Here is a 143,708-nt window from a genome sequence, read left to right as displayed (position 1 = left end):
TACATGACGAAGACTAACAGCAGACTGAAGGGCAAAAAATTCATCTTGTTGGCTTCACGTTTATGTAATTTTATGTCACAGGGACATGATTGCAAAAGTTTTAACTAGGACTGGTCATACGCTGTGACTCTGTGTGTGGGTTTTACTTCAGTGAAAAACCTAGGGTCACTGACTGTGACACTGGTTGTCTGCCCGTTATAATTAACATTTGTCATAGGTTCTATGTTTCTTATCATCGTTTTCAAGCCTCTTCTGGGGGCTTATTCAGCACAGACCTAGTAGATGCTTTAGGTTCATATTATTCGATGATTTTTAGTAGGTTTCTTTGACTTGTCTTTTATGATATTCTGTCCTGGATTCTTCCTTATATGCAAATTCTCTCTCTCTTTATACCAGCCCGAATTTACTTATTCACTGTGTTTCCATACCCTGTAGTGGTGTCTGTCAGTCAAGTCTGGTCATACAAACTAGTTCACTGAAACCGCTACAGTATGTGAAGTCATGGAAACGGCCACAAATTGCGTGTGGTGGCTAGGGATGGGGCTAAGGACGGGGACGAGTGTAAACTAATGTGGCAAAATCACTAAATGCACACTGATAGCATGTGACTTGACTTGGTGTGATACTCACACACTCTTAGATGCTACCGGACTGGTCACAGATGCTGTGTCTTCCTCCGCTGAGGCTAACAGCCTCAGATGGAACGAGACACATATTTGTTCTAAGTGCTTTGCATCTGACAGATTTGCACTGTTTTTCTGAAATTCTGTAGTCCTCTCTTGGCAGTAGCGTTAGGAACCAGCCTGTTCCACACAACAGAAAAGAGTCCAAAAAGTGGACTATACTGACAAGGATTTACATGTTTACAAAGGCTTTGGTTGATAATCTCAGTCCTTTGTCATTCTTTAGTTAGAAGGTTTCCAGTGTTACACCCTAAATACAAACCAAAGAAGACCTGCTTGTAGGTATCTCTGCATTGCAAAGAGCATTAGTTTAATTTTTCTGAGAATTTCTTTGTTTCTTCATGCCTAAATAAGCCACGGATGAAGTATAACATACTACAGGTTGTATTTGTTGAGTCGGTTTTTATCTGCCTCCAGTAAAGACACCGTATTCAAGGGTTGCTCATACATACTCTAGTGAAATCGACCTACATTTTATACACAGAGGAAATAACTGTACTCCCTTGTTGCACATTTGTAAATCTATAAGTTTGTAGCCGACGGTTCTGTAGTGAGGAGACATCGTGTGCACAAAGAAGAAACGAAACCCAAACTATACTGGTGAAACTGTAACTCAGAGGGGCTTCTTCAGACATCAGACCTCAGAAAATTATCAAAATTAAAATATGATTTTCCCTTTCAGGTGGCAAAGTAGATTAGGATGTTTAATCACTAAGATCCTAATCACAGAGATGCTTACTCAGGACATCTTGTGGATTAAGATCACTGATGCACAGTGTGACTATAGGTCTGTATGTATTGTATTTGCATGTGTTGGAGTAGAGTCTTTTTCGAACAGGACATAGAAAGCCTTTCTCTGAATTAATGTATTTATTGCATGGAATTAGACTTGTTCATGTAAGTCCTGATTACATGATACACACACAGCCGGGAGATGCATGTCCCTGTGTGAGGCTCTCTGTGTTGTGGAGTGTGTCATACATATTGCAGATAGTGTTCTTGAAATGCATTACCTCCATACATTATAAATACAGTACTATATGTTTAGTTTTTGATAGAATCAGCTGTTTATACTGTGTGCTGTTTTACAAGAGAGTCTTTAGTGGGTGAAGTGATCAAAGCTCATTTAAAAAGTGAAGGGAATAGTTTTTAGCCTCCTCTTTTTTTGAGAGTGCAATAAGAAAATCAATATCAGTCTCATATCTGTGTGTCTTCTACTGAGCTGGAGGCAAGGCATGGTTAACCAAGTTTAGCATTTAGACTGCTGCAATGATAATCGTTTCTTGCATCAGCACATCTAGTCCTCAGCAACCACGGCGCCAGAGTCCTCTTCTGAGAGTACTCGATCACCTAATATGCTCTCTTTCTCCATCTCAAATTGATAAAATCTATTTCATTTACAGTATATACTGACGAGACAAAACAGTATGAACACCCAAACAGCTGTGACCTGCTGTGGCATGAAGTCGAAAGGACTCCCCAGGGCCGTATGATATTTGCCGTGTATAGTAGATTTTAGTAGATTACTATTCAGTCAAACCATGTTCTCAGGAGAGAATCTTTTTATGACTGATTTGTATGAATGAAGTGAACATTAGTAACAACACTAATGTCTTCATGTTTGAATATTAGCACTTATAACACTTTTCTTACCTATTTTGGAAACGCTTTAGAATGAACTGCTTACCAAATAGTTAATTACCTATCAACAAACCTTTACAAGAAAGATGACACCATTAGAGTACTTACACACACTTTATAAGTTTGTTAATTTGCACAATATACCAAATACTTAGCGTTAGTGGTTACCTACAGATATGTCTGGGAAGGTTCTCTGTCATCTGTTCTCTGATTGTGGTTATTTTATTTAAAATATATGTAAGCATTATTTAATTTACATGGATATAATTTCCACACACGTCCGCCTGTTCTGTTTGCTCTCCACTAATCGTGCTCAGGGATGCTAGAACCTGCCAGATGGCTGTTTACCTTTTAACCTTATACTGTACATGGTCCCAGCCTAACACTAGTGTTGATGTTCTGAGCCCTGCTTTGGAGCATTGTGCATGAGCCCCAATAATCTTACATAGAATATTTCCATCTGATCTCCCATTTTCTTGGTTTTACGGTATCCAGATAGCTTTTTGTCATGTGTCTCTTCAACCCAGCTGATCTAAACTCACCTGATTCACATCCTGCCACGTTTCAGATATACTCACAAGTTAAAGAGTAATTTAAGTCATCATGTTAAAGTCAAGAAAGCACTTTCTGCTTTGTTGTTTATCAACAGTAGTGATATGAAAAACAGACTTTGTTAGCTGCATGACGTACGCATATATCTCTATGTGTCCTAACTGTGTTTGCTTTTCACAGGGGGACCAAAGGCAAAGACATCAGCACTATCAAGTCACTGAGGGTTCTCCGAGTTCTCAGGCCTCTCAAGACCATCAAACGTCTGCCAAAACTCAAGGTTTCTTCCTTATTTTATTCATTGAGCCTGGACAGCAGTATTCAGCTGCATTATTGCCCCGGGGCGTTTTTTATGTCCAATGAAAGTGGCTGGACAGCCCCTCCAACAAAGGTTGATGTTTTCCTTTGGCATCAATATTTTTTTCCTCAAACTTACTGCTGGTAATAATGCCATTAACAGGCTTCTAAAACCCAATAAACATGACCATGTAAAAAACTGAATAACAAAAATGATTTAGGTATTCAAGGGTCTGTGGGGAAAACAAGGAGTGGATGTTAAACCTGATGCTTTAGCTCCTTTCCTTTTAAGAACGGGCATCAGCAGTACTCTCTGGACATAATTTGTAATTCTCTAAGTTTCTGTTGTTTGATTTCTGTTTGTTATGTCTCAGCGCAGTAAGGCTCACTAACATAAAACCCAAAGTTTTAAGGTCCAGTAAAGTAATTTATTGCTTGCCAAGGCAACAAATGAGGGCAACGACAAACAGGGCAGGAGTGCCTGCTGCTAAATCAAATGAATAAATAAAACCAATCTTCTAACATCCAACATAATAACTAGCAAAAAAAAAAAAAATTGTGTTTTATTAAAGTAATGTTCCCCACATTAGAGTCAACCACTTCCATAAATGGTGTTCTTATCAGTGGCCCCCTATTGCAGAACGCATGATACTAATGAAACACAATGACATGAAACACAGATAGCTAGGGATGTGTGCGCAGGTGTGTGAAATTTCATCCAAGCCTTGCCCAGACGCCAGGTATCCACAGGAGTCTGATTTATCAAACAAAACTTAAATGTTCCACCTGAGAGTAGCTACAGAACATGGATGAACAAAGGGAAACTACTGGCAACCAGATCCAGAAATGACCAAGCTAGCGAGTAATTACCTAATAGACAAAGACAAAAGGTCTGCTAACAATGACAGAGCGAGAGACAAGGCAAGCTGCACACATTAAATCACAGCCACCCTGACTAACAAATTAGACTCCCTTTAAAACCTGGTGCAGATATTGCTGCAGCTTGATCAGAGCATGGCAGCTGAGAGGATGGTCAAACATATCACTTTGCACCGGTGAAGCAGTTGAGGAGTGTTCACTCAGGCCAAGGCCACTGAGCACCATAGCATTTTAATTCTCTTAAAGTATGGAAGTCACATTGAGGGAGCTTTACATAATTTTTGATTAAGGTGGCTGTCAGAGTGGCTATGCTTCAGGATTTTCTCTTATCCTCCTCTTTAGCTTCCTCTTTTCATTTGTGCTGCCCAACCTGTGTTACAAATGTTGCAGTGATCTTATATTAATGAAATGTTTGCCAATTGCCTTGTTAAACACATACCGATCCTCCTTATTCTGTAGACCATCCTGCAGGCCTGACCACCTGGACTTCTCCCAGGCTGGTCTTCCAGTCCAATTCAGTTGTTTCAGACAAAGAGGGGAATTTTAAGACCTTTAATGGTTAAAAATGGGAAGTTTATGAACTTATTGACTAATTTTCTGGGATGTTTCAGTTTGAAACGTGTTTGTGTGTGTCATCAGGCGGTGTTTGACTGTGTGGTCAATTCTCTGAAGAACGTCCTGAACATCCTTATCGTTTACATCCTCTTCATGTTCATCTTTGCCGTCATCGCGGTTCAACTCTTCAAGGGAAAATTCTTCTATTGCACTGACGAGTCCAAGGGCCTGGAGAAGGACTGCAAGTCAGTCCACATGCCCCAATAACCCCATTTCTGACCACAGAACATTTTTTACTTGTGCACTGACAACTGTTTGCGTCTAACTCCCAAAACTCACTCAGCTTTACTCACATCCTATGTCTTCCAGAGGACAGTTCCTAGATTATGATAAAGACGAGGTCGCCGCCATGCCCAGGGAGTGGAAGAAGTATGAGTTCCATTACGACAACGTGCTGTGGGCCTTCCTGACCCTCTTCACCGTCTCCACAGGGGAGGGCTGGCCGACGTAAGTGCGGCTTACATGTCTGCTTCTTAAGTTCTGAGAGTGTTAATTTAGGATTTAGAAATATGAAAGTGTGCCCAGGACAAACGAGAGAAACGGAACGGGGCGGGGATTGAGAGGATCCTAGCTTTAAGAAATACATAACATCATTGACCTAGTGATAAACGGATGGAGGAGCTTGTTGTTTTCATCTGAAAAGGATCAAACGTCTCGCAAGGAGTGTAGTAAAAGCTATAACGACATAGGTTTCAGCTAATAGGACAGCTCGTGACTCCTCTGGTGTAAGATCAAAGGGGGCACAGATCGGATCCAAACATCTCGTTAAAAGCTTTAAAAAAATACTTAACCAAAAGGTGGAGAGGTGGAGACACAGCCAGAACAAGTGCTTTAGGTATGCTTTTGCTGTTAGTCAAAGAAATTGTGATGTGGCAATGTTCAACATAGATGTTTTAATGTTATTATACAACTGAGTGGATTTTCTATTGTAGCTTACCTCCTGACTACTGTCCTTGCAGTGTTTTGAAGCACTCTGTGGATGCCACCTTTGAAGACCAAGGTCCCAGTCCGGGCTACCGGATAGAAATGTCCATCTTCTATGTGGTCTACTTTGTGGTCTTCCCTTTCTTCTTTGTCAACATCTTCGTGGCTCTAATCATCATCACCTTCCAGGAGCAGGGAGACAAGGCCTTATCTGAGTGCAGCTTGGAAAAGAATGAGGTGAAGCATTAGCATAGCAGACAGCTATATCCAGCGATGTGTTTATATCCATGAGAAGATTTCCCTAATTTCTTCTTTTTTGTTCGCTGGACATTCTCAGGGGTTGTGTGGGCATTTGGTTGAGATTGCAGGAGAAGGAGGACATTGAAGGGCTTATTATCAAAAATGCTGATTGTTCATGTGGGGTTGTGATAATTGCCTCAGATGTTTGAATGCAGCTACAGCTTGAACGACAAATATGGCAGGAGGTAGGAGGAGAAGATGGCTCATTGGGCAGACAGTTGGATAAAGCATGAAACGATTCAACACAATCGCTAGTAACAAAAGACAACAACAACCAACTTTTTAACAAACACTGGGGAAGGTAGAAAAAAAACGCCCAACAACATCACCGATACTTGTCTGTCCAGTGTTAATCATTAACTGTGCAATGGCTTGATTCTCACAAGCTCACATACAAACTAAACCACAGCAGGTCCTGTAACATATTTATCACAATTTTATATATATCATTTTGATTGTATATAGTCTTGTATCTTGGCTTGGAGTCTAATTTGACCTATATCAAAGTACTGTATTAAGCATGTTTTGAAAGAATGCTGTGGAACTTCTATAGGCTGACATGGTTCTAGAGACTTGCAGTTGAACATTGATCTGAGAGCCAGAAATTAAGATTGCCAAACTGGTGATGAAGATTGTGACATTTTAAAACTGACACCAATGCATTGGACATCTCACATGAGGGCAGGCCTAAAAGAGTTACTGTTTTTAGTACCGAACCAACCTCAGATGCCATTTACATCTTTGAGCAAGAACTTTGGAGGCAGAACTGATTTTTCAGTTGAAGCATTTTGCGTTTCCTCAGAAGAAGATGTTGGTTATAATGATTGGTTTAACAATCTTCCAGTGTTTATTTGATGTTTTTTTTGTGACAAGGAAGGAGTCATAACTTAAATGTTTCCCAGTGTGTTTTGTTTATATTCACTTGACTGTTCAGTTTGTCCCCCTGTTGTGTCCTCCACGACTTAAAGTCTGCCAAGTCATTGTGTGTAAACTGTAAACTCTAAGTCTGTTCCTGGCTTATCAACCACAGTTAATAGCAAATGTGTCATTTCACCCACTGTAGACTTGAGGCTAGAGAGCAGGTCCTGTCAAATCATGGAGACAGTGATGCTGAGGTGTACTATTTTTATTTGTTCCAGAGAGCTTGTATTGACTTCGCCATAAACGCCAAACCCCTGACCCGCTACATGCCTGAGAACACGCAGTCCTTCCAGTACAGGATGTGGAAGTTTGTGGTTTCACCTCCGTTCGAGTACTCCATCATGATCATGATCGCGCTCAACACTGTTGTACTCATGATGAAAGTAAGAACATTTAAAGTGGATATTAACAATGCACAATTGATACGGTTGGTTTCAGAAATCAGTTGTGGATTCTTTAAGTCCAGAAGGTAATAGTTTAACACTCTGAGACTTGTTTTTTCTTTGTCACATAGAGCTAGATGAAAAGACTGATTTTACTGTTGTGTCTGTATACGGAGCTTTAACTTTCAGCGTAGCTTAGCATGAGGACTGAAAACCGGATAAGACAGCTGGATTATTTGTCCAAAAGTAACATCTACCAACCATGCTTTCTAAAATAAAATTTAAAAAAATCTTATCCTTTGTTTCATCCATATATAGGCAGATAACCCAGTTTGTCACTTTCTTCCAGTTCCATGGAGCTCCGGACTTCTACGAAGCGATGCTGAAGAACCTCAACATAGTGTTCACCACTCTCTTTTCTCTGGAGTGTATCCTCAAGATCATTGCTTTTGGTCCACTGGTAGGTAACAGTTGCATTGCAGCTCCAAAGAACTTGAAATCCAAATGACAGCAAGTGATTTTCAACTGTTGCTTTTCAGAACTACCTGAAGGATGCCTGGAATGTGTTTGATTTTGTGACAGTGCTGGGCAGCATCACCGACATCCTTGTGACTGAAATCAATGTAAGAGCACCCTTTCTACCTACCTAACTACAACACCACTGTCATAGTAACAAGCTCAGGCAAGGACAGACTGTACACCAACCTTTGCAGCCAAAGCAGTTGCTTCCGCAAAGGCGACCACGGCAGTGATCCAGTCTGATAGCTTCAGCCGAGGTCAGAGTGGAGGATTGTTAGCCAGTCTTTTATTGATAGCATGGATTTATCACCGAGGGCTGACACCGGAGCTTGTTTGGCTCCACCTAAGAGATTAATCTTTATTGTGTGGTCTACACTGGTGCCATATTTTACACTGCTTTCTGTGTTGTTGAAAAGCGTATACATTTGAGATTGTTCCTGTCTCTGCTCTTACCTTTATATGTGTATGTATTGTGAAGAAACCGTTGATGGATTTACGTGTGCATTGTTGACTTGTTTCAGTGGTCGTGCAATATGACTGTCCCTGTTTTCTTGCATCTGCTGCCTTCCTTCTTCTTTCTTTCTGTCGTCCTCTGCCATTCTCCCCCTCTCAATCGCTTTATTGTTTTCTCTCTTTCTATTTATATCTCTATATCTTTCTGTCTCTTTCCGTCTCCCTCTACATTTGTTGTTGATTGTCATCACCGGTGTTGCCATGCCCTGGTCCCTAACATCACTAGACTACGGTGAGTGACTTTCTGTTTCCATTCTTTGCTCCTAGCTGGCATAGTGTTTCATTTGATGTGTTCTCATGAATGGGAGTTAAAGGACTACTCCAGCCATTTATCATTATGCTTCCATAAAGTTTTCGAAACCTATGACAGCTGTGCTAAAAAAAGAAAGATCAAAATTCAAGCATGAAAACCTCAAAGTATTCTTTATGCAGAAATAAAATAAGGTAAAACTAATAAGATAAAAACATTGTGTGTAGTTGTCTGTGTAGAGGAGATTCTTCTGACGTCATATCTGTCTCCATATCCAAACATATGTGTCTGGTAACACACCATTTGGGTTCCATTATGGAGCATGTTTCAACTGGTACAGAGAAAACAACCAAACAAATTCAACATAACTAGTTCCCAACGGAGTCTTCAGACAAATATTCCTATGCAAAAGTCTGCTTAGTCTGCCCAGTCCATTTCGATTTGACTGACCCAGTTTAGAACTGTGGCTTTCTCTTAAAAATGTTCAGGCTCTAAGCTAGAAATGAGATATCCTGGAGGTGGAGGGCTCGCCATCATCAGGGTTAGATTCTCAGACAAACATCCTGCTTAAAGGTTGATTTAGTGGCTAGCCCCTTTAAGACTGTTTCACATTAAGGGACAGGGTTGCTGTTTTGTTTTTGTATAGAATTGTATAAAACTCTCTCTTCATGTTCCTATGGGCAGCGTTATTTCACTAAGCTGCAGCGTAAGTTACTGTAGCCTGTAACTTACAGGGAAGTATGCAGTCGTTAACTGACCCACCCATAGATCTTCAGCTCTCCTCCAGTCTTTTACAACTGAAGAAGCTACTTGGATTAAACGTCACTGAAATTTCACTGAAACTCTGGATCATAGTTTGTCCAAAATGACCTTATAAGTAAAAGTGACTTAATCAAGACATAGAGAGAGACGGGTAGCTAAATTTGAATTTCAGCAAACATTACTGAGTTGATGACAAAACTTGCTCCACTGTGATTAACCTTAGCCTTGTGTTTTGTTTGTTTTGTTGCTCAAATATGCTTGTTGTCACCTGCTGATAACTTGTGACCAGATGAAGTGATTTTTATCAACAGTCATGAGGATGTGTTTGTCAGTGAGGGATGATGGTGTTTGGTTGGTAAGCACTCCATTTCGCATCTGTGTCTAACAGGACAGGCTGCTGAACCTGAGCTTCCTGAGGCTCTTCAGAGCGGCCCGACTCATCAAGCTGCTGAGGCAGGGTTACACCATCCGCATCCTGTTGTGGACTTTCGTTCAGTCCTTCAAGGTGCTCACACACATTCCACGACGCCCACACAGACTCATCATTGTCAGTGCCTTTGGTCGCTCACACAGTCACAGTGACCCCCTCACACACAAATCCACCCACACTGTAATTACTGATATCAACTCAGAAAAACAGCCCGAGAAAAAAATATTCAAAACATCAACATTTTTTTTAATTAAACACAGTTTAAAGGAGTGGCACATTGGTGTGGTGGTTAGCACTGGGTTCTAACACGCCAACCGGGTGGCGTTTGTGGCATGTTCTCCCCATGCCTGCACAAGCTTTTCTGCAGGTGCTCCAGCTTCCTCCTAACAAGCATGTCTTCCCAAAGCCAGGGTAGGCATGTCTTCCCTAGGTAATGCTTGTTAGAGTTAGTAGGTGAGTGTAAATTAGTCATAGGTGTGCATGTGAGAATGAATGGTTGTTTGTCTTTCTGTGTTAGCCCTGGGATAGACTGGCGACCTGTACAGAGTTTTTCCACCGACTTTTGTCCAATGTCAGCTGGGATAGGCTCCAACCAACAGCGACCCTGTCTAGAGGATAAGCGGTGATAGATATTGATATTGATGAATGAGCAGGCAACAAACAGGCACCATTTCACACAAAGTTCTGATCAGACCTTTAGATTAACTTTAGAAATGTACACAGATCCCAAAATCCCATGTGCACATGAGTGATGAGTGATGACCTTCTCCATATAGGAAGCATCTTGACAATATCACTGACACATTCTCATTTCAGAAAGATATTTTGAAGTACTTCTCCAACAAATATGAGATATATTTCAGTTGATGTTGGTGTTCAGTTCAGTTTTCTCATGTCATTCCACTTTATTGTACATAGCTTTGTCATGGATTGCATTATTGTTATTGTTTAACTGTAAATTACAGAAGTTAGTAAAATTGTTAAAACTCTCATGTAAATTCCTGCATTAGAAGAGATTTTGATTGAGAGCAATGACATGTTGAATTCTGATTCTCCCCTCTCTAAGTGTGTCTTGGTTTGTTGTTGTTCCCTCTAGGCCCTACCGTATGTTTGCCTGCTGATTGCCATGCTTTTCTTCATTTACGCCATCATTGGAATGCAGGTTTGTGACGCCGCTCTGCTGTGGTATTCATACGGGGACTCAACATCGAAATGTAGTGGAGTGAACCTGAAAACCATTAACCGCACAAAGGCAAGGCAGTACAAATCCATTTCGCTCACTTGTGTCTCCGTTGCCGTAGGTGTTTGGCAACATTGACCTGAATGAAGATACAGAAATTAATCACCACAACAACTTCCGTACTTTCCTTCAAGCTCTCATGCTGCTGTTCAGGTACAGTACAAGAAGCTTTATAACGTATATCGTATTTGCACATTACATAAATTTGACCAAATACAAACAGTATTCAACTGGTAAAGCTGCAGAACATAAGGATATTGCAGTGAAGTTGACTTTGGATCATTTGGAGATCATCATTTTATTCTATTTAACACCTGTGTTACATGTTGTCATAATGGCATGAATCCCCATGTTATGACCACTATCATAGCTACATATACTTTGTCCCTAAGTCTCTATTATTTCATCTGACAGATTATCTGCAGTTGTCTGTGCTCTGTTAGAAGATGTTGTACAACTTCTGAGCACTAATCAGACGATAGAAACTTTGAATTAAAACTTCTCGTGCATGGTTGCTTATACTGTCAAGTTACAAGTTTGAAACCTTAAAACTATAATTGTGAATATTGAATGTTATATATTTGTTTAGAGTGAGTGAAGCTGAACTGAGATGCAAAATGCTGCAGCCTGTTACGTCTCTTCAATCAAATCTTTTCTATTTCTCTGTCTGTTTGTGTTTATATGTGGAACAGGAGTGCAACAGGGGAGGCCTGGCATGAGATCATGTTATCATGTTTGAGTCACCGAGCCTGTGACGAGCGATCGGGGTCCCAGGGGAAAGAGTGTGGCAGTGACTTTGCCTATTTCTACTTTGTCTCCTTTATCTTCCTCTGCTCTTTCCTGGTCAGTACTGATGTACTTCTATTGTATGGTAGCAGATTTATAGAGAAACACATTGTTCAGCACAGCTTAAGCAACTCTATAGCTGTGGACACTCAAGCTGTCCATTCTCTCAAAGGCAGCATTGACGAGATGGTTACTATTGATTAGCAGCCCAAATTGGTGACACCAAAGTTGAAATACAAAAAAAGATTTGTTGGGATTTACTTTCATTGAAACCACGCCAACATTGGTGTAATCTCCAACTAATGTCTGTGTTTCAGATGCTGAACCTGTTTGTGGCTGTCATTATGGATAACTTTGAGTACCTAACCAGGGACTCCTCCATTCTGGGCCCTCATCACCTTGATGAGTTTATCCGGGTTTGGGCCGAGTACGATCCAGCAGCGTGGTATGTTGAAGCCTCCCTCTGGGTCCCAGAGAATAGCATACACAGTAAAGTGGAGGGAATAGGCACCACAACCTTACTCCTTTTCTTCCCCTTTTGTGACCAAGGTGACTGAACAAGGCATCAAATGCAGGCCTTGTTCCTAAACCTTGTTGTATGCAGTCAGCCCACTGATGATAACTGTTTCATTTGACGCTGTCCTGAACGTTTGTTTATTTATGTGCTTGTTCTTTTCCGCAGCGGACGGATTTCCTATAAGGATATGTACAATTTGTTACGCGTTATCTCACCCCCCCTTGGCTTAGGGAAGAACTGCCCTAATAGGGTAGCATACAAGGTTTGCAAATACCAGACATTTCCGTCACTAGGGTGCTTTGTGTACCTCTATGCCAAAAGACTTTTAACTGAATGGCTGTGCACCAATGAAATCGCCTTTACACTAGCACCCGCCCCTCCAAACTGTCTGGCTTTGGTTGATGATGCCGGAGTGGAAACAAAGCTTTCAAAGCCACGGCATTGCCCAAACGTGCCGCTTACCATGCTGCTTTCTCCTGTTGGTAATGTCTAGATGTCAGGCACTATTTACTTATCATTCCAACAGATTAAACTCTCAAAGCCCAGAACGAAATTCCATCACTAGATTTAGATCAGCTCTAAAGCTTTGTGAAGGGTGTGATTTGATCTTTTACAAACTACATCTGCTAGTGGAGAGCCAGGCTATGAGCTAAAGCCTCACAGAAGGGTTTGGGCTGGCTTTGAAACCTTTGTCTCCGTGCACCCTGGTTGAAGTACCAAAGGGATGTCTGTGAGCATGCTGAGGCAGACATCCCTGTTATAATGCTGTCATTTCTCTTCCCTCCCATCAACATCCTGTGAGTTGGGTCAGCCCATCCTCCCTCCTTCTCTCTCCTCCTCCCCTCTCCCACCAGACTCACACTTCACCATCCCATCTTTCCTCTCAGGGATCCTGAGCTCCACAGGGATGCATCCCCGTGCTCCGACACAGCGGCCGAGGATGGCATCCATCTAACATCTCACTCGAGGAAATCTATTAACAACAGATTTCTGTTTTTTTTTTCCCTTCTCATTATCCTCCTGTTTTGTTGATTTCTTCCCTTTGTTCCTCTCCTCCGTCTCTAACACCCCATCCTTCTCTGTTTGCGTTCTGTTTATTTTTGATTTCCTTCCCTGTGAAGTGGCCGTATCAAGTACCTCGATATGTATCAGATGCTGCTCCACATGTCCCCACCATTAGGTTTGGGAAAGAAATGTCCGCCAAGAGTCGCCTACAAGGTAGACCCTCCTTTTCCTCCACCTTCTTCCCTGTGCCCGACAACCTTTCTCCCATTGGCGTAAACTCAAGCCAGTGTCTGTGCTCTGCAGTGTTCCCTCGTTTCTTCACATTGTTTTGCTAGCGCGCTGGTATTTTTGGTGTAAGCCCTTATCTCATCGTTACCGTCTTTACTGTTTTGTTGAGCATAGCTGCTTATATGGGCGAATACCCATCACTAATGTTAATAATGTAGAGCTTAACTTAGAAGACCGTATTAATGTTTATGGAGGAAATCTGCACCCATATGTCACTATTTCCTTTGAATGGTACACCCTCCTTTGGGTTTTATTTTGTGGAGCAGTGTGTGTTTGTGTGTGCTCAAGTGTGTGGGGCTTCTGTTGCTTTTCTAGTAAAAAAAAAACTCTTTATTTGTTCTTTTCACTTTGTGGCTCTGTCTTTGGTGTCCATTCCTTCTCATTCTCTCTCTCATATCATCTCAGTCTATCCACTGTGGGAAATCTTGGTGTGTGAGCTTCTCTGACTGCTGACAAAAGTACATCAGTGTGATTTTAATTTTCTTAATGTATTTACACTGCCTGACCACTAAAAAGTCTCCACCAAAAAAAAAGGTCACACACTCTAATATTTCGTTGGACCTCCTTTAGCTTTGATTACAGCACGCATTCCCTGTGATATTGTTTCAATAAGCTTCAACAATGTCATAAGATGTATTTCCATCCAGTGTTGCATTCATTTTTCACCAAGCTCTTGTATTGATGATGGGAGAGTCTGACCACTGCTCAAAGCCTTCTCCAGCACATCCTCAATGGGGTTAAGGTCTGGACTCTGTAGTGGTCAATCCATATGTGAATATGATGTCTCATGCTCCCTGAACCACTCTTTCACAATTTGAGCCCCATGAATCCTGACATTGTCATCTTGGAATATGTCCGTGCCATCAGGGAAGAAAAAAATCCTCATTCTTTGGACACACAATGTTGCTGAACCTAGACCTGAGCAACTGCAGCAACCCCAGGTCATAGCACTGCCCCCAAAGGCTTGTACAGTAGGCACTCGGCATGATGGGTGCATCACTTCATCTGCCTCTCTTCTTACCCTGATGCCCTCATCGCTCTGGAACAGGGTAAATCTGGACTCATCAGACCACATGACCTTCCATTGCTCCAGAGTCTAATCTTTATGCTTGGATCGCCGATCACGATCAGTCAGGATTTTTTTCCGACCACATTTCTTCCTTGAAGACGATGGTTCCCCACTATCCTTCCAGTTTTTAATAAACTCAGTCTGTTTGAGAAGGGTCAAATTATTGGCATGCATCAAGCAGAGAAAACATCTTTTTCACGACCATGGGATGTGTCTTTGGACATGGTTGTTTAAGAAATGAGTTGGGGTTAAATAACTTGTTGTCAGCTGAAAGATGATCATCCATGCAGTAATTATCCAATAGGAGGCTCTTACCTATTTGCTAAGTTAAATCCAGGTGGTGACTTCTTTTTTTGGCCAGGCAGTGTATTAGATAACATTTCCACTTGATATCAACAAGTGATCAGTATCTGGAAATCTTGTCTGAAGTAGAAACCTCTCTCACTCTAACTGTAGCTGTTGTTATGACTAGTTTCTCTTCCTTACCCGTAATCCCGCTTTTACCTCTAATTGTGTTTTGATTTAGGCAGCTGTAGGTCTCTGTAATTCTTCTGAATGAATTAAAAGTACCCTCAGTGACTAGCCTGGCGTAGGTAGGCTAGTTTATCAGATTATGAGTTTGGTAACATTTGGATTTGAATTTGATTAAAAGGCTAATTCAACCGATACACATTTGGATAGTCCTCCAACCAATCAGAGCCATTGTGTTGGAAACAAATTCAACTCCATAGTTCTCACGTTGCTTTTAATCTTATGTCCATCACTGCATAAAACCCTCTCAAAGAATTTGATTGGCCCTGCAGAGCTTTGCCGGACCATTCATTTTCACCACGTTGGTGGGGAAGTTGGTCTGACTTTCTGGTCTGGAAGACCATGTGTGCTGAGGTTTACTTGTGATCTTTACAGAAAAGACATTAAGAACTAAAAAAAAGAGAGAGAGATTAAACTAACAAACAGGACACAAGAGGATGGTGAAATAGCAATCAAGCAAACTATGGCAGCTTTGATGGGGAAAAAAACAGTCAAAGAATCAAGAAGCACATTTTTAAAAGAACAATCATACACTTTCACATGTTTCTCACAAAACATTGTTACTTCTCTCGTGTACAATGCTAAAAAACATAGTTCTAACTGTCTCTGTCAAAATGCCTCACTTGTCTATAAACACATAGAGTATGTGTGTTCTTCTCTTTTCTTCAAAAACATTCACCCAGTGTACTTCACACTTGGTGGGTGCATTTCTGAGCACCCATGTAAGTACCATGTCAAGCATGAAGTACTTTCATATGTTCAGTTATAGACTTACAGCCTCGGAGCAATGAATAGACGACGCCCACCGGGTTTAGTTTTAACTCATATGACGTGAGTGTTTAGAATAACAACTGGACACCTGCAATCACTTTCACTAACAAAACCTAGTCGAATAATGGTATCGCAAGTCTTCCAAGACATTAATGGGGCAAACAATCTCCTTGACCTCCTGAGATTAACTGTAAAACCTATAACGGGGTGAAATCTAAAAGACCCATCTGTTTTTAGGTTAGACTCAAGAGTGCTCCAGGATAGTGTCATAAGTTAAAGTCCCAGAACATGTACGCCTAAATCAGATGTATCATTTATCCGCTGTAAATGCAAAACCCTGCGATCAAAACCCAAAGGAGATGACAAATCCAGATACCGATCACCTCATGATACCGTGTGGAAACTGTAAATGGGCTGGTATAAATTTCATGAGGTCTGTTAGATTGTAAAATCTTTTAAAAATAAGACCTAGGGTTAGGGTTTTTTTCAGTTAAAATATAAGATCTCATTCACCATGACTTTTTAGACAAGCATTCTGTGTAAAATAGCTGCTTGTCAATTGAAATGTCTAGGCTTCTTTATAGTGTTCCTTGTAATTGATTGCTTAGCCTGTGGTTGTGTGTATTCGTACGTGTGCTTGGTGAATGTGTGACCATGTTCAAAACTGTGTGGTTGTATACACTGTGTGGGTGTGTGTTTGTGTTGGCCCCTCAGCTCTTCATCCACGTCTCATTTTGACTCTGGTCTCTCTTACTTTCTGCACTGGCACTGATAGCACATGTAGTCGAATGCTTTTTGTGTTCAGGGGAGCTCAACTCTTACAGCGACAGTCCCTCAGCATTCTGTATGCATCTGGTGGTAGCATTTGTCCGATATGAACCAAGTCTTCCCGCTAAGACTGCAAAGCTTGGTGGAACGGACACTCTTTATTGCTAGCTGCCACTGTACATGTAGAGCATACTCAGCCTCTTCAACTGATAGCTGATGATTGCTAGGATGGCAACCACAGAGTCGAGCTCCTGCAACTGTCAAGGCACCTTCATGGTTATGCGTTACATGCCTTCTCTCACCTTTTTTTCGGTCAATGTCAGTCTTGCACCAGTGCACTTTGACTTGCAGCGTAGTGCATACTGTAGCCAGTAGCAGTGAATGTGAATGTCTAGTTTGTCTTCTCTGTACGTACTTGTAGAGAAGGCTTTTTGTGTGCTGAACAGAATCTTTGTAACTTTCTATGAATGCGGCCAAACAAGCACATTTTTAAAGGCAAATTTAGCAAAGGAAGTGGATCCATGGAGGAAGCTGGATCACAGCAGCACACAGATTGATTTCTCTGGGTGGATTGTATTTTCTGATCAGGTGCTTTGCTACCACTCGCTCTGCTATCTAACGCCCGTCTGTCACCCAACCCTCTCCGCAGCGCCTCGTCAAAATGAACATGCCCATCGCTGATGACAACACGGTTCACTTCACCTCCACCTTGATGGCCTTGATTCGCACCGCCCTGGAGATCAAACTGGCCTCAGGTCAGAGAGACACAGAACACATCATTAACGTTATGAAAATTCCTTCTCTGGTTTCCAATCTCAAGAAAAAATTTACACTGTGACGCTTTATCAATAATAGCTGACATGAAATATAATTGAATGCTTCACAATTGACATACATGACAAAGAAGGGCAGATGCAAATATTTGAGGGGTCAAACATTTTTAACCCAATCAGAGAGAGGTTTAATCTGCCTAAATTACGGTATTAAAGCGCAGGTTCCTAGCTAAGATATGCCGACAAAAATCTAAATTCAACAATTTTCAATTCTCATCCCTCAGTTTGGTTGTAGCATTATGTATGGAAACCCATTTTGTGCATTGCGACTCCACTATGAAGTAGCTACTACCAGGTGAGCTGAGAAATGTATAAAGAGCTATAATATATTTTTTAGACAACAGATTGAATGGTGCAACGCAGCAAACCAACCAAAACCATTCATATCTACATCAGTATCACTGCCAACACTGTAAACAGTTCCGCTGGGTGGTAAGTCGAAAAAATTGTATCTCTAGCACGACTTCCCCTGCTACAAAGGTGCATGGAGTAGGAAAATAAATTGTAGAAAGGTCAAGACTTCAGCAGCACTTGTAGTAAATGGAGCAACTTTATTAGACCGACACGTTTCAGCACGTGGCCTTCATCAGGCTACTCCTGGTATGGGAGCGTCCACAGCAATTTGCTTGTCGACCATCTCTTTGGACGCCAGTTGACGTTCTAGGCTCTGGTTACACCGGTAACCCTCTATATTTTGAAGAGACAGATGGAATAGAGCAAGAGAAAGGGTGAGGAGGACAACAGAGTCACCCTCTAGTGACTAGCTACAAATCTTCTTGCGTCTCCGGCCTGATGTTTTTGATATCCTTCGTTTATTCTTCTAACAGTAACTTTTTGAGCACTAAACATTAAATAATTCTTTTGTTATTCATTTTCAGTCTCTTAAGTATGTAACATGCATCAGCTAGATCTTGTACTCTTCTTTGTTTGATGTTTAAATGCTCTCGTCCTCTCACATCGACACGTTTGTAATGACATGTGAGAGACACAGGGGTTAGTCTACATGAACGCAGTCATCACTTTTTTACCAAATGAAGCCAGTTTGTGCAGTTTTAAAAACAATTAGCTGCCACCATAAAAGCAAATGATAGACGTCTTCACGTTCCCAAAAGTCATCTCAACCCACTGTGATGTTAAGTGGAACTACGTTTAGCAGCCGAACAGGTCCCAACCATAGCAACAGATGCGTTCGAAGAGGCAGCTGCTAGTCAGATTTCTCAACCTGAAAAAGAGGCAGGTCTCATTTGGACTCATTAGACGGCTCCGTGAGCGTCGGAGTTCTCTCTCCTGACTTCACAGCATCTATCTGCACATTTAATGGGGATTACTCTGCGTCGTCTCTGAATAGCTCATGTCCAGCTTTACTTGCTGTATGTTGTTTTACTTTTTTTTTTTATTTAATTTTTTTTATATAAAATGTAAAGCCTGTACTTTATATTGTGCTGCGATTGGCAGTTGACCTATGTGTTCTAATGAAGGTGGTTCAATCTAACTTTCTCTCTTTCTGTCTCTCTGGATATGTAGGAATGGTAGCCCAGCGATTATCTGATGCTGAGTTAAAGAAGGAGTTGTCCACAGTGTGGCCCAGCCTCTCTCAAAAGACCATGAACCTGTTGGTCACGCCACATAAACGTAAGCGCCATCAGCATTTTGAACTTTCTTGCCGAGCTCTGTTTACACAATCACCTACAAAACCCTGTATTCTAAAAAATCATAATGAGATGTATGTTGACACTTTATTTATGTCAGTGTGTTTACAGCTTCAAATGTCTTTTCTTCAGTGATTGAAAATGGAAGGAAAAATGTACGCATACATGCTTTTTCCTCATAAAATCACAGCCACTGACGTACAGGACCGGAACATTATTACAAACATCTGTGCACCCGCTTATTAAAACAATCAATCTCCCTACAACTGTCACTTTATGGGAGCAACTGCAACGGAACAATTTCCTTGAAGGATCAATGATGTATTCTGAATCCTGCAAATAAAGGTCAGGAGCTTCAGTTAATGCTCACAAAAAAAATCAGAATGATGAAAAAAAAAATACACTTTGGTTTAATTGTTGGTGGCAGACAGGCTGCTTTAAGTATTTCTGTACCTCCTGAGCTCCTGGATTTTCATCACAACAAGCTCAGAATGATGCACAAAATAACAGTGAGCAGCACCTCTGTGAATGTGAAGGCTTTGTTCGTGGCATCTCGGAATGCATAAATGATTTGAAACTTGAGGCAGATGGGCTACTTCAGCAAAACACCACATCAAATTCCACGCCTGTCGGCCGAGGGAACATGCATCCAGAGCAGCAGCAGGTTCTAACTCACAAAATCTGGACAGTTGAAGATGGAAAAATGCAGTCTGGTCTCATGAATCTCAATTTCTGCTGAGCCAGTTTAGCATCAACATCAAGAATCCATGGACAACCTGGCATGTTTTGCCTGCAGAGAAGGCAGGGTACCCAGCAGCAAAAGCTAGAAAAGAACTCGGAACACAGGGAAGTACGAAGAACTGAAGTGAAACTCTAGGAAACATCGACAGGGGTAACAGCACAGGGGTAAATCCACAGACAACTGGACAAGAGACAAAGGGAAGGGCAAGACTGTATATACACATGGGCATAGGCCGTGATAAAACACAGGTGAAATGAATGAGGGTGGGGCATACAAGGAAAAAAACAATCCAACAATCAAAGGAAGCAGGAAACAAACCTCCAATGAAGAAACTTTCAGAAACAGGAAGCACAAAATCAAATCAGACAGGATCACAATAAAGGCAATAAAACACAATATCATGACATAAAGGACTCAATCAATGAATGAATGAAATATAGTCCCATGTGAATAGAATGTCTCAGTGTGAGTACCTGTGTACATGTGACCATCCACAAGTGTGCAAAACACACGACTTCCTGTGCAGCTGTGAGCTTTGCGTTTGCTGCCACCTAATGATAAAAAGTGCTAAATGCATACTGCAATAACACAAAGGCACTCCCAGTCAGTTCAGCTACGGTACTTGTTTTGTTTACCTTAAAAATCTATTTTAATTATTTACCGGGAGTTTATCAAATCACTCACTATGAGAAGTTCTTTTTCTTCAAACCATTAGAGAGATGAGCAGGCAAACGGAGACGGATTGGGGCAACAGTAATGAGTCAGCAGAATTTCCTCTCCACTCCTTCCATTTTATTTATTTATTTATTTATTTTGTGTTATTCTGTACGTGTGTGCGCGCGCTCCCGCCTCACATCATTTCTTTTCTCCTCACTTCAGCCAATGAGCTGACGGTAGGGAAGGTTTATGCGGCCCTGATGATCTTCGACTACTTCAAGCAGAGTCGAGCGAGGCGGCAGCAGCTGCAGCAGCAGAGCGTGCCAGGCCTCCCGGTACAGCATCCACACCACACTCGGCCTGCACACAAAACACATGCACCCAAACACACAATGGATGCAGTAGTCTAAATTTGCATGCATGTGACCACATGCATTATGCTTGCACACAGAGAAACACAATTTGTATGCCTGCATGCATACAAACATGCACACAAGATGCTTTTGTAGCCACTAGTCGCTCACTGAGTTACAAAGGCTATTAAATGCTTTCCTATTTTAAGATTTTGAACATAAAAGCACCCAAGAATCAGCATCTTGTTGTATTAAAAATAAAATTGCCAGCCATAGTCAGACATGAACCTGCATTTGGCTGCTATCATTGGTAGTTACTAGCAACTTTACACATCTGTACTACGGGTGCATGTTTGTTTCCAAACCCATGAAACGATCACAGAAATGCACACATGTTCTAAACACTAGCATGACTGCGAGAAAAGAATATTCTGCCCCAAGTCTCCACACCTGGGTGGCCCTGAGCCCCCAGCTGTCAGACCTGGGTCCGACAATATTCTGCCTGCTGCCTCTGAATGTCCTCAGCATGTTGCCATCCGTCTCTCCTCCACAGTACAAGGTCGGGCCTCTCTTTAAGCCATTGCTGCCTCTGACTCCAATGCAGGAGAAAGATCTGCCTGTGATGGAAAACAGTGCGGACCCTCCCAGCATTCTCCAGCCCCCGCCTAAATCTCAGCCACAGACCAGGCCTAGCTCTAACTCCCTCAACAATGGAGGCACGCTGTAAGTTCAACACTTCAGGAATGATAATGTACCACATCAAGACGAGAGTTGTAGTTCAGGATTTAGCAGTACAATTTCAGTTTATTTTCAGTCTCCGTATGTTTAGATTTTAAAACTGCTCTCCCGGAAGATACTTTACCTCACACACATACATCCTCACATAAGTACAATACAATCAATTTGGTATATATAGAAGCTTTATTTAAGTGCATGAAGGTATTAAAGTGCATTGCAGTGAGTCCAGAAGCTATTTAGATGGTGGAGGTGGGGGCAGTGGGATAGGGGGCCGAGAATTGAGTTCTTGGGACAGCTGAGGGGTAAAAGCTGTTTCACAGTCTTGTGGTGCAGCACTGGAGGGCCCTGTATCACCTTCCAAGGGGTAGTAATGTGAAGACATGATAGAATGGATGAGTATTGTCCCCACATTATAATTTAGTAGTTAAGGTAGAGTTCTGCTTCTGCTGATATGATTATAGCAGTGAAGTATGCCTGTGAAGGTTTTCAGTTAGGTCAGGTTGTATCCATAAAGCTAGCTGTCTTGTACAGTTTCTTGAAGACATTTTATTCAAGTAACTTCTTCTTCTTGGGCGGAGAATTGGGGTTTAAGTAGGAACGTCTTTGAGTGTTCTTCATGCTTCTTCCATTTGCCCCCTTTGTCATTTGTTATGGGCATCAGTTGATACATTTCAATCAGGCGAGGCTAAAGCACCCAAAATCTCGAAAATCCGCCAGGAGTCTAAATACAGGTGGTGGTGATGAGGAAACATTTCCTGAAAATGTGGCATCTTCGTGAGAAGGACACTTCTGATCTGGGAGTTTTGAGTGAAATGAACCATCATTCACATCTTAGGTGGTGATGGGGTGAAGGTGGGTCGTGACGCTCCACGGAAGTGAAATGACAGCTGAGTGACAGCAGAAAGAGAGAACACTGAGAACGGGTGTAAGAAAGTGTCAGATTGTGTGATGAAGGCAGCCAGGAGTCTGTGGATCTTAGAGATGTTGTGGAACTGTGCTTGACTTCAAAGGCATGCGCAGAAAGATTCAGACTTCCTGACTGAACTTATGCCAGGACTTCATTTCAGATGATGCAGCATGGCCAGTGTCTGCTGTGTGTTAAACTGCCTGGAAAGGAAAGAATGAAAGGAGCAAAATCAGACTTGAGAAGTGACACAATTTTAAGAAAACTGCAAGTCCATTAGCCTTTGGCCCAGCACCTGCAGACGTCCTATAATCTAGGTGACCAAAAGTTTGTACAACTGTCTACATCTGGTGAAGAGGTTAAAATCGTTATTTTGACCAGGAAATAATTCAGATCGATGTTACCGTGCAATAGCTGTACAGCCTACACAACTAAACTACCAAACTGTGCTGACAAAATCGAGATAAATTCATATCAGTGTTATTTTGTTATTGGAAATGTGCCGAGTTTCAGTGTAAACCTCTGACCTCCAAAATTCACTCTGAGTGTGACTGATATAACACGCAGGCCAGGGAATGATCACAGCATCAAGCCGTCATCTTCCTGGGTGATGGACAAACCCAAGGAACCACCCCGGGCTAAGGCTAAGAGAATGTCCAGGGGACCTTCAGAAGACACGCCTGACACTGCTGTAATTCAGGTATTGTGGACCCTAAAGTATAAAATAGTGTAGATGTCTAAAAAAACATTTTGTTCTAAGATAAAGTACACATTTAGGAATAGATGAAAACAACACTACACAGCATACAGTGAGAGCAGTACTCCATTATATAGTTTTATAGTACATGAAATGAAAAGCTTTTACAGTAGTTTTCGCATGGCTTTTGTTATCCATGGTTGCTATTCCTATACAGTATTAACTGACTTTAATCTGAAAATGTGTTGTGTGTACAGTTGTGTTTATGTGCAGGCATTCACTGTGAATTTTGTTTGTGAGAAAATTAAAATAATATTATCCTGTTCCCTCTTTCCAAGTTTTCTGACCTCTGCTGAGTGTTAATTAAAGATAGTCTGCATCAAACCAACTCCAAACAATGCTACTAGCCTTGTTTCTGTGTGCGTGTGTCCAGGAGTCAGTGGAGATGATTAAGATGGAGACCAGCGTTAGCAGTACAATCCCTGCCCCTGGCGCAGGCTCAGGCCTGGAGAGCCAGGGCAGGGCGGCTTCCATGCCTCGACTCAACGCTGAGCTGCAGGTAACAGCTCATCTTCAGCCTGATTTAGATTTGCTTAGAGTATTAGTCCTTTCGATATTATGTCAAGCTGAAATAAGGGCGACTGCACATGTGGGGACCCTTGAAGACATTTCAGTGGTGAGACATTTCCAGCATTCGATTTAAACCCCAACTCCCCACCACTCTCAGAACAGAAGAAGCTACCTGGATGAATGGTGAAACGTCTCCAAGAAACCCTGCACGTCCAGCCGCCTTTGTTTCAGCTTAATTTTTGGATGTACCATGACCTGGCTGACTGACAGCCTTCACAGAAACAAAGGCTGAACACATTTTGGTCTAGATTTTGCTTAAATGTGGTGCCTCTTTGACATAGGCTGTCCACACAGTGCTCATTTCACAGTGTTCTGCAGTAAAGCAACATATTGACCCTCATTACATGCCGCTATCACTCCTGAACAAAAACAAGGCCATTAGTCATCTAAAAGACACTTAAAATAGACTGGTAAGGACAGAAAAATATTATAGATGGTACTTTGTAGCTAGTTATGATCAAATTTAGACTTGAACTTGTATTAACGGCATAGTGTATGGGCTTTGACAGGGAAAACAAAAGTTGATCAAACAGCTATGTAAAAAAATGTGTCGAAGGAGGGATTTTTCCCTCTCCTTCAGCCCAGATTCTTTATACCTATTGGAAAGGTTAGTTCGACTATGAATAGACCACCCGACAACTTCTCTCCAATTGACAGTTTATTTAGCACGCAGAGAATAGGTACAGAGTCAGCGCTGAGACTTCAGCTTAACCACCTTATGGGTAGAAAAGGACAAGCCCACAACTATGTGTGCACAGAAGATTTATTCTATCTGGGCTCCACCCGAGGACAATAGGAGGAGCGCGGCCTTTTGTGTATCAGTAGTTTGCAATGTGTGGCCGGCTCTAACTGGTTTCTACAAGGTGAAATATTAGAGTGTGGTGCATCCTATCTAGTGAGCAAGGCTGCAGCAAAGCAGTAAACAACCCCGTATCTGGTATGATAGAAGAAGAGCACTTCTTTCTGTTTTTGTCCTCACATAACTCTTTAATATCCAACAAATCCCCCTGTTGGCGTGCCTTAAGGGCAAGCCACCCCTTAATGTGTCCTGTCATATAAAATCATAAAAACCCCTTATAAAACGGGTGTATGGGTGCAACGTAACCTATATGTGTAACCTGGGCCTCCTTCCAGCGGTCACGTAAACGTGCTCCCCCAAACACGTTGCCATCTCTCCGGTAGGTTCAGGTTGTGTGTGTAACATTCTGGAAAATCAACAAACACTGTCTATGTATATATAAAAATATATGTATATAACTCAACCCTTAAGCAGAAAAGCAAGCAGCAGAGTAAAATGCTATTCTAACATCGTGAAATCAGTTATTGTAGACCCCAACTCATACTATATCATTCAAATCAGGCTCATCATCGACAGATCCTTCATCTTGATAATGGAACGGCCTCTCCTGGTTCTTGGTGTACTTGCTCGGATCGAGCAGGGATACATTCTCAGAGAGGTTCATCTGATAGGCTGGAGGCGCTCCCTTTGACTCGATAGTCGCACGATGAGAGCCCTAATACAGGGAATACAACAACAACCACACAGAGCAAACACTACGAATGCAATGGCTAATGACGTGGTTACACTAGCTACTAAGTTGCCCCATTTTCCAAAGAATTTACCAAACAGGCCAGATAGGGGATCAGAGACCCCGGAATGGTCTTTTAGCTCATTTGATTATTTGATAATAATTATTTCTGTCAAAGAAACAGAATTATAAATAAAGGTCTGAGGTGTTTAAAATCCTACAATGCCTATGAAAAGTATTCACCCACCTTGGAAGTTTCCCCCATTTGTTACTGTTTATACATGAAATCATGGTCAGTATAATTTGGCTTTACTGACAAATATTGACAAATATTTGCAAAAAAGTCTTCTCTCATATCAAAGTGAAAATTGTTTTTTTTTTTACTAAATTAATTAAAAATATATAGTGTAAAATAGTGTTTGCATAATTATTCACCCCCTTCAACGCAACTGACCTAATTTTAACAGAGGTCCAACTAGTGGATGCCATTGTTGTCACAAGTAGTGAAATGGGGATAACCTGAGTGCAGTTGAGGTGTGTCAAGTAATTGTAGTATATAAATCCCTGCTTACGGGAGGTCCAGTCTCTCGTTCATCAGCATTCCTACTACTATTAAAATATGAAGACAAAAGAACACTTCAAGAAACTCAGAGAAAAGATCATCGAAAAGTCAGGAGTTGGCCACAAAAAGATTTCCAACTCGCTGGACATCCCACAGAGTTCAGTTAAATCCATCATCAAGACATTGAAGGAGTATGGCACTTGTTTAAATCTGCCTAGAACTGGCTGTCCTCATAAGGGAGGAGGTGAGGTAGGCCACCAAGGCCACCAACTGTTGCCCGGGTTCTTCACCAGTCAAAGCTGTATGGTAGAGTGGCAAAGAGGAAGCCACTTGAAATCTCAAGCTCATATGAAATCTCGCCTAGAATTTGCTCAAAAACATGTGGGAGACTCCATGGTCAATGGTAATGAGGTTCTTTGGTCTGATGAGACAAAAATTTAGCTTTTTGATTATCAGACTAGATGCTACGTTTGATGAACACCAAACACTGCACATCACCACAAACACACCATCTCTACCGTGAAGCATGGTGGTGGCAGCATCATGTTCTGGGGATGCTTCTCAGGAGCAGGCCCTGGACGTCTTTTAAAGGTAGATGGGAACATGAATGCAGAAAAGTGAATATTAAAGCAATCATTTACTTTAACTTAGACATTTTTAATTAATTTACATTATCTTGTAAAAATCTTTAGATTTTTTTCTTCTTTAAAAACAGCCAAATTATATTGGCCGTGATTCCATGTATAAAAGCAACAAAAAGGTGAAACATTAAAGGAGGGAATACTTTTTATAGACATTGTATACTTCTGACCTTAATTTACAAGTACAGACATCCCGCTGTGTCCCTTAACATGAAAGACAATCAAACATTTAACACAGGTCAACATGTTGTGTCGTAAAATGTCACATAACATTTCTCTTAAGAAAGTATGGATGACTCAGTAAAGCTCAAACTGAATCTTTCCCTAGGACCTAAGAATTATAAGAAGCACCTCATTTCCTGAGTGATTTTGACGTTGATTGATTTATACATTTAAAATGCATTCCTCTCACAGCGCAGTGGGAAGAGCTGTTGTTGATCCTGCTTTCACAGCAGAGGAGAAGCCTACAGTAATCTGATTAGACACTGGTCGACCGCCAGTTGTTTGTCCAGTTTATTTTTCTCCTGCTGCCAACTGAAACGATGATAGCTGCTCCAAATGGCTCTGGGCCCAAGATTCACAGGGAGAGGAATACTGTAATTAGGTTACTGTGGAAGAGAGAGAATCTGAAATGGGGGATTAATGAAAGGATGTGAGAAACAGGGCGGAAGGTTGCCTCGTTGCCTTGCTATCTTATTTTTCTCACCTTTTGGAAAATAGGGCAGGAAATCCTTTAGCCAATTCAATTACTGCTTGCCTTTTGGAAACTGCCTGCCACTCCTGGAGTATTTGGTGCAGTCTGTACTATTTGGTCTCTAGTCTTCAGCTGCAGCACTTTATCTTTTAATCGTGCTAGATTGCTTTTCTCTTCCTTAGTTCAAGTCTAGCTTTGCTAGAATCTGGAGGTGACATCTGTTAAGAACCGGTTTCCACTTTAAGGTCCTTCTTTGTGCTTAAGTGACATGGGAAAACCGCAGCACAAAGCGAGACTGACACTCAGTTAAACCAGATAAAATGGAACACTGGATCCTCTTGCAGATTCACCACCTTTTAATACAGCACAAGCAGAGCCCCATTTTAATTTGCAGAGTGTGCTCTTGTGGGCCCCTCTCCAGATAACAAGCCTGGCAGGCAAGACGAGAAGAGACTGCGGCTGATGTGTTCTTAAAGTCACAGAGTGCAGGATGTGCTGAAAGAAGCAGCAAACATGGCAACGATAAAGGATCAACTATATTAACGGAATTATTTAATTACACCAAAAAAAAACCTAACACTGCTCAAAATAATGTTCCGAAAGGGCAACACAGCAATTGTAAGCAACACACACAGGTTTAAACCTGCTGGTACTTCAGTAACCCTTCATGGGTGTTGAAGAAATGGTGTCTTGCTCAAGGACACTTTGGCATCCTACTGTGGCTCAGTTTATTTTTTAACGTACTAACTAGCTACAATCTGCTGCAGGATATGCAGTCTGGCCCACAAACATCTGCCTCGATTGACACCTCAACATTAGCAAGACAGTTGTCTCGGGGATAGACTCATTGATTGACTTTGTGTAGTCTTTCAGTTCCTTGTCCTCTAAATACTAAAAGATTGCAACTGTAATAAGTGGACCAATGCCCTTCTCAACTTGCTATTCAACTTGCTACTTCAAGATGCAGGCAGAAATACACATGGCCTTTCATTTGTTCATGGAAATCTTAATTTGGAGACAATGACTTTGTGCAAATTCGAACTTTTGTGGTTAACTATACCGCCAACAGTATATTTAGTCATTGTCAAATATACACATCGTTGATGGCTTTAAATCTTGCTAGCATAATATTAGCTTTCGGATACCGTGATAGTTCTATGAGCTGAGTGGATTAGAAAAATCTGTTGCCAAGTCATACGTAAGGTTCATCAGTTTTTCTGAAAAGTGTTGTTTTTATTGGATTACAAAATGAATGGGATGGTAATTGTCAAGGGGGTTTGCGGGATAATGGGGGCAAGACCCAAATGCAGGACAGAGCTGCTGAGGCAGGCGTTAGCGAAAAGGGTATTTAATGAAAAAAAGCAAGACGAAACAAAAAGCAGAGACGGCAGGAATTCCATACTTGATGAAACAAAAGGCGGCGAACATAGGAGAAGTCAATGAATCAAAGGGGAAAACACAGGCAGTAAGACAAGAGAGGAAACCAAGAACTTAACAAAATAAATCAGGAAGCTGAATACAGGAAAACTTAACACAGAACCATGACAGTAAAAAACCAAGAACATAACAATATAAAACAAGAAACAGAACCCCAAGAAAACCTAATCACCAAACCATGGCAGTAATGATTCTTCAAGGTATTAGTGAAACCCTCTAATCAGGGAAACAAAAAGCTTTGGGTTTTTATTGGTAAATGTATAATTATTATTATTTTTTCTTTGGCACATGACCATGGTGTAAGCATTATAATGTTCAATGATGTGTCCATCACCAGGAATTAATGGAACACTCCACTGTGCCTTGGACAGTTCCAGCCTCCATGGTTGCCTCTTGCCTTGTTTCAAAATGACTGTACTGTTTTTCATCATCGGATACTCTCGCATTTGCGGATCTTGCTTAATGATTTTAATCTCTTTCTCTGCTGTCTCCCTTCTTGCCCTGCATCACAGTGGAGCAACTCACGCCAGTCTCCAGGGATCCATCTAGCTGTATGTACTCACATCATATCTATCCTATCCTATCCTACTTATCCTTTTTTTGTGGTTTGATATTGTGAGGATTTATCCGGTTCAGCTGTGGCAACTCACCAGTATTGTGAACGAAGACACTAATCCCTTGGATTCACATGGGTTAATATACCCATACAGATGCAGATATAGATGCAGTGTTATCCTGGATCTGATTTCCCTAAAAACGAATTTGTGTTACTCGTTGCCACTTAAAACTTTTTGCGGTTTTCAGAATTCGCTCAATTTCTGCATAAAAATAACTAAAAACATCAGCAGATTTTCACACAGGAGTACCCAACCAATCACATGAATCAGAAGTATTATACTTGTGTATTTCTTTATTCAGGAAAATGAGTTAATATTACATATATGTGATTTGCAAACGTAAGTGCACCTCTAGGATTACAAGTTCAAGCTCAAATCAGAGTCAATTTGTTTAAAAGTGCTTCCAATAGGGATTTGCCAAAGTCTGATCTTAATGGAGCTTTTCACAATGGAGCTTTCTGAGGACCTCCACAAAATAGTTGTTGCTCAACAAATGGAGATTTGAGATGACTGTTACCCTCCAATTAGGTTACCAAGATCAATCCAAAAACAAGAAGCTTGATGTTTTGAGTCATAATTATGTGAAAATGAAGATTCTGAAGGGCACTGAAACACTTAAGTGGCATAGTATGTATGTATTTGTAGAATAGCCTGCCTCTCTTCTTACCATGATGCACTGGTTCCCCGCTATCCTTCCAGTTTTCAATAATGCGTAGGACAGTTCTTAACCCAATTTTAGTAGTTTCTTCAATCTCCTTAGATGTTTTCTCTGCTTGATGCATGCCAATGATGTGACCCTTCTCAAACAGACAAACATTTTTCCACAACTACGGGATGTGTCTTTAGACATGGTTGTTTAGGAAATGAGAAGCTACTCACTGCATCAGTTGGGGTTAAATAGCTTGTTGCCAGCTGAAAGATAATCACCCATGCAGTAATTATCCAATAGGAGGCTTGTACTTATTTGCTTAGTTAAATCCAGGTGGTGTAATAGCCCATGAAGGATCTGACAAAGCTTCATCTCTTCTCCTCTCTCATTGCTGTTCCATGTTGTGAAAGTTAATGATACTAAAACATGATACACGTTCTTTCAGTTTCTGCTCTAACACACTTCCCTTTTGCCAGAGTACGCACAAAACACTATTGTGCACATTTAAAAATCAGGTATAGTCCTTCTACGAAGCCGGGGTTAATGGAAAACTACTTGTCCGTGACGTTATTCTCAGTAAGCCTACCCTCTCTCTGCCTCCTCCCTAAGTCTGTCCCTGATGCCAGCCCTATGAGGCGCTCAGCAACCACTGTGGCCCCACAGCAGCCCCAGGAGGTCAACCTGAGGGACTACACCCTGGAAAAACCGAGCCAGGACCGACCCCATCACCACCGCCACCACCACCGCTGTCACCACCGCAGGGACAGAGAAAGAGACAGAGACAAAGACAGAGAAAAGAGGCAGAGGTCTTTGGATACACCTCTGGGCGGTGAGCCCCCCAGCTCTGGTCAGTCAGCACTTTAACACACACTAGGATAGACCAGTATACAAACCCTACTCACCCTATGTCATCACGTCACATTTGTTGAACACTGGACTTTTTAAGACCTTAAAAAGTTGCCCTTTTCTGTATTGAGCCCTCAAGGAGGTACAGTCTATTATTATATTATGTAGATGGCATCCAACCAAATCCAAAGAAACATAGCTTATTAGAAGAAAGAAAAAAAAATCATTCACACCATTGCCCTACTTTGTACTTGGGCACAAAATAAAGAACAGTACACAATGCTGTAAATCCAGAAGGAGTACGATGTCTCTACAGAAGAATACGCCATAACACAATTTAGTGCAAGTGATGATTGAGAGGGATTGTTTTCTGTGATTGCATACATTGTTTTTTGTAGGAAGATGCACCATAGGGTACCTTAAAAGCATGAATAATGTCCACTCTGCAGGATCTCAGCCATGATAGAGATCAGCAGTTCTCCCTTTGGATCTGCCTGTGAGACTGCAGCATACACATGCTCTCCATTACTCAGATAAAAGAGACTGACAGGACCAGCCAATGATCCACTAATTTATGGGTGTGCAGGGCAAGGCCGTGGAGAAAGAAAAATGTCAGCAGGAGAGATTAAAAGGCCTTTGGTGTTACAGTATGTCTGAAAGCTGCTGCAGAGTTTGCTGTCTCAACTGGGAGCAGCTTGTGGAGCTGAGGAACAACAGTGTGATTTGTGGGCTTTGATGCAGTTGCATAGTACGTTTAGATGATGTTTTACCTTCTTTGACCTTTTTTTTCATTTGAGGTATTAAGTGTTTACTGGTGTTGAAGCCTTAGGGGTAAAGCCCCATTGTGTTTGTGCAGATTAGAAGTTTTAGGGTTCAGCCTCTGAAGAGCACAGCCAGGCTTTCAGACCAGGCTCTTTTGTTCAAACTGATATTTCCTAATAACCGAGGATGGATTGCCATGGCATTGGCACAGGTCTTCATGGTTTCCAGAGAAAGAATGTGACCGTGGTGACTTACTTACATTTCCTCTAATGTCGCCAGCAAGTCAAGGTTTTCACTCCCATCCATTCCATGCATTATTTTTTTTTATGCTTACCCAGGGATACGATACGATACGATACGATACGATGCGATACAATACGATACTGCTCACCATACCATCGAGAGCATATCACAACCTGTATCTCAGTGTTGCATGTAAATTGGCCTACATGTGGCCATTAAGCACTCCAGCAGCTGCTGAATAGGACCCGATGTATGACCGGCACCTGTTTATTTGCTGTCATGACAAGTTAAGATCTTCAGCTCTAATGAACCATAGTCAGGACACGCGTCAGAAAAAAACAACATTTTCTTTCTCTACAGGTACACCAGGAGAGCCTGTGTCGGACCCGCCCACCGCTCGAGAGCGTGCCCATGACCGCGGACGCTCCCATGAACGGAAACATCACCACTCCTCTGCGGACAAGCAGCGCTACTACTCCTGTGACCGCTACTGCAGCCGGGAACACTGCCACACCAAATCTGCCACAGCCAGCTGTGCCGCCTCCCCCAGCGAGGGGCAGGAAACCAGCAACAAGCAGGTGGGAGGGCCGCACCGTGTAGAATAGGATCAGACAAGGCAGTAGAAAGAAATTCCATAATTAATATGTCGCAAATTAAACTAAATTTTAGAGTTTTAAGTTTGCTTCCAGACGTATCTGTATCTTCTTATTGCACATTTAGATAACTGTAGAAGACAGTGCTCGGGTGTAACTGTGATCCCTCTGCATGCTCTTACTACTATTTTCTCCTCTGTCTGCATTCAGTGCAGCCTCTCATGGCCTTTCACTTCTCTTTCCACTTTCTCTTGTCATCATTTTCCATTCATTTTGTCTGTCGTCACTTTTCCATTAGTACTTGTTCTTTCGGCCTATCTTCTCTATGTTTGTTCTCTGTCATCTTTTGTGTCATCACATGTCACATTTTGGTGTCTTTCCTTTCTTCTCCTCCCTCTGTCCCTGTTTCCTTCACTTTTCCTTTCCTGTCTTGTCATATTTTCCTCATCGTTCAACCGTTTCAAATTGCTTGTACAATTTTCATCTAGGGCAGTGGTTGGGTTAAAGGCAGCCCTGTGGCACTGAGCTCCAGTTCTAGCACGCCAAGCCGTGGACGCCGGCAGCTCCCCCAGACCCCACTCACCCCGCGGCCCGGTGTGGCCTACAAGACTGCCAATTCCTCTCCTGTTCACTTTGTGTCCAGCCAGGCCTCTCTGAGTCCCGGCCGGCTGAGCCGCGGCTTATCGGAGCACAATGCCCTCCGTCACAGCGGCTCCCGCCACTTCCCCTGTCCCGTCACTCGTATAAGCTCCGAGCCCTTTCTGGCCCGGGGCCATGGCGAGACCCTGGGCAGCCCCTATGGCAGCCTCTGGGACCAGCTAGATGTCTTCCAGGATGCGGCGTCAGTGTCTCCCAGTCCCCGTGCCGGGTGCTCATCTCGGACCGCACTGCCTCGCATGATGGGAGCCCTGCCTCCCGCTCCGCAGCAGAACCTTGGTGTGCCCAATGGGTACCACTACAGCTTCGGGGGCAGCACCAGCCCAAGCTCCGGGGTCAGGGCACCCAGGTATTACCAGGAGGCAGAGGAGGACGAATGGTGCTAGCATGGCTTTAAACCAACCTTTTTAATACGTTATGAGGAATTGTGATGAGTTTTATCATCTTCTTTGAAGGCTTTATTTTACATTGTCACTGTGTGTGTTTAATGCTGTATTTTAATCCCAACTTGGAGAGCTAAGTTTAGGGAGAACATCTGAACAGGGAAAATGCTTAAAGTAAGTAATATTTGAATGTGAACAAAAAAAAGTATATCAAAGATAACGTAGCATATTGAAACAATGCCAATATCAGATGTCTTTTCTTTGAATTTAGTGTTTTGTTGACACCGCCATATTGACCCTCAAACAGCAACAGTTTAAGCTCAGACAATACCTAGACAACGATTTCCTTCTTGACTAACTTCCTGACTTTGGAAAAGTCCTTATTTTCATAAATCTAGTCTATATTCCAGGAAAGCCTTTTAAGTAATCACAAATGCTAGTGTATTTTGATATTTCTCTGCGGGTTCAATTGCTTGTGTTTAACAAGTAGTCAATCTTATTAACATTACGGCTCTTGCGCTTTGCATGCTACCATATTTGGAACAATGTTCTTCGAGGGGATGTGGGTGTTGCAAACTTTGGCCAAGTTCTGTGTTTTTTCATGCAATTTCACATTATTTAAACATATGTCAGCCAATTCCACGTCCAGCAGACACAGCGCAGCATTGCTTCAGAGTCATGTCGCTGGCTTTTCACATGTAGCTGCTTAAAGCCCCACTACATTCACCAGCTAGCCTGTAACTGCCAGTGCCGCTAAGCAGGTTGCTCACAGTGAGTTTATCAGAAGCTGATGGGAGCCCCGAGATTTAATCAATGCATCTGCGTCAACAAATCTAAATATTTAACTGAAAGATGCTAAAATACTCTCTAGGCTTAGGGTTTAGTGCTACTTTCCTCTAGTGTTTTAGATTACATCTACTTTTTTCTCATTCTATATACACAGATATTTATTTGTGCAGCTTTAACACAGCATTCTAAACATTTTCAAGTATTATAACCTGTCATGTGTCAGGAAAAACTATTTTTGGGTCAGATGGCTACAGAAACCCAAACAGCATTTTTACACGAAACACAACTTTGGTCCACAGACTTTCCCCTTCCCCTGTCCATGGCTAAGGTGCTTTGAGCGAGCATGCAAATCCCCAACCCCGCACAAACATAGCTGGCTGCTGCTCCATGAGTGCTGACTTGGATGGGTTAAATGCAGAAAATAAATACCTGGAATGTGTGTCCATATACACTTGATAAATAGAGCTGATCTGATTTTATTACAGCCCAACACAGTTGGCTGTAGCAAAAATCGAGATGTGTGTTTGAGAGTCAGCATGGCAGTTTCAGCAAAAAGTGGTGCAGTGTAAGTCGTGGGAACAGGACAAAAAGCAGGTCGCACACGAATGAAACTATAGTTTGAAACGTTGGAAAACCTCAGAATATACGACACTGTACAAACAGCTGTGTTGTTCTTTAGTTTAGGACTCTACCATTCCATTATAATGCCTAATCCTTTATGACATTCCCTCAGTGTCAGTGGAACGGACGACGTGCTGTCACCTAGACAGCGACGATCTCTGCATCTGATTAACGCTTCTTGCAAACTTTAAGAAAGAAGCGTGACAGTGGAAAAATGCCTGACTGACTGATGATTTTCTATAAAATGTCTTTGTAGATGTTCTCTTTTCATTGTGTGCATTTTTTGTATGACATGAAAAAAAAACAACAGAGGTGTGTTTTACGTGAACTGCTTACGGTTTGCCATCGTTTCAGGTCTAATGTTTTTACAGACTTTGTTGCGATGTTTTAAGATAAAGTGCCTATCCCTAAACTGTAGAAGAAGAAAAAAAAAAATGCAATGTCAACTGTTTTCTAATGCATCCACACTATTTTGTTTCATTCTTTATGTAGCGCTTCAGGAAAACACGTTGTACAGAAAGCCTTATCTCCACGCAGAGAGTCAATACCTACAGTACGCTTAAAAGGCAGGAATGGGAAAACGACCTAATGAACTTTGATTGTTTTTGATGTTTTTGTTAATCCATGAAATCACATGTGGGGTGTGGGGAGCAAGGATCAGCATTGTAAAAAACAAAACAAAAAAAAAACGCTACATGAGCATTTAACTGAGCATATGCGACCATAACACTGCATAAATATATCATTCCATTTACGCCATTCAAGCCAATAACACAATGTGCATGTTTAGATAGTAGACCTGGTTGGCCACCTGCTGCAGCCACCTTATAGAATTTCTTTTAATTATTTCTTTATTTATTTGTATTTTTGATAAAGATGTCACAGTGGGGTGAAAGAATGTGCACTTTCTGAGGGAGCACCCAGAGTAGCAAAAAGGGATCTGAGTCAAGCATGGCTCTGTGTATGTGTCTGTCCATTTTTTTTTTAATGATCTAATGTCATTCCAAAATATTTCAGGAGCAACTGTTCTGTTGGGTTTGACAGCAGGAAACTATGTAGTGAAATGTTAAACGTGATATTAAAGGTAAAAAATAAATAAAAAGGGGATTTTCTTTTAGGACGAAAGACAGAACTCAAATCTCATTAGAACAGCATTATTAGCTGTGGTCCACTTCCCAGTTTGCGTATGACATGCGTTAACAGAGAAAATAATTGCTGAAGGTGACATGCACAGAACAAATGTGTTTGTACTAATATTCTGCATATCGTAGGCATTTTAAAAATGACTTTATACTTACAAAAAAAGGTCTACATACTGATCTCGTTTACTGGAAGGTCTCGGTTAAATTAACAAAAGATTTCAGGCTGGATTTAGAGGCTCATACCATGATTAATATTTTAAGTGACAGCTGTCTGGTTAGTCCTTTGAGCTCATTAGGGAGCTCCATTTAAACCTACTGTAACCACATTTATTATTGTTATTTTTTTTTTTTTTGACAGAAGTGAGGAAGCAGCTGAATCTAATTTTACTGGGGGGGTAACACCTTACTAACTAGCACCACTAAGGCTAGCCTAGCTTACCAGGCTAGCCTAGCCTTTAACTATTGTGAGATTTCTTTGATTTTTTCTAAATTAAATAAGCTTGAAATCATCTATTCATATTTCTGTATTTATCTACAGATATACTATTTCATTAAACTTTATGCATTGAATAGAAGAGCAGTAATGACCAAAACAACAAAGACAACTGTACTTGTGAAGTTTCTTGAAAAAGTTTCATCCAAGTGGCCTCTTCAGTTCTAAATGACTGAAACTCACATCATTAACAACCAGATACTCACCTGTAATGTGAGTTTCAACTGTTCGCCACCCACAGATGGTCCTAATAAAATAAAAAAAACAACAACAATTAGTCTTTAAGAGCTGAAAAGGCTACTTAGTTGAAATGTCTTCAAGAAAGCTCTAGAAGCATTGTTTTCTGAATATACCATGACCTGCATGACTGAGAAGCTTCACAAACAGTGGAATAATCCATAAATTATTTTAGATTATTAATAGCCTGGAAAACAGACCAACACCTCCCCTCCCCAAATAATTATTTGCTGGAAAGTTGGTCTAGAGTCACTCCGTTGGGAACTGATTATGACCCAGCAAAGATGCCAAGGGAAGCCAATCAAATAGTTTGAGTGAGCATTCACAACAGCAATTGTTGTGAACGCCTTAATTGTTTAATCTCACATGATTTATAGCTTTGATTATGTTTTTATTTTCAATCTATATCAGTTGAAACACCCCATAATGCAATCCCAGTGGAGTCTGGTAACCAGGCTAGGGTATTGAAGGATTTTGAGCCGTGTACCAAGCAGTTCAATTTAAGGTGTGACACTGTTTCTAAATGACCTCAAAGATATCGTTGACATTTTTGAACAACATATACTCTGACACTGATATAACGCCGATAAGCTATCATCCTTCAAGCTATTATCCTATTATCCTTTTTAGTATGCTGGAACTGGGACACAGCTAATGCAGCACATCCACATAGGCCACACATTTCTGAATGAGAGCAGGACAGAGGTGTAGGAAGGTCTAAGTGCTGTAGAGGTAGGAGATGAGACAGATGTAATTGTTTTTGTTTTGTTTAATGGAGGCTCGGTGTAAAATATAGAGCTGTAAAGTAAGTTCAAAAGTCTTAAAAGATGGCTGAACAGCTCCTGGAATGTTAAATTTATATTGATTTGTATCTAATGTTAAGGCATGAATCTGACGGTACTGGAGGGTAGTGTTTCCTTCATGTGGACCTGCTGGCTCACACCTAACCTCCTGCTTCACTGATCTTTGCTTCCAATTTCAAGGAGGAACATATAGGAAGCATATCCTGACAACATGTATCAGACACAGAGCTGTGGAGGACTGTGTTGAGGCCTGGAACTGTACTCCGTTCAGATGTGTAGGCCGATTTACACACCAATATTTGTTATATGCAACTTGCTTGACGGATTGTGTTTGTGTGAAATGTGGCTCCATGAATGTTGTTTTACGTCACGGCAGGCTGCAACATGGGGGGAGAGATTTGAACCTCTGCAGCAGCTGATTGGCTAGAAGGAATTCGTGAAAAGACTCTTCAGCGGTCAGCAGGGGAAAGGCAGGGGCCAACCAACAGCGACACACACTGCAGGGGTGAGCAGGCTGAAGCCAAGCGAGTAGGGCTATGCAACAAGACAAACCCATTTCTCCATTCATTATGTAGCTTTAAATGCTGGTCTCTTCAGATTCAGGCTTCAGCATGATCGTGACCAAATGTTTTATAGAAAATGCTATGAAAACAAAACATGCAAACAAAAAAAAAAAGACCTAAAATGCATAAAGGCACAAAGTGTAAACAAGAAACAGGTAGATTATTTAGGATTACAGCAACTTTATACGTATATTTGCATGCATAACATTTACCCACTTTGACCATGTCAAATGGAAATCCCATGGTTCAAGATGAGAGGAGGTGTGTCCTAGCTGGTCACAGTAAAAGGTTTTCATATATCGACATCGGAAAGCTGTCAAAGTTACTCTTTTTATCCGAGACAATTACATATCCTTCTGCAGTTACATCCATTTAATGATCCCATCACTCTATGGAATAAGAAACTCCTCAAGATACTTTCTTTAACTATGCGGCCTCTGTATTTCGAAACTTGTGCCCAAGTGTGGACCAGTCCGCCACCACACGTTAGTAGCGATCCGGTCTCTTTATTTCTGCATATCATCGGCGGTGAAAACGTGGCTTTTTCTTGGGAAAATACAAATGTTTGCATGTCCTGACAATGTATGTGCATGTAGGAAACCTAGTATTTTATAGATACCATGTGTTCTTTTGTTGTTGATTTTTAATATTTGATATAAACTGTGGGGTTTGTTGAAAAGACAAATTTCTATTATTAACAGTATTGAATATTGTTGATAGTTCCAACCATTGCAGCAGAGCTGGAACATTCCTTTATTTGGGTCTTGGGATTCAGTAAAATGTTTGCCTGATTTTATGTTTCTTGGCCAGACTTTGAATTCTGCAGTTGTTTCTACATTAAACATTTTGTATGAAGCAAAGTTCCTTGAAATAAAAAAGAATTAAATGAGGCTGTCGTTGATTAACTGAAGTGGTTGCTGCTGGTGAGAAAGAGGCAGGGGGAGGAATAGAGGGACATGAGCGTTTGAAAAAGATTTTCATTGGCTGCAAAATAAAAAAAGTATCATGTTAGAAAGTGTTTACATTTTAATATTTAAATGTAAATTGGTGTCGTTTGGTTTACAACTACAAAAATGCTGGGAACTCAATGTCCCATCACTAAGGCAATGATTATTGCTATTTCTGATGATCAGTGTATTTACAGTGATCAGGCATAACATTATGACCACCTTCCGTGTGCCTCCAAAACAGTTGTGACTCATCAGAGAATGGACATGGGCCCTCTGAGGGTGTCCTGTGGTGTCTGGTAACAGAATGTTGTTAGTGGGGGCTTTTGAGGGGAGGGGCCTCTGTGGATCATCCCACAGATACTTGATCAGTTTGGGATCTAGTGAATTTGGAGGCCAGGTCAACACCTTGTGCTGTTTCATGTTTCTGCATGTGTGTCTGTGTCAGGCTGCATCCTGCTGGGGATGGCTGCTGCCATCAAGGAGTGTCATTGCTGTGGGGTGGGGGGGCCTGGTCTGGTCTAGGTGGGTGCTACATGTCTGAGTAACATCCACATGAATGAATGAATGCCAGGTCCAAAAGTTTCCCAGCAGAACATTGAATTGTTACAAGATGGTCAATGTTACTTCTCCTGACAGTGGTCATAATGTTGTGGCTGACCAGTGTATGCCTTAATGCACTGTACCACTCCCTTTATTCGCTACAGACGAATACCGGAAGTGTTCAGCGCGTTTATTTTGAAATTCTGGAGCGGAAATTGCCATTTGAAGACTTGGGTACTTGACTGTGGTGAATAAAAGTAGCGGTCAGTGAATATAACGACGGGGTCGCCGATCACCAAAAAAGAAAAACAAAAAACAGTTTGATCAAGAGAAGTTTTAATGTCAGTCTAGTGTCTGGATATGTTTTCACTCCACAAAGTACAGTTTCTGTTGGTTTGTATGGACATACTGGGACACGCTGTGATGCCTTTGCACAGGGACGGCCGCTTCCAGCGCACAGGTAAGAAACACCTTACTTTAAAATAATCTTAAAATAGACTGAATGCATTTGAACTTTTGTACAAAAAAAAAAAAAGAATAAGTATTAAACGGAATCGCATTTGGAAGATTTCCCTCCACCTTCATTACATTCATTTGACCTGTTTGCTGAGAAAAGATGACTGTCAGGATGCATTTCTGATGCAACGCAAATTATTTTCATTTTGTGTCGGAGCTCTGAATTCATTGTTTTCTCTCACATCCTTTGAAATACTTGACAGAATCTGCAGCTGCAAGCTTTAATAGTGACTTGTAGTTCCCGGCTCTTCCACTGAGAGCCGCTGTTGCTGCACTTAAGCTCCATCTGCTCCTCTAACCTGCCCAACATGTTTCATATGTGGATTTGATAATCACACTAAAGGGGGTCTATGAAGTGTTCTTCCTTCTAAACATACATTTATTTTAAAGCACATTTTCAGTAAACTGACTTCCTGTCAAAAATGTGCCGAATATTATGGATGCATGCCTGAGTAAGTTGCCAAGTTCCCATTGTGCAATTAAAAAAAAAAAAAAAAAAGATATTTGGACTTGTTATACCAGAGAGGCAGAGGTTCCATTAAGCACCCGGTAAGCGCTGTCCACGAGCAAGACTGTACAATATGGGGACCCTTCAACTAGCTCACCTAAATGGAATGAAATGCTTTTCCTGCTATGATAAAGGCAAAATGTGAAAGATCTATAAGATTCTGAAAGCTGCATTTTTTATTTGAACAGTAAAAGTCTACTTTGCAGTGGACTGAACACTTACTTCGAACTAAAGGGTAAAATTTTATGACAAGAATGTGAGTGGACTCCCTTTAGCTATAGATCACAGAGCCATTAAATCCCTAGCCCTAAAATAACCCGCTATGCATCCAGCTCCTGCTGTAAGGGCAGAGTCCTGGCGAAGGACAGTCCATATCCATCAACAAGCATGTAGGAGGCTGTAGTTTGCTGCAGTTCAGTCCACTGTCCTGAAGAGAAACGTTAAGACAGACAGTAATACTGCTTGATTAGACCTCAGGACTGATTGGGTCCACAGTGCATTTAGTGACGCTCATCTGGAAACTTAGTTGCACCTGCTGGGCACCTTTTACTATTGATAGTTGTAATGAGCAGGGAAAAGTAAGTAGTGAGACAAAATATATATATATATATTTATATATATATATATGTGTGTGTGTGTGTGTGTGAGGTGCAAAGGTAAGTGCACTTCTAGGATTACAAGTTAATTTCAAGGACAAACTAGATTCCATCTGTTCAGAAGTGTTTACAATCAATGAAACAAGACTAAGGTGTTCAGTGCTGTTTAAAAAACAGAGTTATCACAGTCTATCACAGTCTGATCCTCACTTGTTTGTGGATGTCTATGATGGCACAGGAATCTGGTCTAAAATACTCCAAGACCCTGTAGATGATTGATCAGCAGCTACCGGAAACATTTAGTTGCTGTTACTGCTGCATGAGGGAGGTCACACCAGATACTGAAAACAAGGGGCTCAAAGATACGTTCAGATGAGTCACTGTCTTGAATAAATAAATGCACGAGTATAATATACTGTATCTGTTTCATTTGTTTGATTGAGTTCTCTACGTCTACTTGACTTAAGTACCTTTTATGCAGAAATGGAGTGAATTCTGAAGGGCACAAAAACTATCCAGAATTATGAAAAATATTGCATGTGCATGAACATCAGGTCCAGATCCCAGCAGTATCAAAGGAGGCCTGCAGCAAGGCCCTGTGTCTGCTCAGAAAATGAAGCCTCTAGCCTTAACTGGCAAGCATCACTGGGTGATCACAGGTCACCAGCTTTCTGCATCTTGAAGAAGGCTCCTGACTGAACTGTGTGTGATTACATCCATGTGATGGCTGCCAGAGAGCAGTTCTGAGTGACCTTAGCTGTCCCATGTAGTTATTTTCTTTAAATTACCCTTTTCGTTTTGCATTTTTAAAGCTGACGGCACATCAAGCTGCCATGCAAGAACTACTGGCAACAAAGCCAGGCTATGTAATGTAAGGCCAGTGGCCAGCTGGCATATACAGTCTATGCCTGCATGAGATGAAATAACTCTAGCCGGTAGTCTATATTTGTGATTCAAAAGGGAAAACAGAAAGAGCTGCTATTATCTGAGAGGTTAGGTTAGGAGTTGGAGCAACAACGTGATTTTTGTGCATTTAAATGTTCAGATGAGATGAAGATGAAAAACAGGAGAACCTTTCTGTGTACCATTTAAACTTCATCACATCTTTTCCTTTCCTCACTTCTGTTTCGCTCCTTGTGCACTGGTTCGCTAAATTGGTCGGCCATTCAGAGTGATCTCGCACACCGATTCCATCCAGAATTCAGCTGATTTGGTTGAGAAGCAATCATCCGAGAAGCCAGGCTACGTCAAAAGTTCACAGGGTTGTTCCAGCGCAGAAGTATGGACGTCAACACCTCGGCTCCTCCCCCTACACTACTGAGCAGACTCTGACTCCAAATTTGCCCTTATCCCCAGAATTTTAGCATCACTTTGCCCAACGGGAGGCAGTTGAGATGCATCATCCATATTCTTTTACAATCTGTGAAGTCAGCGAAAAAGAATAAATGTAATTTTCCTGGTGCTTTCAGGCCTCAGTTCAGTGCTGTTACAGAAACATGTGGTGTTGAGAATCATTTTTGTGAAAGGAGCATGATGAAAGTCCATATTTTATTCAGTTGCCGTGTCAAGTAGTCTCCTTTAAATAGAACACCTCTCCTGCTGTCTGACTTTTGGCAGCATGTCCCTACTGTATACAGCTGTTCTGAGTACAGTATCTGAGACTCATTGAGGAATGAGCAGAGATATCTCCTGAAGGAATTCATTCCTTTGATGTGTGACATGCAGACAGCATGGTATTTTTCATCTCTGTTGTATCTGATGTAATATTTGGGCAGAGAGCTTATCTGCGGGCTCTGTCTTCTCCTCTCATGTCACATCAAAGTACCTGCCGATCATTTCACTGACAGCCATGGAGGGCAGCCATCCAAGAGCGCGCTGAGCGTTGACGGGCAGACGACCAATAATTAATGTTGCTCACCCATCATAGCCTGGAGGCCGGACTGACTTCACCGTCTTTGGTAGAAAGTTGATCTGGAAGCCCTCCGTTGGGAACTGAGCGTTCTCCAGCAAAGTTCAGCTAGGCCAGTCACATTGTTTGGACAGGCTTTATGCAATGATGGACAGAAGAGTTAGAGCAACGTAGTCATCTGAGCGTTGTGGAGCTGACTTCCTTTTACAACTAAATGGTTGCCATTGGAGAAGCTAGCTGTTTAGATTGTGCTGTTTTGTCTGCTGTGAGAGATATTGACAGCAAAGTAACTTTAAAGATGAACAGTTAAAAGTGAGAATGCTTAAAAGTTTACAAGACAATAAAAAACTCATGTACAAGGGTATAAGGATGCGATATTAAGAGGCGGTTTGAGAGGCCGTTGTTTCATGGCAGCTTCAGTTTCAATCTTCATTATGCCGCTCACTCCCTTCTATGGTCTCCACCCTGACGTCAGTAAAACTGGCTTTCTGTTTGCGAAAAGCAAGCAGGAAGCCGGACTGTGGTTAAGGCCCACCAGCTGAGGTTTGGAGACATCCAAGAACAACAGAGGGCTGACCCAAGGAGCTGAATGGGGCTTTAGGTTGACAGAGGTCTCTTGTGCCTTGGAACAAAATTTTCTTGGGAGAGAAGTCAGGCAAAATGTGCAGCTCACTCTAGGTGGACAGAAGTGACAACTGTGATAACCACCTCAGACCTTTATTGTAACCCACATATCTAACTGAAAAAGCGAATGCCAACAGCTCTAGCAGTGTAGCTCATATACTGTAGATTTAGAGTCCCTCCGGGTAACCTCTTTGCTGTAGTGAACAGTGTATAGCTTTACTTTGCAAACACAGTGGGTTGATGAGAGTGTGACAGTTTTGGCACCAGAGGAAAACGCCCTCTTCAGGTCCCTCTGTTGAGAACAAGACTAAGAGGTCAACAGCCACGCAAGCAGCAGCTCTGAACATAGCAGTGGGATGAATGAGCTCATGCTGACACGTCTAACACGGTGACGTTTATAAGGTAATGTTTCTAACATGTTATTGCAGCCTTAGTTTAGAATGTTAGTGAGCCTGTTCAGATCTTGCATTAAGATCCAATCTGGGCAATCTGATTTCAAGTGGCCAGCGTATAAGACAAGTATGAAAACTCCCAGGATGCACTGGGATTCCATTTGAGAGATTTGATCTCTGAGAACATTCGGAGGTGGTCTGGGACACATGAGTTCGCATTAAAGACCAGCATGCAGTTAACTATCACTGTGGTCATGCTGATGCGTAAGGTGTGTGGTTAATTTCCTCAGTCACCCATGTATTTATTTACCTTTATTACTGGAAATGATGGTGCATATGGAAGCTTCCAGGGTTGGAGTTATAATCTGAGTTTTGTGCAGGTCTAACTAACGTCAGGGTGGAAGATCCATAAATAATAATTTCACATGTGCACAGGTCATGATGCACACACACACATAAAGCAGCGCTGTTTGTGGTTCTCAAACAGCGGCAGAGATCCTTTAGAGACAGCAGCTGTTAAAATATTCTACTGCGCCCCAGATGATGGGCTTTAGGTATAAATAATATTTGATTCTTTATTTGGTGATGTTTATTTGCATACAGAATGCCAAACTGGGATTGGATCCGGGGACACATTTGGAGACACATGTTAATGCCAGGTCTGAACGCACGAACCTAAAGCTGGTTACTTGCGATGGGATAACCCAGATCGGATCTTAATGCAAGATCTGAACAGGCCCAGCAGGTGAAAACTTGTTTACTGGCACTGATGCTAATAGGAATGTGATTCTTGTGTCATAATGGCAAGGAGAGGACCGATGCTGTTGTGTTATGACAATGGGTCCCAAAATGGGGAGCCAGGAGCTACTACAGGGAGTATGTGTGAAGGAAGTTGAATGCTTGAGCTCCTCTAGCATACCATGGAGGGGTTTGTTAGAGGGTTCCCAGCTAAACGTACAGCAGAGCCACTGTGATCCATCTGTAAATGTTTTTTCTGAATCAAAAATGTCAAGTTCTTGATGATGCAGGAAAAAAAGTCAGAGGATCCTAAAAAGTCATTAGGATTCAGTGAGAAAAAAAAATAAAAAATCATTGTTAGATCTTTGTCAGGACCAAACTGACTTCTAAAGCTATTGTACAAAAAAAATAAATAAAAACAATGAAGTCATACTGAAGCTTTGAACAGTATTAGCTTAATTATACATTAGTGAGCTCAGAGAATGTATAGGAGATCTGAGCTTTACTTTATTAACACTTCTTCTGACATTTCAACCAATTTACAAAGTCTACAATCAAGTTCAGCAGCTCTGAAAATAAGATGTCCTGTCTGTGCTGCGGAACACGTTGTGTATGTTAAATATGAGTGTTCTGAATGTAGTGATGTGTTTAGCTGCACTCTTTGAAACCTGAGCTGAGCACCAGGAGGACTCTGTGCAGCCTGTTCACTCCCATGGCACAGTGCCCTTGATCTTTGTGACCGATCTCCTGATGCTGCTGTGGATGTTTCGGCTCTGAGCGTCCAGAAGTGAGCAGGGGATTCTGGCACCTCAACCCCTTTGTAGCTGTTGCCTTGAAAATCCATCTGTACACACTCATCTACAAGGGTCATCTGCTTGGTGATGATACAGCATTGCAAGCTGGCCCCTGTAAAAGTCTATGAGGGTTATACACAAATAATTCGTTTTGGTGTGATGCTTGTGTTCAGTACTACCATAAAAAGTAGCATTAGAGTGACGGTTTTCAGGGAGACAAGGAATCTTGTTCAGGGCTTGTTCAGATCTGCATTAAGATCCAGTCTGGACGATCTGAACACATAAAACAACGGATGTAAACACCCCCAGGAGGCATTGAGATCACATTTGGAGGTAGTCTGGGTCGCATGTGTCCGCTTGTGTCTGCATTCCTCAGGTAGTGTGAACGCAACGCGTCCTGAGTCACATTAAAGACCTCCTATACTCAACAAGGGTGCTCCTGCATCAGTGGAGTGTTACCTCATCCATTCAGAAAGAACAACTACTTTATAAATGATCACCTGAAAAGGAAAAGCACCGTAAGGGATGTTTGTTCATTAGTAATGAGAGCCTTTTAAAATGTTAATGCCAGGTCTGAACACATGTACCTAAAACTGGTCACTTGCAATCAGATCGGATCTTAATTCAAGGTCTGAACAGGTCCTGAGGAAAACGATCCTAGTTTGGTTTGGTAGAGCTCACTCAGCTGTCTGTAATAAAACGTGCTGTCATCCAGATCGTAGTATATCCCTCAAAAAATCTAAAACGAGGGCAACTGGACATGTTGTCCAGTTGGTGTTTTTGGAAACAAAACAACCCCTTCACAAATGCATGCATGCAGTTGCCCGCCCCCACCTGGAGGACAAGGTGCACTTCTTTGAGGACAACGACATCCACGTTTTAGCCAGAGAAGACGATGGTTTGAAGGAGGAGTAAAGGAAGCCATCTATGTCAAACTGGAAAACTCCTCTCTGAACAGAGGAGGTGGACTATGATCAGATCTACCGCCAATTTACAATACAGTCTGAACATCTGTCCCCAAGAAGTTTCACCTCAGTTCACACCTAGGATATGGAATCTTTGGCTGATAATGGTTCATAAGAGTACTGTTCAATGGGGAAGGTAAACATTTTCCTCCAACTATGGGTGTTTGGTAACATACACTAGTCTGATGAGCAACACTCACAAATGTTCCTATTTAAAACCCAACTCTCCACTAGTCCTTTAGACCTGAAGACTTGGATGAAACGTTTTTAAGAAACACCTGCCCTTATTTCAGCATGTCTTTTTTTCATTACAGACACATCTAAAAGTGTTCAGTAGCACAGGCTTCATCAGGGTCGTGTTACCAACCGGTCTCAGACACCACACCCACAGGAACATTAAAATCTCATGTTTGACTCTGTTGGCTTTTCGTAATTTGAGTATTTCCAAATTTAGTCTTGAGTTAAATACCAACTGCAGGAGTATTAAATGAGTGTGGCTTTATTATGTAGTCGTGTTGACCGGTTCAGAGTAGCACTGTTTTCAGAGAATGCTGTGTCAAAATCTAAAACCTCTAAAACCTTCACAATTTAACTTCACATATATCATGCTCAAAGAGTGTCCTCCCCAACTACCTATGTGCTGTGCATACAGAACTTTTATTAATAGAAATACTTAACAGGTTGGGCAGCAGAAACTTCAGAAAGAACATCACTCTTAGCTGTTAGCAGATGAAAGTCATTTTTTATCATTACTGAGCAAAATAATCTTCTGCATGTATTGCCCTGCTGCCACAGGATTGGCTGACTGAACCTTTACTGTTGAGGTTTTCCTTTGGAGCACTGATTTTAGGTCGGTGTTGTGGTGAATGTTAGGAAGCAATGCAATCATGGTTCCTCCATTGTGTCAGAAGGAGCAGGATCAGTTTATCAATTCATAAAACATACACTTACAATGGGTAGCAGCTCCTTGTGTTACCACACTGTGTATGTAGTTGGGTCATATCTTGTGTTTTAAGGCTCATGCTGTAGACGTGTGGGGTTACCGTCTTGTTTGGTCAATCATTCGTGGCTCAATATTATTCTTTTGGGAGGGAAATTGAGGAAATATTTGGGGGTCAGAGTCAAAGAAGGCAGAGAATGTGGAGAATTTGAGAGTGAAATGTCTACCGTCTACCTGTATCTGGGCCATTTGGCTAAGGTAGGCTAGTGAGTGAAAGTTGTAGTGTGATTACACCCTTTCTTTTGGGGAAATGCCTTCCTATGTTCATTGGGTCACTGTGACGTTGACTATTAACTGTTTGTCCTTTTCCGGTATTACACTGTCTTAGTTATTACCAGGCATTCTAAAGTAAACAAATTCAACCCAATGGCACTCAGATGATGTGCATGACTACATAAAGCCCGTCCAAATGATTTGTTTGACCTGTCAGATCTTTGCCGGAGCATGATCATTTCCCAGTGGAAGGGTTCCAGACCAACATTCCACCACAAGAAACTAGCAGGTGTGGAAGTCGTTCTGGCTTCCAGACTACACTGACAGTGTAACATATTGTGATACTGTATTTCTCGTATTTCTGCCACATTAATCGCTGAAGTATAACATCTGACATCATTTTAGTGCAAGCGAACTATAAACAAATATACACCAATCAGCCACAACTTTATGACCACTGACAAGTAAATAACATTGACCAACTTGTGACAACACAATGTTCTGCTGGGAAAGCTGGCATTCATGTGGATGTTACTCAGACATGTACCATCCACCTAGACCGGACCAGACACCCCCACCCCATAGCAATGACACTCCTTGATGGCAGCAGCCATCCCCAGCAGGATGCAGCCTGACACAGACACACACACAAAAACTAAAACAAACATGATGAACAGCACAAGGTGTTGACCTGGCCTCCAAATTCACTAGATCCCAAACTGATCAAGTATCTGTGGGATGATCCACAGAGGCCCCTCCCCTCAACCCATAGGACCCAAAGGCCCCCCCTAACAACATTCTGTTGCCAGACACCACAGGACACCCTCAGAAGGACCATGAACATTCTCTGATGAGTCTCAACTGTGTTGGAGACATAAGGGAGACCTACACAATATTAGGAAGGTGGTCATAATGTTATGCCTGAGTGGTGTAGACATTGTCTTTAAACAATGACAGTTTTTTCTTCTTTGCCCTTCTAATGTTTAACTGCTCCACCTTCCTTAGCTTCTCCAGGCACCATTACTTACTTCCATATGCTCTCCAAAAAGATGATTAAAAAAAAACATGTTACATGTACACATAGCGTGCATATTTGCTACATGCTGTTGTGTCTATTGTCTACTACCTAACAAAAGCAAAAGATGTTTAAAACACTGAAATGCATCACATTTATATGCCAATTTTAAATAAACAGATCTGAAGGTTGCCGCTCGTAGCCGGCAAGCAGGCTTTACTGAGCACGTCCCTGGTGTAAATATGAAACAGACCGATAGCTGGGATATTCCCCAACCGCCGTGCCTGGAAAGGGTAAGGAATGAGGAATGAGTGAAGTCCAAATTTACCTCTCAACACATGGAGGCAAGATGACAGGTTTTCTGCTTTCACCTGCACACATGAAGTCAGCCTGTCTGCTTTGAAGAACAGCACATTTCCATCTGTGTGTGTGTGTATAGTGTATTTATCTCTGTGTACAGTAGCCGGACTAATGCACAGTATTTTCATACTCCTATTTCCCCCAACCACCCTGTACTTTTACAAAATACAAGTCGGACGTTCTGTCTGTGTCAGTAAGCGGGAATTATTGTGCCTCAGTTCTTTTCATTTTCTTTTCATCACACCCAAAGGTATAAAATGAGCACATAAGAATGCGTGCCTCTTTTCAGCACCCAGCATCGGGCTGTATATAATATACTGGCGGCTGTAGAGTGGAATGCGGCTCATGGTTCAGGGCAGAGCTTTCAGCACATTTTCAGAGCCCAGTCTTGTGTGACTGGAGTCGCGGTGGTGGAGGGAAGATGTAGTGAGTGATGAACTTTCTGTACAGGCAGACAGGTGAGAGCCGCGTCTTTCACCACACATACAGTATGTGCACACTCTGACATATAAAGACACTTATTTAGCTGCCTTACATTTTGCACAGTTCGACTCAAACTAGGATTGATCTATTCACTGACCCTAATTAGGAAATGTCATATGTTTACTATATTCTCTCATTAATTAGCATATTTATTGTTGAGTACATTTAACTTCAGTGATTTGCGCTCTTTGTAATGTAAAATGTGTGTTATTGATCTCCTAAATGTTGCCTCAACCCAGTTAGAATAGAATATAGAAGTTAGAATATAACGTTAATGGAAATCTATGTAGTTTAGTTTTATAGATCTATATGTGCAGGAGCAAACTGCTTACAATTTGTAAATGAACTTGAAAGCAGCACTGCCATGCTCCGCTCCAGATGACTCCCAAGTACTGACGCTGCCGCCTCGTTGTTTTGAGGTCGGAAAGCCAAAGCCTGATCTTCACTAGCGGCTTTACTTCAGTTTTAGTAAGCATGTGTCTTGCTGGGTCTCCCTTTAGAGACTGTCCACACTTTTGACTTTGGATTGTGGCTTTTTTAAGTAATTTTCTGCCAAAATAGTTGGAGGTGGATGTAAATGTTGAGTTGCATCAACACAAGGCACATGGATCATTCTTTTTATCCAACTCTGGTCAGTCCCATGGCTACACACTTTGTACACACCATACCACTCTGCTGTGAAACTACTGGCTAGTTTTCATACAGGTTTGAAAGTTCTTCTCATGTGCTCACAAATGAAGCCGAGGTAATCACGATCTTTTCCCCTCTGGTGAATGTGGACTATCGCTCTATTTCCTTATCGCTTCCATTAACCCATGCTGTCCTCAACTTCTGCATCACTTCTTTCGTCCAATGAACAATTCGCGTTCCCTCTCCCAGCCAATCATTCTCTTGTCCATGTGCTTTAAATTCACTGTTCTCTCTCCATCTTCATCTCTCCATTTTCATCCTCAAAGTCATCATCAGAGTCCTCCTTCATCTTCTTCTCCTCCACCATCAGTGTCTAGACTCTGAGAGTACTGAGAGTACTGTGCCTACTATTATCTTATCTACTTCCAACATTTGAGATTCAGCTCTATGGCACTTTTGCCCTTCTACTGCCAAACTACTATCTTGCATGATCATGTTTCCTCAATAAATTTTCATTCTGCACCTTCTTGAGCTCTCACTGAGCTGAACATCACGGGTCTAAATGATGTTGACATATTGCAGCCCTCTTTTGCTTCATATTCATTATTGACATAAAAATGAAAAATGAATGCGTGACACTACACGCATTGTGGAATTAAATGCTTCGTGTGCTGTTTAGTGTGGTTCATCAGCAGTGAAGAGTCGTGTGTTTTCTTTATCCACGGCTGTTACATTATCCCTAAACTCCAGCTCACTCACTGAGAAATGAAGAAAGGCTGTTAAGACTTCATCACCCACCCTGTTGGATTGGTGTTGGATTTCACCACCATTCCACGGTGAACGACTGCATCGGCCCTGAAGTGGCTTGTAAAAAAGTTCAAGGGGTTAGGTCAGGAGTCAGGGAGATGAGCTGCCGAGGGTGATGGATGTGTCACCATTCTACAGTAAAAATCCAGACCGTTTACAATTACTACAACCAGGTTGAGGTTTTCCCTGGCTGTTACAACTTCCATTATTATCCACTTCAGTAACTGAAGATACTTTTTACCAATTCCTTTTAATCCCCTTAATGATTTTAAACCTAATTACATTTGTTTTATTTTGTCTGTTAAGCCTCTGTTAAATTTTGGCGTATTTATTTAAATTGTACTTTTTTTCTGTGAAGCATTTCGTTGATTTTAATAAGTAGAGATCAAGTAGTGCAGCAAGAACATTTATTATGTAAACATGAGCATGGAAAGTACTTTGGTGATTAGATTCCAGAATACACCAATCAGGCATAACATTATGACCACCTTCCTAATATTATGTAGGTCTCCCTTGTGTCTCCAAAACAGTTGTGACTCATCAGAGAATGGACATGGGCCTTCTGAGGGTGTCCTGTGGTGTCTGGCAACACAATGTTGTTAGTGGGGGCCTTTGAGCGGAGGGGCCTCTGTGGATCATCACACAGATACTTGATCAGTTTGGGATCTAGTGAATTTGGAGGCCAGGTCAACACCTTGTGCTGTTCTTCATGTTTCTTTAGTTGTTCCTAAACTGTTTTTGTGTGTGTGTCTGTGTCAGGCTACATCCTGCTGGGGATGGCTGCTGCCATCAAGGAGTGTCATTGCTATGGGGTGGGGGTGTCTGGTCTGGTCTACGTGGGTGGTACATGTCTAAGTAACATCCACACCAATGAATGCCAGGTCCAAAAGTTTTCCAGCAGAACATTGAATTGTCACAAGATGGTCAATGTTATTTACTTCTCCTGTCAGTGGTCATAAAGTTGTGGCTGATTGGGGTTATCCTACTTGATGTGCACTTGTGGGCTGATGTTAGCATTGCAAAGGAAGAAACATAGGATATAAAACTGGCAACACAGCTGTTGTTAACAGGGGTAGCCCTCTGTATTTTAATTATGTTGAATAATCAAATTCCGACTCCTATTAATTCAATTCAATTCAATTCAATTTTATTTATATAGTGTCAATAACAATACAAATCGTCTCAAGACGCTTTACAAAAACCCCACCTGAAACCCCCAGAGCAAGCCTGAAGGCAACGGTGGCAAGGAAAAACTCCCTTTTAACAGGAAGAAACCTTGAGCAGAACCCAGCTCATATGGAGGGACCCATCTGCCTAAGGCCAGCCGGGTATTAATCCAAACCAAGACATTCTGTATCGGTGTATATTTGTGCGTCAATCATGTCACCTACTAAAAAATGTTTGCATCATCTCAGGAGCCACAGGTCTGGTAAAACCACACATATGATCATTTTCTTAGGGTTGTAAGTGTGTTTTTGGTCAGTTGTTTAGAAACTGAATTAATGTAAGTGAGTTCCCTTACCACCTTTTGTTTTTTCTTTGTTTTCTCAATAGAGACAGTGGATTTGTTGCAGCATTTCTCCAACATGGTGGTCAACAACACTGATGCATCCCTATCAGTGGACAGTCAAGAGTGTCCAACTCTTCAAATAGGCCTTTACAACGGTCTGGTGATGGCTGCGCAGGAAGCATTTGGACCAGGGTACATTCTATTTCTTTGGCTTTTTTCTCAATGAATGTGTGTCTACAGGTAACCACCTATAAGCCTGCCGCCTGCATTTTTCACACTGACAACAAGAATCCAACACATGCAGGAATAGTTCAACATATTGAGAAAATTTATATTTATATTTCTGAGACTGCTTTCTGACAGTGAGTTGAAAAGATGGATTATTTATTATCTTAGCTTAGCATAAAGACTGGAAAACAGTCTAGTATTCAAATGAAAGGAGAATACAATCTGAACATATTCACATCTAATTGCTTGAATATTTGCCTTTGTGTTGTGTAATCATGCAATGTCACCGGTAGTTTCTGAGATTGTGTGTCTTTGCTGCAGGTTTTCTGATGAGTTCAGCTTGCTGGTGGACCTTCGCAGCTCTCAGCAGGAGGAAAGCAGTGTGGTGACTCTGTTAAACTCTCAGCATCACATCCATCTGCAGCTCCGACTTGGCCCACATTCAATCACCTTCATCTCCACCCAACACAGAGAATACGAGTACGTACCAGCCATAGGGGTTAGTCATCTCGTATCAGAATATGAGTCTGATAACACTCTACTGGATTTTATTACGGGGCGTTTCAACTAATACAAAGAGGGGGAAAAAAATCTGTAATTTGATAATCCTACAACCAATCAGAGCAACAAATTGAGTGATTAAAGCCTTCTTGACCAATGCCACAATCGCTGGTAATTGTTCATCCTTTAAAGTTATTTTGCTGTCAATATCTCAGCTGTATCTAAATGCCAGGACAGCGACAATCAAAATCACTGGCTGAATCTCCACTGCTGGGAATCCTCTCATTCATAGAAGTATGACGTAAGGCATGAACAGGTCCATTTCCACATTTAACCCGTGACTGGTAAATCCAGCAGGCTCTAAGATACCTGAATTAGATTTAAAAGCCTTTTTTTAAGTTAATCACCTGTAGTTGTAAGGTAACCATGTCCCCACATCTCAGTGCTTACTGTGAATTGTACGAAGTAAGAACAAAATGGACAACTGTACAGGGTCCCAAAACCCTGAGCTTTACTTTACTATGTCTACATAATATGAATAATTACAAATGTAGTACCATCTTTGACGGGTCCTCCATCTTCCATCTTGTGGCCCTGATCTCAAAGACAGTTTTTTTAGGACTGACTTTTATAACTTGATTTATTTTTCCTGTCTATCAAGTAACTAACACAGAAGACCATGGGTAAGACGTATTAATTATAAAATAAAAACAATGAAATATACCCTTTCATCATATTCCATGATGCCCAAAAAATGGATCTGCCCAAATGTGAATGAAAAACAGGAAATATAATAAATAGTCATCTTTGAGACACACTGATGGCAAACAGTTACAAATTATCAAACTGTATGCCATGTAAACGTAGACGGTTATTATCTGGGTGGCTAAGAAAATAATGAAAATGGCCTTTATAGATGGAAGTCAGTGGCAGCTGAAAAACATGGTGGCCAAAACTACAAAAGACCCATAAAGTAACAAACAGGAGTTTCACCGCTGTACTCAATCTACATCCAGCCTCTAATTACTTTTGGTGCACTCATTAATTTCCTGATCGTCTTCTCTATCTCATTCACATATAGGTTCCCTGTGGCGTCTCTATTTGATGGTCAGTGGCACCGGGTATCACTGGGTGTGTCTCCGCTCTGGTTAGAGGTTTATGTAGATTGTTCTCCCGTGGAGATGGTGAACTGGGCTTATCCTTGGCAGGGCATCTCTACCGATGGTCTGCTCATGATCGGAGGAACCCTGGAGGGCTTTGAAACACCCTTTGAAGTAAGGATGTGGAAGTCATGTACTACCAATGTTTTAGGGTTAGCTTTTTTTTTGTAACTGACTGAATTGACCTCAGTGACATTCCTCTGCCTGTCCTCTTTTTCCTTACATAAAATCCAAATAGAACAAAATGCCTAGGTACACAAAATCCAGGAGTGTTAACCAGGGAGAAAATGAGTGGGGCTGTTTGCTTTACTGCCCTGTACGCACCCTGCTGGAGTGGCTTTTATTTAGGGGCCCAGATGAGGTCTGTCCTCTTGAACCAGGGCCTCAAACTGGCCTGTTTGGTGACACTGGAGAGAGCTTGAAGGCTGGCCATTAGCTGCCTGAAGTCAAACTCCCACATCTTTCATCCCCTTGGTGATTGACTTTCTGACCAACCCACTGTAGTCGATCTCGACTGAGCAGTCCCTGGATTCCAATCACATTGGTCCAGGCTGACTTCCTTCTCGACGTACTTGAGATTTTTGCGTACATAGGCCTCCTTCACAGCATCCTCCAAGGTCACAATCAGCTCTACTATGTTCACCACGCAGATTAAGGGGGACCAAAGCACGAGATCAGGTCTGAGGTTTGTGGTGAGAATCTCAGCTGGGAAGGATAGTCTCTGGTTCAAGTCTGCCATAGTTTCTAGTGTCTTACCACTCTTCACTGCTCAGAAAATAATAAATAGCTGGAGTTCACGCAGTGCTACATTATGCCATGACAAAGCTTCTTAAAGTATATCTAATTTTAATGTATGGTTGAATGTGAGACGTGAAGTCAAGGTTGCAGAGACATGAATCTCTGTCATCCCTTGACCTCATTTGGAATGGAGAGAAAAGTCCATGACAAGAGGAGGGGTCAAATGCAGGGCTCTCAGCGCCTTTGGGTAATGTATGGATAACCCATGACCTTCTACCTTTTGGTGTCCTCAGGGTGCTGTGAGACAAATGACCTTTGTGATGGGGGATCCAGATGCTGCCAGGGACCACTGTACTCTCCATCGGCCTTCCTGCAACCTACCGGCCTCCGATGCACTCTCGGTATAGGAGTGAGAAGTGACTTCTCTATGAGTGTGCTGAGTTTATTAACTGGGATTTAAATCATGGTTTAGTACGCCAGATGTTTTTAGAAGAGACAAAAAATTGCAAGATTAAAGGGGAATACCTCAAATGTTTTTGGATGTCACTATTCTGTTAATTTTTGCCTTCTGTCGGTTGCGTTTCAGATGTAGGATTTTTTTAAGATTACCTAAACCATTCCCTTTTTTTTAATGATTTTTTTCAACACATCTACCAGAGTATCCCTTCAAACAACACTTAACCCAACACTTAACAAACTACTCCATAGAGCTCTAAAAGCCCTAGAACCAAAGTGGTTCTGTACTGAGGAATGGTCTAAAATTCGTCCAAACCGCTGTATACTGCTGATCAGCAGTTACCGGAAACATTTAGTTGTTGTTATTGCTGCACAAGGCAGGACACACTAGATACTGAAAACAAGGGTTCACAGACTTTTGCAAATAATTTATTTTATTGCTTAAATAAATGCACATATATAATATTTCTGTCTAATGCAGAAATGTAGACAATTCAGAAGGGAGCAAAAACTATCAGACAGCACTATTTATGGGGAGATTGCTTTTTTGGGAGGTAATATGTATTAAGCAGCAGTGACATAAGCTTTACCATGCTAGCAGGTTTAGCATTTAAAGTTCAGATGACTCCATGATTTTTGCGTATGAGTCACACTCTTTAATTTAGCCTCTGGGGCCTGAACAAAATCTCAGAATGCACTGTACCTGTGGACTGGTGCTCAGACTAGACCCACACGTTTGTTTACGCGATATTAGTCACCATTTATTCTACGAAACATGACTAAATGCTGAGTACTTCATCCATTGTTATAAGTCTCTATCTCTTTGCTAATTTAGAACAAGGCTTCTGCCACCACAAGCACGTCCAGCAGCGCTGAAGGAACTGCAGATAAGGAGTCCATACGTCAGGTGAGTCCACCGTGACAAGCTACTCAGTATAGCCAGACACAGATGATCATTTCCAGCCTAAAAACTGTCAAACAAAGGACACAAAAGCAAGTGTATCATAAAAAGCAATGCAGTCTAAGCATAGATGTCATAAAGCAGCAAACTGCAGCAACCAACTACCACAGCTACTCCCGTCTGGCTACTACAAAGCCATTTGATAACGTCATGTAGCTCACTGATACGCCTGTGGAGCACTACATTTTGTTCATATTTTATATATTAGTTGTTGTGTTGCTATGTTTGATTCATTTGTAAATCATGTTCTGAATAACGTTACAAAAAACTTTCAAAACACTTTTTAATGATGACAGTTAGCGTTATTAAAAAGCGATGTTAACTCCGAACAAGGCCACATACCAGCATATTCCCATCACTGACAGATTTGTACAAGCAGGCACACACACGATTTTAAGTTGTAAAATATGCATAGAATAAACGTTGAATTGATCCAAACCAGGCTCAATTTTGTTTGCCTTCTTAACTCCAGTGTTGCGGGTGAACTCTTATTTTCACCCGCAACACTGGGGCTTGTTGTTGACAAGTAGAAAATGGAAAGAAATGTGGGGATAGTGGAGCTGTGTTTGCTCATATCATGTGCTTACAGTACATGTATTAATATAGCCTCTGTTTAACAGCTCCAACACAGTGAGGACAGCCGTCAGCAATGGCAAATAGAGGAATGGATGAATGGACTTAAGTGTGTTCTGGGAAGTTAATAATAACAGAAGCAAAACACATTTAATTGATTTGTAGTTTGTTAGTGTAAAACTTTGAATTTTATAGGGACAGGCAGTATTTTACTAGTAGTATGGAAACAACGTCTGTCTCCTCTGGGAGGATCGTGGTTTGGCCCTGTGTTCATTCATTACTATTCCTCTAGCTGCATCCTCCGTGCAGCCACTATCCACCCTTTAATGATGTTTGCCAACTTTCCATGCTCACTAGAGGATGTACTTTTTCAAGGTGGTGGGAGTCTAAAGGTTAGTGGTTCAGATGGCTATGCGGGTTGGCCATATTGCCCTGAATAAAGTGGATGATTAAAGATCTGCTTGCACAGATCTATTTTGCCTTCACTGCAATTTTGTACTGTGAAAAATACAGTTTTATCTAAAGAGTGCATTCAATCTCATGTGGGACAGATGGTTGTCATCACACAAGTTCTCTGAGCCCACAGGACGATTGCTCTAGCTGTCAGATGTACAAGGATTAAAGATGATGTGTGGGAGTTTGGTAGAGCAGCTTAAAGTGGAAACAAATGCTCTTAATCATTAATATGTTGCTTGCCTTGTGTTATGACAATTTTTCATGAAATGTGTTTTTAAATGTTTTTGTTTTAAAAGCAGATAGGGACAACATTAGCATCTACTTAGAATTGTGTCTGGCCACCTGATAAATGTATGTCCAATAATCACTCAACCAAAAAACACTGTTTTGCAACTGGAGTTTCTTGAAGATCTTTCAACTGAGTAGCTTCTTCCATTCTCACAGACTCGTGGTGAATTTGGGTTTAAATTGGAACATCTGTGGTGTTGCCTGTGACAAACTCACCCACTCATGTTTTCAAGGTTACCATCTTTTTTCCTGAGGTAGTTCTGGCATAGCTTGGACTTGTGTTTTGGGGTCATTATCTTGCTGTAGGATGAACCTCTGACCAACTAGGCGCATACCAAAGGTTATTGCATGGCGCTGCAGAATGCTGTGGTAGCCATTTTGGTTCAGGGTGCCTCTCACTCTGTACAAGTCACCGACCCTGGATCCAGTAAAACAGCCCCAGACCATCACACTTCCTCCTCCATGTTTGACAGTTGATGTCACACACTGTGGAACCATCCTCTCACCTACTCGACGGCGTACAAAGATCCTGCATGATGAACGGAAGATTGGAAATTTTGATTCATCAGTCCATAATACCTTCTTCCAGTCTTCAGTAGCCCAATGGTGGTGTTTCATGGCCCAGGCGAGCCTCTTTGTCTTATTCTGACATCTTAGCAATGGCTTTCTTGCTGCAACTCGTCCTGTCAAACCTGCAGCTCGAAGTCTTCGCTTCACAGTTGAAACTGAGACTTGCTTACTACGACCACTATTAAGCTGTGCTTGAAGCTGTTGTCCTGTGAGCCGCCTATCACACAAGCTGTTAACTCTCAGAAACTTGTCCTCTGATTCAGTTGTGGCTTTGGGTCTGCCAGACCTCTTCCTGTCAGAGTTTCCCCCAGTTTCTGAGTGCCTTTTGATGGTGAAGAAAACTGTACTCACTGACACCTTGACTTTCTTTGCAGTTTCCCTGTAGGAAAGACGTGCATTTTTAAGTGTTATGATGGTCTGTCTCTCTTCTATTGTTAATTGCCTTTTTTTTTGACATTGTTGTAGCAACACACTACTTTCTGCAGTACAATACTGTTCACCTGATGCTCATGAGGGTCTGGTACCACAGTGTGTTCCAACACTGCTTTTATGCAGACAGAGGGGGTTGTAAGTAACCAAGAAAAGTTGGAACACCTGTAAGAATTAGTAGCACCAGCTTTCAAGGCTGATTCAGCCTTCATTGCTGCAGAACAGCTTTGTTGCTAACCCACTTTGTGTTCCTTGAAAGAGGCCTTTTTGTATAATTCTGAAATGTACATTATTTTTCAGTTTTGGGTAACCAAACCTTTTTTTTTTTAACCTCTGGCTGTTCAGTACTTACCTTTGTACCATTTCAAGCTATTCATTGGACTTGCACGACTTGAATTGCAATAAATAACTGGAAAAATTAGGGTGTTCTAAAACTTTTGACCGGTGGTGTACTTTTAAGAACTTGGTACTTGCACTCCTACTGCAAGGCCGATGGGGCAATGGGGGGTAACAGTAGACAGAAACAGCCAGTTCTGAATGCATGCCTCAAGTGAGACAGTAGGCAAAGAACAACGAAACAACTAAAGTAGTGTAACCCTCTGTTAGCATACACACAGAGGTACGAGTGAAGCCTCTGAACCTGCTACTTGTCACTGCTTAATTCTACTTAACACTGCTGATTTCACAGTGAGAGTGTTGTTCCAGAGAAGCTCCTCTCACTTTTATTTTAGCTGATGTTGCCCCAAGTTTAGTGTATAGTGTGTTTCAACCAATACAGACAAAAAATACTTCCGTACACAGTTGGATAGTTCTACAACCAATCAGAGCCATTTTGTTGCAAACAAATTCAACTCCATGACACTCAGATCACATCACTGTTACTCTTCAGTACATCACTGCATAAAGCCCACCCAAATGATTTGATTGGCCCGGCAGATCTTTAGCATGCCATTCAAATGGTTCAGCATGATTTAAGACCAACTTTCTGATTGTGTGACTGTCTTCCAGGCTACTCAGTGACATTATTGATAGATGGTTGCACTGGTTTTACGCAAGGAAGTCCCTGTTTACATGAGGACCATTTGAAGTTACTCTGACAATACATCGATCAGCCACAACATTAAAACCACTGGCAGGAGAAGTAAATAACATTGACCATCTTGTGACAATTCAATGTTCTGCTGGGAAACTTTTGGACCTGGCATTCATGTGGATGTTACTTAGACATGTACCACCCACCTAGACCAGACCAGGCACCCCCACCCCATAGCAATGACACTCCTTTTTTGATTTGATTTTAACATAATGAAAAGATGCCAGTATGTGGAAAGATGTTTTAAAATGTCTCTACTTTATGGAGATAACACCAAGTTGTGAGGCTTTGATGTGACAGCAGCAGTATCTTTCCTCTGTGTAGCAGATAAGCATCCTTCCTCAAGGCTGAGTGAGTAGTTTGGGTTGTGCTAGCATGGAAGGTTGGGTAGCAGAGTCCTGGGTGTGTCTCTGCTGCCTCTAAGCGACAACTGGAGGAGGGGAAAAGCCTGCTGTTCCTGCCCTGACAGGATCAGTGGACTGCATATGGGCTCTGGACTCTGCTTGACTTAAGCGCAGCTGCAGAGAGAGTGTACATGCTGCCGACATGTGGATTACATTAACCTGTATGCTGGGCTGCCTTTGGCTGCAGAACACTCTCCATGTGGGACTGACTCTGGATGGAGAACAGACAGATGTGGTATGTACTGTAAAGGATAGACTGGATGTCAGCAGCAGCAGATCACAAAGTTTTGGGATGCAGCTTGAAGTAGTATGAATGAATCGGAAAGTAAGCACAGCATCATTTTTGTGACATTTCTTCTAACTGTTGCACTGGTACGCTCTTTTTGTTGCCATGTAGGAGTTATTAAATCAGCTATTCTGTTATAGTTCTTTGATTCTGCCGCCAGTAGTAAACATCCTTTATTCATAGAGGTCTGTTTAAATTGATCCATATGACACACATTGCTCTCTGCCAACACATTACATGTGCGATCGAAAGCCCTTTTATATCCCTGATCAGATTCTCTCTGATAATCTTAAACTGCACGCACAGAGTAGGAACACACGAGCCAAAGTGAAAACGTAGCACAGGAAATTCTCCTTCCCTGCAAAACAACAATGTGAGGGCCACTCATAGACTTCAGACTCTGCTAATACCTCCTGACCCTCCTGCTGACCTCTCTCTAGCAGAGATCATTTCCTCACCTGCAGATAAATGACTTGATTTATAGTTGCTGAAGTACCCCTGTCCCTGAGGTGAACTGGCCCTTTGGATACAGATGATCCTGAAAACAAGGTTTGGATATCCTGCTAATGTCTCCAGATGATGTGGTGTAGCTTTTGAGTCAGATACAAATTCAATCTTAAATTAAACTTCACTCTGTGATCTGCGTGCACTGTTGTTCATTATTACGTTGTTATTATATTACAAAAAGTTAAAGTGACATTAGGCTGTACTAACAGTGCTAACCGCAAAGAACACGCAATGCAGAGATATCGTTTTTTGTTGTAAAATAGGTTGTTACTAAAAACATCATGTGGTCTTCCATTAGTCTGATCATGCCAAGGATTTCTCTCGTTGTAGCTGAATTGAATAACAGACATAAACCGATCAGATATAACATTATGACCACCTTCCTAATATTGTGTAGGTCTCCCTTGCGCCTCCAAAACAGTTGTGACTCATAAGAGAATGGACATGGGCCTTCTGAGGGTGTCCTGTGGTGTCTGGCAACAGAATGTTCTTAGTGGGGGCCTTTGGGTCTTATGGGTTGAGGGGAGGGGCCTCTGTGGAATATCCCACAGATACTTGATCAGTTTAGGATCTAGCGAATTTGGAGGCCAGGTCAACACCTTGTGCTGTTCTTCATGTTTCTTTAGTTGTTCCTAAAGCGTTTTTGTGTGTGTGTCTGTGTCAGGCTGCATCCTGCTGGGGATGGCTGCTGCCATCAAGGAGTGTCATTGCTATGGGGTGGGGATGCCTGGTCTGGTCTAGGTGGGTGGTACATGTCTAAGTAACATCCACATGAATGCCAGGTCCAAACGTTTCCCAGCAGAACATTGAATTGTCACAAGATGGTCAATGTTATTCACTTCCCCTTGCAGTGGTTTTAATGTTGTGGCTGATCATTGTAGATTTGCAGACTGCAGAGAACAAACATTCTCCTATAGTGTGCTGAACTCGCAGCCAGATGTTCACTTCTATAGCAGAAGTGGTCAGTCATAGCTGAACTGGTATTGTAACTGCAAAACCTCTGCACCAGATGCAATGCATGACACACAACAGGACCTAGCAAGCCACTACCTGTATTTGTCTCATTAGCCATACATTTCAACACAATATTATTTACATAGAATATTATTAATTCCTTACCTCCTTTTTGTGAATGAATGGGATATTGCATACCTATCAGTCTCATTGTCTTTTAGAGTGAAAATGTATAGAGGAGATTTGCTGAGGCCAGCTGACAAAAAAGAATTTTTTTGTGATTTTATTTTGTGTAATTGAGTGTAAAAGTTTCCTACGGAAGTTCACCTATGTGACGTCCATAGTGGCCTATTGGTTTAGGATTTACTTTATTGCCGTGTCTCACTTATGTAACACAGTGTTCCCAGTCTGTTAGAGCAACACTGATGAGCAGTGTGGGGAAGATTAGCTGGACAAATACGTTCAGGTGCAGAGCGATCAAGTGTCTGCTGGATGGAAGAACTGCAGCAACAATGGCAGCCTGTCCAGAATAAAGGGCCATTGTGTAATGCTGAAAAGGGGAATTTGTGCCTGTAGTGCTTGCATTCTCTTCCTCCTCTTCAATCCATGCTGTCTTCTAATTTTTGCATCAGACATATTTGAAGTCTAGATTTCTCTAGTTCTAAAAATCCTAATCTGCCAGATTCTTGAATTCTCTCAGCACCAATAGTAAAACTGGTGCATTACTTTCTACAGCACAGGGACTTGACACAAAGCCGACGGTTTCCAGAGTCAGTGAGTGTCCATGGTCGTCATTGTTTGTGCTCTAACTTTAACATTAAAGTACACACACAAACATTTTTACAGCAGTATGATCTTCTAAAATTAATAAAAGGTAGAACCACTGATCAATATGATTCAGGAGAGGCCAACTCTGTACGATGGTTCCGAGCTCTTCCTAGCTTCCTAGGCTCCCAGCTAACAGTAGCTCTTCCAGTTTCCTGGACTTTCTTTCCAGTGTGTTCTGGGGGAAATTGTGGCCCAGAACCAGGCAACGTGAGAAGACAGTTGGCCTTCACTGATGTCGGTGTAGTCCGTCCGTATCTTTGGCTTTGGACTGAAATGATTGATGCATACTTAATGTGCAAATGAATCATTATTCATCAGCTATCCTTAGAGAATATGCTTAGTTAATATTAATATTATAGCCCTCTATTATGTCTATGATACACTTTGATATAACTGGGTTAGAAAATATGAGCCCAGAAAGTGAATCAAACTCAGTGTGTAGGTACTGATGCCATTCTGCCTCTTCAGCACAAGGACTCTCTCTTTGCTGACAGTTTTCCAAAATAACACATGCAATGCTGTTAAAGAAACAACCAGTTGATAGCAGTTTCTTTTCCGTCTCTTTTTGCAGCATCAACCCTTACAGAGAACACACCCACACTCTACCCATCAAGATTCTCCTGACCAAAGCCATGGCTTCGTACTTGTTGATGAACCTCATGTTGTGTTGGACACTAATAATGAAGACAGAGGTGGATCCTCCCCAAGAATCCAAACACTAGATGAAAAAATCGCCAGGGAAAGTGCAGTAGACACTGCTTTATATAGTGTTGTCAACAGGTCACCTGATTCTGCGACTAAAAAGTCTGAGGTGAAATATCTCACTGTCACTGTACCGATGGACAATAAGATCCAAACGAAGGCAACAAAGACATACTGGGGGACGAACAGCAATGAGGAAATTCGATCTTCTATGATTTTGCAGCATATGGAGTCATTGCCTGCTTCTGGATCAGAGAACATTGTCTATGGATCTGACCAGAGACGTTACAGAATCCACAAAGGCTCTTCTGGGCCCATCGGACCACCGGGAAGAAATGTAAGTATCTCTTTGGAATTATGAAAGGGGAAGAAAATGTCAGATAACCCTTTAGAATCATGAATCCAACTGTTTTACAGATTACAGATTACAGTCTATTGTCAATATATTTGCCCATATAGTGTCAAAAGTAAATGTGGATTCTAGTCAATAAAATCCGATAACAGTTGTGGTTTGGACCTATTTTGATGTTTAAGTTCATAAGAACCATTGAGTGATGTGAATCATGTCTAACAAGAAGATTTCAGAAGACTGATGTGCGCAGTCATGTCTAAAAGAAGATTAAAACAAGTTCAGTAGAAGCACTGATCAATATGATTTAGGAGAGGACAACTCTGTACGACGGTTTAGAGCTCTGCCTAGCTTCCTAGGCCCCCAGCTAACAGTAGCTCTTCCAGTTTGCTGGACTTTCATGCAGGCGCTTACATACTGTATGTACTAGCGGCCATTGGCTGTAGTCTTTCCAGTGTGTTCAGGTGGAAATTGTGGCCCAGAACAAGGCAGTAATAACAGTGATAACAGATAGTGAGTGCCAAAAAAGTGCTGAAGCACTGAGAAAAGTCTTAAAGAGCCACTGAAGCCAGTCACAGCCCTCCCCGTACACCATGGTGCATGGTTGCACATGATGTCCCAAGTAAATAAAAACCTCTAGAGCAGGATTTGTCACTGGCAGTCCGAGAATATCAGCAGTGGAATACACTGCTTTCAAGTTTCCCTAGGGTGACTTATGTAATTTCCCAAATTACCTCTCTTTATTTCGCCTGTATTTTGGTTGTAAGTGGCGGTTATGGTTATTCTGTGGTAGCATCAACCCACGTGAAACTGGCTCCTACTGGTGTTTATTCAACTTGTTAAATTACAGGGTAGGCAAACTGCCTTCAAAACACATTGCATTAGTAAGATCTTATAGAGACCACGGTGACATTTTCTTGGTATGGTCATTAGTAGATGATGCTTGACTGCAGGCGTAGAATGTGTTGCCAATAAGCTTTATGCATGAATTAAAAATAGCAGAGTGATATTTTGTTCTTTCAGGGATGTGTTGGGAGAGAAGGATATGTTGGATTTAAAGGTGACAAGGTAAGTGCGCAAGAGCAAGTTTAGTTTTTTTTTAAATCATCACATGGCAATTATGATCAGATGCACAGTATCCAGTTCCAAGCAGCAAGCTTACAGGAAAACTACATTGTTTTATCGTATAGGGTTCTCAGGGTATTCCAGGACTTGATGGGAGAAGAGGGGACCCAGGGCCTCCGGGACCTCCAGGACTTCCCACTCTCTACCTCTGGAGAAACTCTGAGGAGGACTGGATTGATTTCAGGGTAAATTCAAATGGAAACAACGCAACTATAATCCAGCTGGAATGGCACTGAATCCCTAAGGGTTTGAACCATGGTGTGGCACCAGAAGACAAGTCAGTGTCCTTTTTACCTAATTGGTCCTCTAGATTTGTCAGTGCATATTTACCTAATTGGTCCTCTTGAGGTTGTCTCAGATGAGCGTTCTTACCACACGTCTTGTCTTGACTGCCTGTCTTAATACCACAATATTTCAAGCCAGCTTTCCATGTGGTTGGCAACTTTCAAAATGTCTAAATTTGTACAGTTCTTAGAACTTATATTAAGCAGCATGGTGATGTCAGTGCTTTGGTGGCAGTAGGAAGACATTTTAATTTTTAAAAAAAAAATACTACATCAACTGCTGAAAATGAAGAAATGATCCAGTTTAACATTTTTATTTTCAGAGAAATAATGAACATTTTCTGAAGATTAACAAAAATTTACTTTAATAATTTTTCAGATATTCTCACCTATGTTTGTGTTCATATCCCTTCCACAGCTCTTTTTTTTTGTGGCACTCCAGAAGTAGGAATATTAAGACCAGTCGGGTGAAAGGAGAGAGAAAAAATTAACACTGAGAAAGAACAAACTCTAAGGGGGTTGTTGGAACCAATAACAAAAACATAACAATGAGTGATAAGTGGATGAAGAGTGGAAGAGATAAGAATGGTGACCAGACACACCATGGAAGGTCTCCCAGCAACCTAGACCTATATCAACATAAATAAGGGATGGTCAGGGCCCCGAGCCCAGACTGGGGGCTTGTTCCACAGGACAGGGGCCTGATAACTGAAGGCTCGTCCTCCCATTCAACTTATTAAAACTCTATGAGCTGCAAGTAAGCTTGCAATTTGAGAGTGAAACATTCTGTTGGGGTTATATGGTGCAAGGAGGTCTTTCAGAAGATGGGTCACAATAATTGTTCAGTCAAGAAATGATACAATAATTATTTGAAGCATAATTTGGATCTAGTATAAAACACTTTAGACATCATTCTTTTAGTCGCTGATGATAAGACAGATGTTCAGCATAGGAGGCCATGACATCCGGGAACATGGAAACATCACTGAAAAACTTGAAGGTGCTTAAAATCACAAGATAATCAAGCAGTTTAGTGCGTGACAAAAATGACTGTATTGTGAAGAAGCGCTGCACGACTAGTCGACTAGTTGACTTAGCTGCTGTGCCGTGAGGCTTTAAGCAAGAAGTCGACTAGTCGCTGATCATGTGACAGTAACAACATGGACGCTTCCGAACAGACAGGTGAAGAGCCCAGTGGGTCATTGCAGCAAACTAGCAGCAGTTCATCAAGTGTGTGGAAATACTTCACTTAAGATGAAGCCCATTCTACCGGAATATGTAAGTCAGTCCTGAAATACAACAAATGTACTACTGCATTACACACTCATTTGAAAAGACATCAGCTAACGCTAGCAGAGGAACGGCCCAAATCCTCTCAGCGGCAGTTAACAACTTTACTAAACATTCTGCGGTCACAGAGAGAGGAGGCTGTAAATCAACAATTTTCTAGTAAATGTCATTGTCTAAAGTTATTAGACGTTTGGCTGCTGTACACAGAAAAGGATTCGGAGATATACCGCTTTTTTTGTTTTTGTTTTTTATCCCGGCTACATTGCTACATAGACGGTGCGGCAGCGCACAGTAGCTATTGGTAAGCGCACATGTTTATGTGCAGTTCTGTTGTGTTCTGTTCTGTTCTGTTAGTTGACATTGTGGTTGTAGAGCCTGATTTTTTTTATTTACTTTCTTTTTTGCCGAGCGAGAGCCTCATATAGAAGAGTCAGACTTCCAGCATTTATGGTGTTGACGTGGGCTACAGCCAACAGTAGCTGCAATTACCTTACCTTTGTGTGAAGCACTACAGTATTCAGGTGAAGAATATAGACTTCATTGCTGCAAAGCATTCTACTGTGTTATCGACTAGTCGACGTTGACTCGACTTTCACCACATAATAGTCGGCTTTAAAAAATCCAAAGTCGTTCAACCCCTAATTGTGAAGTACAACTGATCCAGTGAACCTGCGAGATCCAACCAGAGTTGTCCTGTTTTCCCACAGTTGTAGTGATTTTATAGATATGATCACATGGGAAGAACTGGCCTGCTATTTCAGGCAGGGCTGAGTAATCCTCTCCCAGTGTGTTGACAGTGTATGGTGATGGCCGCAGCTCAGGGCTCACAGCTCTCCGCTCTCACAGACTGTAATGAGAGCTGAAGTACCACCAAGCATTGTAACTGGAGAACATCCAGACCTCGTGCTTGGGTCAGGCCCTCTGCTTTGCTTTTTGACCATCCATACGAGGCAGGGTTAAGCTGGCTGTGAAAGGCCTCAGTGTTGCCGCTGTCTCAGAATACACTGAAGGCTGTGACTGCTCCATTCTGTCCACAGAGACGCGGTTAGACGCTTAAGGGTGGGCCTGGCCTCTTCACCAGTCTGAGCTTCACCTAGAGAGGATTGGCCACTCAACCAGTGCTGCAGCGCCACTGCCAAGATAAATATGAACTGGAGTAACAGAGCTACTGTGTGCTGGAGATGCCCAGCACATCTGACTCTGATAATGGTTAAATATTAAAGAGATAAAGATAAAGAGCCTTTATTTGTCATTATATTATACAAGTATCATATAACGAGATTGCATGGTCAGACATGGAGGGTTGGCATAGAGGCTGCTATCGCTGTACTCACAGCACTGCAAGATGCACTGCATGGAGCGCCTCACACTTGTCACACACTCATGTCTTTTGGCTCCATTTACAGTCTCAAGTGTTACAAGATAAAGAAGTGTGAATGTCCAGTCACGTTCAAGCTATCAGCTGTACTGCTACTACCCATTTATATTGTGTAGCACTCGTAGTGTGTGGCCGTTGTAGGAAATTAAAGGTGCAACAGGCGATAGTCTGTCCTACCAGCTTTAACCAAATAATCAGAATAATGCTCATCTCTTCTCTCACCCCGACTGGTTGAGGCAGAAGGCCGCCCACCCACAGTCTGGTTCTGTCTGAGGGTTTTTCCTGTTTTTCTTCCCAACTGTCGCCAAGTGTTTCTCAAGAGGGGAGGTACTGATGTACCAGGAAATGACTTACTGTATGTTATGATTTGGTGCCACATAAATGTAAATTTAAATGAATAATCATCACTTGCAGTGGATAAAAATAAAAATCCCAGCCTGTCCCAGCTATCAATGGACGAGAGGCTGGATACACCCTGGACAGGTCTCCAGTCTGTTACAGACCCCTTATTATTTGCAGTAACTATTCTTTTAATAGACCCCTACCACTTAAAATATAACATTATGTGTTGTTATTACTTACTTTTCCAGAAACGGGCCTTCTATCAAATGCTCCGAGCTGGCTGGCCGGTGAGTAACTCGCCTTTTAGACTGGATCTATGTTGTTCAGAGTATGTCAATGATTTATATTTCTCTTGCTCTTAAGTTGAGGCCTGGCCCACCTGGACCAATGGGTGAAATGGGCAAACCTGGCTCTCCAGTGAGTTTAACCACCACTGATACACAAGATGGCTTTTCATCTTTTTTTCCAAATTTTGAACTTGTTTAATATTGTGGATAATTTTAAGGTTGTTAATAAGGTGTTGTTATTATTAAGGGTATTCCCGGAGATCCAGGGAACAGAGGAAGGCCAGGACCAATAGGCGACATGGTAAATTTTGAAACTGAGATGCCTGAGGTTATTACCTTAACGTCAGTAAAGATAATAACCTTATATCATGCCATGTGCAGTATTTGTTGTAAGTATCTGGACTGTTTGAAGCTCCCATTCATTCATTCATTCATTCATTCATTTACTGTAACCACTAGTCCTCTTGTGTCATGGGTGTGCTGGAGCCTATCCCAGCTGTCATTGGGCTATAGGCTGGGTACACCCTGGACAGGTCTCCAGTCTATCACAGGCCTAACACAGAGAGACAGACAACCATTCACACTCACATGCACACCTACGGCCAATTTAGAATCCCCAATGAACCTAACCAGCATGTCTTTGGACGGTGGGATGAAGCTGGAGTACCTGGAGAGAACCCATACAGATATTTCTATATTGATGTAAAGCTGTGAACAAAAGCATTAATTTTATTTAACACTTAATCTGTTGAAGTTCAAGAAAATAAACCTAGTCTGTATTGTATGTGTGTGTGTTAGGGTTACCCTGGGCCAAAGGGTGTCACTGGAAGCACAGGGAGGTGGGGCAGAAGTGGCAGTCAAGGAGTGGATGGGCATCATGGGCCACCAGGGCTACCTGGCCTCCAGGTAAGAACTGCCACAGTTTTATGTGAAGCACACTGTGCATTGACTTAGACTTAGACTTGGATTTAGCCTGTATTGATACACAAGGGAAATTGCTTGGTCACAGTAGCTCAGTTGTACATAACAATAACAGAAAGAAAAAAAAAAAGACAAAATAGTTTAATAGACTTATAGATTAAAATAAAATAAGCAAAAAAATAGAAGAAGAAATAGAAGAAAATAAATACTATATACTGTACATAGGAAGGATAAAGGATGTTTCTGTTGGTTTGGGTGTATTTATATATACAACTAATATATGAACCTCTGCAGCATTAGTCTGCATAGAAGAACATGTATGAATATAATTTATGATAATCATATATTTTGAGAAAATTACATATTCTGTATATATGGGGAGATGCATAATGCATATTCCATCTTAACATTAAGTACATTTTCATATTACAATATCGGTAACAATATAAATGATTAGAAAAGATTTCCCTGCAAAAAACAACAGAGGTCTCGGGAACTTGTGCATGAAATTTGATACAGGTCTTTAGGATATGAAGGGGCTTAGTCATTAAGGGCCTTGGATATAAGGAGAAGGATTTTAAATTATATTTGGGATTTTTATTGGGAAATCTGAAACATACAGAGGTCAAGTCTAGAAATAACAAATGCATGTAGTAGAGTATTGTTTCATGGTTGGAGAATTCATCCCTCACTGCTTTACTATGATTAGTCTGCATCATTTGGTAACATCTACAGTTCACTTTTACCATCAGGGCCCCAGAGGCTTTAAAGGGGACACGGCTTCACCAGGGGAGAAAGGTGATGAGGTGAGCATTTTAGTATCCAAGTAACATTAACTGTCACAATAGTCAAATTATCTGTGAAGTTGACATGGAGATTAAGATGGTAAAATGTGGACCAGTTCCCACCAAACAGGGATAACAGTGCCACCTTAAGATAAAAAAACTGCTACTGTAGAATACAGGGGCATGACTTCTTTTTAAAAAAAAAACAATAATAATAATGTAACTAAATCATGAACTTTGGTCCAGACCTATGATAGTATCAGACTTTCAGGTGATAGAATCCTCTATGCCAAGTAATAATTCATGAAAGTTGCTGACAGAACTGTACTTTGTATTGTTTTAAGTAAGTTTTTAAAAGTTTTTTTTTGCAACTTCTTTGTTATTGCAGTTCTAACCCCTAACCCTATATCACGAACAAATGAAGTACATAAGTTAACTTGCATATAATGCATCCACTAAGGTTCATAGGTATGATTCACTGCTCTGTCTGGATCCTATTTAAAAATGCATAAATACATATAAGGCAACCAATAATATGACAGGATCAGTACACACAAACACAACAAAGGGTTTAAACAGATCAATTCAGACAAAACTGTGCATATGTCGCTATCTCCTCTCACTCCTGATCTCACAGATTTTCATTTGGGCTTGAGATTCTTCAACAGTCCCACTAATGAGAAACATTGTGTGTCATACTTTAACCCCTAGAATTCCAGGGTACCCCTTCACATCTTCTTGAGTTTAGCTTTGACTGATGTGTCTAGTTACACCCCATGTTTTAACCTATAGTTACAAGCATCAAATACTCTGTTTTGAGTACATTCTGACATATACTCTAGGTGATCAGGTTGACAGATCTGTGCAATCGCTCACTTTTTTAATGAAAGGTAGCTTCAGTTTGTGGCCAGCATTACCATCAAGGTATGCTAGTCCCCGGCCCCTGCTAAGCAGCCAGCAAACTGTGAGGGCAGCCCTGGGTACCAACAAATGTGCAATGAATGATCGTGTTTTAAAGAGCTTAAATGGTGTCCTGAATTGCAGGGTTTCACTGGTGAACCTGGGCCGAGTGGAGACAGAGGGAGAAAAGGGGGAAAGGTCAGTATAAAAAATAGTTTGGATGAATATTATGCTCTTCTCTGGTGATCCTCTGTTCCTTCATGAGAGATTCAGACGTCACAGAGCTTAGACATCACCCTCTAGTGGCTGGAAATAGCAACTAAACCTCAACCATGCATATCATGTTCATTCCTGGGTCACACCTTTGTTGTGCAGTACATATCTCTTATTAACATCATCCCAACGTAATAGAAAACAAAATAATAGCATTTATTTATTTATTGATAAGAGAGTGGCATAGATCAATGAGTTCTTGTGGATGCTGTTTGTGTGTCCTGTAGGGGTCTAAAGGAGAACCGGGAGAAGATGGGCCTGTTGGCCTTCCTGTAAGTAATATCTTACTATTTGAAAGGAGCTCTGAATTTGAACATTGCCATATATTGCTAGACTTTTGCTATAACAGCCCCTAACCATCTTTTGGAAGGACCCCCTTGGCATCATATGTGAGTGTAGTGTGCCTGGATTCCTGGGAGTACTGTTGTGCACTGCTGATTCAATGTCTGTCAGGTGCATCATGGTCCTCAGCAGCTGGCTCATGTCCTTCTGTCACCACAACGAAGCTCAGGGACAAATGCTCGTCCAGGAAATGCTTGCTTGGGACCTCCATCCTGAGGAGAAGTCTCGATATTGTTTCGGATCTGCTCCAAACCACACTAAGCCACACCTGTCCAGATGCCACCAAGCCTGCTGGGCTTTGCAGCACTGGCAGTGAGAGGGTGCAGTGAAAACTTTAAAGGTTCCAGATTCCAGACACTCAAGGACTCAGCATGCAGTACGCATGGATAACCCTCCCTAGGGTGTTCCCCATTTTGAGAAAGGCCTCAGTTCCTTCATCCCCATGGAGGAGGAAATTAAGCTTTGCATCTTCCCTGTGTTTTCTCTTTCTGAAAATGTTGCATTGTTTCTTATCAGTTCCCACTTCTGAAAACACCAATTCAGAATATTGACTTCTGTATTAGGAAGGCAAACTTGTACTTATTAACAACAGATCTACTGAACAGATCTTCAGGGTGTAGCCTACTGTACAAATGTCAGATTCTCTCATTCGGGTCTGTCACTTGCCCTGAAGTTATTCAGCAAGTGTGTCATGGCAGCTCTGCAACCCATGCAAGCTGCAGTTCTCAGAGTTTTCGCGTTAATTCAGAAATTTTCCAGTAATCACTCCCAGATGTGTGGAAGCAAATGATTGATTGATTGCAATTTGTGCTAATCAGGGTCTTTTAGGTAAAAGAGGCATTCCGGGTCTTCCTGGACCTCCAGGGGCACAGGTAAGACATGGATTATGCTGTATTCATTTTGTTCATTTTTAATTCCTTGGCAGAAATGACAACCTATGGTTCTGTCCTTTAATCAGGGAAACTCTGGACATGATGGCATGAAGGGTCCTCCGGGACTAGTGGTGAGCACCAAAAGTGTTTGTCTTAACATGTTGAAAGAAAACTTAATAGAAATGTTAATGCAAATGTTTCTTCCTGCCAAAAAGAAATACTAATATTGACTGAATTTTCTAGGGCGCATCAGGGGCCACTGGTGGTGTAGGACCACCTGGACAGAATGGGTCTGAGGTGAATTCATATGTGGAAGCTTCATTCCTTCAAATTATTTTAGTTCAAGCTAGTACAGTACAATAAAGACTGGATTTTTCACAATGTTTTTCTATGTTCCGTACAGGGGGATCAAGGTCCAGCTGGTCCAAGAGGTGCTAAGGGCCGTCAAGTACGTCTGCCAGTTTGCCTGTAGCCTTCACTCTATGCACAGTACTGATGAAGACATTTGGATGGAGAATCAAAGAAGAAGTGTAATCTTGTTTTAATCCAACAGGGACTATCAGGTTTAGGAGGAGAGACAGGCGCACATGGACCTCAAGGGATTCAGGTAAATATGACAAAGAAATAGTCCAGAGTGTAGAGGATACACAATCGCTTTAGAAAATATTCAGACCCCCTTCACTTTTGTACATGTTAATGTGTTTAATTTTTATCACATTTTAAGAAATTTGCTAAAAATCTAAAACATCTGACTTTTAATTTGGTGCGTTGTAGAAGCTCATTTGGGAACAGTTACATCGGGATAAAGTCCCTATAAGCTTTGCACGCTTGGATTTTGGATTTCATCTCATTCTTGCTTCTGGAACCTGGAGAAGTGTCTGGGATCTTCACATCTTTCCCCGGATGTTTTGTGGGGTTTTGAGTCTGAGCTTTGGCTGGACTGCTCAAGCACACTCAAAGATGTGTCATGAAGCCACTCAAGCATTGTCTCAGCTGTATACTTTAGGCCATCTGCATGCTGACAGGCCCCAGTCTCAGGTCGCTACACTCTGGTGCAGGTTTTCTTCAAGATCCTCCCTCTTAATTTGGCTGCAGTCATCCTTGGCATGATGCTGCTGCAATGATGCATCTCTAGGGCTGGTATTTTACACATAATAAGCAGCGCCTGGTAGTTGCCAGATGTAGAACTTGGAATTTTGCCCTAAAGGGTTCATCCTTGTCATATACATTTTACTGATTGAAGATTGCTTGTAAAAGATTGAAGGGAAAACAGAAATTCAGAATATTCACTCTTCTGCTCTGCTGGGCAACTTGTCAACAGATAATAGATGTTTTCATGTATACACTGCTGTCAAGTGAAAGGAACGCGTGTTCACTTTTCAGGGTGTAGTCTACTTAACAAATATCAGAGTCTCTGGTATTCATACACATCCATCCAGCCCAAAGAAAAGCAGTTCAGTTGTGAGGGTCTGAGGGTCTACAAATATCAGACTCTACTGATATTTGTACTGCATCCATCTTTTCCATTGTTCTGATCAGTCTCCTGTCCCTACCAATGAGAAGCACCTCCTTGGCATGATGCTGACAACAATCATGATTCAATAGAACTCGTATTCTACAGATAATAAGCAGTGCCTGGTAGTTGCCAGGCATAGGACTTTGAATTCTGCCCTAAAGGGTTCAACCTTGGGATGAACCTTCCTTAGTTCTGATCAGTCTCCTGCCTGTCCCTTCCAATGTCAAGCACCCCCTTAGCATAATGCTGCCAAAACCATGCTTCGCTAGGGATGGTGTTCTCCAGACAATAAACAGTGACCCAAAAGGGTCTAGCCTTTTTTAGAAGTAAACTGCAGGCAGGTTGTCATATGCCATTTACTGACTGAAGATTGCTTGTGATGGATTGAAGGGAAAATGCTTGTTTGGTTTTAGGATTCCAACAGACACTTTTCTATCATTTCCCCCCTACCATATTTAATGTTGGTTCTGACATACTTTACACTATTATAAAGTGTAAAATTTGGTCATAATTTTTTATGCGTCATTGTTTTTGTTTTTTTTCAGGGTCGACGAGGAAACGATGGCCACCCTGGTCCAAAAGGGGGGATAGTAAGTTTTAATGTGATAGTCTCTGCAGTTATGTTTGCTTTGTGGTCTCTTTTGTACTGATATTGTTCTCTTTGGCAGGGTGAAATGGGACCTATAGGAATAAGAGGATTGCCTGGTATTGAAGGATCCATGGTAAATACTATCAGCTATTTCTAGCACAAGATAATGTTGTCTTCTGTAATTGGCATGCATGTCTTCTACCTAAAATAATAATAAAAAATGTTTTAGTGCACTAGTTGTTGCCAGAGCCGGAGAGTTGAGATTTGTTCCAAACTACAAAAATAAAAAATTTAAATGGTCTTACCATTTTGGAATTGAACTGAAACTGCTGCCCAAAGATTTTTGAAAGTGGCTCACACCTGACTCAGCTCCTTCTGTATTAAATGCACAGGACAATTTGCATCTCTTCTTACTTATCACAATGCTACTTACAGCTGCTCTTACGTCTCCATGCTCTGTTTGAACTCTTAGGGGATGCCTGGACGTCCTGGACCAAAAGGATTTCCAGGAGGCATAGTAAGGATGATCGTCTTTGGCTTTCAATGACATGTTAACTATAACATTCAGCCTTGGGTCTGTAATCATTAAACCATGAAAGCCATAGTATAAAGCATTTGGTCTGTGTTAACACAACGTACATGTCTAATTGAACATGTGCTGTACACCAGTTAGGCTTAACATTCTGACCACTGACAAGTGATGTGAAGAACACCAATGATCTGGTTTTCGTGGCACCTGTTAGTTAGTGGGATAAAGTGTGATACTTTGGGCAATATTTGCTTGAGTCCTGCCATTCATTTGGATGTTACTTTTACACATGCCACCTTCCTAAGGATTGTCACAGACCATATAAACCCTTCATTGAAATGGTATTCCTTAATGGGAGTTGCGTCTTTCAGAAGGATAATACACCCTGCCACAAAGCAACAGTTGGTCAGGAATGGTCTGAGGAACACAAAAACGACTAGGCCTCCAAATTCCCCAGATCTCAGTCCAATCAAGCAACTGAGGGATGTTCTGGGAAAAGAAGTGCAATCCATCGATTCCCCATCTCCCAACTTGCATTGGAATCCATGCTTCTTTGGGTCAGAGCTCTTTAGCGGCATAAGGACAATATTAGGAAGGTGGTCATAACTAATGTATACTTTGCAAAAGGATTGTGACCAAATAACTGATGTGCCCGTGGTCCTTCACATTGTGCCAGAACAGCTCCATCCTGACTCTAAAATTCCCTATCATGTCTGTGATGCCTGCCCATTTCCCCAAACATCAGTTTACACATTATGCCGTAACATGTTAACTTTCAGCAAGCTGTTCACTTGCTGTCTAATATATCCCAGGCCTTGACACACATCCAGCTAAAATCATACTTTAGTTCGTCTGTGTTTTAGATTGTTTTCAATTGGCTGCAGTACACCTTATTATACTAGCTAGTCACTAACTTTGTGTTTGCTGGGCAGGCAGAGTACAGTGGATTCACATGTTTATGTTTAGGGTATCCAAGGACTGGATGGTGACAAAGGAGAGGCTGGACCCAAAGGAGACAATGTAAGAGCAAACAGGTGGTCATCACAATTTTCTACATTTCTGCATAAAAAAAGACCAAAACATTGACAGATTTTCACACAACATGACTACTAAAAGTAGACAAAGAGAACCCAGTGAAATAAATGAAACAGGGAAATTAGCCAATATTACATACTGAGTTGCAGAAGTATAAGTATCAGTATAATATTTCATTTGTTTGATTGAGTTCTCTTTGTCTACTTTCAGGACTTTTGTGAAAATCCAGTGATATTTTTGTCATTTTTATATAGAAATGTAGAAAAATCTCAAGGCTTGCAAGTGTCACTGTAGGTAAACAATGACATTTTATAGTACATTACATAGTGTTCATTTTACCAGTTCCAGTATTTCTCAAATTTCAGTTAGCATATACCATAATCTCCATTCAAAACTACGGATAAAACCTCTTGACTTCTGGTCCTCTTAGGGGCCACCAGGTGCTACAGGGATCCAGGGTCGGCAGGGAGAGCGGGGAGAACGTGGAACCTTAGGTCCTCCAGGCGAGAGAGGTCAAACTGGGGCTCAAGGAAAAGAGGTACAAATCATGATTCCAACATTTCACTCTCCTTAACCCTGTTCATAATGTATATTAGTTTGTCAGTATTATGTACATTTCCTAAATTAAGTTCAAAGATCTTGAAAAAAGAAATGATGGTTTTAATTAAGTTTAGATACATTTAGTTTTAGTATTTCTGATTCATTTTACTCACACATCCCGCCTGTCTCCTTTAAAGGCAGAGCAGCTACTGCAGTAAACTCACAATGATCAAATGTCTTTCACATTAATTTAAAATCAAAAAAACACTGTAGGTTGAGTTTGAAAAAACGAAGTCAAACCATTATAACTATGCCTCCTGGCACTTATTATAATCACCTGCCAGAGTGCATTTTAAAGCACTCATTGGAGGACACAGGAGACACTTTCAAGTGATTTAAGAAGATGAACAGCTCAGTTGCTTCCACTTTAAAATGATACACACCAAATAGCAATACGTTCTCTGGTGGTGACCGGTCTGTATACACATGTAATCTACACTCTGGTCGGCCTACTTTTAACCAGTAAAATAATTTGAAGACCAAAATTTAGGATTGTATAAAATATAAACATTTTGCTTATGGCTATAAAAAGAAACTCTAAGAAGAATGAATCATGATTTCCTTTTTTGTGTTTATACTGTATATCTTTGTGTTGCATAAGAGTATTTCACGTGCCATAAATCTAACATGGTTCAATGCTATGTCTCCTCAGGGTGAAGAAGGGGAGGCTGGTATCCAAGGAGTGGTTGGGAAGCAGGGGCCAAAGGTCAGAGGCTTTTATTGCTGCCTGGTCAAGTAAAGCTAATAAACCAGAACCGCATCAATCACAGCTGATTATCCACAGGGACATTAGTTGTACTGGCATCAGCTAAAGATGACAAAGCTTTTGAAATTCTGCAAAGGCTACATCTATCAATGCTGCCACATAATAAAAAAAACAGGCAGGCATGCAGTGTAAGTGTACTTGAATTGTAAAGTGAATAGTTAAACCTGTAGGGACAGATTTTGTCACTGGAAATATATCCAGAATAATCCTAAGAATGCCAACTTTGAGTGGAAACAATTACTTGCTGCTTCATCATTTCCACTGCTTTTTAGGTGTATATTTATGCTACCAATCTCCAGTTCTACCAAATTTCATATAACTTCCTGGTGTCTGTTAGAAAGCTGAACATGAGGAGAACGTGTTCAGCTTAAGTTGAAGCAGTGTGTGAAAGGTGGTCGTTCAACTGGATGATCATTTTGGAGGATGTAGTTTGTGGTGCTGTTAAACTGGATGGAATGAAACACTAAAGATTTTCTGTTACAACCCCCTGCAACAGACTCTCAACAAGGAGGTCCAATGCAAACAGAAGTTGATTTATTAACAACCACAAAAAAATAAATCTGAACTTTGTGGGCTGACCTGACAAAAACAGTAAAAACCACTCAGGTCAGCCCACAAATAAATAAGGCCAAAAATAAAAGACCTAGCAAACACAAGAAATAAATCGCCACAACAAAAACCACAACTTGTGCTGCTGGGGCTGTAAAAAAGAGATCAGCGTGAGAGCTGAGGTTCCTCCCCTGATTTGTTGGATTCTTCTGATCAAGTTGTATCAGTTTCACTTGAGGGAAAGAAATAGTAAATGAAAAATAGATGTGTCAGTACAACACTGTACAATTCAATAGTACTACAAACTAGAGCCTCCAAAATGAAATTAGCACTCCAAGTTTCTTTAACCTTTATGCTAAGATATCGTGCTTGACTGTTATATGTAATATATATACAGTATTCATTGTCACTACTGTACCTAATGAAGTGGCAAGTGAGTGTATGTTGTACTTTTTAAATTAAAGGTATGGTATTAGTGTAACTTGATTCACATACTGTATGTTTTAAATGGCTAAAGGTAATGTAAGAGATTTTGCCAATGTCTGTGTTTGTTCATATTTAAGGGCAACAGAGGCACCCCAGGACAAAAAGGGAAGTTAGGCCTCAAAGGACCAAAGGTAACTGTTATCTGGACGGCAGAATAAATCAACCTCAGAAAAGTTTTCGTAAGTTTTTGACAATCTTTCAAATGTATATCCACTTACAGGGTCGCACAGGAATCCCTGGCGTGTATGGTCCACCTGGCATGGCGGTAAAAAAACATAAACAAATAATAAAGTAGCTCATCATGAGAGTTACCTGTAAAAACAGTAAGACATACTTGTGAATTTGTTTGTGTCCACTGTTGCAGGGTTTTAGAGGCCCAGTTGGGATTGAGGGACCAGAAGGAAAGCCTGGTACACAGGTTCCCATTTTTTAACTTTAATCTCATATGATTCTGTTTTTGCTCTGCTTCTTACTATGATTCAGCTCCATCGAGCCATCTCAGCATTTTGCCTTAAATGTTGTAATACGTATGTAATGTGATTTGTCTTATGGGCAGGGTGTTCCTGGTCCTGTTGGCTCTCCTGGCCCTAGAGGACACAGAGTGAGTTGTTCATTTTCATAATTTGGATAAAGTTTCGATCGGTTCCGTTGTTTCAATGGTCAATGTAAAATTTTAATTTTAAATGTTTTTTTTTTTGTTTTTTGTTTTTTACAAAACTTTGTTTCCAATGGTTTCCTAGAAGGTAAGGAAAATGCATTTGTGTTGCACCTTTCAACTAGTGTCACCCTTGAAAATGGGAGGTGGTATGGAAAGAAGGACTGACCAGCATGCAGATATTGCTTTTTCAGAAACGAAGGACATTTATTTAGACTGGCCACAAAAATTAGAAGAAAATACACCAACATTTTAGCAGTTTCATTTAGAGTTCTCTGCAGATGATCAGAGGAAAAAGCATTCTCAAACACTAACCCTCTTCCATTTTCCCAGAGAATTAGAAACTGATACACCCTATTGCTATCTTCCACTGCTGTTTTGAGGTTCTGAGGTTCTCTGGAATTAGCACCACTTGGACCCGGATAGAATTGATAGAAGTCAGTTTTGCTAACAAAAATTCAAATTGATCCTTTCCAAAGGCTTAATCGCAATGTACACTTTTGTAGGTGACGGTAACGAACAAGTAAACATTTCCCTCTTCAGAACGGACCAAAATTACGGCAGAAAATCCTCCACAAAACATTTTTAAAGATGAATTGCGTGCCTTTTATGGGTCACATAAATGCTGATCAAAGGAGCACCTTCTTCTCAGCATACAATCAAGGGAATTACACTTTGAGAATGAAGACAATTGATGACGACTAGGAAAAACAAAGTGATTCACCAAAAAAAATCATTAAGGCAAGATATAACAAAATAATTTTAACAGAAAATTAGCTAAAACTAGAATAAGATAGATTAAAGAACAGATATCAAAGGAAACAACTGGACTTGTAGGGTTCCTTTTAGACAACTAGCCTCTTCAGCTCTAAAAGGCGAGGGGAGTTGGGGTTTAAAAAGGAACATCTGTGGGTGGTGCCTATCAGAAAATCCTATGACTTGATCAGATATGACCGTATGACCATGAGGTTCACTCTTCTACTTAGCTCTGTGTTTGTCTGTGTCTTAGTAGGTATCGGAGTGAGCTCTTTCAAAAATCCTTTACAAACTTGTGACAGAGCATTTTCCGTATAAAATACTATAAATGACCATATGAGCGATGAAAATTAGCATGTTATAGCAGTAGAGTGGAACCACCACAGTGAATCAAAGATACCATCGTGCTGTGTATTATTGTTGAACGTAGGTTTCTCTGTTTACATGAAGGGATTGCCAGGCGTGGCTGGTGATCGTGGTCAGGCAGGTTCTCCAGGGTCTCCGGTAGGCTAACTCTTTACTTTCTAATCCAAAACCAGTTGTCTCATTTAAAGTTCTTAACAGCGTGAAATGAGTAGTTTGTGATATACAGGGTCCTCCAGGAAAGCCAGGTCAAGACGGGATCCCTGGGGCAACTGGGGAAAAGGTGAGCATGTCACAATGTTTATTAGAATAGATAATAAGAATATTTTTAATAAACTTGTGTTTGTGATATATAAAACGATCTTGTTTTTCGTTCATTGCTTTTATTAAGCGATGATCACATCAACGCTCACAGAAAAACCACATGAATTTGCAAATCACTCATGACAACATGTTCATTTGGGCATATGTGAAAAACAAGTGTTAAACATGGGAAACACATGGATTCATGGTTTCATGTGGTTCAATTTCCATATGAAACACACACACACAAATTCCATACCAAACCCATGGGATTGCATTTGAAACCCATCTATAAACTGTATGTGGAACAGAAACAAATAACAATGTGAAATCCATGTACATTTTCAAGTGAAAATAGTTATAGTGTTTTATCTTCCCAGACAAAATAATATTTTTGTAACTTAGAATTAATCCGCTCAACTTTGAATTGGTACTTGGTTTTTGTGATGAATACGTGACTAATTTATTTTAATATTTTTTTTTAGGGCTTCACAGGGAAACCAGGGTTGATAGGGCCCCAGGGCCCAGTGGGCATGTATGTAAGTGATTGTTATGAAATATTATATCTATATTCTGCATCCGAAAGTTATACACTGTCCATGTAAAGCAATAGCAGTAAATAATCCCCCATTATTTCATGTGTAATAAAAAACATATAGACAAAACCAATCAACCTTTATTCTGACAGCAAAAAAAATCCATAGTTACTCTTAAATGCTTTCAAAAACTATCTAGGGGACATATTAAAGTGTGTTCCTGCAATGTGTAGAATAAGAAAGATAATGGCTGCATCCTAAAGCCATACTCTCAGTATTAGGTCTCTACAGTGTTCATATAGTGTGCACTGCATATTATATTCATCATAGTCTGCTGTTTCCAAGAACATTGACATACTTCATGAATTTACACTAACAGGTAATAGCAGTTGTGTACCTGTGATGTCAGAAAGCCCACAAATAGATTTTAATATTTTAATATTGTTATCAAATTTAACCTTATTTTCACCATCCATCCATTTATTTTAATCTATTTTCCAGCTTTGATCAGCACCTCTGTTCCCTTTGTGCATTGCATTGCGGGAAAATAGTGTACATCTGCCACAGACTCAAAACTCAGTGGTATTTAGTGTTCAAACTGTGTGATTTGAGAATCTTTGATTTGATCCGTAACTAATAAGAGCTATGTAGAATACATTTGGGACATGGCTGAATTCTGTGGTTTTGCTGTGTCAACCTTATGTGTTGTATACTATTTTTTTTGATTGTCATTCATGAGTTACATATGAATATAAAACATTTCTACTCCTCCTCAGGGTTACCCTGGAGCATTGGGCCCAACTGGGAGGCCAGGTCACATGGGGCAAAGGGTAAGGCACCTGTATCAGAATGAATACATTTCTTGAAGCATAAAGACAAAGGTCTGGGGCTGTGGCCCATGTTTTTCTGGTTTGTCCCACTCTAGTTGGCACGAGACAGGGATCCAACTAATGCCAACTAGTTTAAGCATGCTGAATCGGTGACTTTTCAGCCGATTCAGCATGCTTGGCAGAACTAGTTAATCAGAGAGAGAGGACGAGAGGCGGGGTACACCCTGGACAGGTCTCCAGTCTATCTCAGGGCTAACACAGAGAGACAGACAACCATTCACACTCACATGCACACCTGCAGACAATTTAGAATCCCTTGGCGTTTCTTAAATCAGCTTATTTTTCACAACGTATATATGTAATGGAATCCATGGAATTTGTTCTCTTCATTTAACCCATCCAAGAGAGCAGACTTGGAGCAGTGGGCAGCCGTGCAAGGCGCCCAGGGAGCAGTTTTAGGGGCTTCCACAAGGCACCTCCACCATAGACATAGTGAGGAATACACCTGTCCCAAAGGTTCTCTCACCACTGGTCCACCAGCAAACATAATGAATTTGTTTTCAGATAGGCATGAAACAATTGTGGCTTCAAAAAAATATAATTGTAGAATCCTAGAGTCATCAGTCTGCCAGCCACGTGATAATTGAGTTCATCAGTCCGTCGCCAGGATAAGACATGTGAAGACGACTATTCCCTTTAACCTTCACACCTATAGAGAATTTAGTAGATGGACAGATACTTTATTGATTGGGTAAGTAGTGGTAGTGGAGGTAGTGTCATGCATACTCCACACACAAAGTCTGCAGAAACTTCCTCGGATAACTTCCTCAGTCCTAACCACTGCATCAGTGTTTTTGTCTGGTTGAATCATTCTGAAATGTTGCTGCAGTGGTTTCTGTTAACTGTTTTGCAGGGAGACGCTGGTGTCAGGGGTCCTCCTGGAATATCAGGAAAGACTGGACCCCCGGTGAGTGTGTTTGATGAACCTCGATGTATTCTGCCAGCAAACCCACACATGCCCACTTATCACTCCATTTTAACCGTTACAGCAGAAGTGATTTTTGATTGTCTTCTCAGGGTCCGCAGGGACCTCCTGGAGAGAGAGGGCTGAGGGGAGCACAGGTGAGAACCTGCCTGGTCAAGCCTAGACGCAATAACAAATGTGTTGCGCAAACATCCTTAACCATTATTTTCACTTCATTTCTTTCAGGGCCGTCAGGGAGAGCTTGGGCCCAAAGGGATGCAGGGACTGACTGTGAGTATTGCTACGGTTACAATATGTCTACAACCGGACTGGCATCATTCAGACCAGAGATTTAAGCTGAAGTATTTACGGGAACACTAAATAAAATGCTCTGATCATATGATATGTGTGTTTACATGCTGGAAAACATGAGTCATATATAACTGTTATGGTCAAGCTGCACTGCAAGAAATACAACAGAAGATTTTTTTTCTTAGACCAAGATGGACCCACATTTCCAACATTGCTGCCCACATGTATTCCTGCTCATTTTATCTTATTTAAAGAACTAGTTGTTTTGCTACATCCATGTTATCCGTCCCTCCTGAAAACTCCTCACCTGATATTTGCCCCACATGGACTGAGAAATGCTCAGAAAGAATGGATTTATTCCAAACTGGTTCTTAGCGAGTGAGATAATAAATTCCTGTTTATGTGGTTCCTTTTAATTATGTTTTTATGACTAATGGTCCAATGTGTTTTTCTGTATTATTTGTTTTAATCCTTGTTATCCCCTGTACAGCACTTTGGTCAGTCTATGCTGTGTTTAAATGTGCTTTATAAATTAAATTTACTTACTTATTTACTTACTGTTATCAAAGGTTTTCACCATCCCACTCAATCTGCTTGAAGGTTGCTTCTCATTGGGTCAGTTTGTTCAGACTGAGGCATTAATGTCCTGATCTGGCTGTTGATACAGTGATACAGATTATTAGCAGAATAGATGAGGCCATTGTTTCACTTCTTTATTTCTTTGTACCCTTTTATTATAAGTTTAAAAAAAAGTAGAAGAAATTAAGGTTAAGAGAAAGTGGGTGCACCAGTAAACAAATTCTTACACTTAGCGTTACATGTAAAATGCATTGAACAGCTACGCTCGATGATTTATATTACTCAATCGTGTTGTTTCCCTTTTCATTCTAAATGGCTTCAGGGCCCTCCAGGCCAGAGAGGACCAATGGGTGGCATGGGGAGCCCTGGTCCACATGGGAGCCAGGGGCCTCCAGGTCCAACAGGGTCAGCTGGACCTAAAGGAATTCCAGTGAGTGGGTACTTTTCAGCTTTCTCTCCATTCCATATTAATATAAAACCATGGTGCTGCTCTAATGCACATATAGATCACACATGTTCTCAGTGAATGATCAGTTTCTTTCTATTCTTCAGGGAACACCAGGGATTGTTGGGCTGGTGGGTCAGGCTGGAGAGAAAGGCCTGCAGGTAAATTTCTTTTCTCTAAATTTTGTGGTTTTCAAGCTTAAAAACAATGAATAATAAAATGGGTGCAAGCCAAGGAACCTTAACCAGTATTAAGGCATGTTATTTATTGTGTTAGGGAGTAATGGGTCCTGCTGGGGAGATTGGCGCTCCAGGTCTGGATGGACAGCAGGTCAGTCAGCTCACTGATGACACTACCACCAGCTGAATGGAGCTTAGTGAAATTCCATGTGTATGTTGTTAGTGAAAGGCTTGTGCTTGTTATATCAGGGTCCTCCAGGTCCTGCTGGTGAAGAAGGGAAACGTGGAGCAAAAGGTGACCAGGTCTGTGACATTATTGTTTTAAAAAAGCACACAGAATAAATATATTATTACTGTATATGTTTCCACTGTAAAAAGGCAGCAGATGTTCCATCTTGTAGTGAACGTCTACATCACCATAGTACACTGCACCTTCCTTAAACAGGGAGCTCCGGGCCCTAAGGGACAACCAGGGCCCAGGGGATTAAACGGAGAGCCAGGACCTCAGGGCTCACAAGGACTGCAGGGTGAGCCTGGGCAGAGGGGAAAAGAGGTTAGATATATTATCATTCAATGCAACCAATTTATTAAAAGGCTTCACCTAAATCACATGATGATTTTCTCCATCGTTCTTTCACGGTTAATTTTTTTTGTAATGCATTTTATGAGGAAAAATAGCTGTCCTGCTAGCATACTACTCTATGTCACTTCTAAGCAACTGTCTAAATCAGGGGTGCTCATTACGTCGATCGTGATCGACGATCAAAGGTAGTGCGGGTAGATCGCGTGGCATTGAAAAATAGATGTTAGTCTAAAACATTTATCCGTTGCACCTCCAAAACAAACAGAAAGACAAACATTCATCTTTATTTATTTTTACTTGATATTTGCAACATGCCCTCAGTTCAGCGGCACACATCTACAGCCACGCACAACTTCAACAACAACTAAGACTGCCGTCTTTCTTAAAGAGACAGTACACCAATTTTTTTGATAAAAATAAAAACAAAGATGGATAGAGCTTTTAACACTGTAGCAACAATTAATATGACAATTAATGTGACTATATATATATATATACACGGGTAGATCACTTTGACTTGGTCATTGTAAAAGTAGCTCACAAGCCAAAAAAGTGTGGGCACCCCTGATCTAAATCCTCAGTATAATTCATTTATTATAATGTTAAGGGTCCAAGAAATAGAGAAATGACTTAAACAACTAATTGATTGCTAAATAGTCGATAAATGTCAAATCATTATATTCAACCACAATTTTTGTGGTATGTTTGCTACCAGTATTATTATTATTATTATTATTATTATATATATATTTTGTGTCTATTTTATTTGTCTTATTTGTCTTTTTGCAGGGAGATAGTGGGGAACCTGGCGTTCCTGGGAATCCGGGTATTAAAGGGGCAAAGGTAATTTCCATCCCATAGGCATGTTTTGGCTAACTAGGGATACATAGTTGTTTTTTGTTTAATTCACAACCTCCATTTATGTGAATTCCCTCCCTTGAAGTTGAAACCAGCGGGTTTTAGAGGTTACATAATAATCTAAATGGAACTCATGGAGCTTCTTTTGATTGCAGTAACTTTTCTGGCTGTTCATTCTCAGTAAATCATGACATGTTTTCACAGGGAGACATGGGAAGTGGTGGTCTTTCGGGATCACTTGGGCCTAGAGGAGTCCAAGGCATACGAGGACAGAGAGGGTCTAAAGGAGAAAAGGGTTATGAAGGTTTAACGGTAAATGAGTCATGTGTCTGTGGCCCTGGTAAACCCTGGTTCTACAACCACGGGTCCTTGGGAGATCTGATCACAAGTGGACATGTATTATTAGCAGTGTGATCGTGAATCACAGTAAAGGTCTTGTTTTTCATTTGTAGAGTGATTAGTCTGCTGTTATTAGTCTGTTGGTCAAAACATATTAGTCAAAATATTTTTCAAGTGTTTTCAAGAGGCTTTTCCGTTTCACAGCAGACTCTTTGCAGCTGTGACATTACTAATCTTGTTAATGCTTAACAAATGATACACAAAATTGAATTTATTTATTTTTTGCATATATATCTTGGAACTGAGACTCAATCACAAGTGTTCACTAGAGAGACTAGAGACAATGAACTGTTCTACCAGGGACTGTCCACTTGTGACTAGATAACCCAAGAGGACTATTCATTTCAGATGTGAACAGGTAGTGTCTTTATCATCACCATGCATATTTATTTTCAGGGTCCAGAGGGGATCATTGGAAAAGCTGGACCATCAGGCTTATTAGGACTACGGGTACGTTTTTTTCATTACATTAAAGGCTCATAGTCTTAAATTTGTTGTACTCGTGGTTGTTCCAGGAAGTGTTCAAACCCCATCACTTTTGGTTCACTTTGTGTCGTAGATGTCATTATTAAAGAATAAAATATGCATTTTCTAATCTACACTTCATTAAAACAGTATTCCAACTGATTGCCTAATTATGGACAGGTATATTTGTTCATTAATCATCAGTGAGATGAGTCTAGAACTTGAGTTGAGTCCACCTGAAGCAAACTGAATCGACTGAACATACTGGAAAAGATCCCGAAGTTCACACTGTATTTTAGGACAAAAAACAAGCAACAAAAACCAAGGTTCTCTCTGTCAACATCTGTGAGAACATACTATGAGACAGATCAGACAAAAGTAAAAAGAAAAATTCTAAAGTTTGAATGTTTTTAAGATTACGGCAGTCTCTGTGTCAGCATGTGCTGCTCGTTATCTGGCAATTTGTATATAAGGGTTTTTAGTCGTCCAGGTCATGGTACATCCAAAACTTGTAGGGATTCTTGAACACATTACACCGAAAGACTGGTGGGGAGATGGGGTTTAAATAAGAACATCTGTGGGTTTTGTCCATCAGAAACTTGCACAACTATTGTCTGTTAATGACCAGATACTCAGCTGTAGTTGGAAGAAACTGTTATGAGACTGGATTCTCTGGCTGAATAGGTTGTTGGAGTACCATTTATTGGGGAAGGAAAACAGGATCAAGATACACTTGGATGACTGTCAAAACATCTTCAAGAGACTGCACAAGTCCAGTTGCTTTTGTTTCAGCGTTTTTTGGATACACGGTAGTGGCAGCATCATGCTGGGGAGGTGCTTCTCAGCAAGGACAGGTAGAGTTGTTAGATCTGGGGGAAGGATGAATGCAGCTGAACACACCTAGACTGTAACCTCATGAAGCATCTGTGGACTAAACTGGACATCTCAGTTTATGGAGGCGAAAAAATTTCCTAGGAAAATTGGCAAACTGCCTTAACAAAAGCTTTGCGATAGGTCTAAAAACATTTGCAAATACAAGACTATAGTTTTTGGACTGTGAAAAATATAAAACTTGTCCTTATTGCTTTAAGTGTAGATTGCTGAGAATTGTATCACTTCAGAATTATGTCTTAACCTCAGAACATAGTGAAATAACTAAGAAGACAACTATTAATTACTGTTGCAGCAGCTCTTGTTAACTGCTAACTGCTGTAAATATATCACTCTTTCATCTTTAGGGTTTTCCAGGTATTTTTGGGGTTCCAGGAACTGATGGGCCACCAGGGCTGAAGGTAGACAATCTCACAGTATATTCTGTTAAATACTGCTCTCAAAAAACTCCTGCTTGGTGTACAAGGACATGTTTGGATTTTTAAAGATATGCGCCAGTATAATATTCACATTGCATATTGACATTGTAGCCACCCTTTTGTCATCAAAATACTCATTGGGGAGCAGACAGAAATCTTATGAAAAAAAGATAAACCTATCCTTTAATTTGAATCATTTCTAATGATTACTTTTTGAGTAATCGTGTATTTCTCTTATCTTTGACCTAGGGAGACAAAGGTCCTCCTGGTTTGACTGGGAAGTCAGGGAACCAAGGTCCAAAGGTACAGAGCGCCACGCAGCTGCAACGGGAAACATCTACCAGGGCTAGCTTTTTATTTTACTTCACAATGTGCTCTCTCAACTTGCAGGGAATGGCAGGAAGCCCGGGCACAAAAGGTGACATGGGAAAGAGTGGACCAGTGGTAAGTGGGTAAAGCGTAGAGTTGCAAGGCTGCAATTCTAGTGTCTTCTAACACTTGGTGAAATAAGTAATTAATTTATATATTTATTGTTATTATTATTATTATTTTTTTACATATACAAAATATATATTTTATTTCTGAAATTATTTCCAATAATCTGAGCTTGCAATTCCAACATGAATAATATTTGCTTTGTGAAGAAAAATTTTGCATTGAACCCAACTCAAGAAAATATCATGTACTGTATATTGTTATATTTTTTTGTGCTGAAGGGGATCGTGGGGCTCAGAGGCAGACCAGGTAATACTGGTCCAAAGGGGTTTTCTGGACCTGAGGGGTTGAGAGGAGAGACTGGAACAAAAGGGGAACCAGGAGAGGTGGTGAGAATGACTTTGATGACTGCTTACTCTGTGAAGGACTTCCATAGGAAGCTTGAGCAATAGCTCTGCATGCAGTGCTTTGACTGATTGTTGGATGGAAAAAACAACCATAGGTGCTGATTGAATATAGGTTTACATTTTTGTTTGTAGGGTCCTGATGGTGTCCCAGGAAATAAAGGTCCTCCTGGATTAGCAGGACCTCAGGTAAGAGCAGCGTGGCAACACTCCAATGGGATTTCATTATGGGGCATGATTGAAGCGACAAAGAAAAGAATAGCTCTGCATGCAATTGAATAGTCCTACAACCTACAACAAAATATGTGACATTAAGACTTTAAGACATTCTCAACAAATGCCTTTATCACTGTTAACTGTTCATCATTGTTTTATAGTCAAAAAGTAACTTTGTAGCAAATAAATATAATAAAACAAGGTCTGATTAATGCACTTCTCTTATTACAAAAAAACTAAATGGTGTTAATATGTTATTTGAATGCTATTCCTGGAGGTCCCCGATAGTGACCCATATGATGAACAAACAGGACTGTGAACAGATGAAAAAAAAACTGTGGCAGCTCAGTTAATTGAGGAAATAAGGAAAATTCTGTATTTACTCAGGATCAAATTGAAACAGGCTACAGGAAGAAAAACACTTCTCTTTAAAAGCTGCTTTAGTTAATCCTTCACCTTCGCTTATCCACAATTAAGTCAGAGAAAATCCTATATTTCTAAATTTTATTTGTGAAAATACTACAAATCAGAGTTCATACAGGTCAATGTGAATACTCTGTAAAATGACCCCAATGTCATCATGGCAGTCTCCTACAGACTACGCACTGTATTCTACACTGTGTTTTGCACTGCGTTGGATTTGGCCAGAGTGAGCCCTTCCTCAGTGAATATGCAACAAGTAATTTAGGGGAATAAAAGGGTCAATGATATCAACACACTAATATTATCAAATGATGCATTTAATGTCAGTGTTTTGCAACCCTAAAATGCCCCTTTGTTCCTATTCTCTAGGGCGATGAGGGTGAGATGGGACTTTCAGGTCCTGTTGGCGCTCCAGGACCTCAGGTCAAATCAGCCTCTTAAACTATATACATTAATATCATACACACTTAAGGCAGCATACCTTATTCTTCTTTTCTCTTTTGATAAGGCTTATCATATTCATTCATTCATTCTTTTTCAGGGATCAAAAGGTAGTCGTGGGCTGGAGGGAAGGAAAGGACAAAAAGGTGAAAAGGTTAGCTCCATCCTCTGCATAGTATGTACTGCAGACATAGACATCAACAAGCTGAGCATCAGTCACAGTAGAGAGACCGGGTCACTTTGTGGAACTGGATTCCTTTAATTACACTGAAAATCTGGTCAATTGATAAACCTGACTTCTCTGAATTTCAGGGCAATGATGGCAAAAGTGGACGTCCAGGAAAGATTGGACGCACTGGAAAGAGGGTAAGAAGCCTGACATCTGATGTAAGTGTAAACTCCTCATCATATTTGACACTATTTTCTTCTTTGTCCTTTATAAAGGGGATAAGAGGGAAAGCAGGAGGCAGAGGCATAAGAGGGATGCGAGGAGAAAAAGTGAGCGAGGCTGAATTTTTCATTTTAGTTGTCAGCTTTTATAAAGACTTTAGGGAAGTCAGCGGATTGCACTGAATGAAGTCTTGGTTTTTCTCTGGTCACGCAGGGGAAGGTGGGAGATGTTGGTCCACTTGGTCCTCCGGGGCGACACGGTACATATGTGAGTTGTTTTAGCCTGATTAGATTTTCCATAGCTATTGTGCCATATCCCATCTTTGTCATCTTTTATCTGTCACACCGGTTCACTATTTTATTCATCCCCATTAGGGTGATGCAGGCTCACGTGGGCAAAAAGGTGAAATGGGAGGACCTGGCTTTAAGGTAGGCCTTTAGACTGTTCATGTTTTTTAATTTATCTGGGACAGTGTTTGAGAGCCGCAAGCACATTTCATATAGCAAACTCAAGGCCCGCAGGATAATTGTATCCGGCCCATAAGACAATATTTTATATCTATCAGAAGTGACCCGCAGGTGTTTTGCGTGCGTCCGTTTGGCATCAGGTGGGTACGTCAATCAGCTCTCCCTCCCAGCTTTATAAACAAACAAAGAGTCTCATGGTTGCCGGGCTAAATCGTTTAGCCTACTGTTCCACGGTAGCACACGCAGCAAACAGAAAACTTACTAAAATATAAATGACAACACCACTGCAGCTAAACACCAGTCGGTTAACATATATGCTAACGTACAGAGACAATGAAAGTGACTGTTAGCCAAATAACAGCAGCATGTTTAAGACGACATTAGCATGCTAACTTAGCATGTAGTTAGCTCCACTCTCCACCGTATAGTAACCACCACATTAGCCTCACTAGTCTCATTTTATTCTGGCGTAAGTTCAAAGTGTCGATAACAGCAAATTCATACAACATACAGATAACGCTAAGAAACCATACTGTCGATTATTAATCTCACAATGCGTCACATTGGGTCTCATTTTAAATAAATATCCATTCTGGTTGGCCTGTGATTTGGAGTAAGTTCTTAATTTTGGTCTCCTCTCTGATTGAGTTTGACACCACTGATAGAGCTAATGTAGCGACAAAGTATGTGATTATTGTTGTCATCAAAACACTGAAGACTTCAACAGATGTTCCTAATACAACCCTAAACTCTCCACCAACTGGAGAATGGTGAAACATCCTTAAGAAAACCCCCGCTGCCTTTGCTTTAGTTTGGTTTTTTGGACTTGAACTTAAAACACTGCATCATCAGCCTACAGCTGCATATCCACAAGAAACTGGAAAGCAAATCAATAAGAAACAAACTGGCTGATGTCATTTTTCCACCTGTGTGTAAGTTGTCCACCCATGTTTTTAAGAGACTTTCTACATTTCCCATTATGCAGGGGGAGCCTGGATTCACAGGACCACCTGGTCCTCCTGGTAAACAAGGATTAAAGGTGAGCCTAAGTATCAGTATAGTATATCGGGTAAGCTTTCCTAAATTTTAGACATACTACGTCATGCATGTGTACTAAGTTTTTCTGCACGTCATACTGTTCTTTCAGGGTATTCGAGGCTCTGCTGGCAAGCCTGGAAGAACTGGTGAAAAAGGAGAGCAGGTGAAGTAACACTGTGTGTCACATCATCAAACATACTGTAGTTCACCTCCATTCTCCTCACGGAAGAATACTGTTATGTAATGCAGGGTTTTTCTTTCAAACTTTTCAAATCAATATTAGAAACAGCCACATCAAATATTACAAAAACAAAACAGTAAACCACAAAATCAAACCCAATTAAAACCAGGGAGTCCTTCTAATAAAAGTGTGTTCCAGTTGTGTATTTGTGTCATTGAACCTGCACTGTTCAGCCTCTTGTGGTTGTAATAATAAACTGGTGTTCACTGAAAACTAAAAAGGGAACTAGACACAAGTGAGACCATTGCATTTTTTTTGTTATTTCAAGTTTGCTTTAAACCGGAAACAAAAACTGGAAAGCAGCTGTTATTTGAGATTTATTTTTAAATCCAAAAAAAAAAAAAGAAACCTTTCTACATCTGGAACCGTTGTACACCACTCTCACAGGCATGATCACTACGACAGCATCAGGGTTCCCACGCGTCCTGGAAAACCTGGAAAACCTGGAAAATGATTGACCAATTTTCCAGTCATGGAAAACATATGGAAAATGAGAAAAAAGGTCAAATGTCCTGGAAATTATTAAGTTATCCTGGAAAATTATTTATCCTGAATGCAAACGGGTTAAAAGTTATGCGCATGGATGTCTTCTGGGCAACATAAGGCACAGAGCTTCTCTGCCTCTAGCCAGTGCAGCGCCCCACGTGACACTACCAGCAAATCAAATTTGATTTTGTCGCTAGCTTTAGCAGAGAGTTTCTGGCTTTAGTGACTTTTCAGACCCCGCGCTTAGAGACAAAACTCGGGACTACGGTAAATTGAAAAGTGCCAGTGTCAGTAGTATCATTCCAAAGAATGAGCGGGGAATGTATTGGTGTATGACATGATAACTTGTCTCTGTAGCAGCTGAAAATGTCCTGGAAAAGTCCTGGAAAATAATTTCAGGTCAGGAGTGGGAACCCTGAGCATGTTCAGGGCTCAGCACAACGTTTTCTGATGTTTCTTGAGTAAAAACCTAGTGTTTACATCTCTATATTCAGAAAACAATTGCACAGAGATAAATTCAGATGGCATACACTACTGGTCAAAAGTTTTAGAACACCACACTTTTTCCATTTTTTTACTGAAAATTATTCAGTTTAGTGTCTCATTGCACTCTGAAATGAAAGCATAGAACAAATACGCAATTTGAGTTGAAAAAGAAATCATGGAATCAATTTATAGACCAAAATGTATTCTAAACTTTTGACTCATCAAAGTAGCCACCTTTGGCAGATATAACAGCTGAACACACTCGTGGCATTCTTTCTACAATAGAAATCAAATATTCTTCAGAAAGTTCTTCCCAAGTTGTAGAAGTTCCCATAAATGTGTGGCACTTGTAGGTTGCTTGGCTTTCACTCTTCTGTCCAGTTCATCCCAAACTAGCTCGATGGGGTTCAAGTCTGGAGACTGTGCTGGCCACTCCATGTTTTCAAGCTTACCATCTTGTTCTTTTTTCCTGAGGTAGTTCTGGCATAGCTTGGACTTGTGTTTTGGGTCATTATCTTGCTGTAGGATGAACCTCTGACCAACTAGGCGCATACCAGAGGTTATTGCATGGCGCTGCAGAATGCTGTGGTAGCCGTTTTTGGTTCAGGGTGCCTCTCACTCTGTACAAGTCACTGACCCTGGATCCAGTAAAACAGCCCCAGACCATCACACTTCCTCCTCCATGTTTGACAGTTGATGTCACACACTGTGGAACCATCCTCTCACCTACTCGACGGCGTACAAAGATCCTGCGTGATGAACGGAAGATTTGAAATTTTGATTCATCAGTCCATAATACCTTCTTCCAGTCTTCAGTAGCCCAATGGTGGTGTTTCATGGCCCAGGTGAGCCTCTTTGTCTTATTCTGACATCTTAGCAATGGCTTTCTTGCTGCAACTCGTCCTGTTAAACCTGCAGCTCGAAGTCTTCTCCTCACAGTTGAAGCTGAGACTTGCTTACTACGACCACTATTAAGCTGTGCTTGAAGCTGTTGTCCTGTGAGCCGCCTATCACGCAAGCTGTTAACTCTCAGAAACTTGTCCTCTGATTCAGTTGTGGCTTTGGGTCTGCCAGACCTCTTCCTGTCAGAGTTTCCCCCAGTTTCTGAGTGCCTTTTGATGGTGAAGAAAACTGTACTCACTGATGTCCGTGCTCCATTTTGACCAACAAAAAAGTTTTTCTTCATCGTCTTCTTCTTCACCTGTTAAAACGTCTGGTTTCATATCATTAAAATAATGACTGCTTTCTCCTTTAGTTAAAGGACAGATAAGGACAGAAGATACATTTACTTTAACATTTTGGAGTCTAAAACCAAACTTGAAATACCATTTCAAAATAAAATGGGAAACGAGGAAAACAGAGAAAAACTAAAACTTAGGAACAGAATGTGTTCAAATAAGTCAATACCACAATGGTCTTCTTTTTGACGTTTGATTAATTAAATTGGGATTGTTACGTACACAGGCTGAGGTGAACTCTCAGTGTTCCAAAATGACACCAACATGTCTCGAGATACAGAAAACCTCAACTTTAAACCTTAAGTCCAACTAACCAGTCTTGACAAAATTCCTGGTTACCTCTTTAAGGTCGCCTGTGGAGTTTTTGACCTCTAGTAGCACAGTGGAGCAGTCTTTTTCATGAATAGCTCCACACAGTTGGTTTTCACATTTTTTCCATCCACAAATAAAGTTATTCTGCACTAATAATCTTACAGTAGTCTTGACTCTTTCCGCAGGGGGATATTGGCCCACCAGGTAGTCGAGGCGCTCCCGGCCTGCCTGGGCTGCCTGTAAGTCACCTTCAGTACTGATGTAATAACTAATCTGATAATGGAGAGAATTAATATGACTCCTTACATCTGGTTATCTGATTCTCTTTCTTTAGGGTTTGTTCGGACATAAGGTGGGTAAATTGATTTTCTGAAAACTCTAATAAAAAATAGATTTGATATTTTTTGTAATTAGTAGCATTTTATGATCATCAGGGACTCCAGGGCTTCACAGGACCACCAGGCCGCATGGGGAAGAAAGGCCTACCTGTGAGCATATGTTATCATGTGTAAACAGTGTACAATACAGTGCAACGGACAAAGGCATAATATATTTAGTGAGACACCACACATCAGGAACATCTGTATTCATTTTGTTACATTCTTGTTTGTCAGGGTCCTCCTGGCCCACCTGGGCCCCCAGGAGCCTCGTTGAACCTCACAATGACTCAACTGAAGGTAAGTATGACTGTCGGCTTCAAGTCATTGTGAGTTGTGCATGTGCACAAGCATTGCTTCCTCACCTATTCTACTTTTTCTTGTGAATGCTGCACACCTTTCTTCGGCTGTGGCTCAGTAGGCTGTGGCTCAGTAGGTAGAGCGGGTTGTCCACGAACCAGAGGGTTAGCGGTTCGATCCCCGGAATGTGCCACATGCCGAAGTGTCCTTGAGCAAGACACTGAACCCCCAGTTGCTCCCAGTGCGTGGCACTGGTGTGTGAATGTGTGAGTGCTTGTGTGAGCGAATGGGTAGATGTGTCTGTGACTGTAAAGCGCTTTGAGTACCAATAGGTAGAAAAGCGCTATATAAAAGCAAGGCCATTTACCATTTACCTTTGCAGAAATGTTTGTGTTGTGCCCCGCCTAGTCATTGCACTGCTTTTTGTTATGTACAGATTAAGTGCCATTCAATATTCTTTTGGTTCCTGTTCCTGTCTCCTGCTGTGTCTGCATTTGGGCCCTGCATTCCTTGCCTATGACAAAACTATTCTTGGGTTCCCTTTCAATTTGCTCCTTGTGTTTTGTTCTGTATTATATAATTTCATCCACGTGTATTGATGATGCCTCTTAATTTGCCCAGGAGCTGATGTACATGTCAGACAGACCCAATTACGTCTTGGTCCAGACTCTTTTGGGCTCCCTTCAGAATGATTTACGCTGGTTCATAAATCCACCAGACGGCAGCAAAGTCCACCCAGCGACTACATGTCTGGAGCTGTGGCTTGCTCATCCCGACTCCACTAATGGTGAGATGGACAAAGGGACCATTCATTTATGTATCTGAAGGAAAGCTGGATTATACTGTGACTTGTAGAACAGAAGAACCATTATGTTTATTGGCAGGCTACTGCAGTGTATCCTCCGTGATGCCATCCTATTTTACATAGGCCATACATTGGTATGGTGAAAAGGTTTTTGTCATGATATAGTGCTCTGTTGTTATAAATGGAAAAGTATAAAACAAATAGAAGTCTTAGAAAATCTGTTCTCAGTTTGGTCATACATGCACACAGCTTAATAAACCACATAAATAGATTTGTCAGCATTTTGACCTCTAGCAGACACTTACATCTTGTTTTAAAGATACTGTGTATATCTCAGGGTGGTAGCCATAAGCTGTTGTAGTGCTGTGTTGTCAATTTTGAAAACTAATTTTAAAATACTTCTGCTCTCAGGGATGTATTACATTGATCCTAACCAGGGCAGCCCAGCTGATGCCTTTCAAGTATATTGTGACTTTACAACAGAGCCAAAGACCTGTCTGTCCCCGCTCCAGCCTCAGGTATCAGCACCACACATCTGACAAACACTCTTTGAAGTGTAACTCGCAGCTCTTAAAGATGATACTAATTTTAAATACAACACAGTGAGCGGCTGTGGAACAGTAGGTAGAGTGGGGTGTCAATGAACCAGAGGGTTAGTGGTCTAATCACTCGTACCACATGGACCACATGTCACTGAGCAAGACACTAAACCCCCAGTTGCTCCCAGTGCTTGGCACTGATGTGTGAGTGAATGGGTAGATGTGTCATTGTGATTGTAAAGCACGCTGAGTGCCAGTTGGTAGAAAAGCGCTGTATAAATACAAGGACTTACTCACAGTGAAAATCGAACCGATTCTATTCATCCACTTTGTTTCCACATAAATGTGGCTTTAATGTTGCTTATTTTCCTATTTCCTGTCATTGTGACATTAACAGTGTTGTATATGGCTTCTGTTGAGTATATCCTTTAAGTTTAAGCAAATGATTACAGGCAAACAATGCAGTTTCTCCCAATGGACTCCAATGTATAGAATATATCTTTCTTAAATGAATGACTTGAGTGTAGAACAGTCCAAGGTGAGGTAAATATCGTCACACTGTTAAAGGTGCCATGTGTAAGAATTGAGGTAAAAATATCCAAGTGTCGTAATACCAGTTTCGGCCATGGGAGGCGGTATGCGGGCAACATAACCGCCAGCCAAACTACTGATTCTCACGGGACCTATAATGATCTTTTATGTATATCAAGTTTGATTTTCATTAGCAATACCTCTTCTAGCAATTAAGTAAGTTATCATTAGTCACCAAAAACATTCGGTCTCATTACACCTTGCAATGTTTTCCGTTAAGTTTCGTGCGTCCATTTGGGGTTCATTATCATCGAAGACATTTCAAGCTTCTTAGCTAATGTTACATTTTAGCATCAGCTTGGTAGATAGCCTAACAGGTGAAAACCGGATCGGATCTGTGGGTAGAGCTAACTATCAAACGCTAACAGCTACGGTTAGCCATCGCTAACATTAGCACGTTTACCGAACAGCCTTCGAAACATTTTTATGTTATAACTTCCCGAAAAACTACACAAACATATCAAACAAACTTCTAGCGAAATACTAACAGCATCTTACTTACCAATCCAAAAGAAATGTTGCAAGTTCGGAGTCGAACCTCATTTCTTTCATGTCCATCAGTTGTCTGTCTGGAAAGCAGTGCCAATATTCACTGGGGTTCTGTTCCTTTCTTTATCCGATTTAATTTGTGCTTCCGAGCGCGGTTTTTTCCCTGCAGCGGGTGGTTGTGGTGGTGGTAAGGGTCTCTTGCCAAGGGCTTCAGCCATTCTTCCGCTCTCTTCCCTGAACTGAAATGTAGGCCTAGTAGTGGGCTGTACTTTCCACACGATTGACATCAGGTTCAAGTACGCCCACAAGCCGTGCGAGTTATTCGTGTATTGCAGTTTGGCTGGTGGTTATGTTGCCCGCATACCGCCTCCCATGGCCGAAACTGGTATTACGACACCTGTCGGGCTGTAGCTAGTAATTTAGCATGCTAATTCAGGTTGATATCTCTGCAGCACTATACCTCGCCCTTATTTCTTCTCATTCTTTTGATGCGTGTAGCTCATTTTTTGGATATTTTTGCCTCAATTCTTACACATGGCACCTTTAAAATAATCGCCTAAGTCATTTTTTGTCAAAATTGTTTTTTTTGCATAAATTATTTCCTCATGACGCCGGCCACCTATGGTAAAATTGCCTACATCCTCAGTTGATCAGATCATGTGATTTTACCCCTTTAAGATAGTGGCCTATGCCAAGTGTGTGCCTTAAGCAGATTTGCATTTTTGTGTTTCCTGAAAAACTTGAAAAAATGAGTTAGGCGATTATTTTAACAGGGTGACTATATGAAAAGATTTGTCCAGTTGACCAGAATCATCCATCAGTTCTTGACAATAGACACCTCAAAGGTCACTCAACACGAAAAAAAAAGGTACCAAGAACCTGACTGACACCTGAAACTGTCATTACCATCCAAAGATTCTAATACAATTGAATTATTCTTCACTACTCTAGTAAATAGGATGAACTTTAAAGTACGACGTGGCAACAGAGATTTTTCTGTTCTGCTCAGCTATGAACCATGAAGCTAATGTTCAGCGTTTTATCAAGATTCAAGACAAATAAGATTACCACCTTCCACAGATGGTTCAATATGAATGGGATTCAAGATTAAGTTCTATATTTACATATTCATCGATTGGTAAACCTCACTGTATTTAAATGTTTATCTTAATGACCACCTGCAGGTTCCAGTAAAAGCGTGGCTGAAGGATTCTGGCACCAATTTGTCATTTCAGTGGTTGAGCACCGAGAAAGATGGCTTCCAGGTGAGTGTCTCATCCAAATATTCTTCTTCTTCATTTTTTATTTATTTTTTATTTTTTTCACCCGAGATGAATTCCTCTGATTTATTTCTCTGAATTACATCTCAAACCCTTTTCATCAATTCAGTTTGAGTATCCAGGTGGAACAGATGTGGTGCAGATGAGGTTTCTGCGGCTCAACAGCAGAATCTCCACTCAGACCATCACTTACTCCTGCCAGCCAGGACATACACAGAGCCACCACGAGAGGGAAGTCAAGTTCCTGGCTGACACTCGGAGGCAGAGTTACCTGGGGGCACTGCGGGACTGTGTGGTAAGCGAAATATGTCTGTAAAGGTTCCCAGTGATCCAGGTAATAGTATATCCAAAAAACAAAGTTGAAACAAGGGCAACTGCACTTTTGTCATTGTATAGTTTTGATGTATTTCATATAATAGCTAGTATCTTTATTCACTTAAAATACAAACTGAAACAGACCTAAATCTTAAGTAGTGTTATAGCAGAGGCAAACCTTAACTTACCCAGAGATGTTCCTATTTAACCCCTTGACGTCTGAATAGATTTTTCAGTTATATAAAGAAATTAATTGTGTTTTTGCTTACCACTCTGACCGGTCCTGCGAGAAACTAGTGCTTGCAAAAGGTTCCTAGGTATTTTTTGAATTTGCACAAACTGACATTGGAGCATTACATGCGTTATTTCGACTGCAGTCTGAGCAGAAACAGTGCGTCGCGAATTTGCGACACTCTGCAACACGGGGTTAAAACCCATCTCCCCACCAGTCTGATAGAACTGAAGAAGATACTTGGATGAAAAGTCTTCAAGAAACCCTACGAGTCCAGTTGCCTTTCTTTCAGCTTATTTGGCTGTACCATGACCTGGATGACTGAGAACCTTCACGAGTTAAAGCTATTTCTTGCTTTTTCTACAGAGATCTTCTGATTGATTGATAGCTACAGTGATACTTCAACCAGACTTTGTCTTCACTTGCCATCAGAGGAACTAATTTTTCTGAAGGCTGTCTAGGGAGATAAGAATTATTATGGCTAAGTATGGTCAACACCTCCAAGGGCATCTTTAAACAATCTTCCTGTGAGTTTCGTTCTTCTAATATTATTTAAGACCAAGTCCCTGGATGTGGCCACAACAGAAAAACTGACCGCAGACGGAACCAAAAGCTGAACACTGATGATAAAACCACAAAAAAGAACAAAACGCACAAAAGCTGACCTCCAGGATAAAGGTGTGTTGACTCATCACAGCTTACAAGGCTTTGGAATGAAAATAGGCTCCATGGAAGAAGATCCGGGAAGAGTTTTCCTTAGCATGCCATGTTGTCAAGTCACACCGTTCTGGAGTGAACATCTTGCCTCAGTCACCAGTCATGACTCCTCTAAAGGATATTATGACAAAAAATGACCATCCTGCACCAAGACTAGATGGGAAGAGTGTAAGTGTAAGAGCTTTCTAAACTGATGAGGTAAAGCCCCAATCCTCAAAGAACATGAGCAGGTCACTCAACAAGAGTTAAACTACCTGAGAAGTATGGAAGTCTCTTCTTCTCCTGTATTCTAGAGATGTTCTTACCTCAGTAGATACACAAAGAAAAATAATAAACTATTCTTCCCTGTGTATTTTGCAATAAACAGTTTTCTCTTCCACAGCGCTCGGAGGACCTGGACCTGGACCTGGACCGGGAATCTATTTTTCATTTTGAAAGTGAGGATCTCCAGCTGCTGCCTCTCAGGGACCTGGCCGTGTTTGGAAATGAAGAAGTAACCCAGGAGTTTGGCTTCATAATAGGGCCAGCATGCTTCAGCTAGGAATAGCCCCCATTCCTTAGCATGACTGCATTCTCCGCTATTAAAACCTGGAGAGACAAACCATGTTCTAGCACTTTTATACTATTTTTAGAGCATGGCATTATTTTTAAATTGGCTGTGATTTCTTATTCCGAGTTGTCCAACTGTTTCACGTTGACCAGCCAATTTCTTTTGGACGTCTTACTCAACTTTGCTGCTGACTAAGCGCATCCTGGGTCAACAATAACTAATTCAGGACAAAAGACACGTGACAAAGACAAGTGAGTGGAATATTCTCTAGGAGGAAGCATTACCCTCCCTTTCTGAAGGTTTCCTTTGTACGGAGTGACATTTGTCTTGCCTACTTTTTAGACCAGGGATATTTTGAATCTGAAGTTCTTGACACAAACTATATTTTATACATTTTGTTTGCGTGAATGTGTGTTTTTGAAACCTGCTTATTTATGTAAACTCAATATACATTTATCTTTTAATATTGATTCAGGTACATTTTGTGTTTGTCATTGTGTTCAACTAACAACCGAGGTAGCACTGGGAGTTTGGTGATGTAGGGACAACTCATGGGCATGGACGTAACCCACCAGAAAGTCTGGAGTCTCTCCGTTGGGAATTGATCAGGGGTCCTATCAAAGATTTGGCAAGCCAGTATTTTTATCTTTTAATCCATGTTTGAAGAACAGGACCCCCAGATAATTTTCTTGTTCTCTTCAAAATGTTTACAGAATCCTTGCACATTGTCATGTTTTCAGATGCTTACTACAATTATTTATCTCACAGAAAGGAATCTTGTGAGAAGTCCAAAACTGATGGGAGTTAATTTTGCAGTACTTTCTGACATAATCTGTCTATGTTTTTGTTAAGGCTTTTTAATTTCTCAAAACTGAGCTCTGCATTTTAGCACTCATCTCCTGACTTCATAGTAAGATCCAGTGGATTTTTCACAGGACTCACTTTGTTGATTTCAATATGGTGATTATATCATTAGTTAACAGTTTTATTTGTCTAAACACCAAGTTCACCAATTGCTTACCTGATACAGACAAAATGAGCACAAACTTCTGTCTCTTTTCCTGTTTTTGTTCTTGCAGGCCAACCAACAGTACTTGATGGTGTATAAGGACATTTCCCAAACGGTTTAATGAATATTTAATCTATGTGTCCGATCTAATTATTGAGTATTAAATACATCATATGACTGATGTAGATAATTTTTAAACTTGTTTATTGGTCATTATGGCTATGTATATAAGTACTGCAGTTATCTCCAAACATCTCCATCTTCTGTTACAAGCTCTTGAGTTTCTGTATGGTTTCAAAATGTTAATGTTTTGTAGAATTTAACTGATGCTACACATAAATTCAGGCTCCAGTCACTGAAAACATAGCGCGGCCATATCATTACCTTATGAAGTGGCTGAAGTAAAAATTGCCTGTTGAGCATCGGAATGAATACAACTCTAATATTCACTCCATTTTAGCTCTGTTATATCTGTGTTTTTGGCAGCTAAATGTGCCAACAATGGGGTTTGCTTTTTAGTACTTTATACAGCTTAGTAGATACTCTGCAGGATTAGAGGTTCTACCCCAATGCTACAACTGTATGTTGCTAGATGTTACAATTAATACTGTATGGCACTCTATCATAAATGAAATATATTTATGTGGATTTTTTTGTGTGTGTTTTTTTGTGTTAAAATTAATCTTAACCCCTTGTCATTTTGATAACTGTAAAAGCACTTATGACAGCACATCTCACTATTTAGCACCATCAGTATATTTAAAGCCACATATTTGTGACACTACATATATTTGCTTCGGAATATTTCTCCACTGTGGTAGAACTTTAACTTAACCATGTGAAGCCTGACATTTGAAATAAAAGTCAGAAAAAAAATCTATTAAAACAGAAGGCTATAGGAACTTTGAACAAAATAACCATTTCCACCCAGAATTGTTGTTTCATGTTGTGTTGTTTTGATACCTCGGGCATTAATTGCAATATACTAAAAAAAAAAAAATCCTTTATACAACCTTTTTTGCTTTTTGGTAGAAAAAAACTGCTTCGAGTCCTTGCTCAGGCAATTATGGACTGAGCAAGGACTGTGTTTCTGAATTTATTTTCTGAATTGGTGAGTGCACATCACACAAATATCTATAAATTTGACAAAAATGGAATATAGAATAATTTACTGTACATTTTGTGGATAACATTTTAATCTTAATCGGGTAAATTAAAGTTGGAAAAACTGGCAAAAAAAAAAAAAAAAAGCCATCAAGCCATGAAAGCAGCCATTTTGGAAATGGCTACCAAAAGCCGGGTAGTGACTGCAGAGCATGGATAAATCCACCAGGGGGCAGATGACAAGTACCAAATTGTATACAAGAGGTTTTTCAGGTAGAGGCCTCAGAAACTCATTCAGCAAATATGATACATTTGGCATTATAGAGTTCAGAAAAGGACGTGAATACTTCCTCACGACTGACCATGGTTAATAGTATGTGTATGCATAATGTACTGTAAGCTTTGGAAAAAGGACACCAAAACCATGGAAACAAAATCAAAAATATGACCAAATATTCAAGCAGCAAAAAATGAAAATAACATTTCATATACATATGACAATTAACAGCTGTTAAAATATGTATGTAGTCATATATTCCATTAACACAGTCAATGAACAGTAGACTCAGTATTTACGATATTTTCAGCAGGTCAGTGAAAGCAGCATTTGGCACATCTAGTTTGTTGTCAGGGATGAGCACATCTATATAGCTACAAGTGGCTGATGTTTAGCTGTTTTTTATCGTCAGTGTTATGCCGATTTAAGAAATATAATATAAAAATAAGAATTATTGGATGTGCTACCTTTGACAGTAGTATAGATGAAGTGTTTTAAACATGAGGAGACCCCCGAAGCTACTTCAATATCGTTGAGCTAACTGCTGGCAGCTGTTTCTTCGGTTCAATATCCAATATCCAATAATTTAAAAGGTACGTTACAGATGTTATTTATATATATATATTTCTTAGCAGAACCAAATTCACAGCAAAACACTGACATACAAATATTGTGTGTGCTTTACTTATAAAAAGTAATTTAAATATTTAGCGGCACTTTTAGGCCTCGAGCCAAGCCTCGGTCTATAGTGTGGCTGTGTATCCGCCAAAACGGTTACATCAAGCCGTGATTCTTAGGTGAAGTAGCCGCTATAGCAAACTTTTACTTATGTGAAAGTTAAACACCATTACATAGGTATTGTGAATTATTTGGAATGAAATGTCTCAGGTAAAGGTTATATCGAGTGGAAAATCAATACAGTAAGTTAAGAAAGTAGCCTGTTGAATTATAGATTCTTGCAGATGTGATGCTAGCGCTAGCCGTTAACATTTATTTTTACAGTTATGTTGCTCCGCAATCGCTGTGCTGTAAATTTAACTCAAAGTAAAAGCACATTATGTCGGCACCCAAAATGTGATTTTTGGCTCTCTTCTTTCCACGTAGTGTTAGTATTCATGTCATAACTGCACCCACCACTCAGGCTCATATGCTAATGTCGCCTAGCTTGCAGGTTAGCTCTCCTGTCAGTTCTACTAAATGTGTCTCTTCCTCCAGGGCTTCGTTACAGACATGCACCCATCATCCCGACAGGACTATGTGTCTATAAGCTTTACTGGACACGAAAGTGGAAGCTACAACAACAGTAAGCAGTGGAGAAGACAGTCCTGCTGGAGGGTAAGTGGGAAGGCATTTCTTCTCCTGTCGACACAGTCCTCTGGTTCCCGTTCTGACAAGGACACTTCTCCCGATGTCCAACTTTTCCCAGAGCTAGCTTTATTTTGATATTGCTCCTATAGTGGGACTGAAGACTGCAAGCTCCCTTTCTTTCAGCTGTGAGGTGTTCAGCTAGTGTTGGTGGATGCTCTTTTCAGTAGTTCTTAAATCAACTATCCAAATATTGTTGTGAAAAGGCTTTATTTTTATTTGAGGCTTTAAGTTCTCATTCAATCTTTTAAACAAAAGTGTAAATGAGATGATTCGTATTTTAACACATTACTGTGATCCCTTGAACACAAGCTATTTTGTATTAGGGATACCTCGATCCAATTTATTTATTTATTTTTTTGCCCCCGATCTGATACTGATCTTTTAATATTGAGTATCGGCTGGTCTGAGCCCTGATCTGATCTTAAATACACAAAATATCCTCCCCTGGAGATTCATTTAGGCTTTAATTATTCCGTGTGACTGTAATAAGTTCATTAAATAGGGCTGCCAAAGCTAATGCAGTGTCGAGAGTTTGCTTTTTTTAATGACAGAACTGCACACAGTTTAATTAAAAACATGACCATATTATAGCAGGGGTTGTGTGTTGTTTTAATTTTTTGGGGGGAATTTATGAGGTAAAACTCCATTAAGGTAAGACCACACCTGCTGGGTAGGTGGTTAATGTGACCAGGACTCATTGTGTGTTCACACTACCAAAGGAGTGAGGTCCCAGACCACCTCCAGACGTGGTCTGGGATCAAATCATTTACATGCATTCTAGGTGTGTTCACACATGTACTTAAAGCTGGCCACTTGTAGTCAGATTGCCCAGGATGGATGTTAATGCAAGGTCTGAATGGGGATGTGCTTACATTACATATAAATGTGCTTATTGGCCTGTTATGACACTTAATATTTTAGGCATGAAAATAGGCTCCATGGAAGCATACATACTGCTGGGAGGTTTTGCTGGATTTGGACAATATTTGTGCTCCTGCTGTTTACTGGAAGTCTTCTGGACACTGTGCTGTTTATCAGACAAAGGCAGAACATACATTATTTATTATGTTTAAAGCATTGTAGCAACATTGGACCACAAAATCAATTCAGGTGAGACCTGTCAGTCAAGTTACAGAGGTTAAAGTTAAAAAACTTTGTTCTTCTTCCTTTATCCTCTGTGTCTTCAGAAATGGAAGCAACTATCCAGGCTGCAGCGGAGCCTCATTCTCTTCATCCTCGTCCTCCTGTTCATTTGTGGAATAGCTTCCTTTCCTACGGTTACTGAACACCTCAGAGGTAAGGCTAGTTATATATTAAACATTCTAAATGATATTTCAGGAGTCTGAGCTGCTGGCAGGATGGCAGCATCTCCTGACCTCTTAGCTAATAGCTAGTATCCATTCTGAACCCATACCTACTCAGAAAATATGCATTCAGTGGCAAAATAAGTATTGACATTGACATTAGCACAGTTTTTCCTACTGGGAAAAACAAATGGCAAGTTTAACTGTTATGGAATAAACAGTTTGATGCTAAACAACATTTCTACTGCATTGGTAGGCCAAAGCTGTATAACGTTACAGGTGGTGTTGCTATTTGATATCTGTTGTTATGCAGTTCAAACCAGTTGCAATAGCTGTATGTAATATGAGTAGCAAACAAAGGTCATATCACAAATAAACCAGGCCCTCTGAACTTGTCTGGATGATTCATAATTCATCTTCAGTGCAGCTTTTGACTGGACAGTTGGTAGTTTTGTTATGGCCATTTCCTTGCTGCTATGATTTTTGGTATAAATGGTGTTACCTTGACTGGAGAACTGGACTGGAACAGGTATTGCAAGTATGATAGGGGACAGCTCTCTTGTAATACTGTATACTGTGCAATAGTTCATGTTTTGTATGTCACTCTTAAGAGTGTTTAAGGTTCAATAACGACAAGTTGGCTTGCACCTACAGTATCTCAAACATTTGTTTGACTGGGGTCTAACCCATAGCCAATATTCATCAAGACAACCTGTTACTCTTGAATTATCTCAGTGTAATACCTTAGTACCAAATCAGTTTTTGTGTGTTGAGGCCTTACAGATGGAGTGAAAGAGACGGACGATAACAGCTTCCTGAAGCCCTTCATACCTCCGGTGCTGCCTGAGGCTGTTCAGCAGGGCCAACCACCGCTGCCAGAACAACCCTCCCAGGTTTCTTATCCCCTTATCTTCTTATATATTTATTTTTTTGTGTGTTTGCATGCATAGATCAATTGCAACTTGCCTATGACTGTATCGTCTAAAAGTCTAAAACTTTCCAAATGATTTGTCAAGTAGTGAGGAGACTGTATGATAGATACTGCATTTAATGTTGGAGTTGGGCTGCATTTATCATACATCGTGACCGTAATCTAGTCTATAAGCAGGCAACGCATATTTTGATTTTGAAAACTGAAAGATGTCAGTACTGGACGAGTGAAATTAGTACCAAATCAGTTGACTTCACATGTATGGTCTGGTATTTCTCTTATAGCTGATTGTTCATGAACTCTGATCATAAAAATCATAAACGCAGATTTTCTTATATACGTGTATTAATATATTAAGAACATGAAATCCTAAATGATTTCTTGCTTGTGTAACCCTTTTTCCACAGCGAAAATTATCTAATAAGAGAGGACCACCCCTCCTTCAGAATCATCTTCAGAGGAAAATAAATGCTTCAGATACAGTCATTGAAGACAAGGCAGCTGGCAGCAAGAAGGAAGGGAAGGAGGAGGAAGGAGTGATCAGGTGAGACTTCAGTTTTTAAAATTCATTCCATTGAAATAGTTGACTTTTGTTGGCACTTGATCCCTCTTGATGCCTGCAGCTAAAGGTCATATACTTGAACAAGAGCTCATGGAAAAATTGGGTTTTTAATGATTTATTTAACAAAGGTATTAATAGATATAATAATTTGTGGATAAAGTAAGTACCTCCTTGGCAAGTTATTCTTGCCTCTTTAGCAGAAATAACTTCCTGTAGACATTTTTGCACAATTGTCTACCAGTGTCTGACACTGGTTCACTGAAATGTTTTATTTTATTGCTTGTTGTGTTCATCAAAAGAATGTGCTGGGGACTCCAGTCTGGGCTTTGGCTAGGCCTCTCCGTAACATTCCCGTTTTGATTTTGCACCATTTCTAGTTGGATTAGCTATAATTATTCTGGTGAAGAATCCACTTCTGGTTCAGCTTTCAGACAGACGGCCTCACATTGTCTTTAAGCATTCTCTGTTATAGGGCTGGGTGTTGCTGTTGTCCAGATATGATTTGATTCTATATCAGTACATTTACAGATACTTTAGTTTTGAAACAATTTTCCTTAAAAATATTTTTATCAGTGCTTTTACAGATTTATGGTATTACCACGATTACCTCTAGTTTCACATCTGACATATGGTTTTGCTTTTGTGCAGCTCTTCTCTGTCATACTTTTCACTATTATTACCTTGAGGGGATCGAATGTTACTTTTTTTTACATTACTTTTTGACGTGACAGTAAATCTTATCATTTATTTACTTCAGCTGGCGTGGGGCCGTGATTGATAATGACCAGGCCACAGAAGATACCAGGGTTAAGGAGAAGAAGGATGATTCCCCTGCCAACCAGCAAGTCAAACCCTCAAATGATTCAGGTATCTGCTGTTTTATTTACTACTTCCTTTACTGATAATAAAAAGTTGATTTTCCTTTTTTTTTAGCAGAATAACATCAGTTTCTTAGAAGTGTGACTGTGATGTGACCATGAAAAACAATTAAAACTTTAGTTAGTCGAAAGTTTCTGTCACTTTTTTCTTAATCACCCTTTTTACTCATGAATAGCTAATAAACGGTCATTTTGTGTGTATCGTGTGTTCCAGACGCCAGCTGGTTGGAGGAAGTGCGGGTTTCTTTCAGACATGCATGGAAGGGCTACAAAGACTTTGCTTGGGGTTACGACGAGCTCAGGCCCGTCTCTAAGTCATATAGCGAGTGGTTTGGCCTGGGTTTGACACTTATTGACGCCCTCGATACCATGTGGATCCTTGGGCTTAAAGAAGGTATACAGACCATTATGTCTTTTAACTTTTAACTTTTGCCTCTTTACTAAATGATTATTGAGTTCAAGCCTATAGCTATACTAAAAGTGTAAGTAGGTGGCATACACATACTTCAAATACTGATCGTTTATGCTGCTTGTAAGATTACTCTGAGAAGCTGGGAGACTGCAGTGGAGGGCGTAACTGGGGCATAAAGCAATGTTGAAATGTATAAAATCCAAAGAAATTTCTCAAACTTCTCTTACAGCTCAGCTTTGAACCACGACTAAAAGACAGATAATGTTTGCAGATTTTTAGTCGCATATATATTTTTAGTTGCAAGGGATAGCCTGGAAGCTAGCACAACTTCCCTGACCCACAAAATATTGGTGACAGAAAGCTGGTCTGGAGTCTCTCTGTTGGGACCAGATTATGCTCCGGCAAAGATCTGCAGAGCCAATCTAATTGTTTGGGCGGGCTTTATGCAGTGATGGACAGAAGAGTAAGAGCAACATAGCTATACATATAATTTGAGCACTGTGCAGTTAAATTAGCGTTCAACAAAATAAATGACTGATTGGTTGTTGGGTCCAATTTGCATACAAAGGTGTTTTTTCTCTGTACCGGTTGAACCCCACAACGAAATCCAAATGGTGTGTTACCTTGTTATGATATGTTAGGGTATGCACCAAGCATTGTAATCTCATAAAAAGATGGAAAATATTGTGCAGTAATTTCAAATTGTTGTAACAAACTGCAGAATTTGAAGAAGCAAAGGCGTGGGTGACTACCGAGCTCACGTTCAACAAAAATGTAGATGTCAACCTGTTTGAAAGCACCATTCGCATACTGGGAGGCCTTCTGAGCACCTACCATCTGACTGGAGACGCCGTCTTCCTTGAAAAAGCTGTGAGTTGCCACAGTTGTGCTCGTTTGAGAACCTGAACTTCACTTTTAGATCCTCTGTGAGTAGTTTGGAGGACCTCATGATTCTAGAAAATACAGTTGGGTCCAAACAAACCTAAACTACAAACAGAAATAACAGAATAACAGATCACATCACGTGTGGACATATAGAAACAATCAATTGAAATTATTTTGTTGTAAGAATGTTACCTTTGCAAAGCCAATCACAGTGTAATCCCACAAACATTCACATGAGCAAACATTGCCTCTAATATTTGGGCTATAAATCACAAGTTAAAGTGTTTAACTGTCACTAGTAGAAGAAAGACAATACAGACCTTTGCCAAAAGCAACAACACTTGTCAAGCCACCTCAGTGCCCGACCTTCATACATGCATACCCTTCTATCAAACTTTAAAAAACAAATTAAGTCATTCCCGGTCGACTTTCGTTTGTGGTTTTCGGTTCCTTTAATCTGCCAACACCTGCTTTCTTTCTCCACAGATAGACATAGGCTCCAGGCTAATGCCCGCATTCAACACACCATCTAAGATCCCCTACTCTGATGTGAACATTGGGAAAGGTACAGCCCACCCTCCTCGCTGGACCTCAGATAGCACTGTAGCCGAAGTCACAAGCATCCAGCTGGAGTTCAGGGAGTTGAGCCGCCTCACCCAGGAGTCACGGTACCAGGTGACCACTGTCATAACATAAAACTGTAGCAGTTCTAATCAGCGCTGAGCGATACCACTTCCCATCTGCAGGCACCTTTTTAAGATTCAGCAGTTTGTGGAAACTGTTTATACTTATATTACCAAAGTATTTGTTTTTAGGGATGTGCCCATCTAGTTCTTTTGCCCCTCAATCCGATACCGATCTTTTAATATTGAGTATCAACCGATTCGATCTTAAATAAACCCAGTTTCCTCTCCTGGAGATTCCTAAAGTCTTTTTTTCATTGTATAGATGTGACTGGATTCAGTCCAATAAATAGAGCTGTCAAAGTTAATGTAGTGTGGAAAGGGTAGCTCGTACCTTGGCTCTAGTAAACTTGTGTTCTCTGCTCCAGAAACTAAAAAATTCTATAAAAATAAAAATATATATACATATATATATCTGTCTACTACCACCTTATCAAACATTCACACAGAACAATTCACAAAATACTGTCTGACATCATTTTCTTCTTCTGCTCGGATTTTTGGCAGCTTTGCAGCTATGATACTAGCCAGCCGTCATTAAACAGAAGAGAAATTTAACACTACAGGGATGTGGTTTTGGTTCATTAGAAACCTAAAATACACTATATTACCAAAAGTATTCGCTCACCCATTCAAATGATCAGAATCAGGTGTTCTAATCACTTGGCCTGGCCCCAGGTGTATAAATTCAAGCACTCAGGCATGCAGACTGTGAAACAAGACATTTGTGAAAGAATGGGGCGCTCTCAGGAGCTCAGTGAATTCCAGCGTGGAACTGTCATAGGATGCCACTTGTGCAACAAATCCAGTCGTGAAATTTCCTCGCTCCTAAATATTCCACAGTCAACTGTCAGCTCTATTATAACAAAATGGAAGCGTTTGGGAAAAACAGCAACTCAGCCACGAAGTGGTAGGCCACGTAAAGTGACGGAGAGGGGTCAGCGGATGCTGAAGCGCATAGTGCAAAGAGGTCGCCGACTTTCTGCACAGTCAATTGCTACAGAGCTACAAACTTCATGTGACCTTCAGATTAGCCCAAGTACAGTACGCAGAGAGCTTCATGGAATGGGTTTCCATGGCCGAGCAGCTGCAGCCAAGCCACACATCACCAAGTGCAATGCAAGGCGTCGGATGCAATGGTGTAAAGCACGCCGCCACTGGCCTCTAGAGCAGTGGAGACGCGTTCTCTGGAGTGATGAATCACGCTTTACCATCTGGCAATCTGATGGACGAGTCTGGGTTTGGAGGTTGCCAGGAGAACGGTACATTTCAGATTGCATTGTGCCAACTGTGAAATTTGGTGGAGGAGGAATTATGGTATGGGGTTGTTTTTCAGGAGCTGGGCTTGGCCCCTTAGTTCCAGTGAAAGGAACATTGAATGCTTCAGGATACCAAAACATTTTGGACAATTCCATGCTCCCAACCTTGTGGGAACAGTTTGGAGCGGGCCCCTTCCTCTTCCAACATGACTGTGCACCAGTGCACAAAGCAAGGTCCATAAAGACGTGGATGACAGAGTCTGGTGTGGATGAACTTGACTGGCCTGCACAGAGTCCTGACCTGAACCCGATAGAACACCTTTGGGATGAATTAGAGCGGAGACTGAGAGCCAGGCCTTCTCGACCAACATCAGTGTGTGACCTCACCAATGCGCTTTTGGAAGAATGGTCAAAAATTCCTATAAACACTCTCCTCAACCTTGTGGACAGTCTTCCCAGAAGAGTTGAAGCTGTAATAGCTGCAAAAGGTGGACCGACATCATATTGAATTCTATGAGTTAGGAATGGGATGGCACTTCAGTTCATAGAATGAGTAAAGGCAGGTGAGCGAATACTTTTGGTAATATAGTGTAAATAAACACACAAGATCATACTTTGGCCTGACACTGTTCCAGTCATTTTAAAAATACCTAGATCAACTCCAGTAGTGATCAGGACATCCCTTATTGTTCTAGTTCAATATAAAAAGTACCGAAAGTGATGACAAAGGTAAATCACCAATGAGCCAAGTGTGACTTTTAAGGTGAAAGGGTTTGAGGTTGGCAAAAGTCGTTACTAATCTCACATCTGTCCTTCAGGCTGCGGTGTCAGAGGTCATGAAACTCGTCCACGACCTGGATGGCAAGCTTGATGGTCTTGTGCCCATGTTCATCAACACAAACAACGGACAGTTCACCCATCAAGGCATCTACACGCTGGGAGCCAGAGCAGATAGCTATTACGAATACTTGCTGAAGCAGTGGATCCAAGGAGGCAAGAAGGAGGACCAGTGAGTCAGACTTAAGACGCATAGTGTTCATTCAACGTTTAAGATTTTGAAATTAATGCATGTGTGACAACTCCTAGCTTTGTCAAGGAGCATGTGATCCGACGTGCAAGGCTCTAACGTGATTCCTTCACTCTACCATCTGTGGTCTTGATTTATTTCCCCATTTGTTTTTAACCTTTATAAATGAGTATATGTGTGTGTGATTTAGACTCTTGGAGGACTATCTGCAGGCAATAGAAGGCGTAAAGAAGAACCTATTGCAGAAGTCTTCACCTAATGGCCTCACCTTTGTTGGAGAGATCTCACATGGACAGTTCAGCCCTAAAATGGTCAGTAATACTTAAAAACTTTGTCAGAGTTGCTGATCATTATTTTTTAATAACAGCTGTGCACCTTCTCTCACCTTGTCCAATACAAATTGTCTGTGTTACTTGTCTTGAGGGTTAGGGTTGGAGTTGACAGTCTGCAGATAAATTCTTAAACATTGTAGACTTGACAGAAAAGAAATTGAAATGTCAGCATAAACCTGACAAAAAAAGCTAATAATTATTTTTTCAGTCGATGTATCTATTGATTCCTTTTCAGGACCATCTGGTGTGTTTCCTGCCTGGCACTCTGGCCCTCGGTGCTTACAACGGCTTACCTGCTGATCACATGGACCTGGCCAAACAGCTGATGGAGACCTGCTACCAGATGTATGCCCAGATGGAGACAGGCCTCAGTCCAGAAATCGTACACTTCAACATGCATCAAGGCAGCATCCGGGACATTGACGTAAAGGTAGGAAGAAACAGTCAAGGCTAGGGAGGAGGGGGTAGGTTAAGTAAATGTTAACTTGGACGTGACTCTCAAATTACTGTCTGTGACTGCTTTCTAATCTTGATTCTAGCTCGCTGACAGACACAACCTCCTCCGACCAGAGACTGTAGAGAGTCTCTTCTACCTGTATAGGTTCACAAAGGATCACAAGTACCGGGAGTGGGGTTGGGAGATTCTCCAGAACTTCAACAAATATACCAAGGTCAGTTAAATACAGGCTGGTTTACGCTGGTCTGTCTGAAGCAGAATCATACATTTAGGATCAGTGTCTTGAGTGGACTTCTGTAAAATCATCAAATGCAGGTTGGTTGATTGGTTCATCCTTTAAAGTTATTTCACTGTCAGTATCTAGTACACCAGCTTGCTTCTGTGCCGCTGCCATTTTGTAAATTCAACCCAAATGTGCTCAGATGTGTTTGCACTAGTGAGACGTCTGACACTTGTTGCTACATGTCGGTCATGATGTGTGGCAGGAAAGTGGAGCAGGCGTGAACTGTTCAAGCGACTACGTCACTGGCAACGCTGGCTGAGTTGTAGCTTTTGACGCTGGTAGTGTGGACACATTACTCTTCTTTCCGTCGGTGCATAAAGGCTGCCCAAACAATTGGACTGGCCTGGCAGATCTTTTGGACAAGACCAACTTTCCGCCACTAAAGATTTATATGTGGAGAAGTTGGTCTGGCTCCCAGGCTAGATCTATTGTCTCATGCACTGCTCTCTAGGTGTTTTTATGAGCTGGTGTTGCATAGCCACATATGAGAGTACATGAAAGAAGGTATGGAAGGAAAATCGATGTGTATTTAGATGTTCTGTGTTTTCTTGTATCCTTGATGGTAGTTATTATCTTAGGTTTTATTAGACAATCCATTTTCTATTCTAACACTGAGTGCATGCCTGTGTGTTTCCCTTCAGGTTTCTTCTGGTGGCTACACCTCTATCAACAACGTGCGTGACCCAGAGTATCCGAGCCCCCGTGACAAAATGGAGAGCTTCTTCCTGGGAGAGACCCTGAAGTATTTGTATCTGCTCTTCTCAGACGACCCCAACCTCATCAGCCTGGACAAGTATGTCTTCAACACCGAGGCTCATCCCCTGCCCATCTGGCCTTCCACCGTGTGACTCACGCACGCTTCAGCAATGCACCACAAGAAACCTCTCAGGGTCGGTCTAACACCAAGATGATTCCTTTGTCTTCAGTGTCCGTGTCGGAACGTTGTCAAAAACGCAACTCTGAACACGGACCACATATGGAAAAAGCCTCAGATGTGCACTATTCACTCAGTTCACTTCTGTTTGTGGCCAAGCCTTTTTTATTTAATCGACTGCTCGTTTTGGTTTCATGAACTTCTGGTGACAGTGCTGATGCTGGAGAAGCTTGGGAAGGTTTCAGTCCTCTCAGAAACCCAGATATGAGGACGAGTGTCTGCCAGGACAGATTCAGGGGTGTTGAAAGTCATATGACTGAAGTAAGAATTTTGATGTCAGAGAAGATTTCCTAAAAGACCCCTACAGTCTTATTTTTTACCTGCACATTATGCTATATTCTTCAGATTGGACATCTTTGTAAAACAGCATTTAACACCTTGTGAATGAAGCCAGTAATGGAGTATCTGCCCTGGAGCTCTGACCCCAGTGCTGACGGGCTGGTTGCCTTCGTAGCAAAACATTCCCTGACAGCAGCTGTCTGAACTGGAACCAATCCCACCTGCGGCCTGACCACTCCTGCTGTGAAGAAGCCAATTCCTCCTTACGTTATGTAAAACGCAGTCATCAAGGGCTCTGGCTGAACCTGTCCTCAGATGCCCTCCTCCTGCCACCGGAGCCTCCTGGCAGTGCACAATCAAGTCCATGTGTTTACTGCCCCGTGCTGCATTCATGTCACACAGGAAATGTGACCTTTTTATCACGTTGATAATCATCCCACTCAGTCACGAGAGGGCGTGTTCTCACTGCAGTGCGATTTATGGGAGACAGGCCAGTCAAGTGCTGCTGCAGAGGCTCCGTGTACTTTTTGGTATTTCAAGTTTGGAGTTTATTTGATTTTCAAATTAAAAAGCAAAAACAAAAAAATGCAAAACACGTAAATTCATCTTTCGAAAAACTATTGGTTACTTAATTCATGTATACCTGGAAGTTTTTGTAGGTGCAGAAGGACGGATGATCAGATAGCAGCAACAAACCAAGCTGTTTGCTTTAAACCTTCCAACTTTTCCTAACTGCGTCTTCCATCGTGACATAAATGCAGCACCTTTTCTACTTAGGATCATGTGACCTTGTTTCTCATTCCAGTTGTTGCCAAGCAGCATATTCTCTTCCCAACTGTGAAGTGTTTCCTTCCTGGGGTACAGCCGTGGGTCTTTAGTGTCTGTAATTGTTTTGTGTTTTGTTTGGACTGAGCAGCTGCTATTTTCACTGAGTGTCATTCGTCTTGATGAGGTGTAAAGAATACTGGGATTTTAATATAAATGTAGTGTAATATATTGCTTTGTAGTGTATATTTAAAGTTGGATTTACAAGGTCAGTGAGTGGTGCAGTTAGTTTAGTTTTTGCAATAGCAGCAGCTTGAGAAGAAACAGCAGTCATTCCTGTAAATAACCATGTTTCTACCATCATAGTTGTTGATTTTAAGAAACATCTGACTTTGTATCGAGCCCAAACTCATCTTGTATGTTTTCCTTTGTGTCGTCTCAGGTGAGAACTTTAATGTTGCTTCAGACAACAGTTAAAAGACAGCAGTCTGTTAAAGTCCATGCAAGCTAGTCTTTACATGTGCATACTGTATGTTGCCGATTTGCTACAGAATGTGGTCAGTGTGATCACTGCAGATTATTTTTACAGTGAAATAATGATTGATATTTTTCCAGCAGGCCCTCAAAGCAGTCAGAAGGGTTTACACAATGCTTATCTGTACCATTGTATTTTAATCCTGCCTTCAAGTGCTCTATGATCTCTCCCTGGATGTATTTCTGCGTAATTCCTGAGCCAAAGACATACTGTAGAACGGACCCTGCTGTTGGAATGTCTTTCTTTCCAGGGCTTGAGGAGTTTGTCACTGTGGAATCATAAACAGCCATTTTATACCATATTAGATTTTTAGTCAAATGATTGTTGCTATGGAGTGGAACGGGTGCTTGTAATACGTGTTCAAATGGTATGAAAGTACATTTGCACGCATATATATGTGTGTGTGTGTTCTGTGTCCGTAAACCCACATTTCTCATTATGTTTTATTTCCTGATGCAATTTCAGACACAAAGTTTTTATCATGTTATGCCCCTTAAATGTCCATTAGTAAGGGTAGGACCCATCTATCACTCTCCCCTGTGGGCCTGAAAGACGGCTGTAGAAACGTTCTTTTCTCACTAGGAGAACAGCTGTGGTTTTCTTGAATTGGTCCTTAACGAGTTCTACCAGCTTTTATGTTTTGCAGCAGAAATAAGAAGAGAAATACTCAAACTGTTGATGCAGAAGCTCAGTATCTTCCTAACAGCCACAGTGTTAACTTTTTACCATTAACGCCCAGTGCACCTGACTCCACTCGTTTTCTTTACAGTTGTCTATAAGGTCCACAGGTCCATGCATTTCTTTTTTTTTTTGTATTTTATGTTATTTATCTCAAACTTTCCCAAGAACAAAAAAAACAGTTCGATGTCACCTTGTGTATAGTAAATGCTGGAGCCGCTTTAATTTTTTTAAAACCTGTTTGAATTAAAGAGAATTTATTGAACACAAACATCACATTTTCATTGATTGGTTAAACAAGCAGTTTGTTCTAACCTGAGGTTTTGAATCAGCTGGCAGCATGAGCAGCCAAGTACACTGCACAGAGGGGAGTTCAAATGAACAAGGTGCAGGGGTGTGTCAAATGAGGCTGCAGAGCTTCAGTAATTATATGTGATGTGTCACAAAGTGAATGAATGTCTGATTTTTCTGCAAATACTGCAGTAACATGTCAAGCACTGATCTGCACCATCTGATCAAAAACAGTAGTAACACTGAACTGGTTGAAGTTGATTGAGATTCATTACGTGAACACTTTGATTACAGGTGTACTACTCACACCCACTGTGGACAATCATCATTATGTAGAATGAAACGAGGAAGTGCAGGTGAAGTCCAGTATTTTCCATCCCGACTCTGGACCTATGTTTAAAGTGATTCTGAATTCTCCTTCTCACACCTATGCACAGAAACAACTTCTGATTTGATCATGTCAGTCCTCCAACAAACTCCAAACCAGTGCTTTAAAGTGACTTTCGTAATCTGCTCCTCTCCATCTTCACCCACTGTGCGATGAGCCGTGCTTCTTCCTTCCTGGCGTTGATCACCGACACTGGATCATCATCGTTAGATCCTCTGGATAAAAGAGATTTTTAAAAATCATGTTAGATTTCACTTGGTGAGGTTAAAGTGAAGGTCAGGAATGACTCTGAAGGGCAGAGGGCTCTCAGTACCTCAGGTCTAAATGATGGGCCCCTCCAGAGATGTTGATGGCTACCAGCGATGAACTCAAGGACTTTCGCACCTGAGCAGCAGAGAAGTGATAAAGTCAGACTGAGAGCAGAGACTCTTACTGCCACATAGACAGCTTACTGAAATGTACTCCTCTGGTAGAAAAACTCACCCCTCCGTTGGCCCATGGGTCTAGGTCTCCATTGGAGAAAATAATGTTGCTGGCTGTGGAGAGGGCTGAAGAAACAAAAGTTTATTAGTACACGAACTTTATGAGCTCACTTGATACCCACTATGCTGTCCTATGATGAAAACTTTGACTACTGGCTTTATCCATCCTCAATCTCCAGGCATCAACTTTATGTGGACAGTAGAAGCCATGGCTGCTCATCAAAATTGAAGCCAAAGCATGTGGAGCTCCCCCTGGTGGCTGGTTGCAGTATAGGTCATAAGCTCCACCCCATCCACATTAGTGGATGGGACTTGACCAAACTAAACACTAAAATACAAGTCAAATGCATTTTTTTAAAATATAGTTTCTGTCATTATAGGTAGTTAATATAATGTTGGTGTATGTTCAAGTGTCCATTTTTAGTTTTAGTTCACCAACTGTCAATGTTGTCGCCATCATGGTGATTGACAGTGGCCATTGACAACCGCAAGCACTGCATTTGACTGCCATAATTATACTGTGTATCTAATACAAGAATAAGAGCAATGAATCAAATAATCCTCTGGGTTCTACTCACTCACATAGTATTTGCATTAAAAACCACGATTCACTAAGTTTTGATAGGCCAGGTTGATCAAGATGCATATTTATCTGAGCTCTAAGGCAATTAAAAAGAAAATATTGTGCATGGCACTTGATAATCCACTGCATAAAATCCCTTTACTTTTCCATTTCTGAATCCCAGAGATGTTTCAGTCTGCTGAGTCTTATTGGTATTCAGTGCTCACCGTCACCCCAGAATTGGATTCTGAGCCAGTCTGGTCGTGGAACCACAGCCCAGCGTTTGGAGCAGTAAAGCTCACGGTCTTTCTCAGTGAAGGCCATGGGAGGAAACATGTCCGTCACGTTGTTGCTCTCGTAGCACAGATCGATCTCTGTGCATGCCTGCAAGAACATAGAAGCAGGAGGGAACTGTGAGAACCACACATGGAAAAAGAAAAAAAGAGCAAACTCAGAGAACATTCATTCATCTTCTGTAACCGCTTGTCCTGTGAAGGGACAAGGTCACCAGTCTATCGCAGGGCTAACACAGAGAGACACAACCATTCACACGGAACCTTCTTGCTATCTATGGGCATTAATACAGAGTATAGAAACTTTGGCGTTGCATACTTGGTTGCTCAGACATGACAAGGTCGATACAATAACTGCTGCACGGGATCTTCACCAGTCAAAGATTTAAGGGAGAGTAGTAGAGAAATTAAGCCTCAACTAGAGTTTGCCCAAAGGCATGCGGGAGACTTAAAGGTCAACTGGATGAAGGTTCTTTGGTCCGATGAGACCAAAACGAAGCTTTTTTTGCCACCAGACTAGATACAGACATCACTGCAGCGCACTTTTGTAGCTTTCAGAACATCCATCCACAAGACTTACAGTTTCCTTGAGTTCCTATCAATGGTCAGTGTAGAAAACTGCACACTACGCTGTGTGTTGGTTGATGTTTCAGTACCTGATAGTCCCAGGCCAGGCTGTCAAAGCCCAGTCCGCATCCAGTGGGGTCAGCACACTCCAAATACAGACTGTACAGGTCAAAGCAGGTCAGCACCCCAGTAGAGTTGTACACAATGCCTGCAGGTTAGAGAAGCTTATTTAATGTCAAAGTATGGGGAAGAAGAAAACAAAAAAACTTTGGTGCTTTGTTAGAAATGTTTTATGCACAAGCAGAGCTGAAACAATGACAGAAAATGCCCAACAATTAATAGGTACAGTAATTATTTGTGTATTGAAACATGTACTGAATAGTTTTACAGTGTACTTTGAATTAAGTAAACAACCTGCAGCCATGATGCCAACATAGACAATATTTCCTGTATAAACTCTTTGGTATTGTATTTTTTTTAAAGTATAAACAAGCGACCGAAACATTGGCTGTATTAAGCTGGCCACTGTCCTCTGACGTCTGCTTACTTGAAATACTCCCGATCAAAAAATGAAAAGCTTGCTTCCAAACTCAACTCTACAAACTGATGTACCGTATATCATCTCAGTGTGAAATACCTGCAGTGTCCCTGAGGTTAGCCACCAGGTCAGATCCCCTCAGCATGGTTTCACAGGCCACCTGAAAAAAAAGCATGAAATGTAACTGACAGCTTCTGTCCATTATGATTATCTGAAACCTAGGTACAAACTATTATAGTAGTTAATTATTTTACATCATATCAATCTAAACATATTAGGAATATTTATCATATTTTATGTCAATATATACTTATATTAAAACAATAATAGTGGCATATGCAAAGGTTTGATAAAAGGAAGATGAGTGTGTGGAACTGGATATTGTAATTCATCAATGGAGATTTTTTTTCACAGTGGTTTTAAACTGCTGGTTTGTGTGCATACTGCATCTGTGACTACACAAAAAGCAAGCTTTGTTGTTCTTCAGAATAGTCATTATACACTCACCGGCCACCGGAGGAATTGAATTTTAGGAAATAGTCAAATGAAAAATGGAGCATCAGCAGTGAGAGTGGGCCCTGGCATTTATTGCTGTTCTGTAGTCAGTAGTCTGCATATGATCTACGTATATGTTCAGTTTGATAAAGCATCTATGTGTAGAAAATGTTTACGCATAAATGATGAGAAGACGCACTGCTGCGGATGCGCACTGTTCCAAAGATGCATTAGGTAAACCAGCTGGTCATGTAATTATAAGGCAGTCTTATAGGCCTGTGCCTAACATCTGTTCAGGCTGCAAATGAACTGCTCCGGGGAGCAAATGCAATCTGGATGAGACCACCCTCTCTGACCAAGCTCAGTTCGCTTCATTTGTTCCGGAACAGAGTGCAATTGCTGTGTTCACACCAGAACAAACAAACCAACCTGAGGGTTAAATGCTCCGGGTTTCGACCTGGATGTGGAAGCCTAAAACCCTAAAATAACTGACAATGCTGTTGATTTAACTGTTTTCATTGTGGAGGATGTGGTTTGTGGTACTACTGAAGTGTATTGTGTTATAACAACACGTTTCAATTAATTTATTTAGTGGGCTAAGGCTAAATTAAATTAAATAATTAAATTACATACGGTTCAACAGCACAAACTACATCCTCTAAAATGATCACCCAGTTGAATTACCATCTCTCTGTTCATGTTTCAACAAGAACTAAACATTAGGAACAGTTAAGATGAAGTTTAGATTTACTGTTATATTAGAATACATTCGTTTTCACTAGTGTGTGTGTATATCTGATATTGTTACTTGATAGTATTATGAAATAATATCAATATGTCAGCATGTGAACCTTGACAGGGTTAGCGGGCATGTTGCCCATGAAGTGAGTGCTGTAAGGGTAGTCCAGCATGGCCATCAGAGTGAAGGCGTTCCTCAGCAGGCCGTTCAGCTGGTGGATGTCCTGAGCAGATGACGGAGGCTTGCACAGAGCAAATCCTGACTGGATGCGACTGTAATCTGGTCAAAACACAGCCAGGGGATTGGGTTTCAGCTTTTACTCTACGTTACTTTTCCACCTACAGTTTAATAGTGCAACACCTCCATGGTCAGAAATTATTCATATTAAACAAAAATTAGTTTTAGACTTTATCACACAGGCTTACCTGCACGTTCAGCCAGTTCTTTGAGCTGATGGAAGGCTCCTCTCACTGCATCTCTACATTCAAGGGCGACATTCTCAAAATCCTGAAAATGAGACACAGATGTTGTTATTTAACTTGCACATGTGTGGGTTTACATGTAGGGATCACATTTACCCAGTGTTTGCAAAATTTAATTCCCAAAAAAGTCAAGGTAAGTAAGTTATTCAACGCTATTTCTGCGAAATAAGCTTGAACCAGTTGTTGGATACAAATTATTGTGTTTGTGTGTTATCAGACCTATTTTCCGCCACAAAATATTTATGGGAGGGTTGTGTCACCACTGGCAATTGATTAAGCAAGGATCTGCTGGGCCAATCAAATTGTTTGGGCGGGCTTTATGTGGTGATGGACAGAAGAGTAACAATGACGTAGTCTTACACGTCATCTATACATCGTGGAGTTGAATTGGCTATGAAACATGGCTATGATTGGTTGCAGGACTATCCCGTTGCATTCAGAAGAATTTTTTTCTCATAATGAAATCCAAATAGCGTGTTACCAGTCTGGCTACACTAGGCAGGAACGTCAGGACCAGTTAATACAGAAAACCAGCACATGTCACAGTCTCCACCTACTTTTTCTTGTCTCTGTATATAAATTGTACTGAAAATCACAAGTTGGACAACAATAAAAAGAAAAGAATCAATGCACTTACAGCTGTAACGTCTCGGAAAAACTGCTTGGAGTCTCCCAGCCCAGCGGTAGACAGGATGGGGGCGCTGGCTGCAAGAGCTCCAGCCACGATGTTTGGATACTTGAGTCTCATATAGACAGAGAGCATTCCACCATAACTGCAGGAGGAGATGAGAAAGGAGAAAAGTCTAAGGTCCAGAATTTAGACATAAGACTGAGAATTTGTATTATTTATCTGAAAAGGAATCACGTTATATTAACTCTCACTCCCTAAAAATAAGAAAAACTGGGTTTGTGATAATTTGCCAAACTATAACCAATTTTCTGGAAGGAAAGGAAAACTTATCACTGACTAGACTGCAGAGGAGTGAAAACATAGTAAAAGAGCGACTCAGGTCACCTTCTGAAAGCAAATGCTAAAGAACACCTAAATAATGAATTTCAAACTCTCAGAGACCATTTCACTAAAACAAACAAACAAACCAATATTTTTTACAGATACCTTAAACTAAGATTCTACTACAACCAAGAAATCAAAACAAAAAACACCAGAGAGGATCATATACCCCTCATCCAGATATAGACAGCAACTAAACGTTTCCAGTAACTGCTGATCTGTCGTCTACAGCAGCCCATTCTTCAGAACAGAACCGCACCGCTTCAGTTCTGAGATGTTGGTGGCTTTCCTCACAGGAACTGCTTGCCTCAGGTCCTGCTGCAACATTTCTATTGGATGAAGGCCATAACTTTGACTTGGCCATTCCTAAACATTAATTTTTTTTCTTTTTTAACCATTCTTTTGTAGAACAACTTGTGTTCTTGGGCTTGTTGTCTTCCTGCATGATCCAGTTTCTCTAGATTCAGCTCCCGGATTTCATTTTAGAATTTGCCCGTATAATTCAGAATCCATTTGCCTATGAGTAGCGAGCCGTCCAGGACCAAACGCAGCAAAACAGGCCCAAACAAGGACACTGCCACCCCCATGTTTTAAGTGGCACAGTATTCACATCCTATGCCATGTTCGGTAATTGAAAGCTATTGTTTTCTTGTACTACCTTAGAAAATATAAATTCAAAAAAAAAGAATTAAAAAAAACTAAACTTACTTAACTTACTTTCTAAAATTGCCGCAGTAATGTTATCATTAAACACTATTCCTTTTACAGGTGCACGAAAAAAGTCAGACACACAATCTGCTACCAGAGCTGAAATAAAAACTTCTGAAGAGGTCACACAAGGAGAAGACACTAAAAGCAGAGTAAGACAGGTGGACCCTACCTTCCACCAAATACGATGACGGGGCAGTCGGCAGCTGCCAGCTGTTGTTTCAGCTCAGTGATCATGACAGCGTAGTCGGCGAGGGCCTGCTCCACCGTCAGGAGGCTGACCTGAGGGATCTGGAAGGAGTCTTTGCCAAATGGAAGAGATTTGCCGTAGTATCTCTGCAGCAGAGAGAGATAGAGAGAGATAGAGACAGAAACTAAGTCCAAACTAATTCAGACAGGGTCAAAGCTGCTGCTGTGCATCCCAGATCTAGTACTTGGGAAGTAGTTCAGATCTCAAGGTATGTACTGGCGCATACAGTGCTACTAAAAACCTCAGGGAAATAACCAGAGGCACAGCCATGAAGAGCTTTAATAGTGACCAATAAGAATTTAAAATCAGTTCTAAAACATATTGGGAGCCTATAGAGACTGATAAAACCAGAGTGATATGATCTCTTTTCCTGGTTCTTTTCCAGTTTGACAGCTGCATTATGTACCATCTCATGTCAGGAGATTTTAACAGCACTTTGGTGAACTGTTGTTGCTTATAAATGTGCATTATAAATAAAACTGACAGATTATTCACTTATCCTGTCAGTAACTGGTATGTTCCCATCTGATTGGTTGACAACATTTATATCATAGAATACACTATTTTTTCATGTTTCACATTGGTTTTAACTCATGCTCCTGTGCTTCTGTCACCTACAGCCTCCAATTTTCTGTTCATTATTTTTCTTTTCTATTTTTCTTAACGTTAAACATGGGGCACAATTTAGAGGGATGTGGGGAGTGAACATCAGCTGACTGTCTGAGTCAAACTCATCCATTTCCCCATTTCTCCCAGGCCAAATGAGAAGCAGATTCATCAGCCGTAACTTGTATTTGACCGCTCTGTTTCTGTTTCGTGATCGTTTCCTTACATGTTCAGCAAATATGACCAGTGCCTTCTGCTGAGCAGCTAACTCTGTGATGAATCCAGAGTTCATGGCGAACTCCCAGATGTCTCCCTCATTGCCGGTGTAGAAGAACACGGGGCCGTAGCCTTTCTTCCAGTACTCGTCTGGAGTGAGAGGACGGGAAAATGGAACCATGTGTGAATCATTTACTGCTACAATTTGCTCATTTGAGAAGAAGGAAATGATCTTACCTGTGATCAGGTAACGCTGACTGAACGTCCCATTCCCCATGGTGTTAAAGTTGAAGTGGTCCAAAGTCTGAGTGAAGTATTTCTCTGTGAACTGGGGACCTGCCTTGAATCCATGATGTTTTCCTGCCTGGAAAAATGGATCAAATGAACAGCACATGCTATGCTGACTGATCTTTATTCACAACGCTTCGAAGTAACAGAAACTACCAATTGTAGATCAACTTGCTGACTGAAAACCACAAACAGAATGCAAATTAAATTCCGGGTTTAAAGGAAATGTCACTTATCAATTCGGTTTGCACCCATTCAGCATTAAACAATGTGTATTTTTTAAGACTTACACCTACACACATAGAGGAAATATTCAGTTTATTTTAGCTGGACCACCCATTGGTAGTAGTAGTACAGACATAGTTACGTTTTTTTCAAAGCGGAAATGACATTTTAAGAACCAATACACATAGTGAAGCAAAACCTTACCTGGGAAGTGTTCGGCAGACCGTGCAGCACGTCGGCACTAAACACTGTCAATGTTATCGCGAAAAAAGCTAATATCTTGCTCATGTTTCAGGCATAAAGTTACCGAATCGACTGCAGTCTGATTACAATTCTTCACTGCGCATGCGCTAAGCCGCATGTGTCACATGACTTATGTTGTGATCTATGGTGCGTTTAAGTGCGACTCATGAGGACTGTTCAGTAGAAGGTAGAATAGGCAGTAGAAGCGGAAACATTGTTGACTAATTTGTGAAAGAACTTTAAAAAGCATACAAAAATACAATAACGTTTACTGAAAAACGCAACCACATATACTATATATCACTGACTAAATACATTTTTTTTAATTGTTTTTTTAAAATTTTGTGATTTACTTAGCATAGCATCTGTGCCTGTATTGGTATTTATGTCTCAGTAAAGATTTTATACACTATAGCTGCAAATTATTATTATAAAATAATTAAAAAACAACTACAACTAATTATTGTAATTATTGTTATTCCTTCTTATGGACAACTCAACGTCTTCCATCCCTGCCTTTAAATTCTCCTGGCAGTTTACCATATACTCACATTTGGTGATGAAGAACATTTTCCATATTCCATGTGTGTCACAGAGCAGTCTCAGGTTTGTGTGTCAATTTTTGCAGGCATGGAGTTATGTACAGCACAGACCAGGGATGGAAGAATTCTGTTAGCTTTCACATGTATGGTGACCTTGATGCCTTTCAGGATTCCCGACTCGTTTTTGATCATATACTTCATGTCATACATGATTCATTGTCCTCTCTCTGTATGTGTTGGACCTGTTTTCCTTCTCTCTTTATGTTGTGATGGGGAAATAGGATCAGGATGGGATTTGTCAGTGCCAAAAAAACTGGGTAAGCTGGTAACGAAGGTGAGATCTGTTGTGGAGATTGAACTGAGCAGGTATAGAGAAGAGGATGAGAGGCAAGCTGAAAGTCTTCATAGTCAACCTGTCTCCTCCCCTATGCTTGGCTAAAGCGAGTCACTGTGATGCATGCCAAATTTCAGGGTCCAAGAGTGGCTTGTAGCCCAGGTGGTATGGTGAATAATGTGAACCTGCTGTCAGACCTCTAAACACCCAAAGGGCCAGTGAAGTAGAGTAAAGAAGAAGTGTTAAACAAGCTTATAGAGGAGTGTGTGTGTGTGTGACGATGGTAAGAAAACACTGTCCATAGTCCATAGACTCCAGAAGAAACACTGGCTCATTGTCTTGAACACTGATTAAATTAGGTAAGAGAGACACCCGCAGTCTCTGAAATGTTTTCCTTGTTCCTTTTGTTACTTCCTGAAAGAGTGCTACTTTTTGCCACTTCCGGGAAGGTTCACTTACCTGCAGTGGACCTGTGGAGCCTCCAGAGTTTCAGAAATAGTTTTGTAACTCTTCTCAGACTGATGTATTTCAGTCACCTTCATCCTCATCTCTTCTGGAATTTCTTTTGATTTCAGCATAGAATTTATTTTGTTGAGCTGCCCTTTTCATTGGTGGGCAGGGCCACGCTGAGGCCACGATACCTCACTACCACACATCAACAACAAAACACAACCTGGACAGCAGGTTGGCCCAGTAGGGTGAGCTTTGGATATGCCAGTTTTTTTTCCTTCTTTCTGAAAGTCTGGAAAGCAGAGGCATTTTTCTCCTGAATCATACCCTACACCCACTGACAGCTGGGATATGCTCCATCCTCACTATGATAGATAACGGATGGATGGATGTTCAGGGGTCACTCGGAAGTGTTAGCATTACAAGTTGATGCAAAAATCTTAACCTTTGTTGTTTAAACAGTAACAAAAAAAAAAAAAAGATAAGAGAGGGGAAATCATTCCCATAAGAAGTCAAGTGGTCAAACAGGTGTACTGACATAACTCTGGGTGGCTCATGAATAGTGTGTTGTATTTGTCATGCGTATGTGTCACACTAACAGGTGAATTACAGAGCCGGTGTGGCGCTCCACGTCCCATCTGGGGAATGTGGATGGAGGACTTCCTTGTAACAGTGGGGTGGAGTCTCCTGAGCGGGCCGGTTTCTTACACTGACACTTCCCTGTTGGCTCAGTGTGAAGCACGGCCGTCACAGAGGCAGACACGACACTGACTGAACTCTCACCAGCCTCTCATTTAGGATCCACAGGTAAGCAGTCAGAGTGTGGGAGTTTATGACATTTTACTGAAGAACTATTCAGGAACTGTAAGCTGAGTTGTGCTGAGCAGCACGCACTGAAAAGGAGTGGATAAGGTACAAGGAAGTATTCCAGGAAATCTGTTCAGAATGTTAAAGATTAACATCATGTTTCCCTGTAGCATTTTCTTTTCTGTTTTCTGTTTTTGCATTCATATGTTTTAAACTTTATTCTAGATTGTTTTCCACCTTCTCCTCCACGCTCTAATTTGTATGAGCATATTCATACACGTGTCCCCTAATGTATATTTCAAGTTTAAATCCATATGGATACCGAGGTGCAAAAGAGCAGCTCGGCAGCATGCAAGGCAGGCAATTGCTTGTGGCCCCAAGTTGGTAGGGGGACCCCGAGGTCTGATCAACTTTAAACTACAGCAGTGGCAATGTGCTAAGTTTAGAGAGTGTGGCAAAGTGGGTGAGAGCATGGGACTTGTCCACATTTCAACACTGCCATATTACAAACTAGTATGACTTTACAGATGCCTACTGTCAAAGGACTGTTGTCGGTGTTTTGCATTATATCCGGTTACTTTTCTTTTAGATTGTTATTTTAAGTCAAACATTTGAAAGAATTGTTGTGTATAGGTTTTGTGCAGCGCCTCTTAAAATGTCATCATTTGCTTTGTTTTAGTTTAGTTCTTTTCAGTTAAATCAAGTTAACTGTTTGTACATATCTTAAGGTACTCATGTGGCATGGTGGCACTGTTTTTCTAAATAAATCATCTTGTACCAACTGAACAAAGTTTCAAGTGTCAGAATTCTGCACAATTCCTGACATCTGTTTAAATCTGTGCTACAGTTGAGTATCTATGATCTCTGTTCCAATATCAAGGACCTTTGGCACCCTCTTCAGTTTAGGGAGCAGTTTTAGTTACAGGAGTAAAAGTGGAGGAACATATAATCTAATCTCATCTCATCTTTCTGTTCATTTAAATATTCTTAACTCTGATGTAAAAATAATTTGTTCTTCCAATTTTACAAAAATTCTAAAATTTAATCAAAAGCATAAAACAGACAGTTTATACATGTATGTCTGTGTGTCTTTATGTGGCTGTGCTCCAGCCTCTCCTCTTCAGAATGCTTTACACCGAGCTGCTGCGCTTGTGGCACGAGTCGGTTCAGGCCATGGATGCCAGGGACTGGCAAGGAGCTCTGGCCAAACTTGAGGAGATCACCGAGCCCACTTCTCACACGCTGTTCAACGCTGCCTCGGCTCACCTGGCCCTGGGGCAGCTGGACCTGGCCCTGAGGGTACGTGATGTGGAGTGAACTAGAATGGTTGTTAGTTATAATGAAGAGCTATTTTTATTATGGTTTATAAAATTAAGTCAGTGAAATCCATCATGACTCTGAGTTGACACTAGCAGAGTGGGATCGCCAGAGAGGTTCAGATTTTCAGGATGGACAACAAACATAAAAAAGTAATTTGTACGTGTTTTATCCAAAGGCATCACTGCCACAGAATACATACAACAACTCTGCTGCACACTGCCTTTGGATCCTCTTATATAATAGTAGTAGTATATAATTGTCTTTTCAGATCTGGGATACATTTGACGTAATAGTACATGGGAATCAAGAATAAAGAGCTGTGTGTTCAGCTAAGCTAATCTGTTCCATGTCTGTGAAGGTTCTCTGCCATCCAGGTCATGGTATATCCAAAACGTGTTTAAAAAAGGCAACTGGACTTGTAGAGGTTTTTTTTTTTTTTTTTTTTTTTTTTGGAGAAGACTTTCACCACTCATCTGAGTAGCTTCTTCAGTTCTAGGGGGCTTGACTTGTTTCTGTTAACAACCAGAAACTGGTGCGGCTAATTTCCTTTGACGGCTAGATACTCACCTGTCGTTGAGGAGGGACTGTTTGTCCCTGTCCTCTTGCCCTATGAATGGTACTCTAACAACCCATTATGAGTCAGAGGCTCCCGTGTCAAGGTGTGAACGGGTTTGAAACTTCTTGGGGACAGAGGTTAAAACTGTATTGTAAATAGATGGCAGATTAAATCTCAGTCCACCTCCTCTGTTCAGAGAAGGTTTTTCCAGTCTGACATAGATGGCTTCCTTTACCCCTCTTTCAAATCATTTCTCTTCTCTGGCTAAGATTTGGACGTTGTTATCTTCAGGTATAGGTGGACCGCTGAATCATTTCCTGATGAGCTGGCTCTCCTGTGTTGGTACATGCGTTTGTGGATGGGTTGTTTGGTTTCCCCATTGTACGAGTCTGTAAATCCTCACTGCACTGAACAGCGTACACCACATTACTCTGTTTCTGCCTGGGTGTTTTGTCTTTAGGGTGGATCAGTCTTTGTCTAAGTGTATTGCCTGTTTTGAAATAAACTGGAATGCAGTGTTTACTGAAAATTCTCCTGAGTTTCTCCGATACCCCAGCCACTTAGGGGATGACGATGTTCTTCCTCTTGTTGTTCTCCTCCTCCCTGTCCTTTCTGGGATATCTTGCTCCCTCTCCTTACCATCCAATCTTGTGGGTACAGGCTGTGCTCAGCGCTGATGAGTTGTGATGACCCCTAGTTTGTGTTCCAGGGGGTGGTGGGAATCAAATAATAAATGCTGATCAGTGTGAGTGGGTTTCCTATATACTCCAGTGTTGAGGCTTCGGTCTTCATCCATGTGCCTATTCCACTATGAATAGTCAATCTGATTGATTTCTTTAGACCCCGGCTGTCTTAAGTCAGTTTACAGACAGGACATGTTTATCCATGGCTAAGCTTTCTCATTTTGCTCATGACATGTCTTGTAGCTTGAAACGACATTTACATGTTAACAAGGTTCTTAGTTGACTTTCTTTGTAGGGTGTCTGTATTCGCTAACTGTACATCAGCATGTATATCACCACTGTTCAATGTCTACACTGAAGCAAGTAGTAAAATAGCAAGTAGGTGTTAAAGTATATAGCTTTTAATCAGTGTCATCAGTTTACCACCAGAACTTATCTTGTCTCCTCTGTTATGTCCAGGCTCTAGACTTCACCATCGCCAAGGATGAACGTCTTGCTGTGGGCTTCTTCCAGAGAGCAGCAGTGATGATGCAGGTTGACAGGTAGGAGGCAGCAAACGCTCCAAATACTGTGTATTAGTGTGTAACTAGTCAGGCTGATGTCACACAAATATCGCAGGCACAGAAAATGTCTTTAGTCCAAATGGTTCAAGAAGATCACAACAAATAAAGAGATACCCACATTTATCCATCTGATTTAAATCAATTCATTTAACTGTGTTGGTAAAAACTGAGGATAACAAAAGACAATAATTGCCAAAATCACACATAAATATTTTACAATTCAACAAATATGGAATGAATAAATGCATGCTTAAAGATGACATTTTAGTCTTTTAAATTACCAGTTTTTGGAAATTAGAAAAATTGTCAAAAACAGACAGACTCATTACTCAAACTCATTACAGCTACAACTGAAGTAAATGACCACATATAACTGCTCTATTATATTTGATACATTTCAACACAATGTATATGTATATCCTATAACATACTGTAAAAAGTATGAAGTAGTTATAGGCTGCTTTAATAAAGTAAATATCCATTTTGGAAAAGGCTGCCAAAAGCCTGCTATTGATAGATACCAGGGGACAGATGATTAATTATATACAACAGGTTTTCTACAAATAAACCCTGCTTCTGAGGATTGCATGCCCACTATCCACCCCAGCAGCCTCCACTGGAACTGGTGTACTTTGTGAATTTAGTGCTACCTTCATTCAACAACTGCAATTTTAGAATTTAATTGCAAAAACTATTTAGTAATAAACGAATGTAAAGTTCCAGGATCAGGAACCAGTTAATATGTGAAGACGCATTGTGTATAAATGACTTGATCCCTTCCTGTGGTTGTCTCTGTCCAGGCTAGAGGAGGCTCTATCAGACTGTATCTGGGCTCAGAAGCACATGAGAGGGAACATGGTCATTGACTACAGACAGCTGGGTCTAAGATTCAAGCTCTACAGCTGGCAGGTGAGACATTCAGCCCCTCACACACTAACACACTGCACCACATTCACACACAGGGACACCTGAGCTTCCAACATCTAACGTCCAATCCCCAGAGGACTGTCAACACTGAGAGAAATGTGGCGTGTCATCGCCTCCTCCGGGTGTTTCAGATGTCTCATGCACCTGGGAGCAAACAAGGCCTTATTTGATGAAGAAGACGCTACACAACCTCACATATTTCTTACAGTACGGAGAACACATGGCTTCTTACGGGAAATTCATTCAGTGTGTATCAGTCAGTAACATGATAAAGAGGTGCAGAGATGAAGCAATGGTTTGTACCATTGTTGTTCACTTGTGGTAAAATGGGTAATTCCTTTTTAGGATTGCTCGTTTTCTGCTCCACCATCTGTAACGCCATGATGCATAATGGAATATTAATGCTGCTTTTAAGTCTTTGCAGCAGAGAAGTGTTCCTCCAGCCTCCTAAAACTCCAGAGCGTGGGGAGTTGTTTTTCCAAGAGCACATTTAGAAAAAAACAAGTTTTAGTGAAGTAATCACCAAATCCCTGTTTACTAACGATGCTATTAAATCCCCATAAGGAGTTTTTCACAACTCCAAAGATAACATGAATATATTAATGGGATGGGGATGAAATGTGAATTTTGTTGTGTCCCTTAGGTGTTATACAATGCAGCAGCTGCCTACACTCGGATGGGCCAGTGGGAGCAGGCCAGGGAGGTGCTATTGTCGGCCTCCCAGGAGAAAGGAGGAGGACGAGGGGGGAGCATCGAGGTGGCTTTCGACAGCGTTACGGTGAGTGCATCACAACTTTCAGGCTTAAAAAAAAAAAAAAAAGAAGACAGACTTTGGTGACAAATTTCTGAGCATGGTTTCTCTTGGACTGTGTTTGTTGTTTATTTCTGCAGTTGCCATACTTGGCAACTTAGGATAAACAAGGATAAAAACATCAGCAAAGCTTTCCATAGTGAGAAAGGTCCTTAGTTAAAGACGCGATGCAAGGGACAATTTAACTTCCTGAAAAACAGTGAATCACTAACTGTGTTCCATTTGGCTAGGCTGACGTGCTGTTCATCACGTAAGCAGCAAAGGCAGGGAAATCCAGTTAGAACGAATGCACTATGCCAAATCCCTGCCAGCTGATAAAAAGCTCATTGTTGAGGATGAATTATGTACAGAGGTTAAATATGAGGAAAACTGAGAGGAAATTTCAACGTCTGTTTGTTGTTCAGCCTGTATTTCTGAGATTCCTCATGTCCACATGTCAAACTACATCCGCGAGACAGACACTGCTCCCAAAGCTGAAGTTGCTCTCTATTTAATGTTTCAACACGGGGGGCAAATATATGTGTAGAAATCAAAACACACCCATCAGCCACAACATTATGACCATTGATGGGTGAAGTGAAAAGAAGGACATGCTGTGCAACATGTTATTCAGGGCTAAACTGAGACTCTGTGATGAATAAGAAATCCATATTCTTGAAATATAAGATCAGATCAACCAACTAGATAGAGGTGGATAAAATCTGCAATAAAATTAGACATGGAGGGGCCAACAAACATGAGTATTAAAATCACCAGGTCTATGCAATATGTTATTCAGGGCTTAACCGGGTCTGGGCTATGAATAAGAAATCTCTGCATGCATGCACGGATCAGCAATAGGTGCTGATGAGGGATGTGGTATACATACCATTAGGTGAACACACTGCTTATCTGGTTATCAAGGCTTCTATCAGAGGGTGGATATATCAGGCAGCACAGGAATATTTTGTTGATGTCAGAAGCAGGAAAAATGTTCAAGTGGAAGGATCTGAGCAACTTTGACAAGGACCACATTTGAATGGCTTGAAGACTGAGTCAGAGAATCTCCAAAACTGCAGCTCTTGTTGGGTGTTCCTGGTCTGCAGTGCTCAGTATCCATCAAATAGTGGTCTGAGGAAGGAAAAAAACACATGCAAAGACATGTGGTACTTTTAGCTGTAAAATAGCACAAAAACAACATATTCATCATATTAAATACAATCGAATATACAATCGTTTTTTATTCAACACCAGCAATAGATGTGATGTACCACTGTGCTGCATCAGTTATTCTTTTAACAGCACTCTGTGACCAAGAGTGACAAAGAGACAGATTTCTGCAGTTCTGAAAATGACATGTTTTCCATCCTTGCTTGATACTGGAGCGTCATTTGTCGTGTTTTTCATTTCATAATGTTCCAAATGTTCTCAATGCGTGGCATATCTGGACTGCTTATTAGAAAGTCTGGCACCAGGACTCCTTTACTACAGACCCACATTGCTGTCACACGAGCAGAATGTGGTTTGGCTAGTTTGAGGTGAGCTGCACCTTTCCTGGAAAGAAAACAAGAGCGGGCAGCTGGTGTCGAGGGCATAGACCAATCTGCAGCACAGTTTCTGGCTGCGTTGTCGAATTAAAACGCCACGTGTTTGATCTGAGATCTCTGTTCATCCTCAATTTAACATGACTAGACGTGTCCCCCTTAAACCGCAAGGATAAATGGAAAGCAAGAATAAATGATCAAATAAAGAGGAGAAGATTACAAGAGTTTACCTTTCAGATACAGGTCAAGGTAAACTGTGGAGTTTGCATGTTCTCCCTGTGTCTGCGTGGGTTCTCTCCAGGTACTCCAGCTTCCTCCCACCGTCCAAAGACATGCTGGTTAGGTTCACTGGTCATTTTAAATTGGCCGTAGTTGTGCATGTGAGTGTGAATGGTTGACTGTCTCCAAATGTATTGTTTTTTAGGTGTAAAAGTTAATTTTATAAAAAAAAAAAACAATAATCCAAATATTAGTATTTAAATTAACTTTGTACTGTAATGTTGATAACAGAGTAAGGAGGTCCTGACTCCTCTCACAGTACCTGAGGGTTTCGTGTTTCGTCCCAGGAAACAGGACGTGGACCAGCTGCAGCAAAGGGACTTCTTGGGGAAGGCAAAGGTAAAGTCTCTTACTGGAGTTACATATCAACAATTATTTGTCTCATTACTATATATCATGTGTAGAAGTCAGCATGTAGATTTCCTGTCAATCAGATTATATATGTCACGTAAGGCATGCTTCCTGCTGCCAGCAGATGGTGCTATGACTATGATACATGCACATATACTGTACATATACCTCTTTAAAACAAGACTCCTGTACCTGTTTTTTTATTTTGTGGTGAAAACTGAAAGGTTAAGCATTGCTCATCTCAGCTCCACCAAATTAGAGATGAATCCAGTTCACCTGTCCACAGAAGTTGTGATCAAGTATTTTGGGAATTTTAAGGAGAAACTGGATGGCGTACGTCATCCAGCATCCTCTTTTACAATGAAACATTCACATTTTGTGGTGTTGCTGCAGCTACAGCTGCTTTTTCCTCAACAGAAATCACAACTTTGACATCAAACAAACAAGAAGACTTTGATTTGACTTTGAAGAATTTGGTTAATACCCATGGAAATGGTAAATTCAAAATAGCTGAGTTGCTTGGGGTTTAGTGTATGGACTATAAGAGACTTTCCTGATGAAACCTTAACTGCATCTGACAGTCACTGCCTTCAAACTATTGAAAATGGACATTTTATTAATAGTTATCTTCATCTGTGTGATTACATTTGAGCCTCTGAAAATCTGGGACTGTGGATAGAAATGGTTGCAATTCCGAAACATGTCATATGGCATTTTTTGTTGATGAAGAAAAGTTGGAAGTCTCAAATTTAGTTTCATTTCTATTGTGTCTCACATTTGGTGTTGTGAAATATTATGTGTCTCCAACATTATATGAAACCTCATTGGAACATTTGAAATGTAACACTAACAAATATTTTCCCTGGAAGTTAAAGTACACGTGTAGTACTCATTAATGTACGTTGATGTTCTACTGCAGGTGATTTCCTCCATGATTCCCAACGATGACTTTGGAGGCTTTGAACCTCTGAGGCTGCAGGTAAGTCTGACCTCATTGTCAGTCGGTAAGAGTGAAGACACTTTCTGTCAGTCTCTACAACTGCTGACTGTCATTCTGTCTTCTGCACAGAAACCTGGTTTCTATGAGCCCAAGGGGGACGGAGCTCAGTAAGTTTCATGTATAATCACATCTAACACATGAGAGGCAGAATTATTATGCGAGCGTATTACTAATATTGATCTTGTCTTTTTAATATCCGATAGGGACTCTAGATACATGCGCATGCGGGTTCCTTACATGGCCCGGGGCCCGGGACAGCTGACTGTGCCGGGAGGGGCCATGGTGTTTTTATTTGGAGAGGAGGACAGAGATGGGATGACAAGCGTCATATATGACGGACAGGTGAGGAGAGATCTTTAATGAGGAGAAAATATTACATACTGACATACTGACATTCACACTGTTGTAAGCCCTGACCAAAGTCCTTGATTCCGTGCTGCAGCTTTAAAACCTATTAGCTGCAATCAGGATTACAAGTTTGAAAAAAATGTTTTTATTCATTTATTGATGGCCAGTTAGAGGATGCAGAAGAAGCTAAAACCTCCAATTTCTGATATTATAGACACTATGTAACTAATACAAAATATTTATTGTAATTATTTGAACTTCTTTATCATACATTGTATTTAATTTTATTCTTTTTTTCCAGAGAGGACTCCTGCCAGTGTCCCTGCTTGAACCTGTAGATGTCAAGACGTCCAAAGGCGGCAAGCAGAATGTAATGTATTTGTTCATGCACAGGCGATTACAAAGTCTATGCGAGGCCCAGGGCAAAAATGTCACAGTAGAGCTGGACATACTGCTCTGCTAGCTGAGTTAATGTTAACCATCAAAGAAAGAACATAGAAATAATGTGATACTAGTGGAAGTTACTCAAATGTTTCTCTTCCAGTGTTCAGTGTCAATAACTTCTTTCCATTTTGGATTTAAAGAGTCATGCACATGACATGTAACGGGATTGGGTGTACACAGTTATGTCAGGTGGTGACCCCTTTAGGAAGGTCTCTTGCTGTCATTTAAAACTTAGCACGTCGCCACTGCTGTAGTTTAAAGTCTATCAGGCCTTAGGCGCCCCCTACTGGCCTGGTACCTCGCTGTAGCAACACTGGCAATTTAAGTTGCGTCAGCCTTTCTTCTCTTGATGTTTCTGAACAAACCGTTTTGCAACCAGCCTCCACCCCAAGTCTTTCCTCCTTCCCCAGGCAGGTGAACCTTAAGCTTTCCATGTACGTCAACATATTTCAGGCTCACCTAGAGAGGAAGCTCAGCCTGGGCCTCAGTCTAGAATAGTGGTACTTGGCAGATTGTCCAAATGTATATTTATCTATACTTCACACCCGAGACCCTTTAAAGCCCTTTTTGCCAGAGAACAGTTACACTGCACTGCTGACCTCCCGCTGGAAGCACAGATCGTGTTTTTTTTTTCCCTGTGAAAGGAAAACTCTGTTTCACTTATGCCTTTGTCTTGCTTTCTTCAACAGAGACTTCCCAGTGGGATCCCACTCCCGCCGGGACTCAAGCCACCCACTCGACCAGAGTCCCAAAACAGTCACACAGCTCCTCCACGGGGTAAAAATCTATCACACTCCTCCTACTCTACTTTAAATCCTATTTCTTCCAATCACCTCCAGCAAAGCGCCTTCTCTTTTCACACAGACCAGTCCAGAGTCGCAGTAATGTTTATAGTGTGGTCTATTTGGCGCTGTGGCTTCACCAAATGGTTACCAGAAATTTTTGTAATATATTTTATCTCGCTTGTAGCAGAACTACACAGCACAGAAGGCGTATATTGGGCATCACAGGTCTTTAAGAGCATACATCCATAATTTTAGTTTGTACCAAGAAACAGGTGGTGTGTTAAAGTCCATATTTTCACCAAAGTCCTAAAGCTTGTAATTCGGTGATACCAAGAGTAAAACTAACAAAGGTTTGAGACAGCTTTAGAGATCAGTTTGTCTTTATGAATGGCAAGTCCTTTCCACCAGCCTGGGCTTATTTCCCCTATAACCTAACAGCTTTGGATATCTGACCACGCCAAGACCATAGTCTAGTCTCTTCCTCTAGGCATGTTTTTTTTTTTTTTTTTTTTTTTTGCAGCTAAATTCATATGCTTGGAAAGGAGCTATGTATTAAAAAGTTGAAGCATTGCTGCTGGGATGAGATGTAATGGGAACTGTAGTTTCACGTCGGCTTTGGCTGTGTTCTGTGATTATCACTGAATTAAACCACAGAAGTCACACTGTAGAAAAGACTCATCATCAAGCTGTCTAACCTGCCATTAGGCTGGTATTTTTGTGTGCTCAGGCTGTACCTTTACTGAGTTTTCCCTGCATTACAGATACTCTACCGCCGTCCTACACTACTGCCACCCACACACCACCGCCAGCCTCTGAGCCTCCCAAGTATACAGCCAACGCAGCCAGCAACCAGGTACATCCTCTCCTGAAAGACCAGATTCATCTGCCGAAGGAAGCTTATTTCCTCACATCTAAGACTCCCACAGTCTCCTTCTCTTTCTCTCTCTCTCTACTACTCCATTTTCAGACTGATCTATATATAGAATGACTGTGCAAAAGAAACTGCTTTGTAAGGCTGGACTTAACAGGAGAATGCCGATGTGTCCCGATTAAGTCACTGTGACGCTCAAGGGAGGCAAAGGTACTCAACTGTAGGATATAAATATTCTTTTGTGTCTCTGCGTGCCACAGTGACCTGAAAACAAAGCAACTAATGGACTTCCTGCTCCACATTGCCAAGAAATGGTGCTTTCTCCCTGTCAGGAATACTCAGGAAGGTTTTTGTTTCAGAATGCAAAGGACGTACTTTGTCACGTCATGTCTCTTCTTAACAAATCTACAAGAAACTGTATAATTAATAATTATGATTAATGAATTTAACTGTCATGTACAGCATACTGTATGTTAACAGAATTAGACGTTTTGGATAAGAAAAAACAAAAAACAATTGTTATCGTTTAAAATATTTTTGAATCTACAGCTTTCACTATATCTGGTTGTAGGTTTATATTTTGAGAAAGAACAACCCATCTTTAGCAATGACAGAGACCAGAGCATTAATGGAAAAAAAAAAAATCAACATACTATATCTCTTGAAGAAAGTGAGCCCTCGTTTTCAGTATCTGCTGTGACCTCCTTGTGCAAACACAACAATTAAAGGTTTACGGTAACTGCTGATCAGTCGTCAGCAGTGACTTGGAAAAATTGTAGCCCATTCCCCAGTCTAGAACCACTTCAGTTCTGAGATGGTGGGTTTCTTCACATGAACTGCATGGTCCCTCCACAACATTTCTGTCCCATTTGCCATTCTTTTTGTTCTTCTTTAACCACTCTTTTGGAGAACAACTTGCTGCATGACACAGTTTCTCTTGAGATTCAGCTCACAGACAGATATCCTCACATTTTCTTTTCGAATTCTCTGGTATAATTCAGAATTCATTGGTCCATCAGTGATGGCAAACTGTCCTGGCCCAGACGCAGCAAAACAGGTCCAGACAAGGACATAACCACCCCAATATTTCCTGGACAGGATGAGGCTCTGATGCTGGAATTACAGAGTTGTTTCATCTCTCCTCATTTAAACCAAACAATTTTACGCTGATCTCGTCTGTCTACAAAACATTTTCCCAGTAGTCTTCTTGGTTGTCCGCATGATGTTGATCAGACTGCAGATGGGCAGAAATGTTCTTTTTGGAGAGCAGTGTCTTTGTCCTTGCTACTCTACCATGTACATCATGGTTGTTCAGTGTTACTGATGGTGGATTCATGAACATTAACATTAGTCAATGTGAGAGGGGCCTTTAGTTGCTTAAAAGTTGGATTATTTAGTGACCTCTAAGACTATTTGCTTTTGTGGTGATCTTTGTCTACCACTTCTGTTGAGGGTACCAGTCGTCTTAAATCTCCTCCACTTGTTCACAATCAGTCTGACTGTAGTTTTGTGGATTCCAAACTCTTTAGAGATGGCTTAGTCGCCTTTTCCAGCGTTTGACTATTTTTTGTCAAAAGCAGTCTGAAATGAAGCATGGACAGACTGATAAACTGAAAGTAGTTTGGCAAGTAGTCTGCAGAAATGATTGAACTGTATAATAAAAATGTTTGGAAGTGCACAGAATGCTGATTAAAATGTATTTATAATACAAATACTAGATGAAGCCAGTCAGAATTATAGGATCAGTAGTATCTGTTATTATTAAATGTATTTCTGCTCTTTGCTCCCAGAATGCCAGCTCACCTCAGGGAGCCGAGGCGAGCTCTGTGGTGGTGAAGGTCCACTACATGTACACTGTGGCTCTGTCTGTCCCTCTGGACACACCATACCATGAACTAAAGCAAGAAATCGCACAGAAATTGGGCCAGCCGGCGTCGCAGCTGCGCCTCAGGTAATTGCAAGTCTGCCAACCCACTTCTGTCTCCTTGAATTTCAACAAGTGGTGGGCTCTTTTCTAAATACATGTTTTTTCTTTGTCCAATCTACCCTCTGGCTCCAATATATCTTGTAAGAAACTAAGAGACACAACACTGAGGCTGCAGCTCCACAGACACATGGCATAACTGTGGGCTGAAAACACGTTACAGAAGCATAATGTGACATCTGAGGATTTATAACGAAAAAACCATTTCATTTATCAATCGACTTTAGAGCAAGACAGCTTCAAAGCCTCTAAGAATCGTGTCACATTTATATTCCATTCCATCCTCTCCCCATGTTTGCCTCCATGATGCCCTCAGTTTCCCAGCTATTTTCCCCACCAACACTTTTCATTGACTACTCTCCCTCTCTCTCCTCAGACACAGGCAGCATGGATCCCGTGTGCTGACACCATTGGGCTTGGAGGAGCAGCCCAGCCGCACCATCCAAGAGATAGCCGAAGCCGGCAGAACCACTCTGTGGTGCCAGGTAAGGATTTAAACTCAACAACGCTTCAGGAGCACATCAGGGCTTGAACGTGCCATCAGTTGCTGGATACAAGATGGCCCTATGATTCCCACTATTGTTATTAAAACTGCACTAACCTCATTTTTATAGGAGCAGAAAAGTTGATTTGGTGGATTTAGATTTAGAGGAGCAGCCCTGTTTAAAGTTAAAAGCTCTGAGAAAGCTGCCGTATATGTATAAACTGTGTTAACGTAGAGAACTGTGCTAATTTCTTTTAGGCCGAAGACCCGTTGGCCAATCGTACCATTCTCTACCAGATGGTGGCGCTGTACGACTATGCTGCTCAGGGCCCAGAGGACCTGGAGTTCAGTGAAGGAGACACCATTGACATCTTGGGTGAAGGTGAGACCTTCAGGTCTTGGTCAATAGTGAACTACTCATCAGTCTCCCATTTGAAATGTTTTTACGCTGCTCCATCCTCTGTTCACATGCCAGAGACGTTCACTGCCTCTTTGTGTGTCTCTCTCTCACTCTCTAGTTAACGACGAGTGGCTGGAGGGACACTGCGCCGGAAACATTGGCATCTTCCCCAGCTGCTTCGCCTACAGAGAGAACGACGTCAACGAGAACCCAGACCATTGAATGCAGACGTGTTTCTGTGCTGGCGTCTCTTATAAACTCACTGACCTGTAACTCCAGGTCCCAGAGGAACCTGAACCTTCCAAGCCCTTGAGCAGATTGGTTGAAAAGGAGAATAAAACAAACATAGTACCTACAAGTTCAAGAGAGACAAGCGAGGCCCTTGCACACTACCATGTGTGAGCCCTAAAGGAAAATAATGCAGTTTTTGTGTATGACACAAAGAGTACTTTTATGTTCCTTGTTAATTACGTAATTACGAGGTAAGCTAATGTTATTTAGAGTAAAGAGATTTAAATACACAAAGAATGGAAAGAAAAGAGTTGAATTTGGTTTTAAAGAATTCAAGATGAATTTTTAGAGATTATTTTGCCATTGTTTTTAGTAAGGAAACTTGAACCCCCTGCGATTGGATTCACATAATTAATTCTATACTCCTAACTAGTATAGATTCAGATCAGTGTATTATTCTATCTCTCAGTTATTCAGTTAACTCAATGTTTCTGTGCTTTTTCATATCTTTAACAAAGCTCTAAATGTTGTTATAAATAAATGAATATATCAACAATGAAGGACAATGTAAGTTGTAGTTTTTACATTGTGACTGCATGGAAGATAAAGAATGATAGTTATAATGTTGTACATATTAAAATGGGGATCTTTGTGCAAACATCAGATGAATACTAAACAGATTCAAGGTAATCACTGTCAGAAGCACTAGAGAATTAAGGATCATTTAAAGAGTAAAGACTTGTATGAAGAGCTGCAGAGGTTACTGAACTACTGCTAATCCTTTCAGGACGTGCTGTACTCAAAACCAGAGCATCTTAAGGCAGCAGCGAGGGAGGTCACAGAGAAAAGCACAGCAGCTTTGAAGTTGAGTAGTGTTACCTTGCTAAGAGAGAAAGCATTCTCTCACAGCCTCCTAACTGTGCGTCTATGAGCTGGACTAAATATAGCAGTCCAGGTATATTTTCACAGGCCTGGAGACCTTGACTCCCTCAGAGCCGTGGGATGTTTACCGGTTTAAGCATTAACTGTCAGCGAGGGAAATGTCAGGCGCTTTTAGCTGTCGTCACATACAGTAGATTCTGAGAGCCGTATTCAAACGGCTTATGAAACAGAGGCCTCTAATTGCACCATTACTCTCCCAGCGCGCAGCAAAGACGCCCACATTCCCCAGCAACCGGCAGCCGGGACAAATACAGTTATATTAGTTATATCAGCTTTATGTAAAGAATGAAAGCAGACAGTCATCAAATGTTCAGCATGCAGAGAAGGAACACCTCGTCTTATTGGTTTTCTAGGAACATACAGTGATGTGAGGATGTAACACCATTATATGCTGCATCCATATTCAAATTATCAGCTGAAAAGCCAATCTTTCATTAAAAAAAAAAAAAAAAACGCAAAGCGTCTGCCCCAGTTATCCATTCAGAGGAACACACTAATCAAACCACAGTTAATTGCACTAGGTAAAAAATTACCCAAGCTGCAGTTCACTGTAAATCTTCAACACTCTCATCTGCCAGGAAACATTTCATGCCCATGACTTGAAGCAAGACCACTCCCCCTAACATCCCAAATGGAACACAAAAAAAACACACACACACTGACCAAACAAGAGTAATCTATGTTTTCAGTAGTTTTGAGTGCCAGGGGGGTTGTCCTAACTGGAAATTACTAATCTACTAACCTAATCTACTAACCTCTAGAACAACTATCAGATATTAATTTCATTAATTTTCATTTTTCGTAACCGCTTGTCCTCTCTAGAGGGTTGCATTGGGTCAGAAGCAAATCCCATGTGTCATTAAGGGAGAGGCGTTGTACATCATGAACAGGTATCAAACAATCAGTATGTAACAAAAGTATGTCTAGCACTATTGGACAGATTGTGTCAAAGTCCAGTGTCTTCCAGTTGAGGCTCTTATGTAAAGCAGTATTTTCATGTTGTCCAGTCCAGTCTTGGCTACTGTAATGCCCTGTAGGCTGGTGGTAATTATCCAGGCTTCTCTCTCATGGTTAGAATGGAAGTCAGACCAACTTGCCTGCCAACACATTGTGCAAGGCATAAATCCATTGGACTGTAAGTTCCAACAACAATGACCAGAGAATAAGTTCTAGGACATTCATTACACTTGATTCGGGATGTTTTATGGATCTGGTTCCTGTACTGGTCTTAGATGCCACTGTCAAACAACATACTGCCTACACTACAACTAAAAAAGGAATCCTGTTATGTGGCTGTACTGTTGTAGCTTGAAAGCCAGACCAACTTCCCCATCCATAAATCTTCTGAGGCGGAAAGTTGGTCTCAAACTGCATCGTTCAAAGTTGATTATGCTGCGACAAAGATCTGC

The 143,708-nt window shown here is 41.0% G+C and overlaps 6 protein-coding genes across 8 annotated transcripts in view; 5 read left to right on the top strand and 1 right to left on the bottom strand.

Annotated features, from left to right (window-relative positions):
* cacna1ba (calcium channel, voltage-dependent, N type, alpha 1B subunit, a) overlaps positions 1 to 33,460 on the top strand; it is a gene marked incomplete at its 3' end in the record, with an annotated part of 117,421 nt that extends 83,961 nt beyond the window's left edge. The window contains exons 27-49 of the mRNA XM_084551414.1: positions 3,057 to 3,153; positions 4,689 to 4,849; positions 4,974 to 5,111; positions 5,624 to 5,825; positions 7,028 to 7,192; positions 7,542 to 7,652; positions 7,732 to 7,815; positions 9,625 to 9,741; positions 10,763 to 10,828; positions 10,968 to 11,059; positions 11,599 to 11,749; positions 12,010 to 12,137; positions 12,375 to 12,471; positions 17,291 to 17,396; positions 18,999 to 19,106; positions 20,745 to 20,857; positions 21,429 to 21,598; positions 23,085 to 23,217; positions 23,648 to 23,773; positions 29,220 to 29,258; positions 30,583 to 30,820; positions 32,185 to 32,402; positions 32,906 to 33,460. Coding sequence (XP_084407540.1) covers positions 3,057 to 3,153; positions 4,689 to 4,849; positions 4,974 to 5,111; positions 5,624 to 5,825; positions 7,028 to 7,192; positions 7,542 to 7,652; positions 7,732 to 7,815; positions 9,625 to 9,741; positions 10,763 to 10,828; positions 10,968 to 11,059; positions 11,599 to 11,749; positions 12,010 to 12,137; positions 12,375 to 12,471; positions 17,291 to 17,396; positions 18,999 to 19,106; positions 20,745 to 20,857; positions 21,429 to 21,598; positions 23,085 to 23,217; positions 23,648 to 23,773; positions 29,220 to 29,258; positions 30,583 to 30,820; positions 32,185 to 32,402; positions 32,906 to 33,460 — 3,415 coding nt within the window. The remainder of the gene's footprint in view (positions 1 to 3,056; positions 3,154 to 4,688; positions 4,850 to 4,973; positions 5,112 to 5,623; positions 5,826 to 7,027; positions 7,193 to 7,541; positions 7,653 to 7,731; positions 7,816 to 9,624; positions 9,742 to 10,762; positions 10,829 to 10,967; positions 11,060 to 11,598; positions 11,750 to 12,009; positions 12,138 to 12,374; positions 12,472 to 17,290; positions 17,397 to 18,998; positions 19,107 to 20,744; positions 20,858 to 21,428; positions 21,599 to 23,084; positions 23,218 to 23,647; positions 23,774 to 29,219; positions 29,259 to 30,582; positions 30,821 to 32,184; positions 32,403 to 32,905) is intronic.
* Positions 33,461 to 70,419: 36,959 nt separating this feature from the next.
* LOC311492993 (uncharacterized protein) lies at positions 70,420 to 77,710 on the top strand. The gene is made up of 13 exons (XM_084551468.1): positions 70,420 to 70,571; positions 71,595 to 71,648; positions 71,951 to 71,995; positions 72,884 to 72,937; positions 73,024 to 73,068; positions 73,181 to 73,234; positions 73,341 to 73,385; positions 73,491 to 73,544; positions 74,999 to 75,043; positions 75,122 to 75,175; positions 75,515 to 75,559; positions 76,538 to 76,591; positions 77,037 to 77,710. Exons 1-13 carry the CDS (start codon positions 70,434 to 70,436, stop codon positions 77,178 to 77,180), a joined length of 831 nt encoding a protein of 276 aa, XP_084407594.1. The 5' UTR covers positions 70,420 to 70,433; the 3' UTR covers positions 77,181 to 77,710.
* A 136-nt stretch (positions 77,711 to 77,846) lies between these two features.
* LOC311493164 (uncharacterized protein) lies at positions 77,847 to 103,530 on the top strand (the record flags this gene model as incomplete). Its single annotated transcript, XM_084551725.1, has 37 exons — positions 77,847 to 77,912; positions 79,085 to 79,138; positions 79,228 to 79,272; positions 79,372 to 79,425; positions 79,564 to 79,608; positions 83,364 to 83,417; positions 83,528 to 83,572; positions 83,661 to 83,705; positions 84,628 to 84,735; positions 84,858 to 84,911; positions 85,027 to 85,080; positions 85,179 to 85,232; positions 85,375 to 85,482; positions 86,302 to 86,355; positions 86,575 to 86,682; positions 88,473 to 88,526; positions 88,794 to 88,847; positions 88,935 to 88,988; positions 89,261 to 89,368; positions 89,519 to 89,572; positions 90,392 to 90,445; positions 90,564 to 90,617; positions 90,776 to 90,829; positions 90,908 to 90,961; positions 91,068 to 91,121; positions 91,229 to 91,282; positions 92,307 to 92,360; positions 92,469 to 92,522; positions 95,308 to 95,361; positions 95,457 to 95,474; positions 95,557 to 95,610; positions 95,737 to 95,799; positions 96,421 to 96,586; positions 97,016 to 97,122; positions 99,408 to 99,488; positions 99,613 to 99,798; positions 101,150 to 103,530. 37 exons carry the CDS (start codon positions 77,847 to 77,849, stop codon positions 101,306 to 101,308), a joined length of 2,592 nt encoding a protein of 863 aa, XP_084407851.1. The 3' UTR covers positions 101,309 to 103,530.
* A 244-nt stretch (positions 103,531 to 103,774) lies between these two features.
* Positions 103,775 to 114,936, top strand: man1b1b (mannosidase, alpha, class 1B, member 1b; the record flags this gene model as incomplete). The annotated part of the gene is made up of 14 exons (XM_084551286.1): positions 103,775 to 104,300; positions 104,923 to 105,042; positions 106,263 to 106,371; positions 107,154 to 107,272; positions 107,718 to 107,854; positions 108,630 to 108,739; positions 108,965 to 109,144; positions 109,884 to 110,032; positions 110,534 to 110,722; positions 112,808 to 112,998; positions 113,207 to 113,327; positions 113,584 to 113,778; positions 113,888 to 114,019; positions 114,730 to 114,936. The coding sequence occupies exons 2-14, from the start codon at positions 104,938 to 104,940 to the stop codon at positions 114,934 to 114,936; spliced, it is 1,944 nt and encodes a 647-aa protein (XP_084407412.1). The 5' UTR covers positions 103,775 to 104,300; positions 104,923 to 104,937.
* Positions 114,937 to 118,033: 3,097 nt separating this feature from the next.
* On the bottom strand, positions 118,034 to 125,915 carry dpp7 (dipeptidyl-peptidase 7). Its single transcript, XM_084551288.1, has 13 exons — positions 125,626 to 125,915; positions 125,146 to 125,272; positions 124,919 to 125,058; positions 124,009 to 124,172; positions 122,754 to 122,889; positions 122,060 to 122,141; positions 121,747 to 121,913; positions 120,500 to 120,560; positions 119,952 to 120,070; positions 119,230 to 119,386; positions 118,442 to 118,506; positions 118,272 to 118,342; positions 118,034 to 118,173 (listed from the first exon to the last, which is right to left on the bottom strand). The coding sequence occupies exons 1-13, from the start codon at positions 125,707 to 125,709 to the stop codon at positions 118,062 to 118,064; spliced, it is 1,485 nt and encodes a 494-aa protein (XP_084407414.1). The 5' UTR covers positions 125,710 to 125,915; the 3' UTR covers positions 118,034 to 118,061.
* A 1,625-nt stretch (positions 125,916 to 127,540) lies between these two features.
* Positions 127,541 to 141,904, top strand: noxa1 (NADPH oxidase activator 1). Of its 3 annotated transcripts, none has more exons than XM_084552008.1 (15): positions 127,541 to 127,797; positions 128,908 to 129,096; positions 130,816 to 130,898; positions 131,720 to 131,828; positions 132,490 to 132,624; positions 134,691 to 134,798; positions 135,730 to 135,917; positions 136,014 to 136,152; positions 136,460 to 136,528; positions 137,292 to 137,379; positions 138,149 to 138,240; positions 140,049 to 140,209; positions 140,619 to 140,727; positions 140,985 to 141,108; positions 141,245 to 141,904. In XM_084552008.1, exons 2-15 carry the CDS (start codon positions 128,923 to 128,925, stop codon positions 141,346 to 141,348), a joined length of 1,683 nt encoding a protein of 560 aa, XP_084408134.1. In that variant the 5' UTR covers positions 127,541 to 127,797; positions 128,908 to 128,922; the 3' UTR covers positions 141,349 to 141,904. The 3 variants fall into 3 exon arrangements, with proteins under 3 accessions (XP_084408134.1, XP_084408135.1, XP_084408133.1); XM_084552009.1 differs by lacking the exon at positions 127,541 to 127,797 and having other exon boundaries at positions 127,826 to 129,096; positions 135,730 to 135,789; positions 135,880 to 135,917; XM_084552007.1 differs by lacking the exon at positions 127,541 to 127,797 and having other exon boundaries at positions 127,826 to 129,096.
* Positions 141,905 to 143,708: the final 1,804 nt, after the last annotated feature.

This window comes from Chelon labrosus (assembly GCF_963514085.1).
Source record: "Chelon labrosus genome assembly, chromosome: 9".
Classification (NCBI taxonomy): domain Eukaryota; kingdom Metazoa; phylum Chordata; class Actinopteri; order Mugiliformes; family Mugilidae; genus Chelon; species Chelon labrosus.
Note: the sequence above shows the minus strand (reverse complement) of the source record. Positions and strands in the feature narration are given on the sequence as shown.

What these genes read in the sequence shown, in the direction of transcription:
- dpp7 (XM_084551288.1), bottom strand. Translation starts at nt 125,709, where the DNA reads ATGAGCAAGATATTAGCTTTTTTCGCGATAACATTGACAGTGTTTAGT. An exon ending in GTCTGCCGAACACTTCCCAG is followed by an intron (nt 125,273 to 125,625) that starts GTAAGGTTTTGC and finishes CCATTTTTCCAG; the next exon opens with GCAGGAAAACATCATGGATT. An exon ending in AATCCAATTCTGGGGTGACG is followed by an intron (nt 118,507 to 119,229) that starts GTGAGCACTGAA and finishes TTGTTTCTTCAG; the next exon opens with CCCTCTCCACAGCCAGCAAC.
- LOC311492993 (XM_084551468.1), top strand. Translation starts at nt 70,434, where the DNA reads ATGGTTGGAGAATTCATCCCTCACTGCTTTACTATGATTAGTCTGCAT. An exon ending in GAGGGAGAAAAGGGGGAAAG is followed by an intron (nt 71,649 to 71,950) that starts GTCAGTATAAAA and finishes TGTGTCCTGTAG; the next exon opens with GGGTCTAAAGGAGAACCGGG. An exon ending in CTGGACCCAAAGGAGACAAT is followed by an intron (nt 76,592 to 77,036) that starts GTAAGAGCAAAC and finishes TGGTCCTCTTAG; the next exon opens with GGGCCACCAGGTGCTACAGG.
- noxa1 (XM_084552007.1), top strand. Translation starts at nt 128,875, where the DNA reads ATGTCTGTGTGTCTTTATGTGGCTGTGCTCCAGCCTCTCCTCTTCAGA. An exon ending in TCACACAGCTCCTCCACGGG is followed by an intron (nt 137,380 to 138,148) that starts GTAAAAATCTAT and finishes CCTGCATTACAG; the next exon opens with ATACTCTACCGCCGTCCTAC. An exon ending in CCAACGCAGCCAGCAACCAG is followed by an intron (nt 138,241 to 140,048) that starts GTACATCCTCTC and finishes CTTTGCTCCCAG; the next exon opens with AATGCCAGCTCACCTCAGGG.